Here is a 131,923-nt window from a genome sequence, read left to right as displayed (position 1 = left end):
ACTTAGAAATAGGGCTATCTGGCTTGTCTGGCTATTTCCTCATACAGTTTTTGAACAACATCTAAAATATTTTACAGGATATTTATACACATGAGGAAGGTGTGCAGGGCGGAAGGATTTTTATTTTCTTGAAATATTATGGAAATTGGTGATAGCTGCGCTTAGTCATTCTACTCAGAAATATATGGATCATGTCTTGTCCGGCTATTACCCCACCAATGCTAGAGGTTGTCCGGCAAGCTATTTTCTGACTCGGTGTGGTATGGAGGAACGGAATTCCAACCTCTTACGTTGTAGCAGTAGTCCGGCTATCTCCTTGTACAGTTTTTTAACTACATCTAAAATATCTTACAGGATATTTCTACACAAGATAAAGATGTGCAGGACCAAAGGATTTTGATTTTCGTGAAATATTACGTAAATTGGTGATAGTTACACTTAGTTATTTTACTCAGAAACAGGGCTATAAGACTTGTCCGGCTATCTCCTTGTACAGTTTTTGAACTACATCTAAAATATTTTACAAGATTTCTATACACATGATGAAGATGTCGGGTCTAAAGGATTTTGAATTTTTATGAGATTTTACATTAATTGGTGACAGTTACACTTAGTCATTTCAACGGAAACATGGCTATATGGCTTGTCCGGCTATTCTTCATACAGTTTTTGAACTACATCTAAAATATTCTACAGGATATTTCTACACATGTTGAAGATGTGCAAGGTCAAAGGATTTTGATATTTCGTGAAATATTACAGAAATTGGTGATAGTTAAACTCACTTATTTTCGTCAAAAATAGGGCTATATGGCTTGTATGGCAATTTCTGTAGTTTTTGAAATACACCTTTTTTTTACAGGATGCTTCTACACATAATGATGGTGTGCAAGGTCATAGGATCATGATTTTTTGAGAAATATTACAGAAATTGGTGAAAGTTAGACTTAGCCATTTTCATCAGAAATAGGGCTATATGGCTTGTATGGCTTTCTCTCCATCTAATATATTTTTGCAGAATGTTTATACACATAATGATGGTGTGCAAGGTCATAGGTTCTTGATTTTCATGAAATATTACGGAACGAACTGGGTGATAGTTAGATTTTGTTATTTTTGTCAGAAATATATCAAAGCAACAAAGTTACGGATTTGTTATAGGGGGGGGGGGGGGGAGTTATTACCATTGTTCATGTGGTCATTAGTATGTCCAACTGTCCTCTTTTTCTCATCGCAACTAGTCTGACACTACGTACCAAACAGATATTCATGACTCTGTGTGACCAGGATGCAATATGTTGATATGCATATATTTAGGAATGTCTTATCCCCATACTGGTTCCCAGACCACGAGTAACACAAGTCATTGGAAGGATTGAGCTGAACTAACACACCATTAGTAACACAAGTCTTGGAATTTCTGATCCCCAGACCATGAGTAAACACAAATGCATATATTTAGGAATTTCAGATCCCCAGACCATGAGTAAAACAAGTTTTGGAAGGATTTCTTAATCTGTAAACCATGTCTTCATACAAAAATAAACTTGTTCCTTATTTGACAAATCTAGCGAGCGGGGGCATCATTAGTGTCGTACAGACACATCTGAGTTACTAAAAGAATCACTACTAACATGATGAGGCAGGGGCTTCTGTGATAAACAGGCCTTCTAGTTCGTTTTTACGTATGGGACTTGCTTGGTACAAAATTAGAGTAATTTCTTTACTTACCATGAGCATGAATGATTTTGGGTAGAAAAGTGATCTTTCATGTAGAATGGCCATGTTTATAGTACAATTATCGACATATGCGATGAGCATGTATGTTTTGGGTAGGAACATGCTATTTCAAGTCGTGAGGTTATATATAGAACACAGTACGAATCAAATATGATGAGCATGTATGATGTAGGTAGGAAAGTGCTATTTCACGTAGTATTGCGATATCAAGGATATATACCAATTCAGAAGTGATAAGCCTGTATGATTCTGGTAAGAATGTCCAATTTCAAGAAGCATCACATGTAATGAGCAAGTACATTTTAGGTATGAAATTGCTATTTTACGTAGCATGACTATGTCAGGTGTACATTTCACACTAGATGTGAAGAGCATGTATGTTTGTTAGATAAAGCTGATGTTTAAAGTGGTATAGTCATGTTTATAATATGGTTTGCATCAAATTTGATGAGCATATATGATTTAGGTAGGAAAGTGCTATTTCACGTAGTATTGCGATATCAAGGGTATATACCAATTCAGATGTGATAAGCGTGTATGATTCTGGTAAGAATGTCCAATTTCAAGAAGTATGACCATTTTCAGAGTTCAGTCCATATCATATGTGATTAGCATGGATGATTTGGTTTTAAAAAATGATATTTAACATAGTATTGTTATCTTTGGAATTGTAAAATGGTTAAATGGGTAGGAAAATGATATTTCAAGTACTTTGGGACTAACTAACCACTTCTGAGTTAAATGGCCACCCACCCACCCCTCTATGTAGTACCAAAACACATTGAACCTAGACCTATGCATTGTAAGTGCATTATTTGTGTGTTTTCTGATTAAAAGTAGTCAAAATAAAGCCGAGAATGTGTACTTTAAAATCATACATGTAATATACTATAAAAGTGTATGAATATTGTTTACATGTGTGGGTAATTTGCCTCCATGTTGTCAGTAAGCAGAAAGGGTAAAATTATGGATTTTCATTATTATTTAATCAAGTAAATTTTGTGAAGAATTTCTACAGCCATCGTGCCATTAGCATAATTATTTTGAAAGCCTCATTTTCCAAGCTTCGCAATAATATGCAACTTTAAGATGTCATTTGTCCTGGAAATTCACAGTGAAACTTTGAAAATGACCTTTTTAACATGTAAAGTAATGGAAACGTTAGAAGTGGTTAGTGAGACCTTAGCCATATTAAGAGTACGATTTGCATCTTATGAGATGAGCATGTATGATGTTTGGTAGGGAAGTTCTATTTGAAATAGTTTAGCCTTGTCAAGCGTACAATTCGCATCAGATGTAATAAGCATGCATTTTTTCGGATAGTTTATCTGTCATACGGCACTGTGATGAGTACAGTCTGCGTCAGATATTATTAGTATGAATGATTTTGGCCTGCAGAGTGCTATTTCACGGACTAAGGCAATGTTAACAGTACAGTTGGGATCAGATGTGATCAGTATACTATGGTTTGAAAAGTGTAATTTCAAGTAATGTGGTCATGTGTAGAGTAGGCATCGAATCGGGTGTGATGAAAATGAATGAATTTAGGTAGGAAAGTGCTATTCAAAGTAGTTTGGCATCACATGTAATGAGCAAGTACATTTTAGGTATGAAATTGCTATTTTACGTAGCATGACTACGTCAGGTGTACATTTCACACTAGATGTGAAGAGCGTGTATGTTTGTTAGATAAAGCTGATGTTTAAAGTGGTATAGTCATGTTTATAATATGGTTTGCGTCAAATTTGATGAGCATATATGATTTAGGTAGGAAAGTGCTATTTCGCGTAGTATTGCAATATTATGGGTACATACCAAATCAGATGTGATGAACAGGTATGATTCTAGTACCAATGTGCTTTTTCAGGTAGTATGACCGTGTTCAGAGTTCAATCCACACGGTATGTGATTCGCAAGGATAATTTGGATACAAAAATGGTATTTCGCATGGTATTGCTATCTTTGAAATCGTAAAATGGTCATTTTAGAGGGACGAGAGGGTATTACTTACCATGAGCATGAATGATTTTGGGTAGAAAAGTGATCTTTCATGTAGAATGGCCATGTTTATAGTACAATTATCGACATATGTGATGAACATGTATGTTTTGGGTAGGAACATGCTATTTCAAGTCGTGAGGTTATGTATAGAACACAGTACGAATCAAATATGATGAACATGTATGATGTAGGTAGGAAAGTGCTATTTCACGTAGTATTGCGATATCAAGGGTATATACCAATTCAGATGTGATAAGCGTGTATGATTCTGGTAAGAATGTCCAATTTCAAGAAGTATGACCATTTTCAGAGTTCATATCATATGTGATTAGCATGGATGATTTGGTTTTAAAAATGATATTTATCATAGTATTGTTATCTTTGGAATTGTAAAATGGTTAAATGGGTAGGAAAATGATATTTCAAGTATTTTGGGACTCACTAACCACTTCTGAGTTAAATGGCCACCCCACCCCCCTCTATGTAGTACCAAAACACACTGAACCTAGACCTATGCTTTGTAAGTGCATTATTTGTGTGTTTTCTGATTAAAAGTAGTCAAAATAAAGCCGAGAATGTGTACTTTAAAATCATACATGTAATATACTATAAAAGTGTATGAATATTGATTACATGTGTGGGTCATTTGCCTTCATGTTGTCAATAAGCAGAAAGGGTAAAATTATGGATTTTCATTATTATTTAATCAAGTAAATTTTGTGATGAATTTCTACAGCCATCGTGCCATTAGCATAATTATTTTGAAAGCCTCATTTTCCAAGCTTCGCAATAATATGCAACTTTAAGATGTCATTTGTCCTGGAAATTCACAGTGAAACTTTGAAAATGACCTTTTTAACATGTAAAGTAATGGAAACGTTAGAAGTGGTTAGTGAGACCTTAGCCATATTAAGAGTACGATTTGCATCTTATGAGATGAGCATGTATGATGTTTGGTAGGGAAGTTCTATTTGAAATAGTTTAGCCTTGTCAAGCGTACAATTCGCATCAGATGTAATAAGCATGCATTTTTTCGGATAGTTTATCTGTCATACGGCACTGTGATGAGTACAGTCTGCGTCAGATATTATTAGTATGAATGATTTTGGCCTGCAGAGTGCTATTTCACGGACTAAGGCAATGTTAACAGTACAGTTGGGATCAGATGTGATCAGTATACTATGGTTTGAAAAGTGTAATTTCAAGTAATGTGGTCATGTGTAGAGTAGGCATCGAATCGGGTGTGATGAAAATGAATGAATTTAGGTAGGAAAGTGCTATTCAAAGTAGTTTGGCATCACATGTAATGAGCAAGTACATTTTAGGTATGAAATTGCTATTTTACGTAGCATGACTATGTCAGGTGTACATTTCACACTAGATGTGAAGAGCATGTATGTTTGTTAGATAAAGCTGATGTTTAAAGTGGTATAGTCATGTTTATAATATGGTTTGCGTCAAATTTGATGAGCATATATGATGTAGGTAGGAAAGTGCTATTTCGCGTAGTATTGCAATATTATGGGTACATACCAAATCAGATGTGATGAACAGGTATGATTCTAGTACCAATGTGCTTTTTCAGGTAGTATGACCGTGTTCAGAGTTCAATCCACACGGTATGTGATTCGCAAGGATAATTTGGATACAAAAATGGTATTTCGCATGGTATTGCTATCTTTGAAATCGTAAAATGGTCATTTTAGAGGGACGAGAGGGTATTACTTACCATGAGCATGAATGATTTTGGGTAGAAAAGTGATCTTTCATGTAGAATGGCCATGTTTATAGTACAATTATCGACATATGCGATGAACATGTATGTTTTGGGTAGGAACATGCTATTTCAAGTCGTGAGGTTATATATAGAACACAGTACGAATCAAATATGATGAGCATGTATGATGTAGGTAGGAAAGTGCTATTTCACGTAGTATTGCGATATCAAGGGTATATACCAATTCAGATGTGATAAGCGTGTATGATTCTGGTAAGAATGTCCAATTTCAAGAAGTATGACCATTTTCAGAGTTCATATCATATGTGATTAGCATGGATGATTTGGTTTTAAAAATGATATTTAACATAGTATTGTTATCTTTGGAATTGTAAAATGGTTAAATGGGTAGGAAAATGATATTTCAAGTACATTGGGACCCACTAACCACTTCTGAGTTAAATGGCCACCCCACCCCTCTCTATGTAGTACCAAAACACACTGAACCTAGACCTATGCATTGTAAGTGCATTATTTGTGTGTTTTCTGATTAAAAGTAGTCAAAATAAAGCCGAGAATGTGTACTTTAAAATCATACATGTAATATACTATAAAAGTGTATGAATATTGATTACATGTGTGGGTCATTTGCCTCCATGTTGTCATTAAGCAGAAAGGGTAAAATTATGGATTTTCATTATTATTTAATCAAGTAAATTTTGTGAAGAATTTCTACAGCCATCGTGCCATTAGCATAATTATTTTGAAAGCCTCATTTTCCAAGCTTCGCAATAATATGCAACTTTAAGATGTCATTTGTCCTGGAAATTCACAGTGAAACTTTGAAAATGACCTTTTTAACATGTAAAGTAATGGAAACGTTAGAAGTGGTTAGTGAGACCTTTGCAATATTAAGAGTACGATTTGCATCTTATGAGATGAGCATGTATGATGTTTGGTACGGAAGTTCTATTTGAAATAGTTTAGCCTTGTCAAGCGTACAATTCGCATCAGATGTAATAAGCATGCATTTTTTCGGATAGTTTATCTGTCATACGGCACTGTGATGAGTACAGTCTGCGTCAGATATTATTAGTATGAATGATTTTGGCCTGCAGAGTGCTATTTCACGGACTAAGGCAATGTTAACAGTACAGTTGGGATCAGATGTGATCAGTATACTATGGTTTGAAAGGTGTAATTTCAAGTAATGTGGTGATGTGTAGAGTAGGCATCGAATCGGGTGTGATGAAAATGAATGAATTTAGGTAGGAAAGTGCTATTCAAAGTAGTTTGGCATCACATGTAATGAGCAAGTACATTTTAGGTATGAAATTGCTATTTTACGTAGCATGACTATGTCAGGTGTACATTTCACACTAGATGTGAAGAGCATGTATGTTTGTTAGATAAAGCTGATGTTTAAAGTGGTATAGTCATGTTTATAATATGGTTTGCGTCAAATTTGATGAGCATATATGATGTAGGTAGGAAAGTGCTATTTCGCGTAGTATTGCAATATTATGGGTACATACCAAATCAGATGTGATGAACAGGTATGATTCTAGTACCAATGTGCTTTTTCAGGTAGTATGACCGTGTTCAGAGTTCAATCCACACGGTATGTGATTCGCAAGGATAATTTGGATACAAAAATGGTATTTCGCATGGATTGCTATCTTTGAAATCGTAAAATGGTCATTTTAGAGGGACGAGAGGGTATTACTTACCATGAGCATGAATGATTTTGGGTAGAAAAGTGATCTTTAATGTAGAATGGCCATGTTTATAGTACAATTATCGACATATGCGATGAACATGTATGTTTTGGGTAGGAACATGCTATTTCAAGTCGTGAGGTTATATATAGAACACAGTACGAATCAAATATGATGAGCATGTATGATGTAGGTAGTAAAGTGCTATTTCACGTAGTATTGCGATATCAAGGGTATATACCAATTCAGATGTGATAAGCGTGTATGATTCTGGTAAGAATGTCCAATTTCAAGAAGTATGACCATTTTCAGAGTTCATATCATATGTGATTAGCATGGATGATTTGGTTTTAAAGATGATATTTAACATAGTATTGTTATCTTTGGAATTGTAAAATGGTTAAATGGGTAGGAAAATGATATTTCAAGTACTTTGGGACTAACTAACCACTTCTGAGTTAAATGGCCACCACACCCCCCTCTATGTAGTACCAAAACACACTGAACCTAGACCTATGCATTGTAAGTGCATTATTTGTGTGTTTTCTGATTAAAAGTAGTCAAAATAAAGCCGAGAATGTGTACTTTAAAATCATACATGTAATATACTATAAAAGTGTATGAATATTGTTTACATGTGTGGGTAATTTGCCTCCATGTTGTCAGTAAGCAGAAAGGGTAAAATTATGGATTTTCATTATTATTTAATCAAGTAAATTTTGTGAAGAATTTCTACAGCCATCGTGCCATTAGCATAATTATTTTGAAAGCCTCATTTTCCAAGCTTCGCAATAATATGCAACTTTAAGATGTCATTTGTCCTGGAAATTCACAGTGAAACTTTGAAAATGACCTTTTTAACATGTAAAGTAATGGAAACGTGAGCAGTGGTTAGTGAGACCTTAGCCATATTAAGAGTACGATTTGCATCTTATGAGATGAGCATGTATGATGTTTGGTACGGAAGTTCTATTTGAAATAGTTTAGCCTTGTCAAGCGTACAATTCGCATCAGATGTAATAAGCATGCATTTTTTCGGATAGTTTATCTGTCATACGGCACTGTGATGAGTACAGTCTGCGTCAGATATTATTAGTATGAATGATTTTGGCCTGCAGAGTGCTATTTCACGGACTAAGGCAATGTTAACAGTACAGTTGGGATCAGATGTGATCAGTATACTATGGTTTGAAAAGTGTAATTTCAAGTAATGTGGTCATGTGTAGAGTAGGCATCGAATCGGGTGTGATGAAAATGAATGAATTTAGGTAGGAAAGTGCTATTCAAAGTAGTTTGGCATCACATGTAATGAGCAAGTACATTTTAGGTATGAAATTGCTATTTTACGTAGCATGACTATGTCAGGTGTACATTTCACACTAGATGTGAAGAGCATGTATGTTTGTTAGATAAAGCTGATGTTTAAAGTGGTATAGTCATGTTTATAATATGGTTTGCGTCAAATTTGATGAGCATATATGATTTAGGTAGGAAAGTGCTATTTCGCGTAGTATTGCAATATTATGGGTACATACCAAATCAGATGTGATGAACAGGTATGATTCTAGTACCAATGTGCTTTTTCAGGTAGTATGACCGTGTTCAGAGTTCAATCCACACGGTATGTGATTCGCAAGGATAATTTGGATACACAAATGGTATTTCGCATGGATTGCTATCTTTGAAATCGTAAAATGGTCATTTTAGAGGGACGAGAGGGTATTACTTACCATGAGCATGAATGATTTTGGGTAGAAAAGTGATCTTTCATGTAGAATGGCCATGTTTATAGTACAATTATCGACATATGCGATGAACATGTATGTTTTGGGTAGGAACATGCTATTTCAAGTCGTGAGGTTATATATAGAACACAGTACGAATCAAATATGATGAGCATGTATGATGTAGGTAGTAAAGTGCTATTTCACGTAGTATTGCGATATCAAGGGTATATACCAATTCAGATGTGATAAGCGTGTATGATTCTGGTAAGAATGTCCAATTTCAAGAAGTATGACCATTTTCAGAGTTCATATCATATGTGATTAGCATGGATGATTTGGTTTTTAAAATGATATTTATCATAGTATTGTTATCTTTGGAATTGTAAAATGGTTAAATGGGTAGGAAAATGATATTTCAAGTACTTTGGGACTAACTAACCACTTCTGAGTTAAATGGCCACCCCACCCCCCTCTATGTAGTACCAAAACACACTGAACCTAGACCTATGCATTGTAAGTGCATTATTTGTGTGTTTTCTGATTAAAAGTAGTCAAAATAAAGCCGAGAATGTGTACTTTAAAATCATACATGTAATATACTATAAAAGTGTATGAATATTGTTTACATGTGTGGGTAATTTGTCTCCATGTTGTCATTAAGCAGAAAGGGTAAAATTATGGATTTTCATTATTATTTAATCAAGTAAATTTTGTGAAGAATTTCTACAGCCATCGTGCCATTAGCATAATTATTTTGAAAGCCTCATTTTCCAAGCTTCGCAATAATATGCAACTTTAAGATGTCATTTGTCCTGGAAATTCACAGTGAAACTTTGAAAATGACCTTTTTAACATGTAAAGTAATGGAAACGCGAGCAGTGGTTAGTGAGACCTTAGCCATATTAAGAGTACGATTTGCATCTTATGAGATGAGCATGTATGATGTTTGGTACGGAAGTTCTATTTGAAATAGTTTAGCCTTGTCAAGCGTACAATTCGCATCAGATGTAATAAGCATGCATTTTTTCGGATAGTTTATCTGTCATACGGCACTGTGATGAGTACAGTCTGCGTCAGATATTATTAGTATGAATGATTTTGGCTTGCAGAATGCTATTTCACGGACTAAGGCAATGTTAACAGTACAGTTGGGATCAGATGTGATCAGTATACTATGGTTTGAAAGGTGTAATTTCAAGTAATGTGGTGATGTGTAGAGTAGGCATCGAATCGGGTGTGATGAAAATGAATGAATTTAGGTAGGAAAGTGCTATTCAAAGTAGTTTGGCATCACATGTAATGAGCAAGTACATTTTAGGTATGAAATTGCTATTTTACGTAGCATGACTATGTCAGGTGTACATTTCACACTAGATGTGAAGAGCATGTATGTTTGTTAGATAAAGCTGATGTTTAAAGTGGTATAGTCATGTTTATAATATGGTTTGCGTCAAATTTGATGAGCATATATGATGTAGGTAGGAAAGTGCTATTTCGCGTAGTATTGCAATATTATGGGTACATACCAAATCAGATGTGATGAACAGGTATGATTCTAGTACCAATGTGCTTTTTCAGGTAGTATGACCGTGTTCAGAGTTCAATCTACACGGTATGTGATTCGCAAGGATAATTTGGATACACAAATGGTATTTCGCATGGATTGCTATCTTTGAAATCGTAAAATGGTCATTTTAGAGGGACGAGAGGGTATTACTTACCATGAGCATGAATGATTTTGGGTAGAAAAGTGATCTTTCATGTAGAATGGCCATGTTTATAGTACAATTATCGACATATGCGATGAACATGTATGTTTTGGGTACGAACATGCTATTTCAAGTCGTGAGGTTATATATAGAACACAGTACGAATCAAATATGATGAGCATGTATGATGTAGGTAGGAAAGTGCTATTTCACGTAGTATTGCGATATCAAGGGTATATACCAATTCAGATGTGATCAGCGTGTATGATTCTGGTAAGAATGTCCAATTTCAAGAAGTATGACCATTTTCAGAGTTCATATCATATGTGATTAGCATGGATGATTTGGTTTTTAAAATGACATTTATCATAGTATTGTTATCTTTGGAATTGGAAAATGGTTAAATGGGTAGGAAAATGATATTTCAAGTATTTTGGGACTAACTAACCACTTCTGAGTTAAATGGCCACCCCACCCCCCTCTATGTAGTACCAAAACACACTGAACCTAGACCTATGCATTGTAAGTGCATTATTTGTGTGTTTTCTGATTAAAAGTAGTCAAAATAAAGCCGAGAATGTGTACTTTAAATTCATACATGTAATATACTATAAAAGTGTATGTATATTGTTTACATGTGTGGGTAATTTGTCTCCATGTTGTCATTAAGCAGAAAGGGTAAAATTATGGATTTTCATTATTATTTAATCAAGTAAATTTTGTGAAGAATTTCTACAGCCATCGTGCCATTAGCATAATTATTTTGAAAGCCTCATTTTCCAAGCTTCGCAATAATATGCAACTTTAAGATGTCATTTGTCCTGGAAATTCACAGTGAAACTTTGAAAATGACCTTTTTAACATGTAAAGTAATGGAAACGTTAGAAGTGGTTAGTGAGACCTTAGCCATATTAAGAGTACGATTTGCATCTTATGAGATGAGCATGTATGATGTTTGGTACGGAAGTTCTATTTGAAATAGTTTAGCCTTGTCAAGCGTACAATTCGCATCAGATGTAATAAGCATGCATTTTTTCGGATAGTTTATCTGTCATACGGCACTGTGATGAGTACAGTCTGCGTCAGATATTATTAGTATGAATGATTTTGGCCTGCAGAGTGCTATTTCACGGACTAAGGCAATGTTAACAGTACAGTTGGGATCAGATGTGATCAGTATACTATGGTTTGAAAGGTGTAATTTCAAGTAATGTGGTGATGTGTAGAGTAGGCATCGAATCGGGTGTGATGAAAATGAATGAATTTAGGTAGGAAAGTGCTATTCAAAGTAGTTTGGCATCACATGTAATGAGCAAGTACATTTTAGGTATGAAATTGCTATTTTACGTAGCATGACTATGTCAGGTGTACATTTCACACTAGATGTGAAGAGCATGTATGTTTGTTAGATAAAGCTGATGTTTAAAGTGGTATAGTCATGTTTATAATATGGTTTGCGTCAAATTTGATGAGCATATATGATGTAGGTAGGAAAGTGCTATTTCGCGTAGTATTGCAATATTATGGGTACATACCAAATCAGATGTGATGAACAGGTATGATTCTAGTACCAATGTGCTTTTTCAGGTAGTATGACCGTGTTCAGAGTTCAATCTACACGGTATGTGATTCGCAAGGATAATTTGGATACAAAAATGGTATTTCGCATGGATTGCTATCTTTGAAATCGTAAAATGGTCATTTTAGAGGGACGAGAGGGTATTACTTACCATGAGCATGAATGATTTTGGGTAGAAAAGTGATCTTTCATGTAGAATGGCCATGTTTATAGTACAATTATCGACATATGCGATGAACATGTATGTTTTGGGTAGGAACATGCTATTTCAAGTCGTGAGGTTATATATAGAACACAGTACGAATCAAATATGATGAGCATGTATGATGTAGGTAGGAAAGTGCTATTTCACGTAGTATTGCGATATCAAGGGTATATACCAATTCAGATGTGATAAGCGTGTATGATTCTGGTAAGAATGTCCAATTTCAAGAAGTATGACCATTTTCAGAGTTCATATCATATGTGATTAGCATGGATGATTTGGTTTTAAAAATGATATTTATCATAGTATTGTTATCTTTGGAATTGTAAAATGGTTAAATGGGTAGGAAAATGATATTTCAAGTATTTTGGGACTAACTAACCACTTCTGAGTTAAATTGCCACCCCACCCCCCTCTATGTAGTACCAAAACACACTGAACCTAGACCTATGCATTGTAAGTGCATTATTTGTGTGTTTTCTGATTAAAAGTAGTCAAAATAAAGCCGAGAATGTGTACTTTAAATTCATACATGTAATATACTATAAAAGTGTATGAATATTGTTTACATGTGTGGGTAATTTGCCTTCATGTTGTCATTAAGCAGAAAGGGTAAAATTATGGATTTTCATTATTATTTAATCAAGTAAATTTTGTGAAGAATTTCTACAGCCATCGTGCCATTAGCATAATTATTTTGAAAGCCTCATTTTCCAAGCTTCGCAATAATATGCAACTTTAAGATGTCATTTGTCCTGGAAATTCACAGTGAAACTTTGAAAATGACCTTTTTAACATGTAAAGTAATGGAAACGTTAGAAGTGGTTAGTGAGACCTTAGCCATGTTAAGAGTACGATTTGCATCTTATGAGATGAGCATGTATGATGTTTGGTACGGAAGTTCTATTTGAAATAGTTTAGCCTTGTCAAGCGTACAATTCGCATCAGATGTAATAAGCATGCATTTTTTCGGATAGTTTATCTGTCATACGGCACTGTGATGAGTACAGTCTGCGTCAGATATTATTAGTATGAATGATTTTGGCCTGCAGAGTGCTATTTCAAGGACTAAGGCAATGTCAACAGTACAGTTGGGATCAGATGTGATCAGTATACTATGGTTTGAAAGGTGTAATTTCAAGTAATGTGGTCATGTGTAGAGTAGGCATCGAATCGGGTGTGATGAAAATGAATGAATTTAGGTAGGAAAGTGCTATTCAAAGTAGTTTGGCATCACATGTAATGAGCAAGTACATTTTAGGTATGAAATTGCTATTTTACGTAGCATGACTATGTCAGGTGTACATTTCACACTAGATGTGAAGAGCATGTATGTTTGTTAGATAAAGCTGATGTTTAAAGTGGTATAGTCATGTTTATAATATGGTTTGCGTCAAATTTGATGAGCATATATGATGTAGGTAGGAAAGTGCTATTTCGCGTAGTATTGCAATATTATGGGTACATACCAAATCAGATGTGATGAACAGGTATGATTCTAGTACCAATGTGCTTTTTCAGGTAGTATGACCGTGTTCAGAGTTCAATCTACACGGTATGTGATTCGCAAGGATAATTTGGATACAAAAATGGCATTTCGCATGGATTGCTATCTTTGAAATCGTAAAATGGTCATTTTAGAGGGACGAGAGGGTATTACTTACCATGAGCATGAATGATTTTGGGTAGAAAAGTGATCTTTCATGTAGAATGGCCATGTTTATAGTACAATTATCGACATATGCGATGAACATGTATGTTTTGGGTAGGAACATGCTATTTCAAGTCGTGAGGTTATATATAGAACACAGTACGAATCAAATATGATGAGCATGTATGATGTAGGTAGGAAAGTGCTATTTCACGTAGTATTGCGATATCAAGGGTATATACCAATTCAGATGTGATAAGCGTGTATGATTCTGGTAAGAATGTCCAATTTCAAGAAGTATGACCATTTTCAGAGTTCATATCATATGTGATTAGCATGGATGATTTGGTTTTAAAAATGATATTTATCATAGTATTGTTATCTTTGGAATTGTAAAATGGTTAAATGGGTAGGAAAATGATATTTCAAGTATTTTGGGACTAACTAACCACTTCTGAGTTAAATTGCCACCCCACCCCCCTCTATGTAGTACCAAAACACACTGAACCTAGACCTATGCATTGTAAGTGCATTATTTGTGTGTTTTCTGATTAAAAGTAGTCAAAATAAAGCCGAGAATGTGTACTTTAAATTCATACATGTAATATACTATAAAAGTGTATGAATATTGTTTACATGTGTGGGTAATTTGCCTTCATGTTGTCATTAAGCAGAAAGGGTAAAATTATGGATTTTCATTATTATTTAATCAAGTAAATTTTGTGAAGAATTTCTACAGCCATCGTGCCATTAGCATAATTATTTTGAAAGCCTCATTTTCCAAGCTTCGCAATAATATGCAACTTTAAGATGTCATTTGTCCTGGAAATTCACAGTGAAACTTTGAAAATGACCTTTTTAACATGTAAAGTAATGGAAACGTTAGAAGTGGTTAATGAACCTTTGCCATATTAAGAGTACGATTTGCATCTTATGAGATGAGCATGTATGATGTTTGGTATGGAAGTTCTATTTGAAATAGTTTAGCCTTGTCAAGCGTACAATTCGCATCAGATGTAATAAGCATGCATTTTTTCGGATAGTTTATCTGTCATACGGCACTGTGATGAGTACAGTCTGCGTCAGATATTATTAGTATGAATGATTTTGGCCTGCAGAGTGCTATTTCAAGGACTAAGGCAATGTCAACAGTACAGTTGGGATCAGATGTGATCAGTATACTATGGTTTGAAAGGTGTAATTTCAAGTAATGTGGTGATGTGTAGAGTAGGCATCGAATCGGGTGTGATGAAAATGAATGAATTTAGGTAGGAAAGTGCTATTCAAAGTAGTTTGGCATCACATGTAATGAGCAAGTACATTTTAGGTATGAAATTGCTATTTTACGTAGCATGACTATGTCAGGTGTACATTTCACACTAGATGTGAAGAGCATGTATGTTTGTTAGATAAAGCTGATGTTTAAAGTGGTATAGTCATGTTTATAATATGGTTTGCGTCAAATTTGATGAGCATATATGATGTAGGTAGGAAAGTGCTATTTCGCGTAGTATTGCAATATTATGGGTACATACCAAATCAGATGTGATGAACAGGTATGATTCTAGTACCAATGTGCTTTTTCAGGTAGTATGACCGTGTTCAGAGTTCAATCTACACGGTATGTGATTCGCAAGGATAATTTGGATACAAAAATGGCATTTCGCATGGATTGCTATCTTTGAAATCGTAAAATGGTCATTTTAGAGGGACGAGAGGGTATTACTTACCATGAGCATGAATGATTTTGGGTAGAAAAGTGATCTTTCATGTAGAATGGCCATGTTTATAGTACAATTATCGACATATGCGATGAACATGTATGTTTTGGGTAGGAACATGCTATTTCAAGTCGTGAGGTTATATATAGAACACAGTACGAATCAAATATGATGAGCATGTATGATGTAGGTAGTAAAGTGCTATTTCACGTAGTATTGCGATATCAAGGGTATATACCAATTCAGATGTGATAAGCGTGTATGATTCTGGTAAGAATGTCCAATTTCAAGAAGTATGACCATTTTCATAGTTCATATCATATGTGATTAGCATGGATGATTTGGTTTTAAAAATGATATTTATCATAGTATTGTTATCTTTGGAATGGTTAAATGGGTAGGAAAATGATATTTCAAGTATTTTGGGACTAACTAACCACTTCTGAGTTAAATTGCCACCCCACCCCCCTCTATGTAGTTCCAAAACACACTGAACCTAGACCTATGCATTGTAAGTGCATTATTTGTGTGTTTTCTGATTAAGGTATTCAAAATAAAGCCGAGAATGTGTACTTTAAATTCGTACATGTAATATACTATAAAAGTGTATGAATATTGTTTACATGTGTGGGTAATTTGCCTCCATGTTGTCATTAAGCAGAAAGGGTAAAATTATGGATTTTCATTATTATTTAATCAAGTAAATTTTGTGAAGAATTTCTACAGCCATCGTGCCATTAGCATAATTATTTTGAAAGCCTCATTTTCCAAGCTTCGCAATAATATGCAACTTTAAGATGTCATTTGTCCTGGAAATTCACAGTGAAACTTTGAAAATGACCTTTTTAACATGTAAAGTAATGGAAACGTTAGAAGTGGTTAGTGAGACCTTAGCCATATTAAGAGTACGATTTGCATCTTATGAGATGAGCATGTATGATGTTTGGTACGGAAGTTCTATTTGAAATAGTTTAGCCTTGTCAAGCGTACAATTCGCATCAGATGTAATAAGCATGCATTTTTTCGGATAGTTTATCTGTCATACGGCACTGTGATGAGTACAGTCTGCGTCAGATATTATTAGTATGAATGATTTTGGCCTGCAGAGTGCTATTTCACGGACTAAGGCAATGTTAACAGTACAGTTGGGATCAGATGTGATCAGTATACTATGGTTTGAAAGGTGTAATTTCAAGTAATGTGGTGATGTGTAGAGTAGGCATCGAATCGGGTGTGATGAAAATGAATGAATTTAGGTAGGAAAGTGCTATTCAAAGTAGTTTGGCATCACATGTAATGAGCAAGTACATTTTAGGTATGAAATTGCTATTTTACGTAGCATGACTATGTCAGGTGTACATTTCACACTAGATGTGAAGAGCATGTATGTTTGTTAGATAAAGCTGATGTTTAAAGTGGTATAGTCATGTTTATAATATGGTTTGCGTCAAATTTGATGAGCATATATGATGTAGGTAGGAAAGTGCTATTTCGCGTAGTATTGCAATATTATGGGTACATACCAAATCAGATGTGATGAACAGGTATGATTCTAGTACCAATGTGCTTTTTCAGGTAGTATGACCGTGTTCAGAGTTCAATCTACACGGTATGTGATTCGCAAGGATAATTTGGATACAAAAATGGTATTTCGCATGGATTGCTATCTTTGAAATCTTAAAATGGTCATTTTAGAGGGACGAGAGGGTATTACTTACCATGAGCATGAATGATTTTGGGTAGAAAAGTGATCTTTCATGTAGAATGGCCATGTTTATAGTACAATTATCGACATATGCGATGAACATGTATGTTTTGGGTAGGAACATGCTATTTCAAGTCGTGAGGTTATATATAGAACACAGTACGAATCAAATATGATGAGCATGTATGATGTAGGTAGGAAAGTGCTATTTCACGTAGTATTGCGATATCAAGGGTATATACCAATTCAGATGTGATAAGCGTGTATGATTCTGGTAAGAATGTCCAATTTCAAGAAGTATGACCATTTTCAGAGTTCATATCATATGTGATTAGCATGGATGATTTGGTTTTAAAAATGATATTTATCATAGTATTGTTATCTTTGGAATTGTAAAATGGTTAAATGGGTAGGAAAATGATATTTCAAGTATTTTGGGACTAACTAACCACTTCTGAGTTAAATTGCCACCCCACCCCCCTCTATGTAGTACCAAAACACACTGAACCTAGACCTATGCATTGTAAGTGCATTATTTGTGTGTTTTCTGATTAAAAGTAGTCAAAATAAAGCCGAGAATGTGTACTTTAAATTCATACATGTAATATACTATAAAAGTGTATGAATATTGTTTACATGTGTGGGTAATTTGCCTTCATGTTGTCATTAAGCAGAAAGGGTAAAATTATGGATTTTCATTATTATTTAATCAAGTAAATTTTGTGAAGAATTTCTACAGCCATCGTGCCATTAGCATAATTATTTTGAAAGCCTCATTTTCCAAGCTTCGCAATAATATGCAACTTTAAGATGTCATTTGTCCTGGAAATTCACAGTGAAACTTTGAAAATGACCTTTTTAACATGTAAAGTAATGGAAACGTTAGAAGTGGTTAGTGAGACATTTGCCATATTAAGAGTACGATTTGCATCTTATGAGATGAGCATGTATGATGTTTGGTACGGAAGTTCTATTTGAAATAGTTTAGCCTTGTCAAGCGTACAATTCGCATCAGATGTAATAAGCATGCATTTTTTCGGATAGTTTATCTGTCATACGGCACTGTGATGAGTACAGTCTGCGTCAGATATTATTAGTATGAATGATTTTGGCCTGCAGAGTGCTATTTCAAGGACTAAGGCAATGTCAACAGTACAGTTGGGATCAGATGTGATCAGTATACTATGGTTTGAAAGGTGTAATTTCAAGTAATGTGGTCATGTGTAGAGTAGGCATCGAATCGGGTGTGATGAAAATGAATGAATTTAGGTAGGAAAGTGCTATTCAAAGTAGTTTGGCATCACATGTAATGAGCAAGTACATTTTAGGTATGAAATTGCTATTTTACGTAGCATGACTATGTCAGGTGTACATTTCACACTAGATGTGAAGAGCATGTATGTTTGTTAGATAAAGCTGATGTTTAAAGTGGTATAGTCATGTTTATAATATGGTTTGCGTCAAATTTGATGAGCATATATGATGTAGGTAGGAAAGTGTTATTTCGCGTAGTATTGCAATATTATGGGTACATACCAAATCAGATGTGATGAACAGGTATGATTCTAGTACCAATGTGCTTTTTCAGGTAGTATGACCGTGTTCAGAGTTCAATCTACACGATATGTGATTCGCAAGGATAATTTGGATACAAAAATGGCATTTCGCATGGATTGCTATCTTTGAAATCGTAAAATGGTCATTTTAGAGGGACGAGAGGGTATTACTTACCATGAGCATGAATGATTTTGGGTAGAAAAGTGATCTTTCATGTAGAATGGCCATGTTTATAGTACAATTATCGACATATGCGATGAACATGTATGTTTTGGGTAGGAACATGCTATTTCAAGTCGTGAGGTTATATATAGAACACAGTACGAATCAAATATGATGAGCATGTATGATGTAGGTAGGAAAGTGCTATTTCACGTAGTATTGCGATATCAAGGGTATATACCAATTCAGATGTGATAAGCGTGTATGATTCTGGTAAGAATGTCCAATTTCAAGAAGTATGACCATTTTCAGAGTTCATATCATATGTGATTAGCATGGATGATTTGGTTTTAAAAATGATATTTATCATAGTATTGTTATCTTTGGAATTGTAAAATGGTTAAATGGGTAGGAAAATGATATTTCAAGTATTTTGGGACTAACTAACCACTTCTGAGTTAAATTGCCACCCCACCCCCCTCTATGTAGTACCAAAACACACTGAACCTAGACCTATGCATTGTAAGTGCATTATTTGTGTGTTTTCTGATTAAAAGTAGTCAAAATAAAGCCGAGAATGTGTACTTTAAAATCATACATGTAATATACTATAAAAGTGTATGAATATTGTTTACATGTGTGGGTAATTTGCCTCCATGTTGTCGTTAAGCAGAAAGGGTAAAATTATGGATTTTCATTATTATTTAATTAAGTAAATTTTGTGAAGAATTTCTACAGCCATCGTGCCATTAGCATAATTATTTTGAAAGCCTCATTTTCCAAGCTTCGCAATAATATGCAACTTTAAGATGTCATTTGTCCTGGAAATTCACAGTGAAACTTTGAAAATGACCTTTTTAACATGTAAAGTAATGGAAACGTTAGAAGTGGTTAGTGAGACATTTGCCATATTAAGAGTACGATTTGCATCTTATGAGATGAGCATGTATGATGTTTGGTACGGAAGTTCTATTTGAAATAGTTTAGCCTTGTCAAGCGTACAATTCGCATCAGATGTAATAAGCATGCATTTTTTCGGATAGTTTATCTGTCATACGGCACTGTGATGAGTACAGTCTGCGTCAGATATTATTAGTATGAATGATTTTGGCCTGCAGAGTGCTATTTCACGGACTAAGGCAATGTTAACAGTACAGTTGGGATCAGATGTGATCAGTATACTATGGTTTGAAAGGTGTAATTTCAAGTAATGTGGTCATGTGTAGAGTAGGCATCGAATCGGGTGTGATGAAAATGAATGAATTTAGGTAGGAAAGTGCTATTCAAAGTAGTTTGGCATCACATGTAATGAGCAAGTACATTTTAGGTATGAAATTGCTATTTTACGTAGCATGACTATGTCAGGTGTACATTTCACACTAGATGTGAAGAGCATGTATGTTTGTTAGATAAAGCTGATGTTTAAAGTGGTATAGTCATGTTTATAATATGGTTTGCGTCAAATTTGATGAGCATATATGATGTAGGTAGGAAAGTGCTATTTCGCGTAGTATTGCAATATTATGGGTACATACCAAATCAGATGTGATGAACAGGTATGATTCTAGTACCAATGTGCTTTTTCAGGTAGTATGACCGTGTTCAGAGTTCAATCCACACGGTATGTGATTCGCAAGGATAATTTGGATACACAAATGGTATTTCGCATGGATTGCTATCATTGAAATCGTAAAATGGTCATTTTAGAGGGACGAGAGGGTATTACTTACCATGAGCATGAATGATTTTGGGTAGAAAAGTGATCTTTCATGTAGAATGGCCATGTTTATAGTACAATTATCGACATATGCGATGAACATGTATGTTTTGGGTAGGAACATGCTATTTCAAGTCGTGAGGTTATATATAGAACACAGTACGAATCAAATATGATGAGCATGTATGATGTAGGTAGGAAAGTGCTATTTCACGTAGTATTGCGATATCAAGGGTATATACCAATTCAGATGTGATAAGCGTGTATGATTCTGGTAAGAATGTCCAATTTCAAGAAGTATGACCATTTTCAGAGTTCATATCATATGTGATTAGCATGGATGATTTGGTTTTAAAAATGATATTTATCATAGTATTGTTATCTTTGGAATTGTAAAATGGTTAAATGGGTAGGAAAATGATATTTCAAGTACTTTGGGACTAACTAACCACTTCTGAGTTAAATGGCCACCCCACCCCTCTCTATGTAGTACCAAAACACACTGAACCTAGACCTATGCATTGTAAGTGCATTATTTGTGTGTTTTCTGATTAAAAGTAGTCAAAATAAAGCCGAGAATGTGTACTTTAAAATCATACATGTAATATACATATAAAAGTGTATGAATATTGTTTACATGTGTGGGTAATTTGCCTCCATGTTGTCAGTAAGCAGAAAGGGTAAAATTATGGATTTTCATTATTATTTAATCAAGTAAATTTTGTGAAGAATTTCTACAGCCATCGTGCCATTAGCATAATTATTTTGAAAGCCTCATTTTCCAAGCTTCGCAATAATATGCAACTTTAAGATGTCATTTGTCCTGGAAATTCACAGTGAAACTTTGAAAATGACCTTTTTAACATGTAAAGTAATGGAAACGTTAGAAGTGGTTAGTGAGACCTTAGCCATATTAAGAGTACGATTTGCATCTTATGAGATGAGCATGTATGATGTTTGGTAGGGAAGTTCTATTTGAAATAGTTTAGCCTTGTCAAGCGTACAATTCGCATCAGATGTAATAAGCATGCATTTTTTCGGATAGTTTATCTGTCATACGGCACTGTGATGAGTACAGTCTGCGTCAGATATTATTAGTATGAATGATTTTGGCCTGCAGAGTGCTATTTCAAGGACTAAGGCAATGTTAACAGTACAGTTGGGATCAGATGTGATCAGTATACTATGGTTTGAAAGGTGTAATTTCAAGTAATGTGGTCATGTGTAGAGTAGGCATCGAATCGGGTGTGATGAAAATGAATGAATTTAGGTAGGAAAGTGCTATTCAAAGTAGTTTGGCATCACATGTAATGAGCAAGTACATTTTAGGTATGAAATTGCTATTTTACGTAGCATGACTATGTCAGGTGTACATTTCACACTAGATGTGAAGAGCATGTATGTTTGTTAGATAAAGCTGATGTTTAAAGTGGTATAGTCATGTTTATAATATGGTTTGCGTCAAATTTGATGAGCATATATGATGTAGGTAGGAAAGTGCTATTTCGCGTAGTATTGCAATATTATGGGTACATACCAAATCAGATGTGATGAACAGGTATGATTCTAGTACCAATGTGCTTTTTCAGGTAGTATGACCGTGTTCAGAGTTCAATCCACACGGTATGTGATTCGCAAGGATAATTTGGATACACAAATGGTATTTCGCATGGATTGCTATCTTTGAAATCGTAAAATGGTCATTTTAGAGGGACGAGAGGGTATTACTTACCATGAGCATGAATGATTTTGGGTAGAAAAGTGATCTTTCATGTAGAATGGCCATGTTTATAGTACAATTATCGACATATGCGATGAACATGTATGTTTTGGGTAGGAACATGCTATTTCAAGTCGTGAGGTTATATATAGAACACAGTACGAATCAAATATGATGAGCATGTATGATGTAGGTAGGAAAGTGCTATTTCACGTAGTATTGCGATAGCAAGGGTATATACCAATTCAGATGTGATAAGCGTGTATGATTCTGGTAAGAATGTCCAATTTCAAGAAGTATGACCATTTTCAGAGTTCATATCATATGTGATTAGCATGGATGATTTGGTTTTAAAAATGATATTTATCATAGTATTGTTATCTTTGGAATTGTAAAATGGTTAAATGGGTAGGAAAATGATATTTCAAGTATTTTGGGACTAACTAACCACTTCTGAGTTAAATTGCCACCCCACCCCCCTCTATGTAGTACCAAAACACACTGAACCTAGACCTATGCATCGTAAGTGCATTATTTGTGTGTTTTCTGATTAAAAGTAGTCAAAATAAAGCCGAGAATGTGTACTTTAAATTCATACATGTAATATACTATAAAAGTGTATGAATATTGTTTACATGTGTGGGTAATTTGCCTCCATGTTGTCATTAAGCAGAAAGGGTAAAATTATGGATTTTCATTATTATTTAATCAAGTAAATTTTGTGAAGAATTTCTACAGCCATCGTGCCATTAGCATAATTATTTTGAAAGCCTCATTTTCCAAGCTTCGCAATAATATGCAACTTTAAGATGTCATTTGTCCTGGAAATTCACAGTGAAACTTTGAAAATGACCTTTTTAACATGTAAAGTAATGGAAACGTGAGCAGTGGTTAGTGAGACCTTTGCCATATTAAGAGTACGATTTGCATCTTATGAGATGAGCATGTATGATGTTTGGTACGGAAGTTCTATTTGAAATAGTTTAGCCTTGTCAAGCGTACAATTCGCATCAGATGTAATAAGCATGCATTTTTTCGGATAGTTTATCTGTCATACGGCACTGTGATGAGTACAGTCTGCGTCAGATATTATTAGTATGAATGATTTTGGCCTGCAGAGTGCTATTTCACTGACTAAGGCAATGTTAACAGTACAGTTGGGATCAGATGTGATCAGTATACTATGGTTTGAAAGGTGTAATTTCAAGTAATGTGGTGATGTGTAGAGTAGGCATCGAATCGGGTGTGATGAAAATGAATGAATTTAGGTAGGAAAGTGCTATTCAAAGTAGTTTGGCATCACATGTAGCAAGTACATTTTAGGTATGAAATTGCTCTTTTACGTAGCATGACTATGTCAGGTGTACATTTCACACTAGATGTGAAGAGCATGTATGTTTGTTAGATAAAGCTGATGTTTAAAGTGGTATAGTCATGTTTATAATATGGTTTGCGTCAAATTTGATGAGCATATATGATGTAGGTAGGAAAGTGCTATTTCGCGTAGTATTGCAATATTATGGGTACATACCAAATCAGATGTGATGAACAGGTATGATTCTAGTACCAATGTGCTTTTTCAGGTAGTATGACCGTGTTCAGAGTTCAATCCACACGGTATGTGATTCGCATGGATAATTTGGATACAAAAATGATATTTCGCATGGTATTGCTATCTTTGAAATCGTAAAATGGTCATTTTAGAGGGACGAGAAGGTATTACTTACCATGAGCATGAATGATTTGGGGTAGAAAAGTGATCTTTAATGTAGAATGTATGTTTTGGGTAGGAACGTGTTATTTCAAGTCGTGAGGTTATATATAGAACACAGTGCGAATCAAATATTATGAGCATGTATGATAAAGGTAGGAAAGTGCTATTTCACGTAGTATTGCGATATCAAGAGTATATACCAATTCAGATGTGATAAGCGTGTATGATTCTGGTAAGAATGTCCAATTTCAAGAAGTATGACCATTTTCAGAGTTCAGTCCATATCATATGTGATTAGCATTGATGATTTGGTTTTAAAAATGATATTTATCATAGTATTGTTATCTTTGGAATTGTAAAATGGTTAAATGGGTAGGAAAATGATATTTCAAGTACTTTGAGACTCACTAACCACTTCTGAGTTAAATGGCCACCCCACTCCCCTCTATGTAGTACCAAACACACTGAACCTAGACCTATGCATTGTAAGTGCATTATTTGTGTGTTTTCTGATTAAAAGTAGTCAAAATAAAGCTGAGAATGTGTACTTTAAAATCATACATGTAATATGCTATAAAAGTGTATAAATATTGTTTACATGTGTGGGTAATTTGCCTCCATGTTGTCAGTAAGCAGAAAGGGTAAAATTATGGATTTTCATTATTATTTAATCAAGTAAATTTTGTGAAGAATTTCTACAATCAATAGATTTTGATGTGTAATGTCCCAAAGTAAAGGTAAAAGACTGGAGAATGGGAACATAATTTTTTTTTATATTTATTTAAAATACAAGGAATACAAATACTTTCAACAATTATCATTACAACTTGCGGACTGAACTCTTAACATTATCATAACACATTCTTACCATAACCGTGCATGCTCATCATATCTGATTTGATTTACCCTAAATATGACCATACTACTAGAAATAACACTTTCCTATCAAAATATTTGATGTGGACTGTACTCGACGTTGCCTTATGACAGAAAATTACAACCCAAAAACACATCTGATGCTTATTGTACACTTGACATGGCCAAACTATTTATATTATGACGTCCCTACCAAAACCATGCATGCTAATAACTTAAAATGGCCGAAGTACATGAAATATCACTTACCTTCCCAAAATCATTCATGCGAACCTTTCCCTCCGAAATGGCCATTCTTTAGTTCCAAAGATTGCAATACAGTCTGAAATACCATTTTTGTACTCAAATTCTCCATGCCAATCACATACTATTCGGACTGCATTCTGAACATGGTCATAAACCTTGAAATAACACATTCTTAGTAGAATCGAGCAGGCTCATCACACCTGATTTGATATGTACCCTAAATATGATCATACTACGTGAAATAACACTTTCCTACCTAAATCATACATGCTTATCACTTCTGATTGCTGCTACATACTTAGTATGACCTTACGACTTGAAACAGCAATTTTCCTACCCAAAACATACATGCTCATCACATGTGACACAAACCGTACTATAAAAATGGCTATGCTAGTTGAACTTTTTCACCCAAATCATACATGTTCTTTATATCCGATGCAAACCGTTCCCCTGACATGGCAATGTTTTCCAAATATCACTTTCTAGAAAAGCAGAGGACGTTTACCCTACCGGTGCGCCTGGTCCATGCTCCCAGGTTTTAGTGGAGTCCGAGTTTGTATGGTTTTAGGTTCTTTATGTTCTTTGTTGTGTATGTCTGTTTTCCATGTCTGGTCTTTGTCCCTGGATAACATTCTTTTGATTACCGCAATAACCTTGGTTTCTTTGATTACTCCGTCCTAACGAATATGTTCATTATATGTGATGCCTATAATGACCGAACTACTTCAAATAACATTTCCTTACCTTAAATGATTTATTAACATCACACCTGATTCGAAGCCTATTCTTCACACGGCCATATCCTAACCAAAGTATGCTCATCACATCTGATCCCTACTTTTATCTTGACATTGCCATAGTCCGTGGAATAACATTTCCAGCCCAAAACATTAATGCTTCTAGTGACTAAATATAAGTGATTTAGATTCTTTAATTCCATATACAGTTTGCAATTCACAAGACAAACACTGAAACAATAATAAAGAATTAGTGAAATTTAACAATTAAAATATAAAACATGTTAAATTAATCACGGCGTAGAGCAAGTATAGGATTTTCTATCATGGTATACAATACCAGTTTAACACTTACATGTATAATACGCTACTTCTATGACTTTTACATGAGGTTCAAAATAGTTACTTTGTATTCTGAACTTAACATGTAACATACCAAAAATAAAATGAACGTCTTTCGTAAACGCATCTCGTTATCAAATACAGCAGAAATACGGATTTACTGTGAAATATAGGCACAATGAATATTCTAGCGACTTTAACTAGAACAACTTGTACAAAACTGACAAAATAGTAAAAATATTACATAAGCTACATACCCTGCATGAGGTGCAAATGCTTTATGAATAACAACTATATCATCTTTCATGTGTAATGTCCACCTAAAGAGAAAAAATAATGGATTCATAATTAATGCGGTAAAATGAAATAAATACACAATATTAAATTCATAAAATAATTCAATGTTAAATAAATAGACTCATTCTCAATCATCTTTATTTGCGGCAATTGATATATTCAACTATTTACACATTAAACCTTTATAAAAAGATAAAAAGAATTTAGAGATTTTACGGGAAATTTATTTTATACCATTGTCGATTAAAGTTTTAAATTAGTTTAATACCATACGCACACAATAACACGCACTTTTCATACGCCAAACGGTCATTCATTCATTCTTAACAGTTACTCAGAAGAAATGCAAATTAGTGAGGTTAAAGATGTTAAAGTAAATGCACAAACCTTAAATACAGAAATGATCTCCAAACTAGATTGGCAAATTTCAATATGCACTTTACACTGAACAATGTCGACAGTTCGAAGACAATATTAAAACTGAACAAAGGAAAACCGCCGAAATTACAAAAATGACCCCGAACACTGACCCGTGAACTTCGACTACCCCTGAAAGAAATAGGTGTTAAATTGACATGTACTAATCATACAAGTATATGCAATAAAAACAAATAATACAAATACAAGTACAATGTTACGAAAATAAAAATTATCACTTAAAATATACAAACGATAAAGTTTGGCTCTGCCACACTTATTACACCTGATGCGGATTGTACTCTTAACATGGGAGTTTGACAGAAAAAACTACAAAAATGCATGCTTATCACATCTGATGCGAATCTTATGCTTGACATGGACAGACTATTTCAAATATCACTTCCCTACCAAAATCATACATGCAAATAACTGGCAATTTCTTACCTATATCTTACATGCTCATCACATCTGATTTGTACTGTTTTTTTCATATAACCTTGCGACTTGAAATACCATTTTTCTACCCAAAAAGTACATTCTCATCGCATATATATACAGATGAAGTCAGCCTCATATCTTGACCTACACTTAGAAATCGATGGTAAAGGAAAATTATTGACCAAACTTTACAACAAACGTGATGACTTTTCATTCAGAATTGTCAAATTTCCTTTCATTTGTGGTAACATCCCTTCAGCACCTGCGTATGGAGTGTTCATATCACAACTCATACGTTATGCCAGAGCTTGCCGAAACTATGCAGCCTTCCTGTATCGCGCTAGAACTTCAACAAATAGGCTTCTGGAACAGGGTTATGTTGCTACAAGATTGAAGTAATCACTACAATATATAATTTATTCTAATAAAACCGATGTAGTACAAAGGTTTGCAGAAAAACATATTATTACAAATTACATTGAGTTGTACAGTTGAGGAGGGAAATACAATTATAGTGGTCAGAGAGAATGGTTTCATGGTCGTCATCATGATTTCGTGGACCGTTATGGTGTATCCATCTGCACCAAGAACTGATTTATTCCATGGGTCATAGTTTTCCTTTCCTCGTTTGTCTACTCAGGACTTGACTTTTTATGAACAACTCGGTGGGTGTCTCTAGAAAAGCAGAGAACGCTTACCCTACTTGCACCTGGTTTAAGCTCCCAGTCCACGTTGCTCGTTTGCTTTTGTTATTTTGTATGTACGATTTTAGTTACTTTGTGTTCTTTGTTGTATATGTCTGTTTTCCTTGTATGGTCTTTGTCCCTGGATCACATTCTTTTGATAACTGCTATACCCTTGGTTACTCTTTTACAATAACATTTTTTTTCTGTCACATTAATAAACATTGTTATGTTTCCAAAATGCGAAATGTACCTATTACCAGTGACAATTCTAACATGTCGTTGAAAGCTCATTAGAGGACCACCTCAATGGGAAAATCCACAAAATTGAAGAAGAAAAGTCAGAATAATCCTTTCTGGAAAATTTAAAAAAAACTTTATAGTCTGTTAAAATTTGAAAAAAGACTATGGGGGTCATATCCGTAGCCGTTTTAGAATTAAAAGCCAAAAAGGGTCTGAAAAGGGCATTTTTATAGAACTATATAATGCATGGGAAGGTCTGTGATATTGTTTCACAATATCCTACACCACAATGGTCATAGTTGATTGATGTTTAAGTGTAAATATTTGATCGTTTCAGAAATTAGGGACCAAATTATAAAGACAGGCATTTTCCTGATTTCCAGACAATAATTGTACTATAAGTCAATGAATCGTTTTGAAATTGCATAACAAAAAGGAATACTTTGATCGATTTGTGGGGTTGTGAGTTGAGCCAATAAGAATAAAGGGTACAAATAGGCCAAAAGCATTTTTTGATTGCTTGACAATAGCTATATTATTTCTGGTATGCTTTTGAAAATTGTTTTTAGTAGATTGTCTTTGTTTTTTAATCAGATGTCCTAAATTTGACACAATTATGATATTGTGTGGCCATCAACTATTTTAAACTGGTGCTAAAAGATTAAAACAAATTGTTTAAAAAGATAAGTACGTTTAGAGTTAGGGGACCTAACCTTTATTTTAAAAATAAATTATGGAAACTGAAGTTCATCATTGTTTTACATTTGTACTACAGGCTTGCCATTTATGTCGCACTGTTTTACTTGAGTAATAGCGAGGCTTTAAATAACAACATAAGTGGTCAGCCCCCGGTAAAACAATGATAAAATGAAGTTTCAATGATTTATTTCAATTTTAATATGAAATATGTTTCTTCATATGTTTTAATAGAAGCAGCCTTTGTGTTGTACGAAGTGTTGGTAATGTGTTTATCACTTTTTTACCATGACTATTGTCTAAAGAGCAAAATTCAAAATAATAAAATTGAAAATGGTTGTGTAATCATTGTTTACTTACTACGTATTGAAAAATATTATATTGACAACATTTGTTTGCAATAATCTTTATTTGAGTAGCTATGTGACGGCTTTCCTATTACCAGACTAAACAAAAAAGAAGTCATCAAAAGGATTTAACAGATTGTCAAGGGGGTTTGGGTCCTGTTTGTGACAATTTTGCATAACTGTTTTGTGTCTGTGCTGTAATGAGTTTTGCTTGATAAATTGAATGTGTTGTGCGCGGCTGTGTATATGTATATGTATATAGGATTTTTACCACATACTGCTTGTAGTCCATCGTTTTTGCATTTATGTAACGTATAATAAGGTTCTTTATTTCCGTTTTGATAAGGTCTAAAACCTTTTGTATTCGGTTTTTAGTTGTGTTAAATGTGAACCATTTATTTTGTCGCCGTGGTCAGATTTTTAAAAGGCGGAAGAGTTGTGATCACGTCAAAGTATTTTAAACTATGTTGCGCAGGTCCCAAGTGTGGAAATTCAGACCTTTGTATATCTCTACTTGTTTTCAAAGTCTGTTTACTTTAATGTTGCCTGAGTATATATGGCAAATATGGCGCAATACCTAGGTATAGTATTGTTTTAGGGCCGGCTGCAACCTAACTTATTATGTGAGAGTTTCATCGTCGTTCATTGAAGACCAATTAGATATTCGTAATGCAAATGTTTGGTTGTGTGAATAATGGTGAATAATGGTGTGTAATTAATTGTTCTAATTAACCATATATTTACTTCTTTTTAAATGACACATTCATATTTTTATACCCGGGATTTTACCATTTTCAGCAAAAGTTGGTATATGTGTTCATTGGTTAAATTGAGAAAAGATTTTTTTTTTAAATTTTAAATTTGTATCAGTTGACTTGTTGCTTTTTTTCGACTTCTTGACCTCCTTGTTCCTACTTGACACCTCTTTTAACTAATTAATGAGACCGAAAATCAGCTTCAAATTTTCAGTTCTAGAAAACTAAAACTATAAATTTCAGTTTGAAACATTTTTATATAGTTTGCCAAGCAATGTCACATTGAGTCACGTTAAGATAGCTACTTGTTGCAGTTTCTGTTTAAGCTTCCTGGTTCAACTATAATACAGAGTGGCAGAAGTATCTATAAAGTCCGAAACGAACTCAACATAACAACAAACGAAACGTAAAACGAAATCAAAAGAAATGAAATAAAATAGAACCAATCAAACCAGATCCATTATTTTGATATAGGAATTGAAACATGTCCCAATAATCATTATAATTAATAGGAATTTAGGCTATGCCAATGATGGACGGAGCACCTGTGCAATCGTCTACTTCCGTTAGAATATTTTAGCCATTCGTAGTTCTGGTCTTACATTCTACATACATGTACATAGGTCACTGACGCTCTGTTAAAACAATTAATTGTGTATTGCGTAGGAAGGGAAACTTATTTGAAAATAATATACGTTGTGAAGTGGCTCAGTTAAAGGTGCATAAGAATAATAAATAAGTTAACTATAGCCACATTTAAATGTAAAGAGGGAACTACATACGAGTACATTCTAGTTACCTATTCATTTTTAAACGCATAATAAACTATTTGATGTTTAACTAGAAATGAAAACCCAGCGAGATTGTAAATAGTCTTCAATCATAGAAAAGGAATAATGAAAGGAATGCCGAGTACTAATTGGGGAAACTGTCTTAAGCAGGCCTTGAGGAATAAGAGGGGCAATGGTTCCAGTCAAGAAACATTATAAAGAAAGGGATGTCATGCTTTTATTTGCCGCTCATCTTTTGACCGTTTTTGTTACATAAAGGTAGCATAACCTCCAAAACCATCTTGATGTATCATCCACTGCATCATAAATATATTTTTATTACGGTTACCGCTTCATGACATCGGAAGCTCCGAGATGGCAAATGAAAATGAAACTGCATAGACGATGGCATAGGAATTTTGATGATGCATTTCTTGGGAATTGCGTCATTTTTGGTCTGGTGTCATTGCTTTTTGCAATATTAATCATTCTATTTGGCTATTTCGGCCATGATTGGTGGAATTATATCACAGGGGCTTGCTCCCACTATCAAACATGAAGCCCGACTCTGTATATTAATAAGTATTTGATGGTGATACCTGTGTTTATGTATTAGGTTGTTTGCAGGGCAGTAATAATTATGTTTGATTTTATTCAAGGGGGTGTTGAAGCGAGTTACAGCAAAATGTGGGATCCCAGTTTTCTTGTTATATACTATTCGGACTGCATATTTGGGAGTGGGAGCAAGTCCCTGTGGTAGTATTATAATACTTCATCGTTTATGTAAGAGCGCTTTCACATGACACATAGTTGTCTGTGAAATAATTTGTAGTACTTGAGCTATGAACCTTATCAACTGAGAAATGTACATAGTTGAGTGTAACACGTTTCTAAGGATACGATTTATTTCAATGATTTGTGGCTTAAGGAGGTAGAGCTGGGGTAAAGGACGCCTTTTGAAATCAGTGATATGTTTGTATCATATTCGATTTCACCAAAGCATATAAAGCTTTCATCTGACACATAATGAAATCAGTCCAGGTTACTTGATGCTTACATGAGATTGATGTCAAATGCTGAATACAAACGTTATAATGATTTGTAAGAGTTGTGTCCTTTACCCTATGTCTACCTCCTTAGGTTTGAATAATTTAACAGACAGTTTCGTCCTTGAGGTCGATAAACTGAATTTCGACCTGAAAATTTAAAAACTGGGAATGGTCAACTAGAAGTTTGTAGTTTGGACTATATCGGAGTGTACCATGTAAACCAATATCGAACCTGAATATTACGCAAACTGGCATGCTACTATGATGCATTTTTGTGTCTGTGTTTTTAAATGTCCTTCATAATCAGAATGATGAATTTAAGAAAAATAAAACGATGAGTTTAATATTAACCATTTATAACAATAAGCTTATGTAAAGATACGTTTGAATTCGATTCCCGTACTTTCCTTTTATCCCATATTTTTTGCAATACGATGAATATTTAAGGCGCAAAAACGATCGATAGAAATTGATTCAGTACATGAGTACTTTGATTATACACTAATACTAGTGTCTGAATTTTATGTGGATTGATACTTGAATGTAAAATACTTGTTATATACATATGCGCCTTTGCCAATTTGGGAGAAAAAATTCACTCAAAATATATGACATTAGGCGAAACTTTTATTTAGGCGAAAAAAGTGGTGCCGCCCTTATTTTCAAGTGTGTAATTTAAGTTCTTTTACATGTTTTTCTGCCTATTCCTTTTGCATGTGAGTACCCAGTATGCCAATTGATAATATGTCTTAATCTGAAACTGATTTAGTCACACGTTTCGATTTAATGCCCTTTCATCTGCTTACCTGCCTATATCGTCAATACGTGAATAATCGTTGTTGAGCGAACATTACAAAATCATTAATTTCTTTCTTATTATATATTGTAGAGACAGTTGTTAACCGATGTAAAATACAGAATCACATTTTGGTAATGATTTTTTCCAAATAAACACAAAAACAATAAAAGTTTATTAAACATATAAAGTTTCAAATGGTAACATATACTTTTTGGTGCGTGTATCGGATTACAACACAATTTGATTGGTAGGAAATATGTAACAGACAAGTGACGTTTAGTCCTTATTTGGACATAGAAATTAATAACAAAACTTACTATAATGTACTATGTTGACCTAGTTAAACAAAAGTTATAAAATATTGACGTGTTTTGTTTACACATAATTTGCTTTCTGTCCTTGTTTTCTGACAACAAGATGTTATGTCAAAGATATGTTACACCTTCAAATAGATACAGAAAGAAATGTTGAAATGATTAATAATGAAAGGAATGTCATTAAACAATTTATTCATCACACTGCATAGCGTGTAAAATCGTGAAGAAGTAATTAAAGAGAAATGTTTGTCAAAATATTAGCTACTTCTGACATATTAGATAAATATATCTTAGAAAATTCATATTATTCTCTATCAAGGCTACCCGAGATGACAGGTGTATAAATAAACTACAATATTCAACCAATTGCAACATTGCGGGCTTTGTAGGAGTCCATTGTTTAGTAGGAAACTTCTCACTTTACTCAATAACCACGCAGAAAAAAAAAAAAAAACTTGAGATCGATGACTTGGTGTCGTTACAAGCAGATTTACAGAGGCATTTCTGAATCACAGGGACGTCGTTTACTGTCGCATTATCATTACTTGTAACTCATAAGAGATACAACAAACGGTTTTTAATACTACGGTTGATACAACCCGATGATGCATATGCCTCTTCTTTAGATAACAACGTATCCGACAACGATCCGTCACAAATTTGGTTGAAAGAATGTCAAATCTTCTGCCGCTCTGGGCATTTGTATTTCATTAAGTTTTTTTTTTTTTTTTTGATTATTAACTGTCGCGTTATTGCATTCCAAACTTCTTTATTTCTTTTTTTGATTTGATGAATAATAAAATGCGATCAGATAGGTATAATCAATAAAGCATTCGCTTTCCTCAAATATATCAAGTATGATATCAATTTTAACAGTGGCACACACAAATTTATAAGATTGTTTTTTTTTTTTTTTTTTTTTCGATTTATGACTGATTGAATTCTATAACCAAGGCTAAACATACATAAGTCGTTGCAGTATATGTAATAAAACATTTCGTTAAGTGTAAAGTATTATTTTGGTCATTGCACGTCCTTCGTTTTGTGTGTCTGTTACTGATGTCTGCTTTTGTCCATGGTATACATTCTTTTGTTTTCTGCTAGAATCTTGATTCGCTTGATTACACTTCCTTTTGTACCAGAAAAATATCAAATTCATGACAACGAAATATGAGGTTGATTAATAATCGTTGGGAATGTAATGGCGAAATAAGTAGGATAATTTCCCTGATCATGTTTTCGTAATTCATTATTATCAATGTATCAGACTTTACTTGTTTATTATTCGAGTCTTCTTCTAAAGCATACTTAATAAATCATTCGTCTAAGCTATTGGCTTTGTGATGACAACATAAATATGAAAGAATCATTTTTGTTTGATCTGAATTTTTTTTTATAATATTATTATTTACAATATTTGTATAGCGCCAATCTAAAGTGCATTTACTCTAAGCGCTTTACAGCATATAAAATTATGCAAAAGAAAATGAAAAGAGAAATATTTTTCAGAACAGTAATTATGTATCTTAGATATAGAAATTTGTAAAACCACAAAAGAAAAGACCAACAAAAAAAATACAAACAATGTAATTAAAGCATAATTAAGTATTAAAACATTATTTAAAAAGTATAAAAATATAAGATAGAAATTTTCAGACGACATGACATGCTTTATCATTGTTACGCTAATGATTTGCAGATATATTTAGCAATTGAATCAATTGACAAATGGTCTGAAATATCCACACGTCTTGAAGCTTGTTTTGAGGACATCAGCTCATGGATGACGAGTAATCTGTTAAAGCTCAACCAAGATAAGAATGAATTACTGAACCTAAAAATTATAGCAAAAGTAAAAATATCTAGAAAATAAATATATTTATCATTTGAATGTAATAAGAATTAAAAACAATAAAAAATATTTCCATTTAGAAAAAATAAAAATCCAAAACATAACATTACTGTGTTAAAAATATCACTGATAAAATAGATGAATAAAATAATATTATATAAGATGCAAAAGCCTGCGACACTATGTTTTGACTAAAAGAGCACAATTTGAAGATTTGTTTCGCCCTAGTCCTGAGAAAAAAGGGCATGATATTTATATCATGCCGTTGTATTCCAGAATTTACTGATATGTAAAGTATATTAATTCTGATATAAAGTTTAGCATTGCATTAGCAACATTAGTTTATGTTTAATATCTAGCTAAGAATGGCATACAGTAAAAAAGAAACAATGATCAACCCATAATTATTACGTGCACATTACGACGTTACGGCAAATTCTGCTCTTTCATGGTTTCTCTCGTATTTAGAAAGAAGGACTCAACAAGTATCCGTGGGAGCCATCCAATCCAACTTGATCAAATTCAACTTTGGCGTTCCGCGGGGACCTGTTTTTGGGTACAGAGTTTATTGTATGTTTTCTTAGCCTATCGGATACACTTAGAAAAGTCATTAAACATGGAACAACACATTTCCACTGTATCCAAGTCATGTTTCCTTTAAATCAGAACGATTGGCCGAATTCGTTGTTACATTACGGACAGTGCTTGCAAAACTCTAACATCGAGATTGGATTACGACAATTCCCTTTTATATGGCGTGAAATCTAGTGGCTTGAACAAGCTTCAAAGAGTTCAGAATGCTATCGCTAAATTGATATCACGGCGCAGGAAATATGACCACATAGCACTTGGTTTGATTGACCTACACTGGTTATCTGTTCAATTCCGATGTCAATACAAACTTATCTTATGCGTTTTTATAGCACTGCATGGTATAGCTACAGGATATCTCCAAAAGCTTCTGACTCTACACCTCCCATCAAGATCACTACGCTCGCAGAACTCTGTGACACTTGAAACGCCAAGAATGAAAACGAAATCGTACGGTGATTGTAAGTTCGACAAGGCACCTGCCACTTTATGGAACAATCTTTCCAGTGAACTGCGAGTTTTAAACGTAAGTATCCTATTATTACACAATCGTTAAACTCAACTGCAATAAATTTAAAGACGGTATCTAATGCTTGGTTGCACAAAAATATTGCGTATTCATGAAATTATAAAAATATATTGTATCATTTTCATGAGTTAAGAGAATCCTCTCCTCACATATTTTTACAATATATCTGAACAGCTTTTAAATGTAAACATAAGTATCATACATGTACACAATTCAGCACAGATCAACTGCAATTCACATATTATTTTAGATGACATCTAATGCTTTAATGCACAGAAACATTGCGTTCTCATAAAATTTTGAGATGTTTAGAAGGACTGAAACCGTTAACGACAATATGTTTGATAAAAAAGAATATTTGTTTGATCCGAGTGACTTCTCTTAAAAGATCCCATACCTGTGCATTAGATGTTGTGATTTTTCATAATAAAACAATAGGCGTGAGCTTTAAAGTATATCTTGTACTAGAAGTTATGCATTGATTTGTTGACAGATATGAGGTTGATAAATACACAATTTTCCGGGCATGTAATGGTGAATGTGAAAGAAATTAAGATCATTCTATTACTAATTTTCTATGTAGGAATAAATTATCACGAGCCGCAGCAATATTTAGTATTTCCTTTTCTTTACATTATCCGACATTTTTGTGTGATGAGAAAGTCAAACTTTCAAATGTAAGCATAATTATCTTACATTTACACAATTCAGCAGAAATCATAAAAAAAATATACTACATTTGATCTGAATGAATTCTCTTAAAAGATCCCATATCTGTGCATTAGATTTTTTGTGGTTTTATTAATAAAACAATTGGCGTTAACTGTGAATGATATCTTGTTCTAGAAGTAATGAATTGATATGTTGACGAATATTGACAGATATGAGGTTGATGAATACATGATTGTCCGGGCATGTTATGGTGAATGTGAAAGAAATTAAGATCATTCTATTACTAACTTTCTTTGTAGGAATGAATTATCACGAGCCATAAAGATATTTAGTATTCCCTTGTATTCATATTATCCGAAATCAGTGTGTAATGAGAAATTCAAACTTTCATCTGCTATGATTAAGTAATTATTGATTATTTGCTTCATTTTACAATGAAAGTACCAAGAACGTAAACACTATGTATAGAAGTTCACTATTGGCGAAGAAAGTATTTTAATTTTATTGATTTTCTTTAAATTTTACTTATATCTTAGAGAGAATCATTGTTCTTAACCACATGATAAGATCGAAGAAAAACTTCATTTAACTTTTACATCTATCAGTGTATTCAATAATTTCTTCTCGAAGTAAGTATCGGGAAGCGAAGGCATTACATGAATATTCTGTATTTTTTAGGACTTAGGCGAAATCTTTCCTCATAATAGACTCTTTTGGGCGAAAAAAAGATGAACATGAAAATTTCAAAATCGTGTGTATCGAAGCGTAAGTATCCTTCTTTTACACTACAGCAGAAATCAACTGCAAAGCCCTTTATTAAGGAATTTGTTATTGAACCGAAACATGGTGTTTTCATGAAAGTTTGAGAATCGCCAACATATATGTATAATAATCTTTGCACTGTATGTAAAAACATCACTATATAATGGTTAGTTTATACGAAAATGAAAAAGCTGTTTTTTACATTGGCAAATATGAGTTTATTTGAAAGTGTTATTACTAAGAGTTAGGGACAATTCTTTGACTATTTATTTTCTTTGTTTTCTACTACAGCCAACGATTCGTAATGAATACATTATTTCATATAAGTTATCCGACATTCCTTATTTGTATTTCAAGATAGCATCTGGCGGGTAGTAATTAAATTATTGTTTAGTACTTTTGAAACAAATGTTGCATTCGCACTATACCTTTTTGGGAGAAACTGATATGAAAACATGTACTTGCTCTTAATGTGCAGAATCAAGATGTTGTTGTCAACAAAAAAGTACTTTGTCACTGCATATTTATCTTAACTTTCAATCATTTTAGGGTTAATCATTGTTTCGTTTTATGCAAGTTATTCTTAGCTAGATATTAAACATAAACGTATGTTGTTAATGCAATGCTAAACTTTATATCAGAATTAGTATATTTTTCATTGCATCGTGTTGGGAAAGATGCCACACTCCTCGCACGTTAAAGAACCCTGCTGTGGTATTCGATAGGAGTAGGAACCTTTGTGCTCCGCCACAGGAGGCTCAATTGCCCTACGTTACCCATCCCCCCTTTTTCCAGTGGCAATCAAAATTTGTCGACCCTATTATCCTTGTGACCCATCCATTTTTTTTTCATTTCATGTTCATTTTATCATCCATTTCATGTTCATTGTCTGAATATAGCTGAAATATTGCTGCTCGGACGTTAAACCCTAACAAACAAACAAACAAAGTAAATTCTTGATTACAACGGCATAATATAAATATCCTGCATTTTTGCTCAGGACTTGGGCGAAACAAATACTCAAACTATGCTCTTTTGGCCGAAACATAGTTACGCAAGTCATCGTATCGTATCTGTTACAATATGAAACTGTAAGAATCCTAATATTATATATTCGTTAAATCCAAATGCAATAAATTTTAAAAAGGTATATAATGCTTAGTTGCACAAACACATTGCGTATTAATGAAATTTTAAAATTATATTGTATCTTCTTCAGGAGTCAGGCGAATCCTTTCCTCACAATACGCTCTTTTGGATGAAACATATTTTTACAATATATCTGAACAGCTTTTAAATGTAAGCACAAGTACCATACATGTACACAATTCAGAACAAATCAACTGCAGTGCAATTATTATTTTAAATGACTTCTAAAACTTAAATGCACAGAAACATGGCGATCTTATGCAATATTGTGATGTTTGGAATTGCCGAAACCGTTAGCGACAATATGTTGGATCAATAAATGATCACTGAATTGTTAGTTTTGTATTTTGAAAAGTGATACGTTCAAGTTAATAATCCTCATAGGTGACATATTAATAAAAATATTTTGTATTTGATCAGAGTGGATGCTCTTCAAAGATCCCCTATCTGTGCATCAGTTTTTGTAATTTTCATAATAAAACAATTGGCGTTAACTTTGACGTATATCTTGTTCTAGAAGTAATGAACTGATTTGTTGACGGATATTGACAGATATGAGGTTGATGAATACATAATTGTCCGAGCATGTAATGGTGAATGTGTTAGAATTTAAGCTAATTCTATTGCTAATTTTTTTGTAGGAATGAATTATCACAAGCCGTAGAGATAATTAAACTTTCTTTTTATTTACATTATCCCGATATGTGTGTGAAATGAGGAATTCAAACTTTCATCTGTTATGAGTCAGTAGTTATTGATTATTGGCTTCGAAAAAAATTTCTAAATTTTGAAATGAAAGTAGCAAGAATGTATACACTATGTATAGAATTTCAATTTTGCCGAACGAAGTGATTTAATTAAATTGCATACATGTATTTACTTTAAATTTTAATCATAAAAAAAACATTTTACAGCGGGGAGCTCTTTCAGTGTATACAATAATTTCTCTCAAAACAAGTATCGGAAAGCGAAGGCATGATATGAATATCCCGTATTTTTTTAAGGACTTGGGCGGAATCTTGTCTAAAAATAGACTCTTTAGGCGAAATAAAGATAAGCATGAAAATTTCAACAACCCTTGTATTAAAACGTAAGCATCCGTGTTTTTCACTGCAGCAGAAAACAACTGCAAACCACTTTATTAAGGAATTCATATGTGGTCATGACAGTTTAAGATGTTTTGAATCGGCAACATATATGTATAAAAAATTTTGCACTGTATGAAACAACATCATTATATAATGGTAAGTTTATAGGAAAACGAAAAAGCTGTTTTTTACATTGGCAAATATGAGTTTATTTGATAGAGTAATTGCTAAAAGTAAGCGACAATTAGAAATAGAAATCAATAACAAAACTTTCTATAATGTACTATGTTGACCTAGTTAAACAAAATTGATAAAATATTGACGTGTTTTGTTTACACATAATTTGCTTTCTGTCCTTGTTTTCTGACAACAAGATGTTATGTCATAGATATGTTACACCTTCAAATAGATACAGAAAGAAATGTTGAAATAATTAATAATGAAAGGAATGTCATTAAACAATTAGTCGTCAAACTGCATAGCGTGTAAAGTACATGCCCTATATGTACAGAATCTCGATGTTGTTAACAAAAAGTATTTTGTCATTGCATGTTTATCTTAGTTTTCAACCATTTTAGGGTTAATCATTGTCTCTTTCTACTGTATGTCATTCTTAGCTTGATATTAAACATAAACTCATGTTTTTAATGCAATGCTACACTTTATATCATAATAAGTATATTTTTCATTTAAAAAAATTCTTGAATACAACTGCATTATATAAATATCCTGTATTTTTTCTCAGGAATTGGACGAAACAAATACTCAAACTGTGCTCTTTTAGGCGAAACATAGTTTCGTAAGGTTAATTGCATACATGTATTTACTTTAAATTTTAATCATATCATAGGGAGAATCATCGTTCATTACCATATGATTAAGGTAAACAAATCATTCTACAGCGGGCAGCTCTATCCGTGTATACAATACTTTTTCTCAAAACAAGTATCGGAAAGCGAAGGCATTTTATGAATATCCTGTATGTTTTAAGGACTTGGGCGAAATCTTTCCTCAAAATAGCTTCTTTTGGGCGAAATAAAAATGAGCATGAAAATTTCAACAACCCTTGTATTAAAACGTAAGTATCCGTCTTTTACACTACAGCAGAAATCAACTGCAAAGTACTTTATTAAGGAATTCTTATGTGTTCATGACAGTTGGAGATGTTCTGAATCGCCAACATATATGTATAAAAATTTTTGCACTGTATGTAATAACATCATTATATCATGGTAAGTGTACAGGAAAACGAAAAAGCTGTTTTTTACATTGGCAAATATGAGTTTATTTGATAGAGTAATTGCTAAGAGTAAGCGACAATTAGAAATAGAAATCAATAACAAAACTTTCTATAATGTACTATGTTGACCTAGTTAAACAAAATTTATAAAATATTGACGTGTTTTGTTTACAAATAATTTGCTTTCTGTCCTTGTTTTCTGACAACAAGATGTTATGTCATAGATATGTTACACCTTCAAATAGATACAGAAAGAAATGTTGAAATAATTAATAATGAAAGGAATGTCATTAAACAATTAGTCGTCAAACTGCATAGCGTGTAAAGTATATGCCCTATATGTACAGAATCTCGATGTTGTTAACAAAAAGTATTTTGTCATTGCATGTTTATCTTAGTTTTCAACCATTTTAGGGTTAATCATTGTCTCTTTCTACTGTATGTCATTCTTAGCTTGATATTAAACATAAACTCATGTTTTTAATGCAATGCTACACTTTATATCATAATAAGTATATTTTTCATTTAAAAAAATTCTTGAATACAACTGCATTATATAAATATCCTGTATTTTTTCTCAGGATTTGGACGAAACAAATACTCAAACTGTGCTCTTTTAGGCGAAACATAGTTTCGTAAGGTTAATTGCATACATGTATTTACTTTAAATTTTAATCATATCATAGGGAGAATCATCGTTCATTACCATATGATTAAGGTAAACAAATCATTCTACAGCGAGCATCTCTATCAGTGTATACAATACTTTTTCTCAAAACAAGTATCGGAAAGCGAAGGCATTTTATGAATATCATGTATGTTTTAAGGACTTGGGCGAAATCTTTCCTCAAAATAGCTTCTTTTGGGCGAAATAAAAATGAGCATGAAAATTTCAACAACCCTTGTATTAAAACGTAAGTATCCGTGTTTTTCACTGCAGCAGAAAACAACTGCAAACCACTTTATTAAGGAATTCATATGTGGTCATGACAGTTTAAGATGTTTTGAATCGGCAACATATATGTATAAGAAATTTTGCACTGTATGTAATAACATCATTATATAATGGTAAGTTGATAGGAAAACGAAAAAGTTGTTTTTACATTGGCAAATATGAGTTTATTTGATAGAGTAATTGCTAAGAGTAAGCAATAATTAGAAATAGAAATCAATAACAAAACTTTCTATAATGTACTATGTTGACCTAGTTAAACAAAATTGATAAAATATTGACGTGTTTTGTTTACACATAATTTGCTTTCTGTCCTTGTTTTCTGACAACAAGATGTTATGTCATAGATATGTTACACCTTCAAATAGATACAGAAAGAAATGTTGAAATAATTAATAATGAAAGGAATGTCATTAAACAATTAGTCGTCAAACTGCATAGCGTGTAAAGTACATGCCCTATATGTACAGAATCTCGATGTTGTTAACAAAAAGTATTTTGTCATTGCATGTTTATCTTAGTTTTCAACCATTTTAGGGTTAATCATTGTCTCTTTCTACTGTATGTCATTCTTAGCTTGATATTAAACATAAACTCATGTTTTAATGCAATGCTACACTTTATATCATAATAAGTATATTTTTCATTTAAAAAAATTCTTGAATACAACTGCATTATATAAATATCCTGTATTTTTTCTCAGGATTTGGACGAAACAAATACTCAAACTGTGCTCTTTTAGGCGAAACATAGTTTCGTAAGGTTAATTGCATACATGTATTTACTTTAAATTTTAATCATATCATAGGGAGAATCATCGTTCATTACCATATGATTAAGGTAAACAAATCATTCTACAGCGGGCAGCTCTATCCGTGTATACAATACTTTTTCTCAAAACAAGTATCGGAAAGCGAAGGCATTTTATGAATATCCTGTATGTTTTAAGGACTTGGGCGAAATCTTTCCTCAAAATAGACTCTTTTGGGCGAAATAAAAATGAGCATGAAAATTTCAACAACCCTTGTATTAAAACGTAAGTATCCGTCTTTTTCACTGCAGCAGAAAACAACTGCAAACCACTTTTTTAAGGAATTCATATGTGGTCATGACAGTTTAAGATGTTTTGAATCGGCAACATATATGTATAAAAAATTTTGCACTGTATGAAACAACATCATTATATAATGGTAAGTTTATAGGAAAACGAAAAAGCTGTTTTTTACATTGGCAAATATGAGTTTATTTGATAGAGTAATTGCTAAAAGTAAGCGACAATTAGAAATAGAAATCAATAACAAAACTTTCTATAATGTACTATGTTGACCTAGTTAAACAAAATTTATAAAATATTGACGTGTTTTGTTTACACATAATTTGCTTTCTGTCCTTGTTTTCTGACAACAAGATTTTATGTCATAGATACGTTACACCTTCAAATAGATACAGAAAGTAATGTTGAACTAATTTATAATGAAAGGAATGTCATTAAAAAATTAGTCGTCAAACTGCATAGCGTGTAAAGTACATGCCCTATATGTACAGAATCTCGATGTTGTTAACAAAAAGTATTTTGTCATTGCATGTTTATCTTAGTTTTCAACCATTTTAGGGTTAATCATTGTCTCTTTCTACTATACGTCATTCTTTGCTTGATATTAAACATAAACTCATGTTTTAATGCAATGCTACACTTTATATCATAATAAGTATATTTTTCATTTAAAAAAATTCCTGAATACAACTGCATTATATAAATATCCTGTATTTTTTCTCAGGATTTGGACGAAACAAATACTCAAACTGTGCTCTTTTAGGCGAAACATAGTTTCGTAAGGTTAATTGCATACATGTATTTACTTTAAATTTTAATCATATCATAGGGAGAATCATCGTTCATTACCATATGATTAAGGTAAACAAATCATTCTACAGCGGGCAGCTCTATCCGTGTATACAATACTTTTTCTCAAAACAAGTATCGGAAAGCGAAGGTATTTTATGAATATCCTGTATGTTTTAAGGACTTGGGCGAAATCTTTCCTCAAAATAGACTCTTTTGGGCGAAATAAAAATGAGCATGAAAATTTCGACAACCCTTGTATTAAAAAGTAACTATCCGTCTTTTACACTACAGCAGAAATCAACTGCAAAGTACTTTATTAAGGAATTCATATGTGTTCATGACAGTTTGAGACGTTCTGAATCGCCAACATATATGTATAAAAAATTTTGCACTGTATGTAATAACATCATTATATAATGGTAAGTTTATAGGAAAACGAAAAAGCTGTTTTTTACATTGGCAAATACGAGTTTATTTGATAGAGTAATTGCTAAAAGTAAGCGACAATTAGAAATAGAAATCAATAACAAAACTTTCTATAATGTACTATGTTGACCTAGTTAAACAAAATTGATAAAATATTGACGTGTTTTGTTTACACATAATTTGCTTTCTGTCCTTGTTTTCTGACAACAAGATGTTATGTCATAGATATGTTACACCTTCAAATAGATACAGAAAGAAATGTTGAAATAATTAATAATGAAAGGAATGTCATTAAACAATTAGTCGTCAAACTGCATAGCGTGTAAAGTACATGCCCTATATGTACAGAATCTCGATGTTGTTAACAAAAAGTATTTTGTCATTGCATGTTTATCTTAGTTTTCAACCATTTTAGGGTTAATCATTGTCTCTTTCTACTATACGTCATTCTTTGCTTGATATTAAACATAAACTCATGTTTTAATGCAATGCTACACTTTATATCATAATAAGTATATTTTTCATTTAAAAAAATTCTTGAATACAACTGCATTATATAAATATCCTGTATTTTTTCTCAGGATTTGGACGAAACAAATACTCAAACTGTGCTCTTTTAGGCGAAACATAGTTTCGTAAGGTTAATTGCATACATGTATTTACTTTAAATTTTAATCATATCATAGGGAGAATCATCGTTCATTACCATATGATTAAGGTAAACAAATCATTCTACAGCGGGCAGCTCTATCCGTGTATACAATACTTTTTCTCAAAACAAGTATCGGAAAGCGAAGGCATTTTATGAATATCCTGTATGTTTTAAGGACTTGGGCGAAATCTTTCCTCAAAATAGCCTCTTTTGGGCGAAATAAAATTGAGCATGAAAATTTCGACAACCCTTCTATTAAAACGTAAGTATCCGTGTTTTAGACTACAGCAGAAATCAACTGCAAAGTACTTTATTAAGGAATTCTTATGTGTTCATGACAGTTTGAGATGTTCTGGATCGCCAACATATATGTATAAAAAAGTTTTGCACTGTATGTGATAACATCATTATATAATGGTAAGTTTATAGGAAAACGAAAAAGCTGTTTTTACATTGGCAAATATGAGTTTATTTGATAGAGTAATTGCTAAGAGTAAGGGGCAATTAGAAATAGAAATCAATAACAAAACTCTACTATAATGTACTATGTTGACCTAGTTAAACCAAATTTATAAAATATTGACGTGTTTTGTTTACACATAATTTGCTTTGTGTCCTTGTTTTCTGACAACAAGATGTTATGTCATGGATATGTTACACCTTCAAATAGATACAGAAAGAAATGTCAAAATAATTAATAATGAAAGGAATGTCATTAAACAATTTAGTCGTCAAACTGCATAGCGTGTAAAATCGATATGTGAAGAAGTAATTAAAGAGAAATATTTGTCGAAATATTAGCTACTTCTGACATATTAGATAAAGATATTCATGCGGTCCATGACTCGGTGTCGTTACAAGCAGATTTACAGAGGCATTTCTGAATCACTGGGGCGTCGTTTACTGTCGCATTATCATTACTTGTAACTTATAAGAGATCCAAAAAAAAAAAAAAATTTATAAAACTATAGTTGATACAACCTGCGGATGTATATGCCTCTTCTTTAGATAACAACGTATCCGACAACGAGCCTTCACAAGTTTGATTGAAAGAATGTCAAATCTTCTGCTGCTCCCAATACAAATGGAAATGGGCATTTGTATTTAATTAAGTTGTTTTTGTTAGAATACAAATCTGTGACATTATTGCATTCCAAACTTCTTTATTTCTTTTTAATTTGATGATTAATAAAATGCGATACTGATCAGATAGGTATAATCAATAAAGCATTCGTTTTCCACAAATATATCAAGTATGATATCAATTTGACCAGTTGCAAACACAATTTTATAAGATTTTTTTTTTTATTTATGATTGATTGAATTCTATAACCAAGGCTACACTTACATTAGTCGTTGCAGTATATGTAATAAAACATTTCGTTAAGGGTAAAGTATTATTTGGTTATTGCATGTCCTTCGTTGTGTGTGTCTGTTACTGGTGTCTGCTTTTGTCCCTGGTATATATTCTTTTGTTTTCTGCTAGAATCTTGGTTCGCTTTGTTAGAGTTCTGCAAGCACTATCCGTAACGTAACAACGAATTCGGCCAATCTTTGTGATTTAAAGGAAACATGACTTGGATACAGTGGAAATGTGTTGTTCCATGTTTAATGACTTGTCTAAGTGTATCCGATAGGCTAAGAAAACATACAATAAACTCATTTATATGCTGTAAAGCGCTTAGAGTAAATGCAGTTTAGATTGGCGCTATACAAATATTGTAAATAATAATATTTAAAAAAATTCAGATCAAACAAAAATGATTCTTTCATATTTTTGTTGTCATCACCAAGCCAACAGCTTAGACGAAGGATTCATTAAGTATGCATTAAGTAGAAGAAAACTCGAATAATAAACAAGAAAAATCTGATACATTTGATTACAAAGAAATAATTATATCAGTACGAATTTGTGGATAATAATGCATTACAAAAACATGATCAGGGAATTTATCCTACTTATTTCTCTATTACATTCCTGTCCTTTTATATGGCGTAAAATCTAGTGGCTTGAACAAGCTTCAAAGTGTTTAGAATGCTATCACCAAATTGATATCACGGCGCAGAAAATATAACCACATAGCACTTGGTTTAATTGACCTACACTGGTTACCTGTTGAATTCCGATGTCAATACAAACTTGTCTTATGCGTTTTTATAGCACTGCATGGTATAGCTCCAGCATATCCCCAAAAGCTTCTGAGTCTATACCGCCCGGACTACGCTCCCAGAACTCTGTGACACTTGAAACGCCAAAAGTGAAAACGAAATCGTACGGTGATCGTAGGTTCGACAAGGCAGCTGCTACTTTATGGAACAATCTTCCCAGTGAACTGCGAGTTTTAAACTATAAGTATCCTAATATTACACATTCGTTAAACTCAACTGCAATAAATTTAAGGACGGTATCTAATGCTTGATTGCACAAAAATATTGCGTTTTCATGAAATTATAAAAATATATTGTATCATTTTCATGAGTTAGGAGAATTCTCTCCTCAAAATACGCTCTTTCGGGCGAAACATATGTTTTCAATATATCTGAACAGTTTTTAAATTTAAGCATAAGTATCATACATATACACAATTTAGCACAGATCAACTGCAATGCACATATTATTTCAGATGACATCTAATGCTTTAATGCACAGAAACATTGCGTTCTCATAAAAGTTTGAGATGTTTAGAATGGCTGAAACCGTTAGTGACAATATGTTTATGATCAATTAAATGTTGCTTTTGTATCTTAATATTGATTCGTTTGAGCTCATGATTCTTGGAGATGACATACATGTAATGACTAAAAACAATATTTGTTTGATCCGAGTGACTTCTCTTAGAAGATCCCATATCTGTGCATTAGTTTTTTGTAGGTTTCATAATAAAACAATAGGCGTTAACTTTCAAGTATATCTTCTATTTAGCTAAAAGTTATGAATTGATTTGTGGACGGATGCTGATAGATATGAGGTTGATGAATACATAATTGTCCGGGCATGTAATGGTGAATGTGTTAGAATTTAAGATAATTTCATTGCTAAATTTCTTTGTAGGCATGATTTATTACAAGCCCTGGAGATAATTAGACTTTCTTTTTATCTACATTATCCCGATATGTGTGTGTAATGAGGAATTCAAACTTTCATCTGTTATCAGTAAGTAATTATTGATTATTGGCTTCAAAAACTTTTTGTAAATTTTGAAATGAAAGTAGCAAGTATGTATACACTATGTATATAATTTGAATATTGCCGAAGAAAGTATTTTAACTTGATTGCATACTTTAAATTTTAATTATATCGTAGGGAGAATCATCGTTCGTTACCATATGGTAATTTCTACTTGATTAAGATCAAAGAAAAAAATCAATTTACAGCGGGCAGCTCTATCAGTGTATACAATAATTTCTCTCGAAGTAAGTATCGGAAAGCGAAGGAATTATATGAATATCCTGTATTTTTTTAAGGACTTGAGCGAAAGTTTTCCTCAATTTAGACTCTTTTCGGCGAAACAAAGATGAGCATGAGAATTTCAACAACCTTATTATTAGTATTAAAACGTAGGTATCTGTCATTTACACTCCATCACAAATCAACTACAATGCCCTTTATTAAGGGATTCTTGTGCGTTATTGAACAGAAACATGGTATTTTTTCATGAAAGGTTGATATGTTGTGCATCGCCAATATATATGTATAATGATCTTTGCGGTAGATATAAAAACATCATTATATAATTGTAAATTTATACGAAAACGAATAAGCTATTTTTTCATATTGACGAATATGAGTTTATTTGAAAGAGTAATTGCTAAGAGTTAGGGACAATTATTTGACTATTTATTTTCTTTGTTTTCTACTATAGCACAGGATTTGTAATGAAAACACTTTTAATAAAAGTCATTTTAAGCAGGCGTACAAACAAGACGGGGTCAGATGTTAACAGCCAAGCCAATCCTCTCTTCTATTAATCTGACCCATGTAAATAAATATACTTTGACTATGAAGGACAGCAATAGAGTAGTATGCGTAACAATTTATTGATATAATAAAGTGTGACATGTCACCACGTGCACAACATCTCATAAATATAAAAGATTGATTGCAGTCTGCTCAGCTGTATATCACGCCTTGTGAATAGAGGTGAAATGTTTTTAAATAAGGTTTTGTTAAAAATTATTGAATTAGATTGTCATTATTTACAAATTCTTAGCAAGGTAAGTAAAATAATTCATATTTTTTACATATACCATCAAAAATGTATGGTCGTTATAAATCGGTTCACAGTAAAATGAATAAATTAAAATTGTTTCGTACGAGTTATATAAAATCGAAGAATGTATAACTTATATTACACATTATTTTCGATAAAAAAACTGTCAATAAGGATTGACGTCAATTACCTAACTAATTGATTAAAACACAATATATGAATAATATTTCAGTCAAATTATTATAACCATTACACAAGTTCGGACATTTATATAGCACCTTGTAATACCCTTTCAAAAAGATCACTTCATTAATAATCAAATTATTGTTTTGACTTCAGGAAAATGCATTAAATAAATAATTAACAGAATCACAAATTAAACTTAACGTCGTCAACATTGAACCAAACGTAAAGACCCTTTTTACAATGTACATGGCACAAAAAAAACAAAACAAAACAAAACAAAAAAAACAAAACAAAAAAAAAACAAAAAAAAAACAAAAAACAAACAAAACAAACAAAAACAAAATAAAAACAAAATAAAAAAAAAACAACATTGATTGATAAATTGTACAATTAAGGAAATAACTTTCTGTGTATTGCAATTCCAACATCATTGCTGAATTCATTAATCACCGAATTTTAGCATTTTTTAAATGATCGCTGAGGTGCTTTATTAAACCTTAATTTATATTTTGGTCTTATTTTGAAAATCATTTGTAAAACATTTACTCCTCACAAACATAACTGCCTGTTTTTAAAAATCAAATTTCATATAACTAAATTTTTGAAAGAGAATTTAATTTAAAAATACGAAATCAAACCAAAACTTTCAAAAAATTTTATTTTTGGGGCTGATGCCTAAATAACCCATTTTAGGTCATAATTTGATTTTGAAAAATATGAATATTTCCACAAAAATTCCTGCCTTGTGTTTTTTAATAGAAATTGTGAAATTTCCTCCAGATGTCGAGTTAAAATGTTTTGATGTGCACCATTAAAGCGTCTTTCAACTTCAAATTAATCTCTAATTTTGTACAGAATTGTGTCTAAAACAGGTTGAAGTGTCCATAAAAACGTAACCCCTCATACTTAGTTGTCAAAAACGCATATTGTGTCCACACTTTCCCAACATTAACAGAGTATAAGGTACCAGTATCGTATTGCATATTCCCGAGCGGGTGTACGTCAAAACATGGATGCTATTAAAATATAGTGCATTGTCTTTTTGCCTCTACAAACTAATGTTTTGTCAGAAGATATGAACAATGACTTATAAAATAGAGGAAACATCACACAGTAAGATGAAGAACTTTTTTAAAAGAAAATCTAAAATGATAATATAAAAATGTTCCACTGAAAAGGTTGGTGTGATGAGTGCAAAACGAAAGTGAAAGTAGGGAAAATGGCTATTTATAGTTCAACTACTTTCTGTCCGATCTCCGTGGACGCGCCATATTTTCTTTGCGGGAAATTATTTTTTCACATGTCCTTAGAAATGCTACATAAGTGAAAGTTTTATTGAATCAATTTACATATTTTTTTTAAAATCCTAAACAAATGCACTTTACTAAGTCTATGGGAAAATTAATACGATACTGAGACCATAACGTGCTGCGTCGTACCATGCTTTGCTCGGTGAAGCTCTCTATATACATTTGTCTTCCATAAACAGGATTATTTTTGTTTGCAGATTCAAGGAAAATGACACTGTCTATTTGGAACATTTACTGAAAAAAATGAAAATGAAGAACTTGAAGCAACTGGGACAGCTATATACGTTATACAATGTTCAAGAACAGGTAAATTGAAGTACAATGTTGAATAGTGAGGACTAATTGCTAATAGAACCTTATATCTATATCCTAAACAATGTAAAACAAGAATATTTATGGTTTCATATAAAGGCCTGATTTAAAATATCCTGTTAAATTATGTTTCTAGCATATTTTAGGAAATGTTTCGCTCACGTCCTTAAAAATATCTAGCTAATATTTACATAATGGCGTTGCTTTCTAATATTCACTAAAAAGAAGTTCTTGTATACCCTAATAGAGCTATTTATTGTGAAGTAATGTTTTTCTTTGTTTAAAATCAATGTCAAATAGTAACGAACGATCATAATCCTTAAATATAATATAAATTTCTCATAAATATGCAGTTAAATATAAAGACTTTCTTAGGCAATATTGTTATTCTGTACATAGAATGTACGTCCTCGTAACTTTTATTTTTAAGTTCTTGTCAAACTGTATATAACATTTCTTCTTATATGTATCAAACAATCAATAATGTACTTTAGCACCGTCAGATCATAATTCGAATTTCACACTACATACAAATATTAGGTAATGTAAACAGGGGAATTATAAATGTCTCTACGACTCGTGATAAATCAGATCTACAAAGAAACAAATAGTTATAAAATGATCTTTTCTTTCGATACATTCTACATTACATGTCCTGACATTTATGCATCCACGAAACTCATGTTCTTCAAAATGAATATTAATCCATTTCTGGTACACGGTAAACCTTTAAAATATATACATGTAATTTTAAGTATTCTGCCTTTGTCCCCAATGCACAGGTTTGAGAGATATGGGCTTCATATATAAGGGTCTGAAAAACGTCTCAGAATGTGACGACTCTATTCGCTAGGTCTAGGGCGCTGGACTTTGTGCAGGCTGTGTTTATAGATGTCATATAGATGTCACAGCGGTACGAGTTCGAGTCCCAGGGAAGGAATGACCAAATTTTGCACCGCAAATTTGACAGTTCTAACATTGTTGGGAATTTTTCAGACTCTTCTATAAGTTTCTATCATCTTCCCTGTATCAATTTGATCCGACAGAGCATACATATATATAGAGTCATCACCTTCTGAGACGTTTGTATAATATTGATTTGTTGTGACATGCATCATTAATTTGATCCTCTATCGTACATAATAACACTGATGAACTGTCCCTTACTAAGTTACAGCCCTACATTAATCCTACGAGGAGGATTGACCCGGCCAGCAAAAGCTATATTTTTATATAGCCTAGCTCGCCTAGTTTTGATTATATTTGTGCAGGCGGTGTTGCCATAGATGCCACAGCGGTACGAGTTCGAGCTCCACGGAGGGAACGACCAAAAATTTGCATCGCAAATTGGACAGTCCTAACATCGTTGGGAATTCGTTAGACCCTTCTATAAGTTTATATTATCACCCCTGTATCAATTTGATCCGATGGACCAGTGTAGCGAATAGAGTCGTCACATTCTGAGACGTTTATATCTAATATATATCTATATACAACGTCTCAGAATGTGACGACTCTATTCGCTACACTGCTCCATCGGATCAAATGGATACAGGGAAGATATATAAACGTATAGAAAGGTCTGAAAAATTCCCAACGATGTTAGAACTGTCAAATTTGCGATGCAAATTTTGGTCGTTCCCTCCGCGGGACTCGAACTCGTACCGCTGTGACGTTTATGGCAACACCGCCTGCACAAAGTCCAGCGCCCTAGAATAAATGTGACATTGTTTGTTTTATATTTTACTTTATGTCTAGGACGCACGATGACCATAGGATTTTTTTGTGTGCCATACTCTCAATGATTGGAAAAGGTCCTCCCTGATCTAAAAGTCACAGATGTTTTTAACATAACGGATTAAACGACAAAGAAAGCTAAATCGTATCGACAGGACTAATTAAGATATAAATTCTCCATTAACATTTTTCAACAAGACAGCAGAAAGATGGTACACATTGCACCGGTTGTGTTGTGAACAACACCAGGATTTTGACTAGGTATAATCGAAAACTTTCTGTTCAATGAATATTTATTATATTGATCAATTGAGATGTATATATAGTTTTGTTTGTTAACCAATTTAATGCTGATATCAAAGGCTACTTCAGTTTTTGAAGAAAAAAATAATGAACTCTGCCGTTTAAAGCATTCAGAAGACGATAATATTTTCTAACAATAATAATCAACAAAGTAAAAAGAAGAAATTTTGTTTTCATCATGTAAAGAAATCATTGAACATTTTGAACAAAACGTTAGTTACCTTTTACCTAGATAGTTGGGAAGGGAAATGCTTCGATATGATTATAATATTGACATTGAAATATCCGACCTCCTATTCTTAGTAGCAGGAGGCATTTATTAACTTATACCTTATTGTGGGTTCAAAATAGTTATCAAGAAGGCTTTGTTTGTTTACTTACTTCATATTTTATTATTAAAGACATAACTGTTCATTGACATTGAAGTAAGCTGTTTATAATAAGGGTTGGTTGGTTTATTTAACAAAGGTTAAAATGTATACCTTTTTTACTAAACCTATATAGCCATTTTTTTCCAGATTTTTTTATTATTGAAAAACTTGATAAAAGCTATCATAAATGGAAAAAAGCTTATAATCGAGCTGCAAGATTTCAGAATAGCTTACTGTCAGCCAATTTGTAAAGGTACAAGGTTTACAGAATTTCGGTAATTGTATGCGTACATTGGAAATCAATCGATTTGTGATTTCAAATGGTGAAAGAGTACAGAAAATTTGAATGGAAAGGAAGGGAAATTGAATTTGAAAGTATTCAATTATATGAAATTACAAATAATGTAAATGTTGAAGAACAAAAACTATAACATTCAATTTGATAATGTAAATTATTGATGAGAAACATGCAATGGGGATTTCATGAGGGGGTGGGGTGTCTATGGAGGATGGGTTTAAGGACAATTGGGAACTGGGAGATTGTAAATGGTGTAAATGGTAAGTTCATACCATTCAATAGCTCTACATGCTTGGGTGGTCTTTGTTTGATTAATGGCTCTTTTTTAGATTGAGTTGATAAACCAATAACTGCACATATATTTTCAAGAGACGAGTAGGAGGATTTTGTTTTATTTTATTTTTAAGTTTGCAATCTCTGTTTTTGAAAAAAAATCATATGTTCATCTTACACCAATATCAACTTTATCAAAGCAAATAATGAACGATAACTCTTGCAGTGTTTTAATTTCATGCACTTTATCTCAAAATGGAAATAAAAATCTCAGGCTAGCTATGTAATCTGTATCTGATTCTTACAAAAGAAATACTGTTGGTGTTTGCTTGAATCACTTACTGTACCATTTTATTCTATTGACTGCCACTTTAAAAATTGCGTACCATGGTACTCTCTGTAAAGCTTTGTACTGCAACATCTGTTCTTATTTACCTTCAAGATTTAAGATCCTGGACTTTTTACAGCAAGTTGAAATAGACCAGTTCCTACTTCAACACAAATATAGCTAGCTTAGTGGGTGATTTAAATAGCTCTCTAGGTAGAATCTGCTCTACATTATACAAATGCGTCCTATTAAAATAATAATTGGAGAATCATATACTTTTACGTTAAAAAATAACTTGTAATTTTAAACTTGTTATAAAAAAACAAAGGGAAAGTGATTGCACTTAATATTGAAATTGGCTAGGCAAATAAGTCTTCCTATAATAAACTATTAAAACGACTTGCACAATTTACCAAAGTAAAAAATCAAAACAGTACTGAGTAATAACAGCTGACTACTTCTGTAGTAAAGTCACTAGGACAGCAAGTAAACTGTTAAAGTATTGTGGGTATACTTTTTTATAGTTTGATTGAAGCCCATCTACACAAAACTTCTCCTGTTGTGCACCCTCAGTTATTTTCAACTGTCTCATAGTATTTTGGGTATCCTTTATTATTGTAAGGAACTCCATTAGCACAAAATTTCAACTGTTGTGTCTCATCAGTTTGTTATAGTATTTTTGGTATCTTTGTTATTGTTTAAATAAAACCCATCTGCACAAATCTTCTCCTGTTGTGCCTCCTCTGTCTTAAAACTAGAAAAGTGCCAAAATGTCCCATTTACTTGAAAATCTGAAAAATGAACTTAAAAAAAATAAGTTTATCACTAGTCTACATGAATTTAACTGCAGAAAGAGTATTTGTACTTCTTAAAAGCTGGATCCTGTGTAATATTTGGAAGATTGCCATATGGGTAACCTAATGCATTAATAAGCAATTACTATCAGTAATCCCTTTTACAAGATCATGAATTTACAGCTTACAAAGAACATTAGAGCTAATCGGAAGAAAATCCTATTTGTTTTCTTCCTTAAGGATGTTCTTTGCTTTGTTTAAAAATAAAAAGGTTTTTAAAGGGTTGTGAAATCTTTTAAGATATTTAATGCTCGAATGTAGAAAAACTTGATGGGTCAGTATGCCTGTTTTTGACATATAAGCCTTTGAAAATATCACATTATTTTCCATAGGTTTTGTCTTAATAGGCTGTATCTATTAAATACCCCGAAGAAATAACAAAAATTTCACAAAGAAACGGTCTGGATATTATGTGTAATAAAATTATGAAAATAAATGTGGGGGTCACTGAGTAAAAAACTATCAATGCAATAAAATGGTTCAGCATGATAAAATCTCTGTGATCAAATTTCCATTTTAATCTGTCTAGCCGTTTAAGAGTTATTGCACTTTTTCGATGTTTTTGTTTTTGTTTTTTTGTTTTGCTATTTTTTAACGTTATTTCTTTCAAATTCTTCTCCTCTGACCCTACTTCACCAATTGTTATCAAACTTGCTATGAATGTCCATGGGGTATCTTGCACAAATGTTATGTTTTGATCCGTCAAAAAACATGGCTGCAATTATAAAAAATAGAACATAGGGGTCAGACTGTAGATTTTCGCTTATATATATCTCCAAAACCAGGTTTAGCCAAATTCTGACTGAGAAAAAAGTGTTCAGCATGAACAAAACAAAACAAAACAATAGAAGTTCAGAAAATCCATCTGACTGACTTAATTAAAAAAATCCAAATAAAGGCTAACATGCTCAGGATTCTTTAAGGGGTTTATCTTAAATCCACACTACAAGTACAATTGCTTGATAGTAAATAAATTGATAAAGCTTTACCAGGTAATATGCACAATAATTATAAAATACAATTATTAATATAATTGAAAATTTATGAATGCACAAATCCAGACTTGGCTCCAAGTACTGGGAGAGGGTGCGTTCTGTGATTCAGCATCATCTTTTCTTCAAAGCACAAAAAAGATAAAATGAGCAATTAATAATTGAATGCAATTGACATCTGTTCTTTTGTGAAATTTCTGTTGATGAATTGCTCGAAGCCTGACTTGTCTCCAAGTTCTGCGAGAGTTTGTGTTCTGTGATTCAGCATCATCTTTTCTTCAATCCAAAAGAAAAATAAATAAATAAAATAAAATGAGCAATTGAATGCAATTGATATAAGTTCTTTTGTGAAATATCCGTTGATGAATTGATTTGTTGTGCAAAAGTTTTAACCTTGAAGTCAAGGTCAAAGGCTACTGTCCATAGTATGTGACCCATTAAGTTTAGATGATCTACCCACATACCAAATATCAAAAGCACACATGGAAAGACAAAAAGTTACAGCCAGGACATGAGTTAGTCACCTTATTTCCACTGCCTTATATGTTGAAATGGAACAGTCCTTACCTGATCTGACTGAGATACTAAGATTAACACTTCCTGCTGCATTGTTACGTTTATGAGGATCTGCCTCGTAGATTTGTACCCATCATAATCTATCTTTATACACATCTTGATGGGTTTCCAATATGGCTGATTCCGCAGTCTCTTCATTGGAAAAGTCTACAATTGCTCCAGTGCTCATGAAGGTCAAAACGAAAGAACATATAAATAAATAAACAAATAAATAAATAAAATAAAATGAGCAATTCATAATTGAATGCAATTGATATCTGTTCTTTTGTGTAATTTCTGTTGATGAATTGTTCGAAGCCTGACTTGTCTCTATGTTCTGAGAGAGTTTGTGTTCTGTGATTCAGCATTTCACAAAAGAACAGACATCAATTGCATTCAATTATTAATTGCTCATTTTATTTTTTTTATTTAATTATATTTTTTTTTTTGATTTAAGAAAAGATGATGCTGAATCATAGATCACAAACTTTCTCAGAACTTGGAGACAAGTCAGGCTTCGAGCAATTCAATAAAAGAAATTTGACGAAAGAACAGATGTCAATTGCATTCAATTATTAATTGCTTATTTTATTTTTTTTATTCAATTATTTGTTTAATTTAAGAAAAGATGATGCTGAATCACAGAACACAAACTCTCTCAGAACATAGAGACAAGTCAGGCTTCGAACAATTCATCAACAGAAATTACACAAAAGGACAGATATTAATTGCATTCAATTATGAATTGCTCATTTTATTTATTTATTTATTTATTTATTTATATGTTCTTATGTTTTGACCTTCATGAGCACTGGAGCAATTGTAGACTTTTCCGATGAAGAGACTGCGGAATTTGTCTCCAAGTTCTGAGAAAGTTTGTGTTCTGTGATTCAGCATTATCTTTTCTTCAAGCAAAAAAATAAATAAATAAATAAAATAAAATGAGCAATTAATAATTGAATGCAATTAATGCATTTTTTCTTCAATCAAACAAAAATAAAAGAAAATGAATAAATAAATAAAATAAAATGAGCAAATAATAATTGAATGCAATTGATAGCTGTTCTTTTGTGAAATGTTTGTTGATGAATTGCTCGAAGCCTGACTTTTCTCCATGTTCTCAGAAAGTTTGTGTTCTGTGATTCAGCATCATCTTTTCTTCAATCCAAAAGAAAAATAAATAAATAAAATAAAATGAGCAATTGAATGCAATTGATATAAGTTCTTTTGTGAAATATCCGTTGATGAATTGATTTGTTGTTCAAAAGTTTTAACCTTGAAGTCAAGGTCAAAGGCTACTGTCCATAGTATGTGACCCATTAAGTTTAGATGATCTACCCACATACCAAATATCAAAAGCACACATGGAAAGACAAAAAGTTACAGCCGGGACATGAGTTAGTCACCTTTTTTCCACTGCCTTATATATTGAAATGGAACAGTCCTTACCTGATCTGACTGAGATACTAAGATTAACACTTCCTGCTGCATTGTTACGTTTATGAGGATCTGCCTCGTAGATTTGTACCCATCATAATCTATCTTTATACACATCTTGATGGGTTTCAAATATGGCTGATTCCGCAGTCTCTTCATCGGAAAAGTCTACAATTGCTCCAGTGCTAATGAAGGTCAAAACATAAGAATATGTAAATAAATAAATAAATAAATAAAATAAAATGAGCAATTCATAATTGAATGCAATTGATATCTGTTCTTTTGTGTAATTTCTGTTGATGAATTGTTCGAAGCCTGACTTGTCTCTGTGTTTTGAGAGAGTTTCTGTTCTGTGATTCAGCATCATCTTTTCTTCATTCAAAAAAATAATAAATAAATAAATAAAAAGAGCTATTGAATGCAATTAATATTTGTCCATTTGTGAAATATCTGTTGATGAATTGCTCGAAGCCTGACTTCTCTCTATGTTCTGAGAGAGTTTGTGTTCTGTGATTCAGCATTTCACAAAAGAACAGACATAAATTGCATTCAATTATTAATTGCTCATTTTATTTTTTTATTTAATTATATTTTTTGATTTAAGAAAAGATGATGCTGAATCACAGATCACAAACTTTCTCAGAACTTGGAGACAAGTCAGGCTTCGAGCAATTCAATAAAAGAAATTTGACAAAAGAACAGATGTCAATTGCATTCAATTATTAATTGCTTATTTTATTTTTTTTTTATTCAATTATTTTTTTAATTTAGGAAAAGATGATGCTGAATCACAGAACACAAACTCTCTCTGAACATAGAGAGAAGTCAGGCTTCGAGGAATTCATCAACAAAAATTTCACAAATGGACAAATATTAATTGCATTCAATAGCTCATTTTATTTTATTTATTCATTATTTTTTTGAATGAAGAAAAGATGATGCTGAATCACAGAACACAAACTCTCTCAGAACATAGGGACAAGTCAGGCTTCGAACAATTCATCAACAGAAATTACACAAAAAGAACAGATATCAATTGCATTCAATTATGAATTGCTCATTTTATTTTATTTATTTATTTATTTATTTACATATTCTTATGTTTTGACCTTCATGAGCACTGGAGCAATTGTAGACTTTTCCGATGAAGAGACTGCGGAATCAGCCATATTTGAAACCCATCAAGATGTGTATAAAGATAGATTATGATGGGTACAAATCTACGAGGCAGATCCTCATAAACGTAACAATGCAGCAGGAAGTGTTAATCTTAGTATCTCAGTCAGATCAGGTAAGGACTGTTCCATTTAAACATATAAGGCAGTGGAAATAAGGTGACTAACTCATGTCCTGGCTGTAACTTTTTGTCTTTCCATGTGTGCTTTTGATATTTGGTATGTGGGTAGATCACCTAAACTTAATGGGTCACATACTATGACAGTAGCCTTTGACTTTGACTTCAAGGTTAAAACTTTTGCACAACAAATCAATTCATCAACGGATATTTCACAAAAGAACTTATATCAATTGCATTCAATTGCTCATTTTATTTTATTTATTTATTTTTCTTTTGGATTGAAGAAAAGATGATGCTGAATCACAGAACACAAACTTTCTCAGAACATAGAGACAAGTCAGGCTTCGAGCAATTCATCAACAGAAATTTCACAAAAGAACAGATATCAATTGCATTCAATTATTAATTGCTCATTTTATTTTATTTAGTTATTCATTTTCTTTTATTTTTGTTTGATTGAAGAAAAGATGCATTAATTGCATTCAATTATTAATTGCTCATTTTTATTTATTTATTGATTTATTTTTTTGCTTGAAAAAAAGATGATGGTGAATCACAGAACACAAACTTTCTCAGAACTTGGAGACAAATTCCGCAGTCTCTTCATCGGAAAAGTCTACAATTGCTCCAGTGCTCCAGTGCTCATGAAGGTCAAAACATAAGAACATATAAATAAATAAGCATCATCTTTTCTTCAATCCAAAAGAAAAATAAAAAAAATAAAATGAAATGAGCAATTAATAATTGAATGCAATTTATATATATTCTTTTGTGAAATTTCTGTTGATGAATTGCTCGAAGCCCGACTTGTCTCCAAGTTCTGTTTGTGTTCTCTGGTTCAGCATCATCTTTTCTTCAATCAAAAAAAAAAAATGAATAAATAAATAAAAAAAATAAAATGAGCAATTAACAATTGAATGCAATTGATACATGTTCTTTTGTGAAATTTCTGTTGATGAATTGCTCGAAGTCTGACTTCTCTCTATGTTCTGAGAAAGTTTGGGTTCCGTAATTCATGATCATCTTTTCTTCAATAAAAAAAATTTTAAAAAATGAAATAAAATGAGCAATTTATAATTGAATGCAATTGACATCTGTTCTTTTGTTCAAGGCCTGACTTGTCTCCAAGTTCTGAGAGAGTTTGTGTTCTGTGATTCAGCATCATCTTTTCTTCAATAAAAAAAATGTATATATAAATAAATAAATAAAATAAAATGAGCAATTAATAATTGAATGCAATTGATATCTGTTCTTTTGTGAAATTTCTGTTGATGAATTGCTCGAAGCCTGACTTGTCTCCATGTTCTGAGAAAGTTTGTATGTTTGCTCTATGTTGTGATTTCTAATAAAGGTATTTGAGAGAAGCCAGTGGAGTAATTTACATCTTAATTGTTTCATATACTTATAATATATTTGATTTATAAGTGAAAAGGTTTCTTTGAAGGAATATTGGTTAATGTGTATTTTCTTTTGAAATTTTCTATTGCTGTACAAGGAAATAATGTTGAAAGATATTCTGAAATAATGAAAATGGATATTTTAACTTAAACAAAAATTTAATTTTTATAGTCCTTAATTTACTGCTGAATGTGTATGACATTTTAAAAGTCATGAACTTCATGAACTCTATATGTAATTATTGTAATATTGTTAATAATGATTTTGCATAAATGAGTTGTATACGTTATTCAGTTTATTTTACAATAAATAGTACTTGATTTTATATCAGTTTTGATACCATTGCTAAAAGTATTTTTTAAATACAAATTATAGATTCTGTCTACCTATTTCGATGCCATGATTATTATATCAATAGTTGTTTGGGAAATTTTGAAGTTAATGTATTTATATGTATTATTTCAATCACAATTTTTATACAAATGAAACATTTTAATTTAAAATCAGCTGTGATGTAACTTTTATCAATTAAGCCCATGTAATACCATCACATGTATTGTAGTAACAGCTGTGCTTAACAGAACTTGCATTTGTTATTTTTTTATGTTTTGACTGGTTAATATAATATAAAGAAACTTTCTAGTACTGTTAAAATTGGAATGTTCATTTATGATTCCAATTGTAAGTAGTACAGTTCACGTGGATCATGTCATCTTCAGTCCATTAAAGTCTTGTGTAGTTGTACATTCTCCAATTATCTAATGAACACTGTGAAACTTGGGACCTGCTTTGCCTAGATGCCATTGTTTCACCGTAATTAAGTTCTGAAATAGCAAACCTCTCTTATTTTCGAAGAAGAAATTATTATGCAAAAAGTATCTAATCAAAAGACAAGTAAATTGTCATGCTTTCAAGATGGAGTAATTCACAATTTAAACTAAAACAACTTTTAGATAAAAGAACTAAGTCCATCTTGGTTGTAGTGCTACTGCAACTTTGATATGAAGTTTTGATACTAAAGAAAATAAGAATTTCATTTCTTCTATCAACTTAATAGATACATGAATTAATTCTGGTTCTATATTTGATTTGTTATCATAAACTCAAATGTTTTAGTTATTTTGAATATTTACAGGTTACAGTTTATTTCTCAAAAAGTTATAAAAAAATCCAAAAAGATCATTTAGCTGTATTCTTAAATCCCATTCAATGGAAATAAAATACATTTCATTTTGAATGGCTCAGTGTCAAGGTCCTGCAATTCGAATAGGAAAATATTAATTGTTGGAACTTTTAACACCTGAAAATGTGATCCTGTATTTGCATTAATAATGCTCACTAAAATTATTGGCACCCTGTCATTTTTAACAGATCTTTTGTACATGTACGATAAAAATTGCACAAGAAGTTATAAGACTCCAGTAACAGTCTCTTATACATGTGGCTCCAACCTAGTAATGTTTCATACTGATATTGGTTAAAAATCTACGTGGAACTGGGTAACTGTAGAATAATGTTAACTGATAAGGCGTACGAAAGTCTTCCTTTAGCACTGGTGACGTGTCCATAGTAATATTTTTTAAATAACTAAAAGATCTACACAATTCTTAGTTAAAAAATATCAGGGTACCCTAAAAGCTAAATATAGACTTTTATATATAAAATGAATGAATATAAATTGTAGTAATATAATGATAATGATTCTATGCCTTAAACTCATATATATTTAGTCTTGTATGATTTCTGACTTGTCTCCAAGTTCTGAGGAAAGAACGACTATATTGTAAATCTTTTCTGCAGTCATGTTTTATAGCAGGTCTTATTTCCATAAGGAGATGTTAACTAGTCATGAAAGCATATGAAAATCATTCGTTTGTTGAGTTTATACTGATATGTTATTTGAAAACTACTTCAGGAATATAATAAGAACTTACAAGTACATGTAATGAAGTATATGATACTACATGTAATATGGTTTGTGAATTCTTTAACTGTTCACAATGTACTTTCACCTTCTTCATAAAATGTGTTCTTCAGTTAATATGTGCATTTGGTTCTAAGAATAAAAAAAAGATCTCATTGATTTATTTAGTCTTGTGTCGCCTTTATATAAAAATCCACTTAAAGCCCATGTTGTGGTAGGTTACGTATTATGTATCAGAGATATCAACCGATAGGGGACGAAGTCCGTGTACGGTATTTACCACAAATCTAAAATATAACATTAGAAGTACTGGAAGACTGATTTCAGTCTTACAGGAAGTAATATCCGTTGTAACTTTCCAGGATTTATGGAGTTAATGCAGGCAAGTGATCGAATAGTTCTGAAAGAGAAAAACAAACTGAATGTAGAATAAGGTAGTTTTATATCTTAACTTATGGAACAACTCATTTGTTGGCATCCAAATCTTACTTTAAACTTTCTTTCTTTACATGTCTGACTGGTTTCATAGATTGTGTCATATTAGTCGATATCTAGATCTCCGACGTGTTGAAATCAATACACCCAATAGCATAATATACCTAAACCTTGTATAATAACAAAACCGAATACACATGTTTTCATAAAAAAAATTTCATACATAAAAAAGACAAAAGATACTAAGGCGATATAGATAAGGCGACGTTTCACTTATAGTTTTGTAGCTTCGGTTTCTGTATTGTTTCCCTATAAATGACTCGCGATGGAAATAGTTAGTATTTTCTGATATAAGTATTGATACCAAAGGTAGAAATGGCGGGAGATCCTTTACAAGATAGCATCAGGAACACTAAAATTTACAACACACAAACGTAAAGAAATAGAAAGTTCTACACAGGAGAAATCACATAAAGATCCTTATGAAACTAAAAATGAAGAGTTGTTTAATCCTTCATTATGTACAAAGTACAAGTTTAAAACAAAAGGAAAGCTATGATAAGTTTTGGGGCTGTCACTTAAATGTAAGAATAAGGAACCAAAAGAAGCATTTTCCATACATTCAACAATTTATTTGACATTGTACCTCAATGTACCATTCAACAAAAGAAAATATGAACTTGACATTGGGTGTTGTGATTTTATGCAAATAAGAATGTTTAGCTAAAACAATTATTGTTTTATGCAAAATCTCAGGTAAATCTGTATGGGCTTCTATTAAAGGCATAATACAAGGTTTTATTGGATTTTGAATTTACAGGGATATAGACAAAACACTGAAGAATTAGGGGCTTAATTATATTTATTTAATCCAACCCCTTCATAAGGGAAGGCACATTCAATTCATATTCTTTTAAACCTATGGCAAGTAAACATTTATTATGATGATAGATTTGAAGTCAAAATGAGTATTATGCAATACAAGCAAACACCACTCCTCTGGAGAAAAGACCATTCCGAAACGCAGATCTAGTGCATGCATTTGAGAGATATTTTTTTGAGACTTGAAACAATTTATTTCAGCTTTATCCATATTATCCAAATGGTTCTTACCTTCTATGTTCAGCACAAACATTTGCTGATTGTTAAAGGTCATGTCGACTACAAAAAACAAAAAACAAAAAAAACAAAAATAAATAAAAACAAGAATAAAAAAAAACAAAACCCCTAAAAATAAAATAAAATAAAGATAACCAATAAGTTTATTATCAGATGGCTAAAAAACAAGTCGTCTGTGCCTATTTCCGCACATTTTGATTATGGCTAGTTTGATATGATATTTCCATACATTCCCGGGTTTCCGTTCACCATCAAATTAAATAAACAGCACCAGATTGCATCTTTTTTTTTGGATTAATTAAAAAAAACTTTTTGGACAATATTGTCTACTAATAATTTATAAAAAGGACGCAATACTGGACACAAATGCAAATTAAACAGTTTTTAAGAGAGTATACATATAAAAAAAACAAACAAACAGAGAGACCCAACCTTCTACAAAGGATTTCAAGGGAGGAAATGTGAAATTTTAAAAGTATTACAACTAAATAGAGTACATACCATAACATAAAATCATCTTGAATGATTTATATCTATGTACTCTCTCTCTATTAGTTTCTTGTATAATAGCATTTCTAACATTATATTTCAAGAGTAAATATTTACTCTAGACTTAAAAATACTTAACTAAAGTGTTTCCTATTCATAACTTAATGATGGTAGTTTTGAAAAATGTTTACACTGTTAGAAATTGTATTCAACCATCATAATGTCCTTTAAAGTAAGTAAAAAGCTACATTCATTTTCATCAAACTTGTTTGTTTTATTTATGCTTTCCATCTCTGTTCAAAACCATTGTTAATTGCAAATTAAACGCACGACCTACTTACTGCACTATCTGAGTTTTGTCAGAGATATCTGATTTGTTGAATTGGATGTTACATTAATCATAATTGTGTTGTTTCATTATTATATATTTGTGATGATCTAACTTTTCCCCCTAAAATATGATTAACGTTTTCATAATCATTATCCAACATCATCATTCAAGCTGCCAGATGCGTTTATGTACTTCCACCTCATTGTGAGTTTACAGTCATTTATTTTAATTGTTTGTGTTGAGTGATGTTATCAAATACCACAACAAGCCTAAACTACTGTCATTATTTTATTTTCTTAACTTTTCAAAAGTAACTTTGCAATTTTCGATAAAAGGTGATGTTTTCATCAGTTTTGATCCTTGATAGAAAAGTCCTGTCATTATTCATGTAATTAACACCAACCAAGCAGTAAGTTTGACTATGCCCAATTATATCGCCCGTCAGGTTTAATTTAGTGCGGTTTTAACTTTGGATTATATTCAAGACTTTAACATACAATAAGGAAATTAACAAGGTCACTAACAAACTATATGACTTTTATACAGACAAAATATATACAAAAACAATTCTAAACCGATTCTTGATATGACTATAAAGTATTCTTAACTGTATGTTCACATCATTCAAATTCGATACATCTTTAAATTTGAGTAAGGGAGTTAGGTTTTGGTTTCTGATTACTAAAAGGTTACAGTAAAGCCTTAAAAATGACCCCATTTTTCAGAAACAAACATTTGATTGACAATAAGACGTGCAAAAGAACAAAATGGTGTATTGTTCAAAGGAAGATAGAGAAGCGATAGCTCATAATATTGATGGGAAGCGTAAGCATAATGATTGGCAAATGTTGCTAGGTGCTAAAGAGTTAGGACCTCGACTTGATATCCATTCCTACCAGTACAGGAAATGTAAATGCAAAAATACCTACAGTGCACTTCGGGTCGGTCTATTTTTATAACACCAAATGTCTTTATCATTGCACAAATAAACTCATGAACATTTTGTATTATGTAAGTATCAACAGGTTATTCAACTTTATATGCAAAATAAATCCATTTATAAAAACAAAAATAATAAGGTTTCACAAGCTCATGATGTGTGCCATTTATAAAACAAGCTCTTCCAAAATGTACTGATGGTCCAGTTTAATGTTTTTATATCTAGTAAACTATATTTTCATAGTATATACTTCCCTTTTTCACATAACATCATCTTACTACACTAAAAAACAATGTAATTATTTTTATGCATACATCTCTTCTACTAGGACGTTGATACATTCCTGTTTATATTTGATAGTTCATACAGGTTCTTAAGCAGATTCACATTTAGTATCGAATTTTTTTCCGTCTAATCTCCAAAACAAGACCGCTTCCGTTTACCGAAGTATTGAATATTTCTTTTACTTTTATATGCTTTGGTTTCCTGGAAACAAGTTTGGTCTAATGTATTAACACGGCGCTTGCGTTTCATTTATTATGTACGCAAATAATGAATTGACCTTTCTAGTGTGCTTGAATCCATTTTCAGGCAAATCTTTATGATTTTTTTTTTATTTTATTGGCTTATATCACTTTCACTCAGCTTCGATTTTTATAGAAAATTTGGAAACATGAGAGTAAGTTTAATGCTAAATTTGTACTAAATTTAGATACCATATCTAAATAGCATATCGGTAAGAAACGATAGAAAAAACAACAGTTCGATTTTTCCTTACTTGGAAGCAGCAGTGGAAGTACTACACTGCTAATCTCTTACGGGGGACCATACCAGTTTCATACCCGCGGTTCTACTGGCATGACCAAGTGGTAAATTGGTTGAAAAAAAAACAAAGAAGGTACCATACGTTTGTTTTTTTTTTTCGGTATGAAGTAGAAGATAGAACAAAAAGTACAAAGACTTCATGGATGAACTTCAAAGGTTTTAAGACATGGATAGAAGGAAATTTCCGTATATTTGCTGACGGTATGTATAAACCTGTGCCGTATGGAGAAGACGACCAGTACAACACTGAAATTCCTGACATTTATATTATGAACGACATAAAAGGAAAGTTAATGCGTTTCAAAGGAAAGAAGGAATGTAAATATCCATCAAAGAGTCCAATGTACTTTCCAACACTTAATGTGTGTATAAAAGTCCAGTATTAAAGAATTAATGCACAAGTTCCGAAATTGCATTCATTCATTCATCTGTTGATCAAATTAATTTGTTTGTCAGAAACCCAGCAAGTCAAAAGTTTTCTAGAAATACTACGAAAAATCTGGACAAATTTACAAAGCAATGAATCATTAAAAAGTCGCGGAAAAAAAAAAAAAAAAAAAAAAAAAAAAAAAACAGCACTTGTTGGAAAGTACATTGGACTCTTTGATGGATTAAAAATTCTAGAAAATTCCTTTATTGAAATAACATATTTATAGTATTACTTTTTTCATATTTACCAATAAGGGTCAAACAAGTATAATAGAACCTCAGAATATATTCACATTGAATGTAATAAACTTATATAGCATTCTAACACACCCTAAATAAAAATCAAAGTACTATAAAATTATAAAATAGTAAGACATTCTTTTTTAATATTACAGTTATTTTTCCGATGCTTATCTAATTTCTAAGAAAAAATGAAATTGGTTTGTCAACCAGACCTAGTGCCTCCTTGCAAAAGATAGCCCCTACTTAAACATCGCTTGCGTCGACAATAAGCATTTTCAAAATCGGAAGTGATGAAAACCAGATGATTTAAGATTTACAAAAGTTACCTGGCATTAGCCGTTCCAAAGAAAGATGGGATCCTAAGAAATTGTGTTAAATATTTAACAACAGTAGCAACATTTTAAAACATTTTTTTTGAAGAAATCAATCGTACCCAAATATCTCATAGTTTTGTTGGTAGGAGCAAGGAACTGAATAATTGCTTCCACTTTAGCCATCGGAGGTAAAAATGTCGTTGACCTACAATATGCCTTAAGTAGTCAACTGTTGTTTTTCAAGGTTAAACATTGTGGTATGGAATATGGTGGAATTATAATAGACATTCCATCGCTTTTACGGGAGTTATAAATTTTAAATTCGATGAAGTGCTTGTTTTGTTTTTGTTGTTTTTTTATCTTTGTTTTTCTTTTGTTTTGTTTCTGTTTGTTATTGTTTTGTTTTGTTTTCTTTTTGTTTTTTGTTTTTGCTTTGCTATTTTTATTATTATTATTATTATTTTTTTAAATTTTTATTACTTTTTTGCCCTTGTTATTTAATTGGCTGGCCACGATTACCAATTCAATGCAATTATTTTTTTCAAATAACATTGTTAAAATTTTTCAGAAATATTCAAGTCATCGGATGAAAACCAAATGTCTATGGACGAAGTCGTCGACATTGACAACAACAACGGTATACCTTAATGCGACTGCAAAATGATTGCATAAGTTCACATTGACTTTAGGTCCAGATAAACAAAACGGCAAACCCATTCTGTTTCTCCTAAAATAAGGATTTGGACATGTTCACTACTAACACCAATTGTTCAATCATTTTAAAACAATTGACACTTATTTCAACGGTTGATTTAAAAAAAAAACAAAATTCATTGCAAATAAAAACAACAGAGGAGGGGAAGATTTATAAAAAAGAACCTAATTCTTTAAACCTACATGTATGCATCGTGAGATTGTGATACAAAATAATTGGTGTCAGAAAAATTTAACTAAACTGTATATCCATGTTTGCCATTTGCAAAACAAACTCTTCCAAAACGTATTGATGGTCCATTTTCAGCAGTAAGACTTATTGTGAACAAACAACAATGCAAGAGTGCATCTAGTAGCTGCTTACTCGTTGATATATGGTAATAATTTGCTTTTGCTATCATTGTGTGAAATTTTTACCGATCGTTCCATTTAATTACGTGTACATATTCGTCCGCGCTCCCATACGTGTGCAAAGGAATGTGTGTGTATTGAAGCGTAAACATAAACACAGTGTATTAACATAACCGACCTAGGCTCTAAGAGGGTAACTTTGACTGTCAGATAGAATTATAAGTATTGAACAGCTATTTTCGGTCGTTCATGCATGTATGAACGTATCTCTCCACTTCCAAACATTACATGAACGGTTTTCGGCCATTCATTGAGTTTGGGAGCTCCGAGATCCGTTCATACATGCATGAACGACCGAAAATACTGTTCAATCCTATAGAATACTTAAAAAACTATGTTATCAGTACCTCATTTCACATCACAGCAAATGTTTTAACCATTATGCTGATAAACAATCTAAATATTTGTATGCATACATTTCCTCTACCGACATTGATACAGTCCAGCTTATATTTGGTATTTCATACAAGTTGTTCATAAGAGCAGATTCAAAGTTAGTATTGCATTATTTCAACTATCCCGCTGTACAGTCCTATTTACAAAACATGACCGCTTCCCTTTCCTGAAGTTATGATTATTTCTTTTACTTTTAAATGATTTGGTTTCGCTGGAAATAAGTTTGGTCTAATGTATAAACAAGGCGCTTGCATTTCATTTACTAACATACGCAAATAATAAATTGATTTTTTCTAGGTCAAATCATGTGCTTGAACCAATTTTAAGGCAAAACATTTTTGATTATTCTTTTTATTTCATTGTGCAAAAGAAGTAAATAAGTGTTTAAAGTGTAAAACGTAGTCTGATGTATAAGGGCCGAGTTGCTTTTGATTTACAATGAATAAGGTTTTTTTCAGAAAAAAAGTAAAATTATCGAATTAGAATTTGTTTGTCTGTTGCTTTCATTCCTTCCTATATAAAAGTAATATGGCTTGCTGGTGACCTTGTTAATTTCCTAATCGGATGTTACAGTCCTGAATATAAACCAAAATATTTATCATGCAATTAAACCCGACAATTGATATAATCGAGTGTAATCAAATCTAAGTTTAGTTAGTGCATAATTACAGAAATTTCAAAATGTATGACTACGTATACAATACCTCTTTTATTAAATGTTACAAAGTAACCTTTGAAAGTTCCCCACCTCCATAAATTATATGACGGTTACAATACTCATATGAGGCACAACATGCATTGTAATTCATTAATTAATTAACTTCATCTTTTTATTGACAGCAATTTCCTTTCAAAACTATAGGTTTGATATGATAATTAATATCACTGAACATCCAAAATGAAAACAAATTATTGTAAAAGTAAATAAATACATCGATCAGCTTGAAAAAGGGTATCGGATATCTCATTGAAACTAGACTAGAAATTGTATGTACATTTTGTTCTTTGTTCTTTTTGTTGTGTGTTTGTTAGTATGTTCATAATTTATTACAAAATACCTACCATACAAATAAAGTAAATTCATAACATGTATTAATGCAGTATAACTTGACAAAATGTGTCAAAAATATAACATTTCAAAAGAAGTTTATAAAGATGATTGTGTTTTGTTAAAAAAATATCATTATACACTGTATTTTTTTTAATACTGATACTCAAAACATAGAAAAGGTTTGCAAAAACGATTTCAATTTAATTCAACGTGAGACACGGCATTCGTCTTTCGAGTACTGGGGTTTGTTAAGAACAATATTGTCGACTTTGCGAACCAGCTTTTTTTTTGTTTGCATACCAGGAGAAAAACATTCGACGAAGTAGCCAACGTGACCGAACAGAATAGTTTTTTTTTTAGCCCATTTGCTGGTCAAATTATTAGAGTTTTAAATATCGATATCTAGAAAATTAGTTTTAGATATTTGTTTAATTTTTTTTTCGGAAAATACGTCATAACTGATAGAAAAGGAATACCCCGTTAGTTACATACAAAGTCCTGATATCCCTTTTGAATGAGTCAACAAAGAGTCATTAAATATGGTGTACTTTCTGCATGTATAGTTGCATCAAATTCCATCAAGCGATTAAGGGAGAAATGGTCTCAGAAAGTATGTGAACAGAGGAACAGGGTGATTCAAACATGCCCCCTAACAAGTTTGCGGAGAAATAATGATGTTTGACATTTATTGACATGCATATTTCTGTAATCTACGTAAAATTAACATGTTCAACAACTGTTAAAGCAAATCTATTATCAATTAGTTGTATTTGTAAACGCCCAGAAGGGGAACATTAAAATGTATCCAATCAAAAGACACCTGATCGCATAATAAATATAACATTAAAAGAGCTAGGTAAGGACCATCGAAAAGGGACGTATTATGGTAAGTTCTCAGTCTTATACTAAAACTAATTTGTCATAGTATTTATGTATTTTAATAGTAATGAGTAATTCTGTATGTTTTATGTACATTACAAAGGAAACATATTTTTATTGGCAGGGAGGAACCTCCTTCAAAGTTTTAAAATTTCTTGTCTATGGTGCGATAATCTACAGATCCACTATGAACTGCACAAGAGAATTTGAATTTTTCCTTTCAAGAAAAGTTGTATGCTTGTTGTGATTCAAAAATGAGTTAAGGCTATTTTTTTATAAGCATAAGTGTAAACATTCTGTAAAATATTATAATAATATTCCAATTTGTATAAATTGTTTACTTATGAATTATCTAGAAGAAAATTTGTGTTATTAACGATTGTCAGATTCATGCATGTGCGACGACAATGTATTTGACCTTATAATGGCTTATATGACACTTGGGAAAGAAATTGTCATTGGCCATACATTTAATAATTTATGATTTTATACAATCAAATTCACTAGTAAAACATTGTATATTCACACTTTTCAACGCTCAGGTTCGGTTTTATTGTGTGCATGATAAACTCATTTGGTAGCAGTTTAAACATAGTATTATTAATTTAAAAAAAAAACATTCTAGAAATAATATTTATTGACCATATAAGAAACTTCATCACAATATAAAATATTTTATTAATACTGATTATATCATATATTTATTTACTATTAATCTGCAGTAAATATACATCAGATATTGAGTTGTTCAGATTTGTTCATTTGATTTAATATTAATACAGAACGTCTTGTGGAATATGATTAAAGTACTACATTCAACGAAATGTGTGTACACGTCAAACGGGATTTTTTTCACTTGACATTAAACATAGTTTAACTGATTTCTCTTTCAATTACCTTTTTTGTTGTTTTGGATCAAGGGGGAGGGGAATCTTATTCTAAAATAGATTTTGAGTGTTTGTAACTAGGAGATATGCACTAAACTTTACTCTTATTCATCAAAACAAAAGACAAAAGAAAATTAAAACTTAGATTAGACATTTTATCAACACTACTTTTCAAATAGTTTTATAATTTTGATGCCTCGAAACTTTTTACCTATAATTAGCCGAAAATTAAGGTCACAGTAATCATAAACATAATGATTTTTTCTGATAACCCATTGATTAATAATTAGATCGTTTTCAAATTCATTCTGAGAGTAGGAAAATCGTTGTTTATATAATTACTATAAATGATAAATATTGGATACTTTTCAAAATTTATCTTCAGAACATTATTCAAAGTTAAGTATTCAAGAATAAAGATATTGTAAGATATTGTAATTTACTGTAAAGTTGAACGAAATAAATTATATAGTTCAAAACGAAAATGAGTGCATTTGGTGATAGTAATCTGCATTTCTTAACTTTTATGTAGAATAAACACAAACAAATATTTTTTTTAATTTACAGCAAAGACACACTCGAAAAAAATCATTGTGCATGGAGAGTGCACAAAGATTGAAAAAGAAGGTGCAAACGTCTGTAGTGGTAAGTGTATTTCGTAGTTGAACGGTGATGTTTTTCACATGTATATGATCGTACCAAAATTTATGGATATATATATAGACCCAGTGATCATTCGTGACATATAACGAAACAGAGTAGCACAGTTCTTGACCCAAAAAAGGTGATAGATTGCCAGTTGATTAATTAGAAATTAGAGCAAGTAAGGGAAGCAGGGTTCAAAGTGAAAAGCATTTTGATTTATTCGATTCGATGACCAGTAATATGACTGGAGTTTCTTTTTTTACAAATGACAATAGACTCACACAACAAAGACATGAAATAACCAAAATACGTACAATAGACACACACAAAAAAGTAATGATCAACCACGATTTTAATAAAATTTTAAATATGGTCAGGTGCACAGGTGAGGTTAACATTCTCCGCTTTTCTTATAACATTCACAATTTTACCATAACATATCACTTCCAAAAACTTGACGGAGGAAACAAAAAGTTACAGAACTTCTCAAAGGCGACTTAAAAATTATAACAAACTTATTTATTCTGATTCTTGAATTATCCTTCCTATGCATTGTTAACTTTTACAAAATGTACCAGCTGAGACTTTAAACATCAGACATAAAATCAGAAAGCAAATTAAAATCGATGACAGAAAAGGGGAACATCAGCTTTTGGCATGCAAGATTGGGAAATTTCAGACAATCTCTATTTTACAAATGTTATGTATGAAAGGGCACGTGTACATCTACATCCGCATCATTATTAACTAAGGTGAATCATGCTTCTTTAGGTGAAGCCATGTCATGTGAAACTGCTGAAGATAGACAGCGAGCAATGGTTGCATGGTAGGTTTTAAAGATTTGGTGATTTTCTACATCAAAACCAAGGTAGATTCATTACCAGTTAAAAAACAGACCGGTGAGATCCTTCTGTTTGTTAGAGAGTAAGCCATTTCTCTCACTCTTACAATTACATAGACAAAACAGTTTTCTTAAACACTCTATCACCAGTGCAGCATGGTTGAAAAAAAAAGATTCAAACTGGTCGACAATTTTGTTTAATGTAAAAGTGGAATTTTTTTTCGTTGGGATTGTTTTTGCTAATTTCGTGCCTGGAAAATATCCGCAGAAATAACTGGAATAGTTTGGTTTTCGATGTTGCTGTTGTGAGAGGTGACTGAAGATCCAAACTGATGGTCGCCTTAAGTGTTCCTTATTTTTCACCAAGTTATAGTAATTTTAAACTCTCAATGTTTATTATCAGATGTAGACGTAGAAAGTAATAGCAGTGATAAGACCTATACTGCTACCACTCGCTCCAAAGAAGAGATTGTGGAAAACCATAAATCTGTGCTATCCTCTTTTGGTCTCTCTACCAAGGACGATGATTCTGATTTACCGTCTATGTACTGGATTCCTAAACTCCACAAGAATCCATACAAACAACGTTTCATAGCTGGATCTGCAAAATGTACCACCAAACCTCTTTCATAACTTTTAACTTCTGTACTCACAACTATCAAAGAGGGGCTGCAGTTTTACCACAATACTTGTTACTCCCGTAGTGGTATTAATTCAATGTGGATCCTGAAAAATTCGAAAGATCTTTTGAAGAAAATCAGTTCAAGACTGTTATATGAATATAATAGCATTAAAACCTATGATTTTTCAACAATGTATATTTCTATTCCCCGTAACAGTTAAAATCCCGACTTAAAAACATTATACACCTAGATACAAATATATAGTTCTTGATAGAGATTCTTCATACTTTGTAATAATTCCAAATCATCTTCCAAATAAACAGAGGAAGATGTTTACAAAATGCTGGAATTCTAAATCGACAACATATTTGTCCAGTGTGGTGGACGTGTTTCTAAACATACGTTCGGCATTCCAATGGGAACAAATTGTGCTCCTTTAGTTGCTGACCTATTTCTTCACTCTTATGAGGCTGACTTTATAGCTGATTTGATCAGAAAGAAAGAATATCGTTTGGCTAGATCCTTCAATCTCAGTTTCCGCTATAAAGATGACATATTATCTTTACAATCCTAATTTCGGGGATTTGATACATCGCATCTACCCAAAAGAACTTGAGATAAAGGATACTACAGACACTGTGAAGTCAGCCTCATATCTCGACCTACACTTAGAAATCGGTGGTAAAGAAAAACTATTGACCAAACTTTACGACAAACGTGATGACTTTTCATTCAGAATTGTCAACTTTCCTTTCATCTGTGGCAACATCCCTTCGGCACTTGCGTATGGAGTGTTCATATCACAACTCATAGGTTATGCCAGAGCTTGCCGAAACTACGCAGACTTTTTGTATCGCGCTAGAACTCTAACAAATAGGCTTCTGGAACAAGGTTATGTTGCTACAAGATTGAAGTCATCACTACAGAAGTTTTATGGTCGTCATGATGTATCCATCTGCACCATGAAAACTGATTTATTCAACGGGTCATAGTTTTCCTTTCCTCGTTTGTCTACCCCGGACTTGACTTTTATGAGCAACTCGGCGGGTGTTTCTAGAAAAGCAGAGGACGCTTACCCTACCGGTGCATCTGGTTCATGCTTCCAGTTTTTAGTGGTGTCCGAGTTGCTAATTTGCTTTTGTTACTTTGTATGTATGATTTTAGTTACTTTATGTTCTTTGTGTATGTCTGTTTTCTATGTCTGGTCTTTGTCCTTGAATTACATTCTTTTGATTACCGCTATAATATTGGTTCCCTTGATTACTCCTTCTAATATTGACAAACAAAACAATTTAAACATAATTTCCGACCGCTTCAAACGAACGTTTTGTTAAGTAAGTCTCTTTTTCAGTATGTTGATCGGCGAAGGAAAGACAACTCTAGGTTATTTATGTAGAAAACGGGGAATATGATTGATATTTCAGAGCATCGCAAAATTTAATATTTCAGCAAGATTAATCAGCAAATACGTCCACCACTCGAAATGTTTGACCTTCTAAAAGGCAAAAATTTCAACTTTTACAGTTAATAACCCTTGTTTTCTTACTATGTCATGCTTGTAGTAGAATCCACTCACTCACTGTATAAACTAGATAAAGTTTATAAAAAAAAGACAGAGAATTAAAAGTCACACAAAAAATTATAATTGCTAGTGAAAAATACGAAAATCACAGGGGTGTTCATAAGATGGGTTGTTTATGGCGTTATCTCAGCGCATAAACAACCTCTTTTTTTCTTACTTCATTTTAATTTAGGAAACATTTTTTTGTAATTTTAATGAGACAACCCTCGTGCAACCCGCCTACTTATCATTGCCAATATGAAATTCAGGTATTCGTATACCTTCTATTTACATTTCCGTTTGACGTCAAAAATAAAACATTTTTTGTATTATATATTTAGTTTCTTTATTTGTGATATGATAGGATGACTTCAACTTATAACAATTGAGTACAAAGACGAAAAAAACCTTTTTTTTTCAATTACCACAAAAATGCCCAAATTATTGCCAATACGGTTTACTCCCAAACCTTTTTAACGACAAATCATTTTAACATAATTATGTTGATTGATTGCTGGGGTTTAACGTCCGAGCTGCAACATTTCAGCTATTTTCAGACGATAATTATGTCGATAATTGTGAGGTGCATGGTGAACCCACCCAGCTGGTATACTATGTCTTATAGTTTATAATACATTATTTTACTTTGTTGCTCCATTCCCCCTAGCAAAATGTTGGACCTTCAAAAACGCGCAACATTTCCATTATAACAGTAAATATATTTAAAGTCATGTTTTTCAACAATGGTAGTAGAATCCACTCATTCACTATATGAACAAGAAGTACAAAAAAAAAAACGATGAAAAATAATTAAAAGTCATAAAAATTGATTTGTAAAAAGAAGGTATACAGATACCTATATGGCGCTGATAAGTAGGCAGGTACCGATATAATTTTTAATGTTATAGCAACATCAGCATTTTTTATATGTTACTATCCTTTTTTATTCTTTGAAGTTGAAAACTCACAGAAGAAGAAACAAACAGATAAAAGTCAAAATCAAAAGAAAGGTATTCAGCAAACTGCCAATACAGTTTTGAGCGTTAAAGCAAAGGGTGGTGTACAGCATGAAAATCAAAGGGAAAAAATAGTTGAGGGACCAGGATTAAAAGATAGTCTGCAGAAAAATGATCCTATTACCTATGCTGATTTTGAGAGTGAGCAAAAGAATTGTATTCAACCAAGAAATCTTATTGAGAATACAGATGGAAACTCTGAACCAAAGAGTGGAACAACACAAATATATCGAATTGAGGATTCAGTTGGAATCTCTGTACCAGTGGAGAAAAGGGCAGACATAGATGGGACCTTGGAACCAAAGGGTGGTCTCACGCAAATAAATCAAATTGATGAAACTGATGTAAGTACTGACGAAATGGTGATTTCCCGAAATATAAATCAAATGAAGAATATTGATGCAAATTATGAGCCAAAAGAAAGACCCATGCACATATACCAAATTGAAAATACAGATAGGAGTGCTGAATCAAATGATGGTTCCGTCCAAATAATCTTTATTAAAAAACCTGAAATGAGCGCTGAACCAAATGCTGGTCCCACACAATTAAATCAAATTGAAGATACAAATGGAACCTCTGGACACAATAGCTGTCTCACACAAAAAAATAACACTGGTGACTATAATGGAAGCTCTGCTGAGAGGGTATGTTTTCAGCATATACATCTAATTGAAAATATTGGTGAAAATTCTGAGCTAAAAGATGGGCCCAAGCACCAAAGTTTGCAAAATATGATTACTGGTATAAGCTCGATTACAGCAGACTTTCCACAGAAAATAAATGAAATTGGAAAAACAAATGAAACTTCAAAACTGGAGTATGACAAAAAGCATATATATGGAATAGTGGATGCAGATGGAGGCGCCAAACAAATGAATATTGTCAAGCACACAATACAGATGGTAAATACAAATGGCAGCTCTGGAACATTAGATCAAACATATAAAACCGCTTCTTCAGATAAAAATTCAAAGGAAAATGAAAATCAACAACAAATAAATGAAATTGTAAATACAAATTTAACATTGGAATTTGAGGATTATCCCCCGCTAATAAAACTTAACACAAATACAGATATAAAGTCGCATGCAATGTATGATGCCGAACAAATTGATAAAAGAAACAATATCGGTGGAATTCAAAAACCAAAGGAAGACAAAAAGCACATGCATCAAATGTGGAATACTGAGATGAATTATCGGTTTGAAAATTATATTGGTGCTTCTGAACCTGAAGAGTATCCAGATGAAGAAGACATTCAGAATCAATCAACGTCGTTCAATAAAACGTTGGATGAAACAGACGGTAAGTGATGCTACTTCATCATTTTATAAATCCATTATACTTTATAGAGATCCGAAAAACTACCATTCCATATTCTAGGTTTTTTTGTTTTTCAGATATAGATAATATATTTTAGAAGGAATGATATGCGAGCCTGTATTTAAATTAAAGTTAATTTCAGTAGAAGAAGATACAGACTTTTTAATCAAAGACTTTTTCGAGCAAACAACTTTAAAAAAAAAAACCTGTTTGAAACTTAGCAATTTTTAAAACAATGTGTAAATGTAAATTTTTTCACATTTTTTGGATTCACGCTGGCCATGTGAACCATTTTTATTCCAATAGTAGAATAATGGAAATTATATTCGCCGTGTCCGTTAATCAGTCCATAGATCTCAGCATCAATGTACTGGAATGATTTGGTATTTTGTAAAAGTATTATCGCCAAAGAATGCCAATCTAAAAAGTAAGTTTCAATGGGTACATTATAATCTCATTGTACCTAAAATTACTAAAACGAAATCCATACATATTTGGTCTTTACATTTATAGACTAACACAGTGACCATTTGGAGTATTTATCAATAATCATTAGTTTTGGTTTTGGTTGGAAAACCTACACATCTTTATCTCCTGATATATTGTTTAAAATGTTTCAGTGAAGAGAAATTACATTTGTCTATCATATAACCCTTTTTAAGAGATAAAGTTAAAATTTATTGTCTTGTGAAATTCATAATTATGAGAGATAAATTTGTAAATGACACCGAAATGCAATATAATTTATCGGATTTTCGATTTGCCTTTTTTCCAATAACAGATAGATTGAAATGGATAACTACACATTTTTATCACATAGACCCAAAAAGTCACTTGTAGACAAAAATTCAAATGTGTTGCTTGGGGGAGGAGGGATAATCATATATCAGAGATTTTGCATGATTCTTAGTAACACTGCTACTTAGAATATAAACATGAATATATATTAAATATATATAGAAATTCAGATTTCCGGACATTACGTACATATACAGTAATACATAGGAATTGAAATCCTGCATCTTGCTTATCATAAAGAAAAATCCTCTATAGAATAATTAACAAGTGGTAAGAAATAGAATGTTGTTGCAAATGTTGTTGCTTCTGTGTGCATTAAAAGATTTTGAGAGGACATTTCACTTATCAACATCACTTTTCCTCCATTTCTGTCATTATTCTTTTATCAAACCTCAATTACAATAAAAACGTTTATCGCCAGAGCCATTTGGATGACGTTGATACAAGGTACTAGTACTAATAGAAAAATTCCTTGCTTAAGATTCGTGGTTTGAAAACCTAGTAAACAAAATCAACATGTTGCACATCATGGAAACTTTATTGTAAGAAATACAAAAATATAATTGTATTGTAGAATTCATAATTACGAGAAATAACTCTGTAAATGACACTGAAATACAATAGAAAGAGTAATCAGGGGAACCAAGCGTCTAGCGCTAATCATGGTAATCAAAAGAATATAATCCATGGACAAGGGCCAGATTTAGAAAACAGACATACACAACAAAGAACATATAGTAACTAAAATAACACATACAAAGTTTCAAAAGTAAATGAGCAAATCGGACTCCACTTAAAACTGGGGCCAGTGATATGTGCATCGGGAGGAAAAACGTCCTCTGCATTTCTAAAAAAAACACCCGCCGAATTGCTCATTAAAATCAAGTCCGGGAAAGTTAAAAGATGAAAGGAAAACTATGACACGATTAACAAATCAGTTTTCATGGCGGAGATGGATACACCGTAATGGTTCACGATATTATGATGACGACCATAAAACTTCTGTAGTGATGACTTCAATTTTGTAGCAACATAATCTTGTTCCAGAAACCTACTTGTTAGAAGTTTACCGTGATACAAAAAGTCTGCGTAGTTTAGGCAATCTTTGGTATAACGTATGAGTAGTAGTATGAGCAGTCCATACGCAGACGCTGAAGGAATGTTGTCACCCAAGTAAAGAAAAATTGACAATTGTTTTCCCTTATCATAACTATTAAGTTTTCGATTTGATTTATTTCCTAAGAATAGATAGACTGAATAAATAACTAAACATTTTATCATATATACCAACAAAGATGAAAGTTTGCATGATTGCTGTTATAAACATTTAAACATGAATATATATTTATATAATTCAACTTTTCAGACTTTACGTACATAGACAGTAGTACAGCAGGAATTGAAATGGTGCATCTAGCTGATCATACAGAAAAATCCTCTATAGAACAATTGATCAGTGGTAAACGTAGAAATAGAATGTTGTTGCAATTGTATTAAAAGCTTTGGGAGGCCGGTTCACTTATCAACATCATTTTCCCTCCATTTCTGTCATTATTCTTTTGCCCAACCTCAATTTCAATAAAAATGTTTATCGTTGCAGGATTTTGGGTAACCGCTGACATAAACGTCGCTACTGATAAAAAAAGGAAATTCACTTAGGAATGCATTGTCTTAAATTATTAGACCCATCGGGACATTACAAAACACATGAAACAGGTCCAAGATTGTTACTTATTAAAATTGTATCGACATCCTAACTATTTGCATCAATTACTACTATTGATTAACTGTTCATAAAAAGGAACGTTATAGAGTTTTTTTAAATTGTCTGACAGGAAGGAAAAAATAAATATAAGTTGAAGTTCAATTACTTTTGCAGACGTCACATACATTGATAGTATGCAGGCCCAAATTGAAATGATAGAATTAGCAGACCAGGTCAGTAGGATGAGCTCATCTGTTACAAAAACTACTGGTAAGTGGTATAGTAGTGAGAAATTTCAAGAAATTTATATGTTTGGTTAAGTATTGAAAGGATTCTGATCAAAATCGTGACAGTCTTAGACATTTATTTTTTTTTAATCTTAAGAGTTTTCATATTGTTCACGATTGCGATAAAGACTCAGCCCTCTTAAGTGTTTTACCAGTGATTTGGTTATGAAATTAAAAAATACTTTACCAATAAATACGACATAAACACTACATGTCCGTGTTAACTTTTTTTTATTTCAAACAAACACTAGTTCACTTTATCTGACATTTTAATTTGAAAATGAAATCCTATGTACACGGTAAAACATTTGCGTATTTTTGCAGCAAAAAGGAAAAAACCATACAGACCATGTCCATTTTGCCATAGATTTATGTCAAAGTTATCGTTGCATATTAAAAAGGTCCATCACAAAGAACCAAGAGTTGTCCATGCAATGTCATTGCCAGAACCAATGAGGCATCAAGTTTTTAATACCATGAAAAAAGAAGGCATTTTGTTTAAAAATAGAGAAATATTACTAAATAAAAACATCAAAGACAAACAGTTCCACATGTTAAAAGAGAGAAAAAGTGCAAGAACTGAAATTTCAATGTGCTGTTCCTGTAAGGGGTTTTATGCTAGAAGTAATATATCAACTCACAGAGCTGTTTGTCCTGGAGAAATCGAAGCATATGCACTGCCAATAACAATGCTGACACCATCTTCGACTCCGATTGACACATTTACTAAGGAAGAGAGGAAAACATTTGATCAGATGATTCTATCCAAGTTTAGAAGTGATGGTGCAGGGAAAGTATGTCAGTCAGATGATCTTATCAAAATATATGGCCTTTCTCGAGTTCACAAGGTACTAGCAAGAATTGTTAAACAACAAACCCTTCGAGAAAAACTTATGGGAGACATGCGAAACATAGCAAAGATTTTTCTGCTTGCAAAAGAGAAAGCTAAGCAGAAAGGTAAAGATATAACCTCTTGTGACCATCTGTTTAATGTGTGTAGCATGGAATTCATTCATGAAGCATTACTAGAATTAACACGAAAGACAGATGGCTCTTTAAAATCTGGACTTTGTCGAAACATTGGCTATACCATGAAAAATGTTTGTCTTATTCTAAAAGGTTTTCATATTGCCAAAGATGATCCAGAAAAAGCAGAACAGTTTGACAAATTTCAATCAGTACTGAATTTGCATTGGGACAGGTGGTTTGGTGAAGCTCAGTACAATTGCGAAATGGTCAGGCAAACTAGTTTGAGGAAGCCAAAACGTCTACCAAAAGAAGAAGTTATTGCAGAATTAAGAAACTACAATGTGAAGGCAATAAATGATTTGACTTCAGATCAGTATGAGTTTATGGCTGGTAATGACTTTGTTACACTACGGGATCTTCTAGTATGTCGTCTAACTTTATTCAATGCTAGAAGAGGAGGAGAACCTGGAAGGATGTTACTCCAAGAATGGAAGGATGCTGAAAATGATGAATGGATAAGCAAAAATGCAAAAGCAAATGCTATTACTGACCCTATTGAAAAAAGGGTTTTCAAAGATATAAAAGTAGCATACCAAGCTGGCAAAAATTTGAAGAAAATTGTGCCGGTTTTGATTCCCAAGGACTGCTTAGCTGGAATTAGGAAAATCGCTGATACGACAATACGACAAGATGCTTACATCGACAAAGCTAATCCATTTTTGTTTGCTAGTACAAAACGCTCAAACACGCATGTTAAAGGATGGAGAGCCGTAAAGAATATTATGATTCAAGCAGACATAACACAAAACATTACAGCAACATCAATGAGACACAGAGCATCAACAATCTATGCAAGCTTGGATGTACCATCGAATGAAAGACAACTATTTTACCAACACATGGGTCACTCAGAGGAGATAAATAAGAATGTTTATCAGGCACCACTGGCAGTTATGGAAGTGACTAAGGTTGGAAAATTCCTCACGTCATTGGATGCAGGTAGTTTTGGGAACTAAGATGTGAAGTGAATGCTTCATTAAGGTTCATTATGAATGGTTTTATAAGAAAAGAGCATATACAATCCTTAAATCAATATTTCCGTACTATTAAGTACGATTTCTGATTTTAATATTTCTATTTTCAAAAAAATAAGTAGATATTTTGTTCAAAAGTGCATACTCTTCACACATCGTTTATAAGGGTTTCTGAATATGTGTTTATTTTGCTTAGGTTGTTTTATATTTGATATGGTGTATTTACATGTCCTTAGAACATTTCTGAGAGAACAAAGTACATATTGTTTTACTTTTCAACCTGTTTAGACTTTCTATGTGGTCAACGTAGAGGGCTAAAATGGTCATTTTCTCGTTTATTCGAAATACATGTGTATCTAACAATTTGCGAATCTTTAGAAATCTTTTTTCACAGCACTAAATTGAGTATACAATAGCTTCACTTTTCCTTTATGAATTACATATAACCTATTGTTATCTATTTCGATTGTTTTTTTCTTTTTGAATCCTTATTATGTCTACATTGATCATGTTGATACAAACACTATGGAATTTTAACATGTCTTCCACAAATTTTCAAAATGTGTTTTCTTATAGAAAATGATTTGTTTTTGTTTCATTATTATCTGAACTTTTTTTTAATAAGCCGATATTACTTATTTTTCTTTGAGCTGAAGGATAGGCACGAGTAAGACTTATGTTTTAGGTACTCAAAAAAAGGGAGTAGAAATCCACAATTCAGAAGATCATGTCCAAAATTTAGGAAAAGGTGATGTTAGATCAGAAGTCGAGGGATATTCAAAAAACTCAGATGTTGTTGATAATTCAGAAGATGACGAGGAGGAAGACATTGATATTCCAAAAGAAGAAGCAGGTAGAACCAACTCTCTTATTCCCCTCTCGCAACTTCTAAATTTGTAGATTACTTACTGATTTAACCCCAATATTCGTTCCTTTGCGTTATAAAATACACATCTATATTCTTCTGATTTCCCTTCGAATCTTTGTTCCCTTGATAACTTATTGATATATATATTTTGTATACATTTCTTACCATGTTTTAAGATTTCATCAATTATTACTCGGACAGTACACTTACTGTTATCTATTCCTTTACGTTCCTTTATACAGTGTACCTTTATTTCCAGTTTCAAGGAAAAGAAACTTCACTAAAGTGAATTTAAAAGTAAAGAAACCACAATTGATTGTAAAATGTAAGTTGATTACACAGATTATCTCTCTAAGTATATGCAGTTTTAATTGAGTAGTTTGTCGCAGGTTATTGCAAACATTTTACAGTAATAGCAGAAAAGCAATGTATATAAAATATATAACTTATTGACAATAACAAAATGTTCACCTGATAGCAATTTTGTATTGTGATAATAATCATTATAATTTCCTGGTTTCTATGTCATTGTAATTGCTTTGTTTTCCATATGCAAATATATGTATGATAACAAAAAATAATTTTAACGCCGATTGCATATTTAAGACTGCCACCACGGGGAACTTATTTGAAACTGCACCCTTTGGGCTTCCTTAAAAATATGTTAATGTTGTAATATTCAAATGACTTTTTTAATGAATGTTGTTTAGGAGCATGCTCCACTACAAAGTAACATTTTATGTCGAATATGAACATTTACAATAGCAAATTTTCAAAATAGGTACTAAACATTATGGTATTTCCTTTAGATGCATCCAACTTCTAAGTAGAGAAATGTGCTAATAATTCTCTAGAGGTATCCTAATAATTATTTCTAAATTACGGTCCCGTGAAAACCTCGTCTGAACCTTATCATCTCCAACTTTAATTCACGATTGGTTTCCTTTACTTTACATAATATAGAGTTGAGCGGTTTATGTGTTAAAAATAAGATTTTAATGCATCGGAACAACACACACCTAATTTATACATCATTTGAAAGAAAAGTATTACTACTTTAAAATAAACTTGTCGTAAAAGTCAGTGGTGGTCCAGTTTTATGAAAAATGGAATAAAATAGAGAGGGGTAATTTTATGAAAAAAAAATAATGTTTTTAGATATTATTTCCAAGACACTGAAAGGGCATTAAATGTCCTTCTTTGATAATCGTAAAATAACTACTATTGTGAACTGAATTCAAAGTTCAATGATTTGTGTATCAGGTAGTTTAAGTCATATTATGACGTTTTTCTTCACCGCACAAAATAACTCATCTATTAAGTAAAATATTCTCAATTCGTTAAATGGTTGAAAATGTAGTGGATTTGTATGTTTATTCTCTACTTTCTTATATAACTGAAATATAAGGACTTCGACGATATAAATGTCAAATTATTTTTATACTAGGCCCTTAGCTGTTTCACCAACTCTTGCACTTTAGAAAATAAATCAATGACTGAAGCTAGAAATTCATTACAAAAATACACACAAGGTAACAACAGCAAATGAGCAACTCGGACTCCACTAAAAATTGGGAGCATGGACCAGGTGCACCGGTAGGGTAAGCTTATCTAGAAACACCCGCCGGATCAGATTATCTATAAAGTACGAGGAATCTGTACAAAGAACTCTATACTTGTATCTAGGTGTACCATCTTTAAAAAAAAACAACTATGTATAATGTAAGTAGACTAGTTTAAAGAGGGTGAAATTGTTTTGTGAATAATTTTGTGTATATTCCCTCATGTCTTCGTTGGCAACCATTTCGTTGGTATATTCTGTACCAGGACGTCTCAACTAAAGTATTAAATATGAACAAGGCATACATCTGCGCATTTGTATATTTTTCTTAAACTTATTACATACACATGTTACATTACATTTGCGCACAAATTGGACAAACGTGAATTTAAAAAAAAACTGGACCGTACGATGTTTTACGACAAGTCTTAAAATGAAATTAAATATATTTGAATAAGGTCCAAGTGTGCGTTCAATGGGTACATTAAACTCTTTACATAAAGCCCTGTCGCTTAATTGACCGCTCCACAAATATCTTTATTTCTAGTATCAAAGAAAAATGACAAATATAAGAAGACATTAAAAGAACATAAAAAGCCGTTGACAGTAAAAGGTATCTTGATTTTAAACGTTTTTACCCTGTTTGTACACATTTTGCAAAATTAGAAATATATGAGACATATTTACATACAGTGGATCAGAGAGATCAGGAGGATAGGTATAAGATAACCGACATTATAATTTAAGGCACATTGCTGTATTTTGATAAGTTCAATACGAGGAAATATTCTGCATATTTACATGACTCGGAGGTTTTTTTATTTTATTTTATTATTTTTTTTATTATTATTATTTTTTTTTTTGTATTCCTTTTTTGTTCTTTGTATTTTGTTTTTTTGTTCGTTTTTTTTTTTGTGAAGAGCAAAACTTGTGTCCGGTAAATATAAGGAACCAATTCAATCTGAGTTAGTTTTTCAGTTTTAAGGAACTATATGAATTGAAAATACATTGTCATCCTCTCCCACACCTTTGGCATCAATGATTATTTCCGGTAACAATTTTTTTATAACCCTCTTGGCTCTATGATATTTATTTACTGCTATCAAGGTGACAATATATGTTTATGTCTTTATTGAACGAAGCTAATGATTTACGTTTGTTTTAAGATAATGACTCAAGTGACGAATCAGAAGAATCTGAGATTGACAATGAAAACGATCGAAATGAATGTCGTAAAGAGCTTGTAGAACTCGTTGGTTCTTTGAAAAATAATTATGGAAAAAAGAAAAAGAGAAGTATGTTTAGTAATACATAGTTTGTTTCAAACTGTTTTGTTTTGATTGTTTTTTTTTCGGTTCGTTTCGTATGTTTTAACTTTGTTTTTGTTGTTTGTCTGTTTCAATTTATTATTTTGTTTTATAAATTTATTCCCATATGTATTTATAGTCAGTAATATCATTGTGCTGTGTACCGTGAATTGGAATTATAACTTTAAAATTCTTATGGAAGCCGAGGAGAACAGCGCAAGAAAATGGATAAAACGAGAACAAGAATACATTGGTTCTCTGTCAGAGTGGTTAAAGACCGTGTGTTCTTTAATTTTGTAACGAAAGAAAGTTTCAAGTAGATCAATGAGTGCCAATGCCACACAAGTATTCAAAGACCTCGATGTAGCAAAAACATTGTCTACTAAACATGACAAATATGTTGTCGTACCAGCAGACAAAGCCAAAACAACATTGTTTTTGTCTGCAAAGCGTTTTACATCCATTGTTTATTATCAGAGGTAGATATAGAAAATGATAGCAGTCATAAGACCTATACTGCTACCACACTCTCCAAAGAAGAGATTGAGGAAAACCAAACATCTGTGCTATCTTTTTTGGTCTATCTGCCAAGGACGATTATTGTGATTTAACGTCTATGCACTGGATTCCTAAACTCCACATACAAACAACGTTACATAGGTGGATCTGCAACATGTACCACCAAACTTCTTTCAAAACATTTGACTTCTCTTTTCACAGATGTCATGGGGGATCTGCAGTCCTACCACAACACTTGTTACTGCAGTAGTGGTATTAATTCAATGTGGATCTTGGAAACTTCGAAAGATCTTTTGGAGACAATCAGTGCAAGACTATTATCAGAATATAATAGCATTAAAACCTACGATTTGTCAAGACCGTATACTTCTGTTTCCCGTACTCACTTGAAATCCCGACTCAAAAACATTATACATCGTTGTTTTTTTTTCAAAAAAGATGGTACACCTTGATACAAATATGTAGTTCTTGATAGAGATTCCTCATACTTTGTGAAAAATAATCCAAAATCATCTTTCAAATATACAAAAGAAGATGTTTACAAAATGCTGGACTTTTTAATCAAAAAACATATTTGTCCAATAAAATGAACGGACTTTTTAAACAAACGTTCGGCATTCCAATGGGAACAAATTGTGTTCCTCTATTTGCTGACCTATTCCTTCACTCTGATGAGGCTGACTTTATAGCTGATCTGATCCGAAAGAAAGACTATCGTTTAGCTAGATCCTTATATCTCAGTTTTCGCTATAAAGATGACATATTATCTTTAAACAATCCTAATTTCGGGGATTTGATACATCGCATCTACTCCAAAGAACTTGAAATAAAGGATACTACAGACATTATGACGTCACCTCATATCTTGACATACACTTAGAAATTGATGGTAAAGGAAAACTATGGACCAACTTTTACGACAAATGTGATGACTTTTCATTCAAAATTGTCAACTTTCCTTTTATCTGTAGCAAAGTCACTTCAGCATCTACGTGTGGAGTGTTCATATCACAACTCGTACGTTATGCCAGAACTTGCCGAAACTACGCCAAATTTTTGTATCGCGCTAGACTTCCAACAAATAGGTTTCTGGAACAGGATTATGTTACTACATATATTGCTACATAACATTGAAGTCATCCCTACAGAATGTTTATAGTTGTCATCATGAACTCGTAGATCGCTACGGTGTATCCATCTGCGTCATAAAAACTGATTTGTTCAACGCGTCAGTTTTCATTTCCTCTTTCGTCTACCCCGTCTACATGACATTTTATTAACAACTCGGTGGATGTTTCTAGAAAAGCAGAGGACGCTTACCCTACAGCTGCAACTGGTTCATGCTCCCAGTTTTTAGTGGAGTCCGAGTTTCTCATTTGCTTTTGTTACTTTGTATGTATGATTTAACTTATGTTATGTTTTTATGTCTGTAATCCGTGTCTGTTCTTTTGATTACCGCTATAAACTTGGTTCCCTTGATTACTCTTTGTATAAGAAATGTGTCTTTCCGACTTCATACATTTTATACGAACTCCGTAGGAATGATGACATAGTCAGCTTTACATCCAGTTATAAAGACAATAATAGATATAAAGAAGAAAACCGGGCAAAATTATATCGAATATCGATAAACAGTCTGGTAAAAAGAAGTTACAGTCAAGAAATATCAATTTATGTGTTCTTGTATCTTTAGAATAAGCTTGTGAAGATGAACTCCAACCCATCTATTCGTTTTCCAGTCTTGAAAAGTGATTGAAACTCGTTGTTATTATTTATTAGTACATAGATAAAAGGCATTTACTTACTGTCCGTTGTGCCCAAAGGTACTTTTGCTTGTCCTTGGCCATATTTTATAAATTTTCCTATGAGTGGTCAAACTCGCTCATTTCCGACTAGCGTTGTTTAATTGACTTTTAATTGTTCATTTTGTGATAGCAGTAAAATAGATGCCTTCCATTATTTTATCGAAAAACATTGGGGGAAAATTAGCATTAATATTTGGCAACTAAACTAAAATAAAACAATTGATTATGATTTTCTTGCAGAATTTCGTGCGTCATGGACAGAAGAAGAAGAACAAATTGTGGAGCAAAATTTTAAGACCTTCATTCATGATTTCTCAAAACCTGGGACAAAGGGATCCCTACCAGGTAAACTTGAATTAATCATAATCTTGTCAAGTGTTTGGTGAGTTAATCCAAGGCTCCTGCTCACTTACCCCCTAAAGAATAGGCTTGAACAATTTATATAAACACAAGCCACTCATAAAAAATGATCTTGTTTTTCATATGCCCTTCCTTGAACTCCAATATATCTTGTTCTTGTCCAGCATTTTATACGCCCGCAAATTAGACTTTTTTATGTTTGTCCTTGTTCTGAACTTTTTAAAATGAATTTCAAATTGTTATCAATTAAAATGTTCAAACTAGTTGTTGTGTTCTTCATGATTTGTAGGTCCCTATGTTTAAGTGTGTCATAAACTAATACTGTTTCCACACAAGCTCCAATTATTCATGGTTTTACTATTGTGGTCGTATCATGCTGCGCTATGCGCATTTTTTCATTGAAGGACTATATATTACAGCTTGAAGGATCCTCTATCAAAACTGTGTATGACATTCCGCAACAGCAAATGCATATTCAACTAAGGGTCACACAGGTCATTCATTTAATCATGTTAGAACTTAAAATTCTAAATGATTTCAGATTGACCGTCCAAAAAAATCCGATCCTGATTGTAAGATTTCAAATGGGCTCCTCTTTGTAACTTCGTCTATGGTATGTTTGTCATTGTATAATGAAAGGTACCAAATTGACAAACTTTATATTTTTGCAAAAGAATAGTTTCTGCATTATAAATTATGAAAATTAGAGAAGCAATATTAACGAGCCGCGATAGGGATAACCCTGATGATTTTGAAGGCAGACATTTTAAGGTCACCATTTGTAAAGATAAAATTTGAAATATTGATTTTTTAAAAAAAATTTTTATGTTTTTTTTCCTTCTTTATTGATGTGGTGTCAGATTGCCATGTCCAAAATCAATGCGAGATATTGCACCCGGTTTGGGTAAGATTTAAACCAATATCTTGAGTGCTGCTTTATTTTCAGTTTCCAGTAACATTGTTCCGTCCAGCAAATTCCAATATTTACAAGAACGATTGTTCAGTAAAACGTTTCTACTTTCGGGTAACAATTTTACTAAAATTGTGAACAAAATCGAAAACCCATTTTTCGAGAAGACTTACCACTCTCTAGTTTTTGCATTCTGCTCGTTACTAAATGATTTTAGTTAAACAAATTAATTACAAATGTGAAAACTAAGATATCAAAAAATTATGTGCAAGCGCAAATGACAAAATATGCCTAATTTAAATGGAGAATAACACAGACTTTATATTCAAAATGTAATGCCACAGCTTTGTTTTGTCTTGTTTTGTTTTGTTTTTGTTTTTGTTTTTGTTTTTTTTTATTTGTGTGTGTGTATTTGAAAGAGTGATCAAGGAAACCAAGGTTCTAGCAGAAAACAAGAGAAAGCAACCCAAGGCAAAGACCAAACATGGAAAACACACATACACAGCATCTTTAAAATCACACATACAAAGTAACAAAAGCAAATAAGCAACTCCGACTCCACTAAAACCTGAGAGCATGAACCAGGTGCACAGAAAGAAGTGTTGATAACTTTTATAAGTGGTTTGCTGCAATAAGATAAAATTATGAATTTTGTTTCAGCAAAACTAGTCAATATAGTGAGTCACTTTAGGGAGAGTGTCTAAAAAAAGTATCGTATTTGGTTGATTATTGTTTTGATAGCAGTATTTCATCTAATCTTTAGCCGTGTTGCTGCAGTCACTACTGTTATGGTAGAAAATTAATTCAACTTTACTTTGTGGAACTAGGTACGAAACATTCGGAATGAAACTTAATATTTGCAACCGTAATCTTAATCAGTGCACTGTTTAACATCCCAAATCTCGCAGTTTTGCGTGAATAACCTGATTGTAAGATTAAAAGAAACCTCTTTTTAATTATGAATATTTTGATTTAGGTCGCAAGATGATTCAAAAGTTTCTGTCAAATCAGCCTGCAAGATTCTTAGAAAGTGTTCCAGAGGAGGAAAAAGTAAACAAAATCCATACCAAATTATTTAATGAGAGAGCGAAATGCAGAAGAACATTGCAGAGTATGGAAATGAAGTTACAACACTGAAATGATCCTACTTTTTTTCTGTAAACAAGTATTGTAGATTTTTTTCTCACATATTTTCCTCTTCTACATGTTATAGTAGCTGGAATGATAAACAATCTTTTTGTATGAGTGATTAAAACACAGAACTTTTCATATCTTCGAAGCTGGTGCTTGTTTAAATATAGTGCAATGTCATTTTTACATCTAGAAAGCTGGAGTATCAAGTAATGAACGTTATCCTGCCTGGGAAGTAAAGGGGAGTTTTATGTTCTCGCTGTAAAAACAGGTTTGGTTTATATCTATTACACAAGTTTCTGCTTCCGCCTGTGTGTAGGTTAATTGTTGACAGAAATTCTACGTAAAGACAAGCAGAAGGCTTTATAACAGCATTGCAAAAATGTGATATTTTGTGTGATCACAACATACATAATACTTAAGAACAATGAAAAAAAAAAAAGAATGCAAATTTAGATAATTGTATGATCTTTTCTTTTTTATCTATTACATGTTTTATGAATAAAGAAGTGCGATATTTTGCTTTGGCAATCTTGTTAAAATGAGTTATTTAATATTCTTTAGCGAAGTAGCAGTCACTAAAAATCATTTCTATAAAGAAATGTGTGCAATCAATTTGTAATCGTATACACAGTACAGCTCTTTACCAAAAGGCTAAACTCATTTTGCTGAATACAGTAATCAGGGAATGATTTTGAGAATGTTTGCCACCACCAGTGAATCTTAAAATCCTCAGTTCTTTACAACAACAAGAGGAAAATGAAGATATAATATGTCTGCTAGGTGCAGTTGCTTAGTATACCAGTGTTTGTTAAACCAAGCATACTGAACCAAGCTTTAATATATGGGCCATCATTCTAGTTGATTATGTTTGACTGACAAATGGTATCGAGGATTATTCCTCGTGTTAACCAGACTAGAGTACACCGAAAGTAGAACTAATTGCTTTTAATCATGCCCTTAGCCAGAATGGTGATTATAAAGACCAAGAAAATTACATCTGTAATATAAAAGGCCTCTCAGAGTGCATAATACTAGTTTGTTTCATCGTTTTGATTTGTGTTTCATTTGGAAACACTAAATAAACATTTGGATTACAGAGTTGTGAAATACTTGAAAAGGGTACGCTGAAGTAGACCCCAGTCGTTGAAGGTTTCCTTTTATTTCTTCTTTCATTTTGCGATCTTTAACGTTTATCCTTTCATTTCATTCTTGTTCACACTTTAATGATAGACAGCAACGCTGCCCTAAACGTACATCGTTAATATCTTTCAAGGCATTCAATAGTTGTGGACCGGGCACGAAGTTTGTACAGACGGAAAGACAACGGGATTCCTATATGTCCAAAAACTAATTAACATTACTTCAATTCAACTAAAAACGTGTACCACATTAACTATAGTTTGAACAAATTAGATACTACAATTCATAAAGAAACTATATCTATATATATTACATTTGATTTGATGTGTTTTCAAATTGATAAAAATATGGAAACATGTTTTATGTGAAATAACAAAAAAGAAATTATTTGGATACAATATTCAGTGGTATGATTAAAGGAAAATGTGATTTTTGTCTTTAATGGAAGAAAAATATAGCAACATGCATTGTTGTAGAAGTATTATAGTCTATTTAGTATATATTTTTTAAATAAAACTTTTTTTCTAAAAATCTACAATTTAATGAAATTGTAGATGGAAAAGTTTTTCATAATTTAGCTTTGTGCTGTTTTAAAGTGTTTTATTGATTTTATATGTACATGTATTTTATTTTTCGTCACTTAAAATGAACTTAGCAAACGTCATTTTTTCCTATTATCTAAAGTTAAGCTTTCAGCTAATTAATGGTAAATTGTATATCTTTTCTTAAGATTAAGCCACAAGGAATTATGTACAAAGTCTTTTCTTTAATTCCGATTTTCGCTACGTGAACACAAACAATAAATGCGAGATAAATTATGTAATAAAGGACAAATGTCCGTTTGGCTTAGGATTTTAAAAAAAAATTACTTTTGGTTGACACATAGTGATGATTTGACCCTAGAAACACTTTGTTATATTTTGTTTCATTGGTCAAGATTTTGATTGATAGTTGACCAATTAAATAAATTTTGATTTTTATTGGTTAATCATTTCTTCTGGCTAATCTGGTATAAAAAGCTATGTTCCTACGGTGCTGCATCCTACATTTATTTTTTTATTTTTATATTATTTTAAGTTTTATATCATTATTTCAGGTATGTGTATTTTATATTTTTATTCCCTACTTGCGGAGATCGGGATGCAGCTATATTTTATCCTGTTTTTGCAAAGTTACCTCCCGTAAGAGCAGGTATAATTTCGGAGTCTCTCTAATCGATGTTTGGATTCGGGTGCAGAAAAAAGAGGTAACTCGAATGAAAATGAAATCCCCAGCAGACAAACACAACGGTGTTTTTGAAATTTACAGGGTGTTTCAGTTTGTTGGTAGTTTACATAAGGATGATTTTGGCCGGGTCAATAGAACGAGAAATTCCCTTTTGACTTTCGAGATATTCTGAAGTATCGTCGATATCGGATGGAAAACCTTACGTTTTCCGAATATACACCTGCTCCAAAGGGAGATAAATGTTAATAAAATGTTGGTCCGCAAGTCTGGAATTTATCACTTTTTTGTATTATTGAAATGAAATCGGTTCATAAGATTTAATTTAGGTTATTTGATTTACTAAGAGGAGTTAATTTCATAATTTTCGAAAGACAAATCTTGTAAAAAAGTGTTTTGGGCAAAATATGCCCAAAAGCACGTCAAGAACAATTGTCTAATGCTGGTAAGCTTATTTCGAAATTGTGTTGTAAAATAGTTTAAATCCTTTACTAAATATTTATAACAATTTAAAGTGATTTTGTGATTGTACATAGCTAGAATAATAGAAGTTAAATAATGTGTTTAATTTTGTTTGAATTATGTGCATTTAATCAATGGATTTGCTTCATAGTTAAGTTAGTTCATTTTATTATCATATGGTGTGTAACATGTGGAAGTAAATGTAAATAGTTGTTTTTACTCAGTATGCAATAACCGGAAGTTAAAGTTAGGGACCAGTCATTCTATGTTAAACAAGGGTCCATTATTTATGTAAAATCCTTTCATTCTAAAGTGTTAAAGGTTATTGTTTATTTGAATAATGTTTGAAGTAAAAGTTTAATAGTTTATTAGTTATTTAACTATATATTTTATAATTGAAAGTTTCATTACTGGCTCCCTGTTTAAAGTGTTAACAATAGTCATTGGTTTTATTAAAGAAATATCATTTAATTAATTATGTCATCAACTTATGTTTTTCATTATTTTGTGTGAAGTTTACTATGATCCTACATACATGCATCGAGGAAACAATAAATTATAAAAACTAGTTTTAAGTTTTATATCATTATTTCAGCCAACAACCAAAGACCCATGTGTCGTTTCAGTTGTCAGGCAAATCTCCATTACTTACGATCAACTTTACACTTACGACTTTTTGTGAAATCGAGACCTGATCAGTCACTTGAGCTCTCCCGGCTATTCCCCTATACTGTTAAAAAGCCAAATACACCAAAAACAGTATAAAAGAAGAACTTAGTTCAAAATATATTATAAAATAGGTTATTATCTAGAGAAATGTGAAAACTTGTAAAAATAATACCAAGATGAGCAATTTGCCTTATTCTTAAAAATGGGAGTATATATACAAAACATAGGTCTTATTTTTGTTTCGTTTTTGCTTTTTGCCCAGGCCACTGATACAAGGCCCATAGTTGTAACTAGTATTACCGGTAACTCAACGTTGTGTTAAATTTCTGACAACCTTGTTTTTTAAATATTTTCTTGTTAACATGTTAGCATTTAAATTTACACAAATAATTCCCTGCCATTGTTATCTTCATTATGTCTTTTTATATTCAATGAATCTTGATAACATATTTTAAAGTCAGTTTTCCTGTAACTTAATTGATTTATCTCTTTCTTTTTTTATTTTTCTTTGATGAAAAAATCTTCCGGATGCTATTATCATTTCGAAAATATTTCAAACAAACTTTTATCTTCACACTTTTACCTGAAAAATATTCTTTTCCTGGTTTTAAAAAGCAATATTTTCGTATTCTTTTTTTTTTCCTTTTGGATTTAAATCAAACACATAAATAAACAGTTGTACATCTGTGTTTAAATGTAAACATAAATTTCTTTGTGTTATTCCACTAGTTGTTTCTTGTCGCTTTTTGTCACTTCTTGTCGCCAATTAGTGAGACCCGCAAACATACGTCATCATTGAAACAGAAACTCCACGTCTGTCCGATTAGTCCAGGACCACCGCTAATTTAAATCCCTGACTGTGCTGCATGTCTGTAAGTCATACAAACATTTGTCCCTCAAAAACTCTGTTGATGTATATGGCGGGTGTGCCAGGTGACCAGTATGACCAGGAGCACCTGTAGGTTAAGCGTCCTCTGCTTTTCTGGAAACACCAGCCGAATTGCTCATAAAAGGTCAAGTCCAGGATAGTTGAAAGAGGAAAAGTTTGTACTAACTCATTCTAAAGTCGATAAAAAATGATTTGGTAAAAATCTGAATCCACCACCATCAAAACAAAACAAATATCCCCAGTGCCAAGTCACAAACTGATAGTTCAAGCTACGTTTCGCTACTCAGCAGTATGTAGCCATGGCAAAATGAAAAGTTTCTTGAAATAGCTTTAAACTACTTGAAGATCTTGTTAACTTTGCCATGAGAGGAATACACTACAAAAATCCTTCAAAATATGCATTTTTTTAAGTTATAGGTCCAAATTATGGAAAATTGGTCTTTTTGGCTGATTTTTATGTCCTATCTTGTAAAAAGTGTAGAAAATTTAGTAAAAATATCAAATATCAAACTTTGAGGGCTATATTTACCTAAATATGGTGGTAATAAGCTCTTGAAATCAAGTTTTGTGTAGATTTGAGCAAAAATTAGGTTAGAAATGAGGAAAAACTCACTTTCATTACTGCGGTTAAGGCCATATCAGCATTCCCCTATGGCAACATGGAAAATCCATTATTGAGTACTTTTTTTGCTTTAGGTGCCCTTTACTGGTCATGTTTTAATGTGAAAACACTGTATTTACAAATTTAAAGCCAAATATATCACCTTTTGTGAAAATTTAAAGATTTAGGATTTTTGACATGTGATCAAGAAAAAGGGGGAGGCATGTCAGAAATAAATTTTTAAAAATAGACCAATTTCTCAGAAAATGATTACTTTTAAAACTATTTCTTCATTAATATTGTTAAAAAACAAGTTGTGATTGATATTTTTTATTTGAAAAGTCAGAAAAAGTTCTTTGCAAATATTTAATGCATTTAAGTATGGTAGAATATTGTCACTTTTTTGCTCGTACAACTTGGTTACCCTATATTTAAAAATCAAATATTGAAAAAAAGTGCTTGTGACATTTCACTGAAACTTTGCAAATGCATTCAGTATGTGTGTAGGAAGATACCTGTATAGTTATTTATTTTTTCTAAGACAAAAAGTGACTCTTTAGGTTACAGACCACCAATTCAACCAATGAGCATTTGGAACGTACGCAAAAATAGTCCGCAGAAATTACCCCTGTTCCTCATAGTGCTGTGAAAAAAGTTCTCATCTTATTTAAAAAATTTAAACAGTTTCTGAAAGGAAAAACATTTCTGTACATTTTATAGGTGCATTTTGCTTCTTGTGATGTGAAGCCTAATCTCCATAATGATTTTTAAATATACCCCTGTCTTGTGAAAACACTGGGATTTCCCATGCTATTTATAGACCCTTCACTTCCGGTGACCAGTACTGCACTGCAAGTCTGCTAACCCCACATGCCATTCTGAGGATTGTGAGCTGACATATGTAGAATCATGCTGATATATAGTCCTCTGCAGGTTAAAGTTAAAGTAAAGTCCATAGAAGCCATTGAATATTGTGAAATTAGCATAGAAGCCTATGGAAAGTGGAATTAGTGGTTTTTAGCCTTAAATATGTACATGTAATGAATTAGTTTTTGTAAAGAAGAACAGGGGAATGATATACATGTACGTAACCAACGTCAGATCAAAGGCTTAGTATTTTGATCAGCAGTATGGGGTTAAACTAGATACGATTAAGTAACCCCTCCCCCTACGCTACGCTACATGAGGGTTAACGAGTCGATAAAAAAAAAAACACACATTAGGTAACGAGATTAATCCCTTTAAGGATTTGAAGCTGGATATATATATTTTTTGCTTTGAACACCACCCGTCAAAACAAAAAAAATTATCCCCAGTGCCAAATCCCAAAAGGGATTATAATATGAAGGTCCAGAGGCTTAATATTTTGACCACCAGTATGGGGTTAAACTGGATATGATAATGTAACCCCCCTCCCAAACACTACAATTCGTGAGGGTTAACACATTGTATGAAAGGTCTAAACTCATTGAAAAGTCTATAAAAAAAATATTTGGTAACAGGCTTAATCCGTTCTGGGATTCAGTGCTGGAAATATATATATATATGCGCCCTTGGCATTTTGGGCGAATACGATATTTTCCGACGTTAGTAGAATTTGTTTGGTCGAAAATATTGATTAAGTTGTGAGGCATTTTTTTAATATCGGAGGTTATATAGTGTCATTTTTTGCTGGTCAATCGATTGGTCAATTGTATTTTAAGTTTAATTTGATAAAAGAAAAATTCTCCCAATCAAATTTCGCCCTTATTGTATAATACTCGAGTGAAAAAAGTTGTTTTGAAACATGGATATGTTGGGGGAATCAGGAAAAGAGGTTCATTTTTAGGGTAAGAGTAATACATTATCAACAGCAGCATTTTCGTTGAGATTTTACCACCATTTCAATAAAGAATGACAATTATTCAAAGGATTGAAGAGCAAAATTTTCTCATGAAAAATTCTACGATTATTTGGGACTTGAATGTTCCACAACAGAACCTCGAAAGATAGCCACACCCATATGCTTTTTTTTCTGACTGTTATCTGAACATAAGTCAATCCAAACAGGTCACCATCCTTTTGCTATAAGGAATTTATCGGACCTTTTCATAATTGAGGATAATTAAGACCCGAGACGATTTGAATGTGTAACGGCAGAACAGGCAGGTAATCAAGTCAAGTAAACCTTATTTAAAGTCGATAAATCAAACAGGAAATATAAGCTCTGTACAACTTTTGAAATCGCCATAGTGTAATTTTTGCTGAATTATAAAATGTACACTGCTCTCGCAGATTCATCGGCGGTAAGACCTCACTAACCTACAATGCATTCAAATCAAGGACATCCATTTTAAAAACATTTCAGGTCATTTTGTATTGGTCTGAATTTCCTCTGACACTGCAACCCTCTTCTTTTTTATTTGGATATTGATATGTCGGGTTGGGGTCAGAATGATGTGCCATACAAAAAGTTGGAGATTCAGCGGTACCGCGGAGTACCGCCCTTCAACTGCTTGTATTTGTAACAACTTTCAAGTTGAAATTGTGCATGTCACATCTACCTAGTTTGATTCCGGGATCATTTTCCTGTATGCTGATACCAAATTTGCTACAAAAATTACATTTTTTATTGAAGTTTTGATCATTTTCCATGAGAGACCCTGTTTTGTTGACATTTAAAATGTTTTAAAATTTTTGAACTGTAACTAATAGAGAGCATGTTACTTTTGGAACAGGAGGGTAGTGCACACATGATTTTTCTGTGGAATTTTGAAACATTCCAGTTTTAAAAATTGTTTCTGCTCTGTTCCTTCCATAATGTAATTTTTGTAGTTAATTTGGTATTAGCAAACAGGAAAATGATTCCAGAATCGAAGAGTAATCAAGGGAACCAAGGTTATATTGGTAATCAAAAGAATGTAATCTAGAGACAAAGACTAGACATGGAAAACAGACATTCACAACAAAGAACATGGAGCAATGTGGAAAACCACCGCTCGCCAAATACGAGTAGATGTGTATTTTGGCAAGTTCTCATTTGCTTACACTCGTCAATTTGGCGACCATCAATTGATTGGCAAGGTCCAAGGAAAGTTAACCAGCCAACAGGTTATTTAGTAAAACATCCCTTAACATCATACATTGTAAATATGTTCCCTTCATTTTAAGAAGTTTAGCTTGAATATTTCAAGTCAATTTTGGCATGATATGCACAATTTTATTGACTTGTAAAGCATTGTTTACAATCTGCCATTTTAATTTCTGGTAAACGGGATGCGCCAAAACCTAGGTGACGGTCCTGATCTCATATTAGTATTCAAATAAAATTATCTTGGTAATTTAAGATTTGTTACCTTGCAAATTAGTTGTTTATTGTCAAAATAAAAATGAACAAGAAGCAAATGATTTTCTTGTTTCATAATGATGAATCTGTCAAAATATTATTTTATTTTTAAAATGTGAATTCAGAAGTGGAGTACTTATTTTGTTATTGTAAAGTACTTGAAAAACTTAAATGGGAGGGAATATTCGAAAATGGAAAAGTTTTTGATAAATTTAAAAATAAATGAAAAGATAGTTTTAAAATGTGAGTTCAGAATTGGGGTACTTATTTTGTTACTGTAAAGTACTTGAAAAATTGGAGGGAATATTCGAAAATGGAAAAGTTTTTGATAAATTTAAAAACAAATGAAAAGATAGTTGCAGAAAGACAGGAGATAGTCAAATCCAAGAGAAAACAGACGATAGTACAGAAGAAAAAAAACACAAAAAAATGTGGGTAGTTGAATTTATATTTGGCTAGCAAGATCAATATTCCACTAGCCAGAATGGCAAGTTGGGGAAAAATGGTTTCTCACACTGATAGAGTAACTAAAATCATACATACTAAGTAACAAAAGCAAGTGAACAACTCGGACTCCACTAAAAACTGGGAGCATGGACCAGGTGCACCGGTAGGGTAAGCGTCCTCTGCTTTTCTAGAAACACCTGCCGAGTTGCTCATAAAAAGTCAAGTCTGGGTAGACAAACGAGGAAAGGAAAACTATGACCCGTTGAATAAATCAGTTTTCATGGTGCAGATGGATACACCATAACGATCCACAAACTAGGTAGGTGTGACCTGCACAATTTCAACTTGAAAATCATTACAAGTGGTTGAAGGGCTGTACTCTGTGAAAAAAAAAATCATTTTTTTGTATGACACATCGTTCTGACCCAACCCTACATATTAATATCCAAATGAAAAAGAGGAGAGTTGCAGGGTCAGAGGAAATATGGACTAATTTTGTATGTGGACCTTATTAGCTAAAGGATTGATTTAGAGATAAGCCCCTTGGTGACCTGAGGCCAAGCCCTCCAATATGGATTATGGTTATCTTAATTTCCATTGCCCCTTTTTCTCTAGGCAATGTTAAAACGCAAGGGTGTTAAGATACTGATAGTGATAGGGATTTTTTGCTAAGGGTAAGAATGCTTCATTGATTTTCCAGATGTCAGAATGACAGGACAGTCTTAATGGGATGGCATTTTTTTTTTACAAGAAAACAATCGAATGCCATTATACTAGCATTGCATAAATGATATGTTGTGATTCATACACTACTGTCAACTAAAATTTTAATTTCTCCACTCTTCATAGTGGAGTCACTCATGTCCACTGTGACTCCACCAAAGGGAAAACTGGGATAAGAGTGCTCCATTTCAATAGTTTTCAATACTTATTTCTGTCAATTACTGAGATGTTATTAAACTGCTAGAACTATTCAAAATGCCTTGGTATACCAACAGGAGAAGTTAGTTACAATTTTTGAAATGGTGACTCCACTTTGGAGAGTGGAGAAATTAAAATTTGTGTTGACAGCAGTGTATGAAACATATTTATTGTTTCCTTCCACAAACAATTCTTATTTTTTGGGTTCAACCCTTTGACTGCCAGAGTTTTTACTAAGAGAGTGCCAGATGTATTTTCAAAAATGTTTTCCTAGCTGTTGTTCTGTGACATTCGTTGTGCAACAATTGTATGACGTGACAATGACGACTCCAATAAGAGGCATCAAGTGGGTGGAATGAATACTACACACTTGTTGCCCATTGCTATTTTTAAGAAATTAAGAAAACTTTTGACAGATTTTAAAATTCACATTATATTACAAGTGATTAACTTTCCGATCCATTTGATATATGGACAAAGACAATGCCTATTGCCTTTTTTTTGGGAGGGGAACACTTCACTTTTTGTTTTGCCAAAAGTGTGATTGTTGTGATAGAGGTGTTTAAGTTTGACAAAACTAAATGTACAATGGTTAAAAAACTTTATTATTTCTATTGCTATCACTTGATACATGTATGTGTCATTTTTTTAGAATATGAATATGGAATTTACAGAGTTAATATTATTGACTTATGTGGAGTAAATTATGACCTGTGTATGGAAACAAATCTCAAGGAACACTTAGATTTAATGAGTGTGAGGAACTTGATAATCCCGGCTCCAAATGGATGAGTTTGTGTCAAACTTTGGTGTGGGTTTATAAAGATGGGGCATAAGTTGTAAGTGGTTTTGGTTGATCTCAACTATCAGCTTTCTGTACGAGATTTGCATGCCTAGAGCAAAACAATGCCTGCAGCTTGTTTTGGGAGGACCAGACGTGTGGCCTTCGGTTCTGTAGAAGAAGTAATAATAGAAAAATAGGACAAAAATTAAAAATGAAACATTTATTTCTAGCAACTGATATAAATCATATAACGGCTCAATTGCAATCTTAAAAGAAAAAACAATTAATCGGGAAAATGAGGTTCATATCAGCAAAGGCTCATATATTTAAATGAATGTGTGTACACTGTTTGTTGAATTCATATAACTTCTTGTCTAGCACAAAAGGTATATAAGCTTTTCATTAAGATACTATGTAACTGTCAGTGTTTTAATTGTTATGATAACCATTACATGTTACAGCATAAGAGAAAAACTTGTTGACACTAGGCCCGCCAGTCATCTAGCCAAGTAAATTAAAAAAAAATTGATATTGATTGATAAATGACTGAACTACCAAAACTTTCTTTTATGGACCTGCCCCTTCTTTGCCTCTAAATGGCACGTTTTGTCTTCACAAAGGCCTTGCTACTTTGACACCTGGAAAACAAGTTTTTGACATGATGTATCAGCCCTCTGGCACCGAAAGGAGTACTACTTTGGGCTGATGATCAACCCAGTGTAGCACAGAACTCTTTAAACTTGATTGGAAAAAAATGTATTTCAAAATATAAATTTCTACTCCACAATTAATTTGACAAACCTGTCATTTGAACAGGTCTCAAATTTGTAGAACCATGTGTGTATACCAATTTTAAAATTATCATTGTTTATACAAAATGAGTTACCTCCCCTGCAGTCTTCACATTTCCTGTAATTTCAACAGTACATTATTTTTTGCGTAAGTTTTGTTTGCAATAGTTAAAAGAAATACTATTTTTTTCCAAAATCCCAATCCCATATCCCCTTGCTTTCATAATGGTCTATAACTTAATAGTACTTCACAAGGCTTCACATTTATAACCCTAAGAGCATCTCTAGCAAAATCTTTTTCAGTTTTGGCCGGTTAGATTAATGTGTACAGATACTGGAAATATTACAGATATTAGAGATACACGTACATGTACATACATCCATGTGTTTCCTGAAGTTTTTAAAAATATCACATTCACTGCTTGAAATAAATGTAAGTAAAAAAAAAGGCTTGAAAACTATCAGAAAAGATGAATTTATTTTTACCAAAACGTAATCTTAACCTTATTATATATATTCATCCAATGACAGTAGAGCAGTCAACATATGAAGATACATGTATATATATTAAATTAAACTTGTTCAGACACATATTATGTGACAGGATAAATAGTAGTTATGCAAGGGAGATTGTACATTTGTATTACTTGTACATGGCACAATGACCAGTTTAGTTTATCATGTACAAATGTATATTAATTCCTACATATTAAAATCTACATGTATCAATGAAAATTCATGTAGAGTAGATGTAAGATAGAAATAATGTCAATTGTTAATAAATAGACCAAGAATTAGTTTGCAATTCTAACTATTACTTGTCTTCTCTGTTTGTCCAAACTTTAAAAGTTTTAGAGAATTTAATTATCCAACATAAAATGTATAGAAATGTCCATCATTTACAACTGGTAATTATGATTTGGAAATTCCTACAGCCGGTGACTAGGAAATCACAACCATGCATTACTACTTTTAGTATGGGGCATTAATAGTTGACCATTCAAAATGATGAACATTTCTTACATTTAATAAGTGACAACTTCAATGAAGAGTGACCTAATTCAATTACATGTAATTAGATTAGGAGATTTAAAGTTGTTGATGGTACTGGAACTGAGTATATTGAATTATTGGGTATGTTTAATCTTGTACTAGAGATTAATTATTATTTTCTTTTTTTTTTTTTTTTTTTTTTGGGGGGGGGGTTGATTATTAGAAACAACACCATCATGATTTATTTTCATAAATATTTGATTCATCGAGATACAGACTTATTTCAAATTAAGGTGAAATCATGTTTCAGTAATAGATATAAAGTTGGTTAAAAAAAGTATCAATGCAAAGCCTTTTCCATATTGGCCCTGTAATATGCCCTTTGTATTAATAATGGCATCAGATGACTGTAATGGCCATTATTAATACCTTGGGCATGTAACAGGGCCAATACAGAAAAAGCCATACATTAATACTATATTAACATGATGCCCTTATTGTTTGCCTTGTGCTGTCAGATATGGAAGATACATGTAGATTTGTGGTATTAAATATCTGAAATCTACACATTTCATCGTCAGTGCTCTTAGTAAAACACAAATTGTATGTCTTTAAATGACATGAAATGAAAATACTTAATACAAGTTTGAATTTTAAAAAAAACATGGCCGCCATTACTAAAAATAGAACATAGGGGTCAGACAGCAGATTGTTGCATATACAACATGTATCTCCAAAACCGTTAGGTTTTGCCAATATCTTTCAATTGCTGATTTATCCTTATTATAAGGCCTACAAAAGTCTTTGAGGAATCAAACTTGTCAGACGACTCTATGTAAGGGTTATTGCCCTTGAGAGGTGAAAAATGCCTTTTTTTTTTTACATTTTCAGCCTATATCTTGAAAACTATGTTAGATAGAATGAAACTTTCAATTGCTGAAATGATTCTTATTATAACTAATATAAGGCCTACAAAAGTCTCCAGGGATCAAAGTTGTCAGATGACTCCATATTGCCCTTGAAAGGCAAAAATTACATTTTTTGCAGTTTTAAGATAATATCTTGAAAACTATAATAGATAGAATGAAACTTTTGATTGACGAAATGATCCTCATGATATGTCCTAACAAAGTCTTCATGCAGTCATAGTTGTCCAACATCTTTTTGTTACAGTTATTGCCTTTGAAAAGCAAAAATTTAAACAGATGAGCGATTTTGGCTCCTGGAAGCCTCTTATTTATATGTTTCAGGCTCATCCAGTATTGAGTCATAAGTCATAAAATTCCTGATTGTAGAAATAATTCTTAACTTTTTTCACTTTTGGTGTCTTTTGTCTGTTTATCATATTCATATTTCTCATTTTGTCTTTTCAGCATGGTGACTGGATACAAATTTGTCGGAAGTGGCAAGATTCCCCTGGTCCATGATTAATCCTGCATGCACTTGTAGGCAGACAGTAGTTTGAATTAGTAGGAGCAGAATAGCTCCTCAGGTGAGTGGATTCTTATGGATTTGACTTTCCATAGCCTCGGTTTACAGCCTCACACTTTTGTGTCACTGTCCCAAAACGAGTCTTCACCAAGTTTGTGCGGCCAAATCTAATGTTGATTATATTACGTCCAAGTCTCTCATCATCCTCTGTCATGTATAAGCATTTTGCTTCCACATCTGGCATAAAGTCTTTGCCCCAGTGATCTTGCTCAGTACCTTTACATACATAGGAGTATGATTTGTACTTTTCTAAACAATGTCTTGTATAACACACAATGATACTATCTGTTGCATAGCTAAATCTTTTTACAAGTTTGTTCATATCTCCTGCACACTCACTAAGACTAAGAGCTAAGTTGAATCTTCTGTGCAGCTGTTGCTTAAGTCAAAAGCAAATCGTTTTTAGAGCATAGTGCAATCTGCTTTAGTTACAAACTGTAGCATCATTTCATTAGATTTGGCATTGTCACAGTCTCGCATTTGTGATTTGGCTAAGTATCTGGTGAAGGTTCTCAGGTATGATAATTAAATTTTCTTCTTGTTTCTGGCTAAATCCTCTGAACGAATGACTGTCACCATCTGTTGTTAATTGTCAAAATATAAGTGGTCATTTAGCATATCAGCCAGTATTTCGAAATACCTATCTTCATTGCCTATCGTAGCACTCCATTTCATGTTAGCTGAACATTTACCAGGATAGCCTGGACACTCTGGATCTCGTCCAAGTGATCTTAGATTGCTTGCTGTCTTACAAAGTTTGTTTGCATCATGAAGCTCTATAAGTTTCTTCTTTACTGTCACATTTCTGCTAGTGAACTTCTAGCTTGGGTACAAGGCTGAAACTGTGTTTTTCTATGGTGACTGAACAAGGATTTTTTGTATTGTGTGTCAGTTTAAGCTAGTATAGGTGTGTTTTCTGGGAACCCATATCTTCAAAGTGCGATTTTTAGCTCGCCTGGCCAAAGGCCATATGTGCTATTGCCATCACTTGGAGTCCGTCGTCATTAAACAATTTTTCAAAACTCTTCTCCTCTCACACTACTTGACCAATTGGTACCAAACTTTGTATGAATATTCTTTGGGGTATCCTGCATAGCACTGAAGTGGGGATTTTTGATCCATAAAAAAAATGGCCTCCGTTACTAAAAATAGAACATAGGGGTCAGACAGTAGTTTTTTGCATATATCTCCAAAACCGTTAGGTTTAGCTGATTTAACAAACTGGGTAAAAGTGTTCAACATGATGAGATCTATCTGCGGTCAAATTTTCATTTTCATTTTCATCTGATAAGCCATGTTGGAGTTACTGCTCTTTTTCAATGTCTACTAAAGTCTTCAGGCATAAGAGTTGTTAGATGCCTCCTTATAAGAGTTATTGTCCTTGACAGGGGAAAATGACAGGTTTTCCTTTTTTCAGTTTTCAGCCAATGTCTTGAAAACTATGATAGATTTTAACTTTCATTTGCTGAAATGATACTTATGATAAGTCCTATCAAAGTTTTCTTGAGTCAAAATTGTTGGGCAACTTCTTGTTTAATTTATTGCCCTTGAAAGGCAAAATTCAACCAGGTGAGCGATTCAGGCTCCAGCGGCTTTCAGTGACTTGGCCACTTTTGACCCTGATTTGATCAGACTACACACAGTATGATGATAGAGTTGCCAGTGCCCTTGTTGACTTTATGGACTGGCGTATGGATTCAACTGGAAAAGTTCCTTGCATAGCTTATATTTGCTGGTACAGTACTTCTAATAGCGTGATTAAGGGGCTTTTTTAGTTGTAGTGTTTTTAGCAGTCTTATATGTAGCAAGCATCACTTTACCTAGGCGGTAGTTTATAATTTGTTGGATGTTTGGACTTCTCATTTGATTCAATTTCAAAATTTTCTTGCTTTAAGTAACCACTTTTTTCAATCCAAGTCTTAGATTTCTTAATTTTTTAACATGCAAATAAATAAAGTGAACATTTTGAATGGTTACCACAGCCCAGGAACAGTTCACTATGATACTATGGCATCAGTAACATATGATAGTTTTGATAGAACCCCATCAGGAATTTTGTAGTATCATGTATATTCCTGTGTTTATTCTGCTTGTCACCTTGCTGCTATGTCAGAAGCAACAGCCCAATGGAGGTGTTTTTTGGGGGGTTTTCAAGCGAGCTGGCATTATATCACACACACTTGACAGATTTGTCACATACTTCCTATGGTTGGCTGACATGGGTCTTTTCTTGAGGTAAAGTACTGGTTCAGTTAAAGTAAGGCCTTTGTTGACCATGCTTTCTGCGGCTTTATATGCACTACACTACTGTCTGGGTTTGTGGTTACTTCATTAAGCTCTAACCCATTTCACAGTTCGTGCCTAGGCTTGTTCATTTCCAATACTGTCTTGCATGTTAGTATTCACCTTTTTAGTATTTTACTGTATGCTTTTTCTTTTTTGATGAGCCAGCTTTGATTTTTGATTTGTGGCTACAACATGTTTGAATGTTTCATTTTCAATTACAGAGAAGTTAGACTGTTGCTAGTTGGAATGGCGTTTTTCCAATACCTTAATATATTCTGCTGATATAGATTACATCGGCCTGGACATTTATTGTCTTAGGATCCTAGCCGTGTAGTCTTTTCACCCTTTTTACCTTTTCTCTCTGCATTTTCATGTCTTCATTTTTCTTTTCTATTATTTTAGCCACTTAATTTGATCTGTACTGCATGCCTGATACAGATGGAGGGGGAATATTTGATGCCATACAAACTTGATGGTAACTTGATGTACCTATTGGTGTGTGTTGAAGACGCACTTGCCTGCCTACATTTACATGTATTTTGGCTGCATGACGACCTCGCTTGTTGCTTTCAACGTCTTCGTACAAGCTAAAGGTTTTTGATTTGTATTTGCACTTAGTACACTTTGTCACTTCTCTCCAAGCTGAACCCCATTTCTGTTCTTTCAATAAATCTTGTCTAAGTAACCTTTATACTTGTGACATTTGTATGTGCTCCCTAAATACTTTATTCCACATGTCACTATTTTTTCCTATTGTTACTGTTCTATTTGTCTTTCTTTCAGATCTGTAGGCAAAATTAAAAGTTTTTACTATAAATTTCCTTCAAAATTCAATTTTAGAAAGGATTTATTTTTCATACAATCAATCAGTTGAAAAATTGTCTATTTAATTACCTCCCTTGATTTCATTAAAATTTTTTTTTCATGCACCATTTACATTATATGCTCATATCTCACTTTTCCATATCTAATTTTTATAGTAATTTCTTGACGGTGAATAAAAATAAAAGTTTTATGTAGGTTTCTCTTGTTTTTAAGGATTTCAAACAAAAAAAAAATGGGGTGGGAGGGGGGGTTATTTTCATGTTTTCTACCATAGGCATACAAAAAACTCAAAAACTCTCTATTTTACATGTATTGAAAAACTCTTTTTTTACATGTATAAATATGGCTTTCATGTATCAAAGTACTTCTGAATAACTTATTTAGTTAGGTTAGTATAAAGATTTGTCTTGTGCAGTCTTAATTTTATTCTCAGCACATTTTCCACTTCAGTCATAGCTGCCTGATTTGTACACAACAACTGCACAGATGTCATGGAGACTAGAATTTCTGTTGAATGTTTGCTTGTTGGAGATTTAGTCACAAGGTCATATTCATCCAGTGTTAGTCTAACAAAATTAGTTGCTTGTATTTCATATACTTCAGAATTTGTATATGTAAGCCCTTTTTTGTGGGGTGTGTTTCCCTTCCTAAACTTGTATTTTTTCAGGTGAACAGCATAGTGTCCCTTTTTTTAAATTTTGTCATGAAATTGCATTGTAAATTGCCTTTTTTAGGTTAAGTGGTTCATTTGGACGACAATTTTATTAGTTTGATACAGTTTTTATTGTTGATAATAGAAATGGAATCTGTTTTTTTCTCATTTTCACAAGGATAAGATAAGGGATGCTATATTTTGATAATGAGATGACTCTGGTTTTATCTTGATGCACTTGCAGGTAGCTATACATGTTATGAAAAATACTAGTTAAGTGTAGGGGAACATAACACATGCATTTCTTGTTATGAAACCTTTTTTTAGACCACCATATTACTTATCAATGGTTTTTTTTGCACTGAATTTGAAGTCCTCACCCTCAATTTTGTTCAGTTTTCTGTTGTGGAACTCTGTATTTTGTGTTTCTAAGACAAGAATAAACTCATTTTCACAAGTTAATTGCATAGTTTTCTTCAAGAAATCAACAGAAATTTCTTTAAGTTGAAAAGTCTAGGGTTGAAAATTCCTAAAGCCCGACGCCCGGGACTAAAAAAAATTGCACCTCGGACTTGCCGTTTTTCAATGAAATAAGTCCGTCGGGCATGGCAAATCTAAAAAAATAAAAACTGATTTTTGAAAGATTCCCTCTCCTATAAATAGTTATAACTTTATTTTTAGAATGGGTATTTACTAGATCAGACACATTTTTTGACATACTACAAGTTTTATTAATCAAGGGCTGGAATGATAAAGATCAAATTTCATTGATAAACTTTTGAGGATAAGATCGTTGCTCAATTATAATTTCACGGTTAAAAAAAATGCAGAAATGGAAAGCTGATGACAAGGCATCAGACGTGGAGACAGAATCAATTGACACTGTGTCTTCTTCCCTGCAAACATAGAATTATACATAAGAATATCAGATAACAAAATTGCATTTATATCGATTGGGACTTGACACAACATTGTTCGGCTTAGTGTACAAAAGATGAAAAAGTCCAGGGCTCGGGTCTTCCCAAAAAAATGTTCAACCCCTGAAAGTTTTGCTGAATAATACAAAATTTACTCTGGCCGCAAGTGGAGACAAGATACTAAATTACTTGTAACTTTGATGTTAGGAAACAGAAAAGCATAATATTTGGTCTTTGAATATAAAAATGAGTAATTTACTGAAAAAATATTTAGATTTGATGGAATTTGTTCCCTTATAGGTATAAAGTCACTAAATATTCATGAGATCAACACGCACTGCCCATTTTGGGGATAAAAATTTGGGGTAAGGAAATGAATGCCAGAACTTAGACCATTGAATAATACTGCTTTGTTTGAATTTTTTCTTACAGTACTTTCATTTTTTAGTAATTTTTATTTAATTTTTTTTTCTAGAACTGAAATATTTTTTTTCACCAAAGATCTAAAGAACAGGGATGTCCAGTATGGAAACACAGTGCTGAAATACATTGTTTACAAACAAGCCATGTCAATTGCCAAAAAGTTCTGCATGACCATATAGTTTGACTGCGGCATAAGATGAAACTATATATTTATCTAAACAATATATGAAAAATCCAGGTTTTGAATGGTAAAAAAATATTGGTGTTGATTGAGTGATGGCTAAGCATAGAAAGTAATGGGAGTTTTTTTCCAGAATTTATACCTATAATGGATAATGTTCGGTAAGGACCCTTTTTTGCCTCTTAATTTGGGCTTTTTTGAAAATTTGATTTATCTGATTTCTAAGTAATAGCAGTATAGTAAAATGGTGGCAAACACTGAATTTAAGATGTTTTTGACAAGATTTATGATTTTATTCCAGAAATAACGGTGTGCATGTATGAGACTTTTACAAAAACCTTAAACATTTCTGCAATTTTGACAGTGTTTTTTTGTGTGGAACGGAAGTGGCCACACATCTGTTGACTCAGGATATTTTTACATGAGTTGTAACTGACAATTATACACAAAATATATGAAGCAAGAGAGTCAAAACATGCATGTGCCCATTGTTCAAAGAGTGATAAACTACACAAAATTTGGTGTTTTCCAGCCTTTTTAACAGATCTTTCCAATCTCGGTTAAGTTTGAAGGGCTTATATGACCTTACAGGTTCAAATTATTACCATAAACCAATCAAATCAACTATAGAACACATTGAAGAGCTTGAGAAACAATATTAGAGTTTCTGCATGTAGACTTTGTTTTTGAGGCTAGATTTTGCCCTTACCAAACCAACTTCTTTGTCGGCTACAACCATATTTCCCATGGAAGTTTTAAAAAAAAAATTGTAAGGTATTTCAAAACATATCACATTTACTCCAGATTTTTTGGAAAACTTTATTGCAAACTTTGCCTGTAGTAATAGGTACAAGTATTGCATTGATATTCTTGAGCGGGTCTACGTCAAAACATGTAGGCTAATAAATAGTTAGAGTTCCTTTTTCTTATATTTTTTTTAAACAGCTGCATGTAATTTTTAACTTGAATTTTGGCCATATTTAAAGATGTATCCAAGTAGATAAAATATGTGATTTTTATTTACAGATTCAAAGACAGGAAAGAGGAAGGATATCCAGTTGATATGGAGCACTACAGCTCAACACAACCAAAGTGAAAGTAGAAAACATGTGCTTTTGACTTCAAGGTTTGAAAGTTTCCCAATCTTTGTGGAATGGTCTAGGTTTTTTAAGTTAAAATCAAATTTCCTGAAACATTCTATATGCATGAAAGTTGTACATGTATCATAATTCAAGATATTGATCCTGACAATATAATTACAAATTAACATGTCAATGATATAATTGATACACATTTTTTTATATAACATCATAAGCAACAAAAAATTATGGATAAAATAATAATAAGTCATCATGGATACGAGACTAACTAATTACCTCACTTATGTTACATTCCTTATGCATTTCTTCCTCTCTTATAATTTCAATAGAATAATTTGTTTTTTTCCTACCTACTGACTCAAGCTTTAAACCATTGGGTTGAGAAACAGCAAACAAACATATTTTTATGTTTGGCCTGATATAGAATTTTTCCATGTTTATGTGCACACTTATATTTGAAAGTAAAAATCACTCACCTAATGCATTTTTGCTACTCTCAATTGATATTTTTTTCTAAAAATAATATATTTTTTTGAGGATTTTGAAAACAAACAGTTACCTCCCCTTACAAATGGTCACTTAATATCAAATTCATTCATGTTTACCATGTTTTAGAACAATTTTAATGCAAATTTCTATTATGATGAATATTGTAGTTGTTGACAGGTCTGGAATATCTTCTTTTATCATACTTTAGTGATATTTCTTGCAGTAAACCATAAATTGTTCATGACTCAGTTTGAGGCCTAATTTTATAGCATAATGCATAGAATTTCAAGTATTGTGGTATAATTGTGGCAAATTGTGTTTTATTGCATTTATTAAAAGCAATTATCTGTTTTTTATAGGATCAAGCAATCAATGATAGTTGTCAGCTGCCAGGTTTTTTAGGTTCAGCTGAACAACTGTGCCCTGCAGCAGCACCATAGGTTTATGTATTTGGAAACTTTGTTTGAAAATAACATTCTTAAGAGATTTATGTAAGCATTTTTATTTGTTAGCATACAAAGCACAATCAAATTGTGTAGTTAAAATGTTGATTTTCTACTTTTCCAGAAAAAAGAACTGCATTTTACTAAAAAAATGTATGTTTTTCAATGCTTAATTTACCTAGTAGGTTAGAAAGCAAGAGATGAATAAAATAAGTAAATTTTACAGTTTTGTTTATGTATTGGGGATATGTTTCTATAAGAAATACACTTCTTTATCAAACTAATGATGAGAGAGATCAAGGATTATAGTTTTAAACTAAAAGAATGTAATCCAGAGACAAAGACCAGGCATGGATAACTGATACACAACCAAGAATAAAAAATCACTGAAATATTATACAGCAGTCCCCCTTTGTAGGGGCCCCTCATTTGAAAGACCACTCCTTTCTCTTTTATATACTAATGAACCCCTCTTTGAAGGCCTCCCTTAAATGCTACCAGCGGCCACCCTTTTTCGGCCAAAAATATCTTTTGTCCTCTCAAAAACAACCATGCTGTTGTTTATTGACAACTTTGTTAACAATGATAAACCAGAAGTTTGAGACCGGATGTTCAATAGTTTGACCTGAAAGGTTAAAGTTACACTTCTGTGATTGCACAATTGGTAAACAAAGATGACATCTGTTAAAAAAAATAAAAGTGTTGACACTTGAAAACAAAGTTAAAGTCATTAAATTAACTGAAAAGGGTCACAGTTTGAGGAAGCTGGCGGAAGATTTTATGGTGTGTAAAATGCAAATTTAAAATATTCAGAAAAAGGAGAACATTTTAATTATGAAAACAGTCTGACATCAGTTCATTTTTCAAAGTAAATCTTATACAATGTACACGTTAAAGTACTTTTATGTTTAAATACATTGTTATATTTTAAAGTGTCATACTTGCATTTTAAACAGATAATAAAAGGCATTTTAATATTCATAAAACATGTAACAGACATTATCTGGATTACACCTAAAGATCCTACAAAAGAAAAGCAAATATGTTACATAAGGTACATTTTGTATATATTTTCAGCCATTTTGATTTCCAGATCAATTCCTTTAGAGAGACCACCCCTTTTGTAAAGCCTTTTTTATGTTGCAAATGGGTTGTTCTCTCAAGAGTGGGACTACTGTACATGCAAGGTAAAAAAGAAGTAAGTGAGCATCTAAGACTCCACAAAAACTCATTATTTATGGACTGAACTGCATTGAATTTATTTCTTTTTTTTTTCAGGAGGGAAAAAAGCTGTCTTCCATGATGTGTACAGTGATTGTAATATTCCCAGACAAGGGTCAAACTAAAGTATGAGACCTTTGTAAATATTTATTTGTGTCATAAAATGGATGTATTTTGTGAAAAAAAAACACTTTTCCTATTTGTTCACCCAGGGGAATGGAGGAAAAATAGCATTTATTTTCCTGCATTAGGTTGACTAGTCATGTACCATGTTCAAATGAAAGGAAGAAGAACTTTGGAATAACAGATTGGTATACTGACACAGTTTGTAATGAGCATTATTCTCTCGCAGATTTTTAAAGGATAAAAGTTAAAAAAAAATAGGTTTATTTTATTTTAGAAAATACATAGAAGATGAAATTTTAATAGATTGCATATTACAAATGAGAGTGAAAAAAAAAAAAAACTGCTGAAATTATGGTACCTTTAAACTTCTGTATGAATGGTGATTCATGTCACAATAAGGATATTTCTATAACAATGCTTTTTAGCTCACCTGGCCAAAGGCCAAGTGAGTTTATGCCATCACTTGGCGTCCGTCGTCGTGGTTGTGGACAAATTTTAAAATATCTTCTCCTCTGAAACTACTTAACTGACAGGTTTTAAACTTGGCATGATTGTTCCTTAGGGTGTTCTGCACAAAATGATCTTCGGAATTTTTGATCAATGAAAAAACATGGCCACTGTTACTAAAAATAGAACATAGGGGTCAGATTGCAGTTTTTTGCAAATAACTCAAAAACCGTTTCCTTAAGAAATATCTGGCAGGGATAAAATTGTTCAGCATCATGATATGGACCTATGCCAAAATTTTCAAAAAACAATTGGTCAACTGATGTAGGAGTTACAGACCCTGAAGCAGTTTTTTTTGCATTTTTCGCATATGAACTTTGAAAATCTTTTCAAAATCCACTGCACAGAATTCAATGAAATTTGGCATTTATGTTCCCTAGGGTTTCCCACACAAAATGACTGTTGGGATTGTTGATTCAAGAAAAAAATCATTGCCGCCGTTACTAAAAATAGAACATAGGTTCAGATGGCAGTTTTTTGCAAATAACTCAAAAATTGTTGCCTTTAGCAAAATTCTGGTTCAGGTCATAAAAATGCTATGAAAAGCATTTCCTGCATTTGACAATTTAGTTGATTTTAACTTAGGCTGTCTGATTCCTCAAGTTTTTCAAATAAGCAAATGGTTAACCAGGTGAGCAATTCAGACTCTCTTGAGCCTCTAGTTTCTATCGTGATAGTTTTAACTACTTACTGGAATTAACATTAAACTAATTGGTAGTAGCATTTGTTTAAAGTATTACAACACTTTGAGGGAATGGGGTTATTTATATAATATAAAGTATGTTTATTGCAAGTATCATGATACTTGATAATAGTGTAATGATAATTGTTGAAAGTATTTGTATTCCACTTATTTTAAATAAATGAAAAAAAATATATGTTGCCATTCCCCAATCTTTTATCTTTACTTCGGGACATCACTTATCAAAATCCATCCACGTTTTTTTTTAACACCCTTAGCAAAGTTACCCTATTTTCAACAAAGAAATTTGAGCAAATTGACCAATAAATGGTCAAATACCAATGGCAGTATTTTCAGTTAGTCTTTCAATAGGCCTTCAAAGTTATTTAACTCTGATGTCTTAAAGTTAATTAATTTGTCAATCCAAATTATTTGGCCATTTCTGTTACACTAAAAAATAACATCAGAAGGGGAAAGAAGAATTTGCCTTAATTGTAGTCATACACAAATCAAAGTAGTTCTATTCCCAGGTGGCACTAAAAAAGTTCAGTTAAATATCACTAGAAAATAAACAACAATAATCTTCTAGTAATTTTGTGTGAAGCGAAGTGCTGGGAAAAGAAATAATGGTAAAAATTTCAACCATTTAAATAACTGTAATTTTAGAATCTGATCATACATTGATTTCTAACTGAAGGTCAAGGTCTGTAGTATCCTTTTCTCGAGTTTGTTTTGGGGATAGATGCGATGTATCAAATCCCCAAAATTAGGAATTTTTAAAGATAATATGTCATTTCAGTGGAAACTGAAATTAAAGGATTTAGCTAAACGATATTCTTTCTTTCGAATCAGATCAGCTATAAAGTCGGCCTCATAAGAGTGATGAGATAGGTCAGCTAGTAGAGGAGCACAATTTGTTCCCATTGGAATGCCGACCATTTGTTGACAAAGGGGTCCACAACAGTGGACAAATATGTGTCAAACTGTCATGTACCAACTTAGAAGTACCTATACACGCCATTTTATAAAAGTAGGCACTCATTTGATTAGAAAAGAACTTAAATATAAAAAATCTGATACAATCCTCTCAAGTGTGAAATTGAAACTCAAGTAATGCTGGTCTAGGAATAACAGTTGCTTACATGGTATACTCTCTCTTACAAACCTACTATAATTGGGAAAACAGTATGAAAATAACAAGAGTCACTTAAGTCAGACGACATCGCACTTTCATGTGAGTCTAGTTATTACTGCTGCTGAGAAATGCACTTAAATGTGAAAATGTTATGCAAGTCACTTAAGCACGATATTGAGGTCAACTTAAGGAGACTGTTTTAAGACTTAACACACTGGAAGGTACCCACCCAGAAGTAAACCAAAAAACGGCTGATGTAGGTTTCAGTTTCCTGAGAAATGGACTTTAATGAAAAATGTCATGCAAGTCACTCAAGCGTAAAATTGAGGTCAAGGCTGAGAAACAGTTGTCAGGCTGGTATGTACCCACGTAAAAGTATCGTAGGACTGCACAAACCAAGACGAGTCTATAAACCAACCGAGGAGCTACGCCAGTGCAGCTTAATACGATCATGGCATGACGGCAAAAGAACTTTGACATAGGTGAACCAATAATATGTTTACTCAATCCATGTAACTGTTGGCCATTTATCTCTGCAAAAAGGCATATACCATAAAAAAAATTCTATTTGCAACCTGTACTCGATACCTATGTAATGATATATATTATGATCCTTCTTTGCAGAACGTTCTGATTTTGGCGCCTTCGGATCACTTGTTTCTTTAATGGGTGAGATCAGAACTCTATTATAGCTATCCCTATATATTTGAAAGGGATTGGTCAAGGGAAACTCATATTAAATAACGGAAATCAAATTGACTACAGACCTTTAACATAATACATCCAAATTTGTTTTGCGGTCGTATAAAAATGGTAAGTCTAAGTATTTCACTAACTGAAAAATGGACTTAATTATGTTAAAAATAACCTTAATTTGTCTCCTTATCAACCAGAAATTAAGGCATGTGTAACATAGAATTCAGTAGGTAATCTTGAAATAATATTCAATTTCTTATTTGATGTAATATGAAGAGTAAGTATTTGATACAAAATGACTTGCTTAATGACTTAGACTGTTTTTGTTTGAAAGTTGTAGCTTATGACTATTCCTCAAATTCAAATCACTGTTTAAATCTTAAGTGATACTTAATGTCAAATATAGTTCACGTAACCTAGAAAACCTGGGAGGGAAAACTTTGTATACTAATCTAGCCATTCAAATATTGTGTTATTGTTTAAATCAGAAGGATGCATCATGCGTCTGTTCTTAAGAATAGATACAATTGGCAATACCATGATTATCTTCATTGTTCACATTATTGAAATTTTGTCAATTCTAAATGTTTATTTTTATACCACTATTTTAATTTGACCTGACGTGCATTGGTATAAACGTTGATATCTTACAAAAAAGACGAAAATATAGATTTGGAAATAAGTCAATAGTATTGATTCAAAGATCAAATCATAATTTTTATAATGATAAAAACTCTAGAGCTAATCATATGTGCATAATTGATAGCCACCGGTTTATTTTGCTTGTTGTCATTAGAACATCAAACGATTTCCATGTTTAAGCGCTTTTTAAGTTGGTTTTGGCAAGTTAAATGTCATGTTATCGGTTAAATCAGTTCATACTAAGATTTTAATCGACACTTAATTTTGATTCACCTTTACTTAGGACGATGGTAAAGGGTTTGATACATTCATAACAAAAGCAATAACATATCAGATGTCCGCTAGATGAAATTTATTTCACAGCTTTTAGGGATCTTCAATGACCTCCAAACCCTTTATCAAAAAATAGAAAAAAATGCTTAGTTACGGCTTTGATTTTCTCTTGAGAAATGCCATAATTTTGGGGTTTGTTGACGATTAATTCAAAGCAGGAGACAATTCACACTCTGATTGCTAATGTCAAATGTATTTCCTATAACCTTTGAAGTTAAACCTGCAACGAAGACAAAAATCAACCTTTATCATATTCATTAAGGTCTTTTTGGTAGTTAGAGTACGGAGTTGTCGAACTTGTCCACATGAAATTCAGGAACTATTTGATAAATACCTCCAAGGGTAATATAAAACATATTTTTTATACAATTAAAAAAAAAAGATTATGGTAAAAAAAGCAAACCACTACATGTAATATATCTCATCACTCATTTGATAGCTGTACGTCAAATCTGGAGAATACCTCTGAAACCCTAAATTAATTGGTGTTAGGCATGCTTCCGTAGACTCTGATCAGCCTGAGGCCTCAAATATCTCAGGGATCAACACAACTACCTCAAATTTAAAAGGGGTCTGTTGACCTCATATTTAGCAAAACAAGCTCATCACATTTGACGCAAACTAGTATAAGCATGGTCATCCTGTTTGAAAGATAACTTTTCTACCGAAAACATACATTCACTTCACATCTGATGCGAAGCAGACCCTTAACATGGTCATGCAATGTGAAATAGCAATTTCCTACCGAAAATGCACATGCCTACTATGGTCAAAGTTCTGCAAATAACACTTTCTTACCTTAAATCATTCATTTCCCTCACACCTGTTTCGAAGTCTACACTTCACATGGTCATATTACTTAGAATCGTACTTCCCTTACCAAAATATGCACATCACATCTGATGCAAACTGCACTCTTTGCTTTGTTATAGTCCGTGAAATAACACTTTCCGGTCAAAACTCATTCATGCTCATAACATCTGATGCTGACCGTACGCTTAAAACGATCGTTTGTCCGAAAAACTACCCAAAACCAAACTAAAGCCTGGTTATCTAATCTGATGCGAATTGTATGCTTGACATGACCAAACTAATGCAAACAGATGATTCGAAGCATACCCTTCACATAGCCAATACTACTAAAATTGCAATTTCCTTACCAAAGTATGCTCATCACATCAGATCCCAACTGTACCTTTAACATTGCCATAGTCCGTGAAATAGCACTTTCAAGCCCAAAATCATTCATTTTCATTACATCTGATGCGGACTGTAGTCTTAACATGGCCGTATGACAGAAACACTACCCAAACAATTGCATGCTTATCACATCAAAAAAGAAATTTGCATATTCAATTTATTTGTTATATGTAAAGAACATTCGTACCATTAACTGGCCTTCCGATGCCAGCTTACCTACGAAAATCCGCTAACTACAGTAAACGCCACCAAACTTATATATCTTTTATATCTACCTATTTGTTAAAGAAACATAGGAAACTCAGTGTATATCAAATAAAAGAGATGTTTTTTTGGTAGATTTCAGCACAAATGTTCCGTGAATAACTATTTAACAAAATAGGATTTTTTAAATATTCTTCGCTACTCAATACAGGAATTTTTCACACCAAATTTCCGATTATCATATATAAATATGCGTTAAATCAATAAAAATGTCAAAATATTCAATTACAATCACTACACGAACTATATTTATAAAGACAGGCATTTTCCTGATTTCCAGGCAATAATTGTGCTACAAGTGAATGAATCGTTTTGAAATTGCATAACAAAAAGGAATACTTTGATCGATTTGTGGGGTTGTGAGTTGAGCTAATAAAAATAAAGGATACAAATAGGCCAAAAGCATTTTTTTCTGATTGCTTGACAATAGCTATATTATTTCTGGTATGATTTTGAAAATTGTTTTTATTAGATTCCTCAAGGACATCATTGTCTTTGTTTTTTAATCAGATGTCCTAAATTTGACACAATTATTATATTGTGTGGCCATCAACTATTTTAAACTGGTGCTAAAAGATTAAAACAAATTGTTTAAAAAGATAAGTACGTTTAGAGTTAGGGGACCTTAACCTTTATTTCAAAAATAAATTATGGAAACTGAATTTCATCGTTGTTTTACATTTGTACTACAGGCATGCCATTTATGTCGCACTGTTTTACTTGAGGGATAGCGAGGCTTTAAATAACAACATAAGTGGTCAGCCCCTGGTAAAACAATGATAAAATGAAGTTTCAATGATTTATTTCAATTTTAATATGAAATATGTTTCTTCATATGTTTTAATAGAAGCAGCCTTTGTGTTGTACGAAGTGTTGGTAATGTGTTTATCACTTTTTTACCATGACTATTGTCTAAAGAGCAAAATTCAAAATAATAAATTTGAAAATGGTTGTGTAATCATTGTTTACTTACTACGTATTGAAAAATATTATATTGACAACATTTGTTTGCAATAATCTTTATTTGAGTAGCTATGTGACGGCTCTCTTATTACCAGACTAAACAAAAAAGAAGTCATCAAAAGGATTTAACAGGCTGTCAAGGGGGTTTGGGTCCTGTTTGTGACAATTTTGCATAACTGTTTTGTGTCTGTGCTGTAATGAGTTTTGCTTGATAAATTGAATGTGTTGTGCGCGGCTGTGTATATGTATATGTATATATGATTTTTACCACATACTGCTTGTAGTTCATCGTTTTTGCATTTATGTAACGTATAATAAGGTTCTTTATTTCCGTTTTAATAAGGTCTAAAACCTTTTGTAATCGGTTTTTAGTTGTGTTAAATGTGAACAATTTATTTTGTCGCCATGGTCAGACTTTTAAAAGAGTTGTGATCACGTCAAAGTATTTTAAACCCCGCCACTATGTTGCGCAGGTCCCAAGTCTGGAAATTCAGACCTTTGTATATCTCTACTTGTTTTCAAATTCAGTTTACTTTAATGTTGCCTGAGTATATATGGCAAATATGGCGCAATACCTGAGTATAGTATTGTTTTAGGGCCGGCTGCAACCTAACTTATTATGTGAGAGTTTCATCGTCGTTCATTGAAGACCAATTAGATATTCGTAATGCAAATGTTTGGTTGTGTGAATAATGGTGTGTAATTAATTGTTCTAATTAATCCTATATTTACTTCTTTTTAAATGACACATTCATATTTTTATACCCGGGATTTTACCATTTTCAGCAAAAGTTGGTATATGTGTTCATTGGTCAAATTGAGAAAAGATTTTTTTTTTAATTTTAAATTTGTATCAGTTGACTTGTCGCTTTTTTCGACTTCTTGACCTCCTTGTTCCTACTTGACACCTCTTGTAACTAATTAACGAGACCGAAAATCAGCTTCAAATTTTCAGTTCTAGAAAACTAAAACTATAAATTTCAGTTTGAACCATTTTTATATAGTTTGCCAAACAATGTCACATTGAGTCACGTTAAGATAGCTACTTGTTGCAGTTTCTGTTTAAGCTTCCTGGGTCAACTATAATACAGAGTGGCAGAAGTATCTGTAAAGTCCGAAACGAACTCAACATAACAACAAACGAAACGTAAAACGAAATCAAAAGAAATAAAATAAAATAGAACCAATCAAACCAGATCCATTATTTTGATATAGGAATTGAAACATGTCCCAATAATCATTATAATTATTAGGATCTTAGGCTATGCCAATGATGGACGGAGCACTTGTGTAATCGTCTACTTCCGTTAGAATATTTTAGCCATTCTTAGTTCTGGTCTTACATTCTACATACATGTATATAGGTCACTGACGCTCTGTTAAAACAATTAATTGTGTATTGCGTAGGAAGGGAAACTTATTTGAAAATAATATACGTTGTGAAGTGGCTCAGTTAAAGGTGCATAAGAATAATGAATAAATTAACTATAGCCACATTTAAATGTAAAGAGGGAACTACATACGAGTATATTCTAGTTACCTATTCATTTTTAAACGCATAATAAACCATTTGATGTTTAACTAGAAATGAAAACCCAGCGAGATTGTAAATAGTCTTCAATCATAGAAAAGGAATAATGAAAGGAATGCCGAGTACTAATTGGGAAAACTGTCTTAAGCAGGCCTTGAGGAATAAGAGGGGCAATGGTTCCAGTCAAGAAACATTATAAAGAAAAGGATATCATGCTTTTATTTGCCGCTCATCTTTTGACAATTTTTGTTACATAAATGTAGCATAACCTCCAAAACCATCTTGATGTATCATCCACTGCATCATAAATATATTTTTTATTACGGTTACCGCCTCATGACATCGGAAGCTCCGAGTTGGCAAATGAAAATGAAACTTTGCATAGAAGATGGCATAGGAATTTTGATGATGCATTTCTTGGGAATTGCGTCATTTTTGGTCTGGTGTCATTGCTTTTTGCAATATTAATCATTCTATTTGGCTATTTCGGCCATGATTGGTGGAATGATATCACAGGGGCTTGCTCCCACTATCAAACATGAAGCCCGACTCTGTATCTTAATAAGTATTTGATGGTGATACCTGTGTTTATTTTATTATATATTATTATATTATTAGGTTGTTTGCAGGGCAGTAATAAGTAATAATTATGTTTGATTTTATTCAAGGGGGAGTTGAAGCGAGTTACAGCAAAATGTGGGATCCCAGTTTTCTTGTTATATACTATTCGGACTGCATATTTGGGAGTGGGAGCAAGTCCCTGTGGTAGTATTATAATACTTCATCGTTTATGTAAGAGCGCTTTCACATGACACATAGTTGTCTGTGAAATAATTTGTAATATTTGAACTATGAACCTTATCAACTGAGAAATGTACATAGTTGAGTGTAACACGTTTCTAAGGATACGATTTATTTCAATGATTTGTGGCTTAAGGAGGTAGAGCTGGGGTAAAGGACGCCTTTTGAAATCAGTGATATGTTTGCATCATATTCGATTTCACCAAAGCATATAAAGCTTTCATCTGAAACATAATGAAATCAGTCCAGGTTACTTGATGCTTACATGAGATTGATGTCAAATGCTGAATACAAACGTTATAATGATTTGTAAGAGTTGTGTCCTTTTCCCTATGTCTACCTCCTTAGGTTTGAATTAGTTTCGTCCTGGAGGTCGATAAACTGAATTTCGACCTGAAAATTTAAAAACTGGGAATGGTCAACTAGAAGTTTGTAGTTTGGACTATATCGGAGTGTACCATGTAAACCGATATCGAACCTGAATAATACGCGAACTGGCATGCTACTATGAGGCATTTTTGTGTCTGTGTTTTTAAATGTCCTTCATAATCAGAATGGTGAATTTAAGAAAAATAAAACGATGAGTTTAATATTAACCATTTATAACAATAAGCTTATGTTAAGATAGGTTTGAATTCGATTCCCATACTTTCCTTTTATCCCATATTTTTTGCAATTCGATGAATATTTAAGGCGCAAAAACGATCGATAGAAATTTATTCAGTACATGCGTACTTTGATTATACACTAATACTAGTGTCTGAATTCTATGTGGATTGATACTTGAATGTAAAATACTTGTTATATATATATATGCGCCTTTGCCAATTTGGGAGAAAAAATTCACTCAAAATATATGACTTTAGGCGAAACTTTTATTTAGGCGTAAAAAGTAGTGTCGCCCTTATTTTCAAGTGTGTAATTTAAGTTCTTTTACATGTTTTTCTGCCTTTTCCTTTTGCATGTGAGTACCCAGTATGCCAATTTATAACATGTCTTAATCTGAAACTGATTTTGTCACACGTTTCGATTTAATGCCCCAAAATCTGCTTACCTGCCTATATCGTCAATACGTGAATAATCGTTGTTTAGCGAACTTTACAAAATCATTAATTTCTTTCTTATTATTATTATTATATATATATATATATATTGTAGAGACAGTTGTTAACCGATGTAAAATACAGAATCACATTTTGGTAATGATTTTTTCCAAATAAACACAAAAACAATAAAATTTTATTAAACATATAAAGTTTCAAAATGTAACATATACTTTTTGGTGCGTGTATCGGATTACAACACAATTTGATTTGTAGGAAATATGTAACAGACAAGTGACGTTTAGTCCTTATTTGGACATAGAAATTAATAACAAAACTTACTATAATGTACCTTGTTGACCTAGTTAAACAAAATTTATAAAATATTGACGTGTTTTGTTTACACATAATTTGCTTTCTGTCCTTGTTTTCTGACAACAAGATGTTATGTCATAGATATGTTACACCTTCAAATAGATACAGAAAGAAATGTTGAAATGATTAATAATGAAAGGAATGTCATTAAACAATTTAGTCGTCAAACTGCATAGCGTGTAAAATCGATATGTGAAGAAGTAATTAAAGAGAAATGTTTGTCAAAATATTAGCTACTTCTGACATATTAGATAAATATATCTTAGAAAATTCACATTATTCTCTATCAAGGCTACCCGAGATGACAGGTGTATAATTAAACTACAAGATTCAACCAATTGCTACATTGCGGGCTTTGTAGGAGTCCATTGTTTAGTAGGAAACTTCTCACTTTACTCAATAACCACGCAGAAAAAAAAACTTGAGATCGATGACTTGGTGTCGTTACAAGCAGATTTAGTGAGGTTTTTCTGAATCACAGGGGCGTCGTTTACTGTCTTAACTTATAAGAGATACAACAAACGGTTTTTAATACTACGGTTGATACAACCTGATGATGCATATGCCTGTTCTTTAGATAACAACGTATCCGACAACGATCCGTCACAAATTTGGTTGAAAGAATGTCAAATCTTCTGCCGCTCCCAATATTAATATAAATGGGCATTTGTATTTCATTTCAAGTTTGTTTTGTTTTTTTTTTTTTTATTAAAAATCTGTCGCGTTATTGCATTCCAAACTTCTTTATTTCTTTTTTTGATTTGATGAATAATAAAATGCGATCAGATAGGTATAATCAATAAAGCATTCGCTTTCCTCAAATATATCAAGTATGATATCAATTTTAACAATGGCACACACAATTTTATAGGATTTTTTTCGATTTATGACTGATTGAATTATATAACCAAGGCTAAACATACATAAGTCGTTACAGTATATGTAATAAAACATTTCGTTAAGGGTAAAGTATTATTTTGGTCATTGCACGTCCTTCGTTGTGTGTGTCTGTTACTGATGTCTGCTTTTGTCCATGGTATACATTCTTTTGTTTTCTGCTAGAATCTTGATTCGCTTGATTACACTTCCTTTTGTACCAGAAAAATATCAAATTCATGTCAACGAAATATGAGGTTGATTAATAATCGTTAGGAATGTAATGGAGAAATAAGTAGGATAAATTCCCTGATCATGTTTTTGTAATTCATTATTATCAATGTATCAGACTTTTCTTGTTTATTATTCGAGTTTTCTTCTAAAGCATACTTAATAAATCATTCGTCTAAGCTATTGGCTTGGTGATGACAACATAAATATGAAAGAATCATTTTTGTTTGATCTGAATTTTTTTAAATATTATTATTTACAATATTTGTATAGCGCCAATCTAAACTGCATTTACTCTAAGCGCTTTACAGCATATAAAATTATACAAAAGAAAATGAAAAGAGAAATATTTTTCAGAACAGTAATTATGTATCTTAGATATAAAAATTTGTAAAACCACAAAAGAAAGGACCAACAAAAAATACAAACCATGTAATTAAAGCATAATTAAATATTAAAACATTATTTAAATAGTATAAAAATATAAGATAGAAATTTTCAGAAGACATGACATACTTTATCATTGTTACGCTAGTGATTCGCAGATATATTTAGTAATTGAACCAATTGACAACTGGTCCGAAATATCCACACGACTTGAAGCTTGTTTTGAGGACATCAGCTCATGGATGACGAGCAATCTCTTAAAGCTCAACCAAGATAAGAATGAAGTACTAAATCTAAAAATTATAGCAACAGTAAAAATATCTAGAAAATAGATATATTTATCATTTGAGTGAAATAAGAATTAAAAGCAATAAAAAAAATATTTCCATTTAAAAAAAAATCCAAAACATAACATTACCGTGTTAAAAATACCAGTGATAAAATAGATGAATAAAATCATATTCTAACAGATCCAAACCCTGCGAAACTATGTTTTGACTAAAAGAGCACAATTTGAAGATTTGTTTCGCCCTAGTCCTGAGAAAAAAATGCAGGATGTTTATATAATGCCGTTGTATTCCAGAATTTACTGATATGTAAAGTATATTAATTCTGATATAAAGTTTAGCATTGCATTAGCAACATAAGTTTATGTTTAATATCTAGCTAAGAATGGCATACAGTAAAAAAGAAACAATGATCAACCCATAATTATTACGTGCACATTACGACGTTACGGCAAATTCTGCTCTTTCATGGTTTCTGTCGTATTTAGAAAGAAGGACTCAACAAGTATCCGTGGGAGCCATCCAATCCAACTCGACCAAATTGAACTTTGGCGTTCCGCCGGGACCTTTGTTTGGGTCCAGAGTTCATTGTTTGTTTTCTTAGCCTATCGATTACACTTAGACAAGTCATGAAACATGTAACTACACATTCCCACTGTATCCAAGTCATGTTTCCTTTCAATCAGAAAGATTGGCCGAATTCGTTGTTACATTACGGACAGTGCTTGCAAAACTCTAACATCGAGATTGGATTACGGCAACTCCCTTTTATATGGCGTGAAATCTAGTGGCTTGAACAAGCTTCAAAGAGTTCAGAATGCTACCGCCAGATTGATATCACGGCGCAGGAAATATGACCACATAGCACTTGGTTTAATTGACCTACACTGGTTATCTGTTGAATTCCGATGTCAATACAAACTTATCTTATGCTTTTTTATAGCACTGCATGGTATAGCTCCAGCATATCTCCAAAAGCTTCTGACTCTATATCGCCCATCAAGATCACTACGCTCCCAGAACTCTGTGACACTTGAAACGTCAAGAGTGAAAACGAAATCGTACGGTGATCGTAAGTTCGACAAGGCAGCTGCCACTTTATGGAACAATCTTCCCAGTAAACTGCGAGTTTTAAACCGTAAGTATTCTATTATTACACATTCATTAAACTCAAATGCAATAAATATAAAGAAGGTATATAATGCTTAGTTGCAAAAACACATTGCGTATTCATGAAATTATAAAAATATATTGTATCATTTTCATGAGAATCCTCTCTTCAAAATACACTCTTTCGGGTGAAACATATTTTTACAATATATCTGAACAGCTTTTAAATGTAAGCACAAGTACCATACATGTACACAATTCAGCACAGATCAACTGCAATGCACATATTATTTTAGATGACATCTAATGCTTTAATGCACAGAAACATTGCGTTCTCATAAAATTTTGTGTAAAATAGGAATAAATTATCACGAGCCGCAGCAATATTTAGTATTTCCTTTTCTTTACATTATCCGACATTCTTGTGTGATGAGAAAGTCAAACTTAAGCATAATTATCTTACATTTACACAATTCAGCAGAAATCAACTGTAGTTATAAAAAAATATACTACGTTTGATCTGAATGATTTCTCTTAAAAAATCCCATATCTGTGTATTAGTTTTTTTGTGGTTTTCTTTAATAAACCAATTGGCGTTAACTTTGACGTATATCTTGTTCTAGAAGTAATGAATTGATTTGTTGACGGATATTGACAGATTTTAGGGTGATGAATATATAATTGTCCGGGCATATAATGGTGAATGTGTTAGAAATTAAGATCATTCTATTACTAACTTTCTTCGTAGGAATGAATTATCACGAGCCATAAAGATATTTAGTATTACCTTGTATTCATATTATCCGAAATTAGTGTGAAATGAGAAATTCAAACTTTCATCTGCTATGATTAAGTAATTATTGATTATTTGCTTCATTTTACAATGAAACTACCAAGAACGTAAACACTATGTATAGAAGTTCACTATTGGCGATGAAAGTATTTTAATTTTATTGATTTACTTTAAATTTTACTTATATCTTATGGAGAATCATTGTTCTTAACCACATGATAAGATCGAAGAAAAACATTTTACATCTATCAGTGTATTCAATAATTTCTTCTCGAAGTAAGCATCGGAAAGCGAAGGCATTATATGAATATTCTGTATTTTTTAGGACTTAGGCGAAATCGTTCCTCAAAATAGACTCTTTTGGGCGAAAAAAAGATGAACATGAAAATTTTAAAATTGTGTGTATTGAAGCGTAATTATCCGTCTTTTACACTACAGCAGAAATCAACTGCAAAGCCTTTTATTAAGGAATTCGTTATTGAACCCAAACATGGTGTTTTCATGAAAGTTTTAGAATCGCCAACATATATGTATAATAATCTTTGCACTGTATGTAATAACATCATTATATAATGGTAAGTTCGTACGAAAACGAATAAGCTATTTTGTTTTACATTGACAAATATGAGTTTATTTGAAATTGTAATTGCTAAGAGTTATGGACAATTCTTTGACTATTTTTTTTTCTACTAAAGCCAACGATTCGTAATAAATACATTATTTCATAAAAGTTATCCGACATTCCTAATTTGTATTTCAAGATAGCATCTGACGTGTAGTAAATAAATTATTACTTGGTGCTTTTGAAAAAAAATGCATTCACACTATACCTTTTTGGGAGCAACTGATATGAAAACATGTACTTGCTCTTAATGTGCAGAATCAAGGTGTTTTTATCAACAAAAAAATATTTTGTCACTGCATATTTTTCTTAACTTTCAATCAATTTAGGGTTAATCATTGTTTCTTTTTTTAATGTATTTAATTTTTAGCTTGATATTAAACATAAACGTATGTTGGTAATGAAATGCTAAACTTTATATCAGAATTAGTATATTTTTCATTGCACCGAGTTGGGAAAGATGCCACGCTCCTTGCACGTTAAAGAACCCTGCTGTGGTATTCGATAGGAGTAGGAACCTTTGTGCTCCGCCACAGGAGGCTAAATTGCCCTACGTTACCCATCTCCCCTTTTTCCAGTGGCAATCAAAATTTGTCGACCCTATTATCCTTGTGACCCATCCTTTTTTTTTCATTTCATGTTCATTTTATCATCCATTTCATGTTCATTGTCTGAATATAGCTGAAATATTGCTGCTCGGACGTTAAACCCTAACAAACAAACAAACAAAGTAAATTCTTGAATACAACGGCATAATATAAATATCCTGCATTTTTGCTCAGGACTTGGGCGAAACAAATACTCAAACTATGCTCTTTTGGCTGAAACATAGTTACGCAAGGCATTGTATCGTATCTGTTACAATATGAAACTGTAAGAATCCTAATATTATATATTCGTTAAATCCAAATGCAATAAATTTCAAAAAGGTATATAATGCTTAGTTGCACAAACACATTGCGTATTAATGAAATTTTAAAATTATATTGTATCTTCTTCAGGAGTCAGGCGAATCCTTTCCTCACAATACGCTCTTTTGGATGAAACATATTTTTACAATATATATATGAACAGCTTTCAAATATAAGCATAAGTATCATACATTTACACAATTCAGGACAAATCAACTGCAATGCAATTATTATTTTAAATGACTTCTAATACTTAACTGCACAGAAACATGGCGATCTCATGAAATATTGCGATGTTTGGAATAGCCGAAACCGTTAGCGACAATATGTTTGATCACTAAATGATCACTGAATTGTTGGTTTTGTATTTTAAAAAGTGATACGTTCAAGTTAATAATTCTCATAGGTGACATATTAATACAAATATGTTTTTATTTGATCAGAGTGGATGCTCTTCAAAGATCACATATCTGTGCATCAGTTTTTGTAGTTTTCATAATAAAACAATCGGCGTTAACTTTCAAGTATATCTTGTACTAGAAGTTATGAGTTGATTTGTTGACGGATGTTGACAGATATAAGGTTGATGAATACATAATTGTCCGGGCATGTAATGGTGAATGTGTTAAAATTTAAGATAATTCTATTGCTAATTTTCTTTGTAGGAATGAATTATCACAAGCCGTAGAGATAATTAGACTTTCTTTTTATTTACATTATCCCGATATGTGTGTGAAATGAGGAATTCAAACTTTCATCTGTTATGAGTAAGTAATTATTGATTATTGGCTTCGAACAAATTTTGTAAATTTTGAAATGAAAGTAGCAAGAATGTATACACCATATATAGAATTTCAATTTTGCCGAACGAAGTAATTTAATTAAATTGCATACATGTATTTACTTTAAATTTTAATCATAAAAAACATTTTACAGCGGGCAACTCTTTCAGTGTATACAATAATTTCTCTCAAAACAAGTATCGGAAAGCGAAGGCATAATATGAATATCCCGTATTTTTTAAGGACTTGGGCGAAATCTTTTCTCAAAATAGACTCTTTAGGCGAAATCAAGATAAGCATGAAAATTTCAACAACCCTTGTATTAAAACGTAAGTATCCGTCTTTTTCACTGCAGCAGAAAACAACTGCAAACCACTTTATTAAGGAATTCATATGTGGTTATGACAGTTTGAGATGTTTTGAATCGGCAACATATATGTATAAAAATTTTTGCACTGTATGAAATAACATCATTATTTAATGGTAAGTTTATAGGAAAACGAAAAAGCTGTTTTTACATTGTTTTTACATTGGCAAATATGAGTTTATTTGATAGAGTAATTGTTAAGAGTTAGGGACAATTCTTCGACTATTTATTCTCTTTTTTTCCACTAAAGCCCTGGATTCGTGATGAAAACACTTTGTTTCATAAAACATTATCCGACATTCCTAATTTGTAGTTCAAGATAGCATCTGACGGGTAGTAAATAAATCAAAGCTTAGTGCTTTTGAAAATAAAATGTTGTAGTCACACTTTACCTTTTTCTTATAGAAACTGAATTAAAAAAGCATGGACTTGCTCCACATGTATAGAATCTCGATGTTTTTGTTAACAAAAAGTATTTTGTCATTGTATATTTATCTTGCTTTTCAACCATTTTAGGGTAAATCATTGTCTCTTTCTACTGTATGTCATTCTTAGCTAGATATTAAACACAAACTCATGTTTTTAATGCAATGCTAAACTTTATATCATAATTAGTATATTTTTCATTTCAAAAAATTCTTGAATACAACTGCATTATATAAATATTATGTATTTTCTCTCAGGATTTGGGCGGAACATAGTTTCGTAAGGTTAATTGCATACATGTATTTACTTTAAATTTTTATCATATCATAGGGAGAATCATCGTTCGTTACCAAATGATTTAGGTAAAAAAAATCATTTTACAGCGGACAGCTATATCAGTGTCTACAATAATTTCTCTCAAAACAAGCATTGAAAAGCGAAGGCATTATATGAATATCCTGTATTTTTTGAAGGACTTGGGCGAAATCTTTCCTCAAAATAGACTCTTTTGGGCGAAACAAAGATGAGCATGAAAATTTCAACAACCCTTGTATTAAAACGTAAGTATCCGTCTTTTACACTACAGCAGAAATTAACTGCAAAGCACTTTATTAAGGAATTCTTATGTGATAAGGATAATTGCATACATATATTTACTTTAAATTTTAATCATATCATAGGGAGAATCATCTTTCGTTACCATATTATTAAGGTAAAAAAATCATTTTACAGCGGGTAGTTCTATCAGTTTTCCTGGTGCTGATGGATACACCATAACGATTCACGAGTTCATGATGACGACCATAAAACTTCTGTAGTGATAACTTCAATCTTGTAGCAACATAACCCTGTTCCACAAGCCTATTTGTTCTAGCGCGATACAAAAACTTAGTTTCGGCAAGCTCTGGCATAACGTATGAG

The 131,923-nt window shown here is 32.3% G+C and overlaps 3 protein-coding genes and 3 long non-coding RNA genes across 20 annotated transcripts; all 6 read left to right on the top strand.

Annotated features, from left to right (window-relative positions):
* The first annotated feature begins 34,951 nt into the window (after positions 1-34,951).
* On the top strand, positions 34,952-130,487 carry LOC148626752 (uncharacterized). The gene is made up of 3 exons (XR_015922228.1): positions 34,952-35,213; positions 126,935-127,129; positions 130,093-130,487. It is a non-coding gene; the product is annotated as an uncharacterized LOC148626752 (long non-coding RNA).
* LOC148626757 (uncharacterized) lies at positions 49,244-57,210 on the top strand. Its single transcript, XR_015922222.1, has 3 exons — positions 49,244-49,335; positions 51,025-51,133; positions 52,898-57,210. It is a non-coding gene; the product is annotated as an uncharacterized LOC148626757 (long non-coding RNA).
* On the top strand, positions 72,942-74,607 carry LOC148626756 (uncharacterized). Its single transcript, XM_088564631.1, has 3 exons — positions 72,942-73,014; positions 73,786-73,840; positions 74,259-74,607. The coding sequence occupies exons 1-3, from the start codon at positions 72,967-72,969 to the stop codon at positions 74,486-74,488; spliced, it is 333 nt and encodes a 110-aa protein (XP_088420757.1). The 5' UTR covers positions 72,942-72,966; the 3' UTR covers positions 74,489-74,607.
* Positions 80,956-84,074, top strand: LOC148626755 (uncharacterized). Its single transcript, XM_088564606.1, has 3 exons — positions 80,956-81,154; positions 81,496-83,139; positions 83,860-84,074. The coding sequence occupies exons 1-3, from the start codon at positions 81,079-81,081 to the stop codon at positions 84,072-84,074; spliced, it is 1,935 nt and encodes a 644-aa protein (XP_088420732.1). The 5' UTR covers positions 80,956-81,078.
* LOC148626754 (uncharacterized) lies at positions 86,276-92,110 on the top strand. Its single transcript, XM_088564605.1, has 4 exons — positions 86,276-86,321; positions 86,770-86,898; positions 89,475-89,579; positions 91,481-92,110. Exons 1-4 carry the CDS (start codon positions 86,276-86,278, stop codon positions 91,639-91,641), a joined length of 441 nt encoding a protein of 146 aa, XP_088420731.1. The 3' UTR covers positions 91,642-92,110.
* LOC148626753 (uncharacterized) lies at positions 95,900-115,265 on the top strand. Of its 15 annotated transcripts, none has more exons than XR_015922143.1 (8): positions 103,176-103,324; positions 105,258-105,376; positions 108,064-108,254; positions 108,937-109,030; positions 110,531-110,726; positions 111,686-111,785; positions 112,608-112,739; positions 113,970-115,265. It is a non-coding gene; the product is annotated as an uncharacterized LOC148626753 (long non-coding RNA). The 15 variants fall into 15 exon arrangements; XR_015922129.1 differs by having other exon boundaries at positions 110,531-110,820; XR_015922133.1 differs by having other exon boundaries at positions 108,937-109,046; positions 110,531-110,820.
* Positions 130,488-131,923: the final 1,436 nt, after the last annotated feature.

The sequence above is a fragment of the Perna viridis genome, chromosome 1, assembly GCF_037379345.1.
Source record: "Perna viridis isolate PV_CMFRI_1.1 ecotype Kerala chromosome 1, ASM3737934v1, whole genome shotgun sequence".
Taxonomy (NCBI): domain Eukaryota; kingdom Metazoa; phylum Mollusca; class Bivalvia; order Mytilida; family Mytilidae; genus Perna; species Perna viridis.
Note: the sequence above shows the minus strand (reverse complement) of the source record. Positions and strands in the feature narration are given on the sequence as shown.

Excerpts from the sequence above, each read along its gene's own strand:
- LOC148626756 (XM_088564631.1), top strand. The coding sequence starts at position 72,967 with ATGGAGAGTGCACAAAGATTGAAAAAGAAGGTGCAAACGTCTGTAGTG. Across the intron at positions 73,015-73,785 it reads AGGTGCAAACGTCTGTAGTG|GTGAAGCCATGTCATGTGAA; the intron begins GTAAGTGTATTT and ends ATGCTTCTTTAG. Across the intron at positions 73,841-74,258 it reads CAGCGAGCAATGGTTGCATG|ATGTAGACGTAGAAAGTAAT; the intron begins GTAGGTTTTAAA and ends GTTTATTATCAG.
- LOC148626754 (XM_088564605.1), top strand. The coding sequence starts at position 86,276 with ATGAGACATATTTACATACAGTGGATCAGAGAGATCAGGAGGATAG. Across the intron at positions 86,322-86,769 it reads CAGAGAGATCAGGAGGATAG|ATAATGACTCAAGTGACGAA; the intron begins GTATAAGATAAC and ends GTTTGTTTTAAG. Across the intron at positions 86,899-89,474 it reads TGGAAAAAAGAAAAAGAGAA|AATTTCGTGCGTCATGGACA; the intron begins GTATGTTTAGTA and ends ATTTTCTTGCAG.
- LOC148626755 (XM_088564606.1), top strand. The coding sequence starts at position 81,079 with ATGCAGGCCCAAATTGAAATGATAGAATTAGCAGACCAGGTCAGTAGG. Across the intron at positions 81,155-81,495 it reads ATCTGTTACAAAAACTACTG|CAAAAAGGAAAAAACCATAC; the intron begins GTAAGTGGTATA and ends GTATTTTTGCAG. Across the intron at positions 83,140-83,859 it reads CCTCACGTCATTGGATGCAG|GTACTCAAAAAAAGGGAGTA; the intron begins GTAGTTTTGGGA and ends CTTATGTTTTAG.